Source organism: Bombina bombina, chromosome 9 (genome assembly GCF_027579735.1).
Source record: "Bombina bombina isolate aBomBom1 chromosome 9, aBomBom1.pri, whole genome shotgun sequence".
Lineage (NCBI taxonomy): Eukaryota > Metazoa > Chordata > Amphibia > Anura > Bombinatoridae > Bombina > Bombina bombina.
The window spans coordinates 216,954,305-217,098,483 of NC_069507.1; the positions used below are offsets into that span (position 1 = coordinate 216,954,305).

The 144,179-nt window shown below is 40.4% G+C and overlaps 1 protein-coding gene across 1 annotated transcript; it reads right to left on the reverse strand.

Moving 5' to 3' along the window:
• Positions 1–18,430: 18,430 nt before the first annotated feature.
• On the reverse strand, positions 18,431–119,939 carry LOC128640223 (CUB and zona pellucida-like domain-containing protein 1; the record flags this gene model as incomplete). The annotated part of the gene is made up of 9 exons (XM_053692625.1): positions 18,431–18,688; positions 18,938–19,197; positions 20,995–21,383; positions 55,584–55,756; positions 56,803–57,014; positions 97,334–97,484; positions 113,699–113,904; positions 114,534–114,663; positions 119,915–119,939. Coding segments are annotated over 9 exons (1,716 nt in total), but the record flags the coding sequence as incomplete, so codon positions are not given.
• Positions 119,940–144,179: the final 24,240 nt, after the last annotated feature.

Below are 144,179 nucleotides of genomic sequence, written 5' to 3' on the forward strand. Positions count from 1 at the left end.
GAAAAGCTGGCCGTTAGGCGGTCGTCAATCTACATCATCCGCCGAACGGATGATCTGCGCATATGCAAAAAAAATTTCTTGATCTTTCAGTCCAAGCGCGGTCCCGCATATTTGTTTTATTACTAGAAAAGACGAGTAGCCGATTAACGCATGCGCATTACTGACAGTAATTGCCAATTTGCGAATGCGCAGTTCAACTGTTAATCGTGAACGCACTCTGTATACACGCTCTACAAGTCACTGAATAGGAGATAAGGAAATAGCAGTTGGGAGGAGTTAAGATCGTAACGGTAGGGAATTAGAAACATCTTTTATTTCATTAATATAAAACAAATTGTGGAATAAAAGTTAGCGATTACCTTATTTAAATAATGGCTAATTTGTTAGTGTATTCAGCTATTAAATACTTTACCTTCACTTTTAAGTTTCTGCTCCTTCAGGGGTTTGAAATGTTCCTTTGTTTTACTTATTCGTCTCAAAGTTGGGGCATAATATAGCCAATATTTACTAGTCTTCAATAAGATAATATATAATAATGGTTGTAGTCTCAATCTAGTTCTGTCTGTACCTACGCATACAAACTGACTGAGAAAGTGTACCGGGTATAACTATGCTCTCCATTCGCTTATTGTTGGGTTCCCTGCCTAGTTTGGTATAGACTATTATAGTAATTCTCCATAAGCTGCTAAAACATAGGACAAACTCTGAACATACTGACAATCTTTCCCAGATATATATATACAATAAAACAATGTGGGACTAATACTGATAGTATTAATATTCTTCAAGTAGCTTTTTATCCGTTACTATTCTGTGCGTCGTTAGGTATAGCAAAATATTTGGTTTTATTTGCAGTTGCTTCTTATAGTTGCACAGATAATTTATCCTTTTTTAAGTTCTATAGATCTCTATCACTTGAGCTATTTATACAAAAACATGTCACATTGCAGGATGTGGATTTACATTAATATTTTTTAATAGAGGATGCACCTGTCATTTTCTACCACTGGACGGGAGTCAAAGTTTAATAACAGTCTATACATAACAAATTAATGCGATTTCTTAGCGTGCTCCACTTTATTACTGTAGTCTCCTCCAAAATTCCCAGTCCTCTATTTATTGAGTTATGATTTGAGTTAGGGAGCTCCAATCATATATTGCACTCTTTTATTTTCAGCCTGGATACTGGTTAACCGCTCCATTAATAGGGGACAGTTTAAGATTTACCTACTCTATACCCCATATGAAGTTAGAAATAGGATAGTGTTGTTATGTACACTTCGTTGATGTCCTTACGTGGTATGGGTGTCGTACAGACACGTCTGCTTCAGAGCACTATTGACAGCTATCCCATACCTGGTAGGAGACTGTTTTCACTGCCAGAAATTTACTCCACTATATCTTTTTATTGGGCACAAGTCTACTGGTTTTAAGTCTTTATTCATAACTAAATGAGATGAATACAGTGTCATCTTTGAAGTTTCCCTGGTTTAACTATAACATACTTTCCAACGATAAAGGTACTTTAATATACCCATTTCTCATTAAGCCAAAATGTAGACTAAAGTTATATGTTTGTGTATTCCATGCAGCTAAATCCCACCTGTACCTTGTTAATTTACACTTTTCGCTGGGTGTTAAACCCACAGTGCTGAACATATTATCTTTTAGTTATGGACATTTGTACGTATATGTATATATTTATATATATATATATATATATATATATATATATATATATATATATATATATATATATATATATATATATATATATACAGGTGGCCCTCGTTTTACAACGGTTCAATTTACACCGTTTCAGAATAACAACCTTTTTTTCCAGTCATGTGACTGCTATTGAAAAGCATTGAGAAGCAGTGCATTTATTAAAATAGCCAGTAGGTGGAGCTGTCCGCTTGTGTTGCAGCAAAACCAAGCAAGCTGAAATTAATCAGTTTAACCAGACCTGAGCTATCGAGCAGATTTCAAAGGAACAAGATTTTCCTTTCTATAAATCAGTCCAGATTGGAATGCATAGAAAGAACTGTTTGCAGAAAAATGCAAGTTAAGTCTGTGTTGTGTAATTATTTTATTAGGTTTATAATACTGTTTAGCAAATGTTTTTGTTCCTTTAACTTAGTTTAATTATATATACTGTGTTGTCTGATTATTTTATTAGGTTTATAATGCTGTTTAGCATTTAAAGTCTTCATTTCAAAGCTTTAAAAATAATGTATTAGGTGTTACTTATGACAATTTTGAGAGGGGCCTGGAACCTATTTTCCTCACTTCCCATTGACTTACATTATAAACTGGGTTTCAATTTACAACGGTTTCGATTTACAACCATTCCTTCTGGAACCTAACCCCGGCGTAAACTGAGGGCTACCTGTATATATATATATATATATATACCGGTATATATATATATATATATATATATATATATATATATATATATAAGGTTAATCTGTTGCTGGGTGTAGGGCCCACACCCAGACAATATGATTTATCAACAATAATACAGCTACACCTCTGCTTATGCAGACCCAACGCAGTTTATTCTATATTTTGCTGCTATGGAGACAAGTCCCTTGTTATACTGAGGCTACTTCGATTTAAAATATATATTTTGTTATCCCTTAGCCTTTTTAGTCTGCCATTTCTCATCCACTTTCTGAATAATATTACTTTTAGCTGAACATCAACAATAGGGTAGGTTGCTAATTTTTTGCATTTTCAGTAGTGGTAGACTAGTTGAAGGTTGAAACTTCTCATTACTGATGACGCCCTCAAACTTTTAGATAAGATGTTATGGGCTGAATATCACTTCTCTCTGCCCCCCCTCCCTTCCCCTCCCCCTTCCCCTCCCCCTTCCCCTTCCCCCTATGTGGAACCCTGACACTGTGTGATAGTGTTCAGGGTCCCTATGCGTGGTTTCCCTCGGAACATAACGCATTCTGGAATTCCCCTTCCCCGACTGGATACCCAGATTTAGGAGGCTCAGATGAGTTTTGGTTTATACTTTCTGGTCCCTGTTTATTGAGAGCCACAGTTTGTTATTTGTCTACTGCACTATTTTGGGTTACCTATCGGCTAGATTACAAGTTTTTGTCGGTAAGACCTGCGCTGCTAACAAATCTTTTTTTCTCACCGCTCACTTAAGACAACGCTGGTATTATGAGTTTTCTGAAAGGCTGATTAGCCGCAGAAAAGTGAGCGTTGAGCAAAATTTAGCTCCACATCTCACCTCAATACCAGCGCTGCTTATGGTAGCGGTGAGCTGACTAAACATGCTCGTGCACAATTTCCCCATAGGAAACAATGGGGCTGAGCCGGCTGAAAAAAAACCTAACACCTGCAAAAAAGCAGCATTCAGCTCCTAACGCAGCCCCATTGATTCCTATGGGGAAATTAAAAATATGTCTACACCTAACACCCTAACATGAACCCCGAGTCTAAACACCCCTAATATTAAACTTATTAACCCCTAATCTGCTGCCCCCAACATCGCTGACACCTACATTATATTTATTAACCCCTAATCTGCCACCCACAACATCGCCGCCACTATAGTAAAGTTATTAACCCCTAAACCTGTCTCACCCAAACCCTAACACCCCACTAACTTAAATATAATTTAAATAAATCTAAATAAAATAACAACAATTAACTAAATTATTCCTATTTAAAACGAAATACTTACCTATAAAATAAACCCTAAGCTAGCTACAATATAACTAATAGTTACATTGTAGCTATCTTAGGCTTTATTTTTATTTTACAGGCAAGTTTGTATTTATTTTAACTAGGTAGAATAGTTATTAAATAGTTATTAACTATTTAATAACTACCTAGCTAAAATAAGTACAAATTTACCTGTAAAATAAACCCTAACCTAAGTTACAATTACACCTAACACTACACTATAATTAAATTAATTACTTAAACTAACTACAATTAAATACAATTAAATTAAATAAACTAAAGAACGTAAAACAACAAACACTAAATTACAGAAAATAAAAAAATAATTACAATTTTTTTAAACTAATTACACCTAATCTAATCCCCCTAATAAAATAAAAAATCTCCCCAAAATAATAAAATTCCCTACCCTATACTAAATTACAAATATCCCTTAAAAGGGCCTTTTGCGGGGCATTGCCTCAAAGTAATCAGCTCTTTTACCTGCTAAAAAAAATACTATACCCCCAACATTAAAACCCACCACCCACACACCAAACCTTACTCTAAAACCCATCCAATCCCCCCCCTTTTTTTTTTTTTTTAAATATTTTATTTTTCCAATGCCAAGTACATAGACAAACATCTAGAATTACAGAGTCATTCAGCTAGATACAGTATGATGGCATGTCTATTCAATACATTAGCATCTCAGTTTTCCAGTATTTTTCCTTGGAGATCCTTTCTCCATCCCTTTTAGGCTCCTTCTCACACCCCACCTAATTGTTATTATCACTCACTAAGTTAGATTATAACATAAATCAGTTCTTGATATGCAGGGTAACATGTTGGTATCATACCTACTGGATATTTAATCTGATTCAATCTCATTCTTCTAATATCCATCCTGCCAGTTCCCCTCCCTCCTCAGAGCTTACCTTATTCCTGGACCCCCCCCCCGGGTGCCACCCCGGTTCTCTATGTGTCTGTCCCTGTACCGCCACCGATCATGGTTGCTGATTCTGGTCTTTTAGGTAAATATGTTCCATTTCCCATGTAGTTGTGCATTCAGTATGTATTCTGTGTCTTTGAATGGATAGATTATTTGTTTTTGGTTCGCTGTGTCTAAAGTGGTGATGAAGGGTTCCCATTTGGTTATGAATTTTTTTGTTCTGTGTGTTATGTCTCCCTGAGTGTCCAGTTGCTCATAAATCATTTGTTTTCTCAGGGTGTCTTTGAGTTGTGTTAGGCTTGGTGATGCCTGTGACATCCAGTGCTGCAAGATGAGTTTTCTAGTGAGTAGAATTACATTGTTTATGAATCTTGTGTATCTCGGTATCTTCGTTTGATGGTTTAGAAATATCACTGACTCGTTTGATAAGTGAATTTTTTCCCCTGTGCATGTTTCCACCCACCTCTGCACCATGCCCCAGAATTTCGTTAGTTTCGGGCAGTTCCATATCATGTGAGTAATGTTTGGGTTAGGGTTGGAACATTTCGGGCACAGCCCTGATGTATCACTCTTCCACTTGTGGAATATTTTGGGGGTTATGTATGCATTGTGGACTAGTTTGGTGTGGGATTCTCTTATGTCATTTGAGAGCGATGCCTCCCTCACCTCGACAAAACTCTGCACTACACATGTATCTGTGATGTCATGTCCCACCAGGTTCCCCCAGGCAGTTTGTAAATATGCGATATTGGCTTTGTGTACTTTTGATTGGAGCGTGTTGTAGGTATGCGAGATGGAGGTCACCCCTCCCTTTGTCAACCTTAAGAGTTTATAAATGTCACAGTCTATTTCCATCATATTACCGGCTTTCAGTAGACCTTGCGCGTAGTGTTTTACCTGTAGGTAGGCGAAGTGGTGGGAGTTTGGTATGCCATAGTCATTCTGCAGTTCTATAAATGGTCTGACTGTGGACCCGTTACCTGATAAGACATGTTTTAGGGTTGTTACCCCCCCATTTCTCCCATTGTTTAAATGGTTTAGTGGTAAATCCTGCGGGGAGATCTGGGTTACCCCCCAGGGGCAAGTAAACTGTACTGCCATGTGAGACTCCGAGAGTCCCACATAACTTCCACCAAGCCTTTATTGGATTACTAAAAAGGCCCGCCCCCCTGATAATGGGCTCTACCTGTGCCCTGTTCATGTGTGGGAGCATTTTAAGCGACCATGGTTTGATAAATGCTGTCTCCAGCGACTTGTTAGTAAATTGTCCCCCATCCACTAGCCAATCCATCACATATTTTGAAAGGGTTGCCCAGTTGTAATATTCTATGTTGGGGAGTCCTAGCCCCCCCTGCTCTGGTTGACATGTTAGCTTTTGGTAACTGATTCTATGTTTTTTCCCCCTCCAAATGAAATTTAAAATGTCCCTATTTAGTGTCTTGAGATCTTGCTTATGAAGTAGCTCTGGCAGCATTTGTAGGGTGTAGAGAAGTTTGGGGAACAGGGTCATCTTTATCAGCCCTATCCTTCCTGTCAGGGTCAGTGGCAATGGCGTCCAATTCAGGAGCATTTGTTTGAGGTTCTGCAATAATGGTTTGAAATTTATTGTATACCATTGATTGGGATCTTTTGTTAGTTTAATGCCTAGATATTTAAACGTGTTTGTGATTACTTTAAAGTTATCTTCCAATGGTGTGTTAGGGTCCCTATTTAGTAGCCATAATAGCTCTGATTTGTCCTTGTTTATCCGGTATCCTGATATGTCACTAAACTCAGCTATCGTCGTCAGTAATTTAGGTATGTTCTCTCTGGGGTTTTCTGTGTACAGCACCATGTCGTCAGCGAAGAGCGACAGGTGTATGGTGTCTCTACCTATGGTCAATCCCTCTGCTTCCTTCCTAATCTTAATCGCCAGTGGTTCAAGCGCCAGGTCAAACAGAAGTGGTGAGAGCGGGCACCCCTGCCGTGTTCCCCTTCTAAGGGGAAATACTTTTGATGGTGACCCATTTATCAAAATCGCCGCCTGGGGGGTACTGTAAATGGTCTCGATAGCTCTCATGTAGGATCCCTTCAGTCCGAATTTTTTAAGGGTGGTAAATAAATGGTCCCATAGTATCTTATCGAAGGCTTTTTCTGCGTCTACTAGAATCAAACATGCCTCCCCCGCACTCTTCTGCCTGTTTCCTCCCTCCTGCTCCCAAAAATGTGATAATACCAGTTGTAGTTTTCTCATGTTTTTTACTGCTGACCTCCCTTTTACAAACCCAGTTTGATCTTCATGAATTAGGAGGGGAAGGACTTCTGCTAATCTATTGGCCAGTATTTTCGTGAATAATTTGTAGTCAGAGTTTAGCAGGGAGATTGGCCTATAGGATGCCGTTAACAATGGGTCTCTGTCAGGTTTGGGAAGGACCGTAATGTTTGCCTCTGCAAATCTGTTGGATAAATTTGTTTTCCCTTCTAGGATTGCATTAAATAGTAGGGCTAGGGTGTCTGCAGTTTCTGTACTGAGCATTTTATAGAATTCTCCAGGAAGGCCATCAGGCCCCGGGGATTTCTCTAGAGGGAGTGAATCGATAGCCTTGGTGATTTCTAATGGTTGGATTGGGGCATTGAGTTTTTGTACGTAGTCTTCGCTTAGCTGTGGCAGTGTCAAGTCTCTCCAGAATTGTTCTTTCTTTCCTGGGTCAATGTCTTGTGAGTCATATAAGTTCGAGTAGTATGAGGTGAATGCTTGTTGTATTTCTGAGTCTTGGGTGAGTATGTTGTCTTTGTCCTTAATAGCTAATATGTTGTTAGGTTTCCTATCTAACCTAGTGAGTCTTGCTAATAGTTTCCCAGTACGGTGTCCATACCTATAGAATTTGGCCTGTGAGCGGTTTTGAGCGGAAATCGTGGTTTGGATGAGGTAGGTGTCTCTAAGGTCTTTGGTCTTTCTATATTTGAGTCTGTTCTGTGTGGTGGGATTACGCAAGTATTTGTTTCTGGCATTAAGTAATTGCCGCAGAAGGAGTTCCCCTCTCGCTCTACATTTTTTCCTAACTTTGGCTGCATATGCTGTCACCACCCCCCTCAGGACTGCTTTTGCCGTTTCCCAGAAAAGTGAGATATTATTCACATGTTCGGCGTTGAGGTCCCTATACACCAGCCACTCTCCTATTAGGTGCCTGCGCAAGTTAAGATCATGGTATAGATGTGTCGGGAATTTCCATCTATGTCCTCGTTTGTGTGAAATATCAGTGTCTATTTGTAAGGAGACTGGTGCATGGTCTGAGATTGTTATAGGATCAATTTTAGTATCTGTTATACGGGAGCAAAAAGATTTGGTGATTAGAAAATAGTCTATACGTGATAGGGTAGTTTTTGCTTGGTGTAGGCAAGTGTAGTCTCGCGCTTCTGGGTTTCTATCTCTCCAGACGTCTGACAGTGACAAGGAACCCTTGAAGTTATGTAGGATACGTGTTTCCCTCTTAGATCCTTTGTATTCTATTCGGTGTTGTGATGTGAAGTTTGGGTTTCGGAACCTATCTGCTGGCGTTTGTGGGGCAATATTGAAGTCTCCCCCTACCACCAATGGAAGGTCTGCAAACTGTATAAGCTTGGTCTGTAACTGTGTGAGAAAAGTTTTCTTTTCAGTATGTGGACCATACACCCCACAGATAACCATTCGAAGTTCCCCTATTGTCATATTTACCATTACAAATCTGCCTTCAGTATCAACTAGAGATTGCGAGATAGTGTAGTCTAGACCTCTGCGGAAGAGGATCGCCACTCCTCTGGCCCTTTTTTTTTCGTAAGTTGTGTGTAGCACCTCCCCCACCCAGCCCTGTCTGAGTTTTTGATGTTCTTTCTGCGAGAGGTGAGTTTCTTCAAGTATTGCTATGTCTGTCTTTAAGGTGTTCAAATGTCTGAGTATAGCCTTTCTCTTAATTGGGGATGTAATCCCACCCACATTCCATGTGGTCAGTCTCATTTTATATGTTCGTGTATATTTATTTATGGTGTTTTATCTTCGTGGGTGAATCTTATGCTTGTGTAGTGTTGCAGATTGATTTCAGAGTATACGTAAAGATGTGGTACTCACCGTTACTGTGCTTATTACCGATAATTCTCCCCTCCCCTCCAAGGTGGCACCCAGAGGCAGGCCCGGTCAGCTCTTTTCCTAATACAGATAGTTAGTACACAAAATTAAATGACACAAATGCGGTAAACAGTGCATACATTTAGAACTAAATGAACAATAACCTCCCCTCTTAACAAACCCAACAGTTCAACAATGGACTAACTTTCCTGTCCAACAATAAAGTGGGTCCCCCCCCCCCTCACTTTGCAAGGATACATTTCTTCATTGCAATAATGTTGCTTATCCGTTAATGATCATTTTCTATCGACCAGGCAAAGAACCCAGTCCTAAGCATCAGAGTCATCTTCATTTTCATTTGCCCCTTGCCCTCTCTCCCCCTCTTTTTGCAGGTGGAGCTTGAGCAAGTTAGGCGAGTCAAAAAACAGTGGTCCTCTCGAGGTTTGTAATCTCAATCTTGCCGGAAACAGTAAGGCTGCTGTTCTGCCCTGTTCTAACAGTTGCTTACAGTATGGTGAAAATTCTCGCCTCCTGGCAGCCACTGCCGCAGAGTAATCTTGGAAGAGGTATAGTCTTTTTCCGTTGTATTCGAGAGTGGGAGCTTTCCTATAAGCTTGTAGAATTGAGATTTTGTCCTTAAAGTTGAGATATTTCACCATAACTTGGCGTGATGGTTGGTTATTTTCCTTGTGTTTGCTCTGGTCTCCCACTCTGTGCGCTCTTTCCACTGTGCAAGGGAGATAGTCTTTAGAGATATTAAGGAGTCCCGGCAAGGTGTTTTCTGCAAACTCCACCAATTGGGAGCCTGGGACTGACTCAGGGATTCCCACTATCCTTAGGTTGTTCCGTCGCGACCTATTTTCCAGGTCGTCAATCTTTGCCCACAGCCGTTCGTTCTGTTGTTGTAAGGTATGGACTTGGGATTCAGTTTCTCTGTGACGGGTCTCCCCTTCTGCCACCTGCTGTTCCACCCGTGTCAATCTGCCATTAAAGGATTTAACTTCGGCTGTAAGAGAATCCATACCTGTTTGGAGTTGGTCTATCTTGGGTAGGAACAACGCTGAGATTTGTGAGACAATTGGGTGGGCATCCATGAGACTATTGGGTCCAGCATCTTCCGCAGGCCCTGGAGCTTGGTGACTCTCCACCTGGTGCTTTCTTTTATCAGCGTTTTTTAGCCTGTTTGTCATTGTGTCCGTTTTCTTGGAGTATGAGTCGTAATACTTTTGCATACAGCGTTGAGAGTTCCACAGTTGTTGCTTCAACTGTACACATATATGGTGTAATGTATTTTATAAGGATAATGGACCGCTAGAAACAGGTCTGGGTGTCTCAGGTCTTTTAGAGGATCTTGCAATATTCAGTAAACATAAAGGAAGGGTGAGCGGGGGGGCGTGAGCCCATTCAGATTAGCCCTGCATTGTGGTGGGGTGCGTTATCACAGCTTTTTATATCAAATAAATGAATGAGAATGTCAGTGATGTCTTTGAGGGTGACCCTCTCTATGGGATCTGGCGAGAAGTAACTCTCAGCAGCGTATGTGGTTTTGTCTAGCGCAGCCTGTATGTTGCGCCTGTGTATACTCAACTTCCACAGAGAAAAAAAAAATTAGTGATCAGAGAGTTAGGCTTGATCTTGTAATCCCTCAGCTGAGGTATATGTAGAATATCTGTATAGGACTCTCCTGCCGTCTTCTGTGATATGTCTCTGCAGGTCCTGTCTTACACCTCCCCTGCTATATTGCTCAGCAAATTAGCAACTATTATGCTTGACATGTGGCTGATGGGTTTGCTTATAGTCCTTTGTCTTGCTGTGTTTTTATTTGGGATTGTGTTGAATACTTCTTTGTTGTTTACCACCAGTGGGTGAGGCTGTTTGCTGCAGTAATAAAAGAATAAAGTCCCAATACAGCACAGGCCCTGGCCTGCCGCTTGATATGCAGCAATAGCGTTTATAACTCTCAAATCCTATTACAATCTGGGGCCTTTCTCCCTTGTCTGTGTAAGTTTTATGTTTGGCGTTTAGCTTCTCAGGCTTCTTATGGTGTGTGTCTCTGCGGGGGCTAGCACTATGTAATATTGTGTGCGTCACTTCACCTTCCCCTCAGCTATGTCAAGATGGCGTTTTGCCGCCAAAGCTCCACTCACCCCCTCACCCGGTCTTTTCTCCTTCCTTCTGCTTGGGGCACCTCGCTTGGAACTCTAGATCTTGAAGGAGCCCTCCGGTACAATTCTGGGGCTATTGTTATGCCCTGTCTTTCAGCCGCCCTTATTGCAGCCACTCTCCTCTGACTTCCTCTCTAGTTGCGCTTCGCGGCGGGGGAGTCGGGTGTCAGACTCCTTACCGTAGTGCTCCGGACAGGGGTATTTATTCCCTGCCAAGGAATTTGGCTAGTTATGGGCCTTTTCTAGTGTTTCCAGCTCAAAGTAGGGACCAAGGGTCCGGAGCTCCTTTCCCCTGCTTCCACTCTCAGCGCCCGCCCACCGGAAGTCCCCCAATCCCCCCTTTATAAAACACTAACCCCTTGAAGATCACCCTACCTTGAGACGTCTTCACCCAGCCATGCCAAAGTCCTCCAAGAAGCTGGGCAGAAGTGGTCCTCCAGACAGGCAGAATCCAGGCGGCATCTCCTATCTTCATCCTTCTGGCGGGGAGCGGGTCCATCTTCAATCCAGCGGACGCGGAACAGCCTCTGCCATCGACGTCCAAACGAAGAATGAAGGTTCCTTTAAATGACGTCATCCAAGATGGCGTCCCTTCAATTTCGATTGACTGATAGGATTCTATCAGCCAATCGGAATTAAGCTAGGAAAAATCCTATTGGCTGATGCAATCAGCCAATAGAATTGAGCTTGCATTCTATTGGCTGATTTGAACAGCCAATAGAATGCAAGCTCAATCCTATTGGCTGATTGGATCAGCCAATCGGATTGAACTTCAATTCTATTGGCTGATTGCATCAGTCAATAGGATTTTTCCTACCTTAATTCCGATTGGCTGATAGAATTCGATCAGCCAATCAGAATTGAAGGGACGCCATCTTGGATGACGTCATTTAAAGGAACCTTCATTCTTCGTTTGGACGTTGATGGAAAAGGATGCACCCGCTCCGTGCCTGAAGGATGAAGATAGAAGATGCCGCCTGGATCAAGACTTCTGCCCGTCTGGAGGACCACTTCTGCCCGGCTTCTTGGAGGACTTTGGCCCAGCTAGGTGAAGACGTCTCAAGGTAGGGTGATCTTCAAGGGGTCAGTGTTAAGTTTTATTAAGGGGGGGTTGGGTGGGTTTTAGAGTAGGGTTGGGTGTGTGGGTGGTGGATTTTAATGTTGGAGGGTATTGTATTTTTTTTTAAAGGTAAAAGAGCTAATTACTTTGGGGCAATGCCCCGCAAAAGGCCCTTTTAAGGTATATTTGTAATTTAGTATAGGGTAGGGAATTTTATTATTTTGGGGGGATTTTTTATTTTATTAGGGGGATTAGATTAGGTGTAATTAGTTTAAAAAAATTGTAATTATTTTTTTATTTTCTGTAATTTAGTGTTTGTTGTTTTTCGTACTTTAGTTTATTTAATTTAATTGTATTTAATTGTAGTTAGTTTGGGTAATTAATTTAATTATAGTGTAGTGTTAGGTGTAATTGTAACTTAGGTTAGGTTTTATTTTACAGGTACATTTGTACTTATTTTAGCTAGGTAGTTATTAAATAGTTAATAACTATTTAATAACTATTGTACCTAGTTAAAATAAATACAAACTTGCCTGTAAAATAAAAATAAATCCTAAAATAGCTACAATGTAATTATTAGTTAATATTGTAGCTATATTAGGGTTTATTTTACAGGTAAGTATTTAGTTTTAAATAGGAATAATTTAGTTAATTGTAGTTATTTTAATAAGATTTATTTAAATTATATTTAAGTTAGGGGGGTGTTAGGGTTAGACTTAGGTTTAGGGGTTAATAACTTTATTATAGTGGTGGCAACGTTGTGGGCGGCAGATTAGGGGTTAATAAATGTAGTTAGGTTGCAGCGATGTTGGGGTGGCAGATTAGGGGTTAATAAATATAATGTAGGTGTCGGCGATGTTGGGGGCAGCAGATTAGGGGTTCATAAGTATAATGTAGGTGGCAGCGGTGTCCGGAGCGGCAGATTAGGGGTTAATAATATAATGCAGGTGTCGGCGATGTCGGTGGTGGCAGATTAGGGGTTAATAAGTTTATTATTATGGGTGTTTAGACTCAGGGTTCATGTTAGGGTGTTAGGTGTAGACATAATTTTTATTTCCACATAGAAATTAATGGGGCTGCGTTAGGAGCTGAACGCTGCTTTTTTGCAGGTGTAAGGTTTTTTTTTCAGCCGGCTCAGTCCCATTGTTTCCTATGGGGAAATCGTGTATGAGCACGTTTAGCCAGCTTACCGCTACTGTAAGCAGCGCTGGTATTGAGGTGAGATGTGGCTACAGAATTTGCTCAAAAAGCAAATTCTGTAGCCTAGGTTTTCTTCAAAATTCTACAAATTAATAACTGCTTTAGGCCATTTATAGCTTTTTAAAGAAACCTTCCTTCCTCTAGGGAGTGTGGGATAAGCACAATTTGTGCTTATTGTCCCTTTACAACAGCTTTTATTTATCTTTCACTTACTGCACACATCTACTCAGAAGTGCAAAATGACTGCAATATATTGCAATAATGACAAATTCTACTCATATCTACTTCCACCAATTTTTATTTTGACAGCACATTTTGATTTTGTTTTAGTCAGTCTTCTAAAAACACATTTCCATTTTAGTCTTTTCATCATTGTTAGTTTTAGTCAATGAGAGTACAGGTATATGATGTAAAGTTTTTTGTCGTAGTTTTCATCTATAAAGTTCATGACATCTTTTTCTCTTGTGCTGTTCTGCACGCCGGAAGCACTCTCCCCCTGTTAATCAGCATCCAAACCGAAAATCATCTAAATGCTTCTGACACATTGTTTAGGAAAGCATAAGCCCAGTCATGACCTACATTGTTAGACCACTAAGCCCCTAACATATTTTGGCCTAGATTTGGAGTTCGGCGGTAGCCGTCAAAACCAGCGTTAGAGGCTCCTAACGCTGGTTTTGGCTGCCCGCTGGTATTTGGAGTCAGTGATTAAAGGGTCTAACGCTCACTTTTCAGCCGCGACTTTTCCATACCGCAGATCCCCCTACGCCATTTGCGTATCCTATCTTTTCAATGGGATCTTTCTAACGCCGGTATTTAGAGTCGTTTCTGAAGTGAGCGTTAGAGCTCTAACGACAAAATTCCAGCCGCCTGAAAATAGCAGGAGTTAAGAGCTTTCTGGCTAACGCCGGTTCATAAAGCTCTTAACTACTGTACCCTAAAGTACACTAACACCCATAAACTACCTATGTACCCCTAAACCGAGCTCCCCCCACATCGCCGCCACTCGATTAAAATTTTTAACCCCTAATCTGCCGACCGCCACCTACGTTATACTTATGTACCCCTAATCTGCTGCCCCTAACCCCGCCGACCCCTGTATTACATTTATTAACCCCTAACCTGCCCCCCACAACGTCGCCGCCAGCTACTTAAGATATTTAACCCCTAATCTTCCGACCGCAAAGCGCCGCCACCTACGTTATCCCTATGTACCCCTAATCTGCTACCCCTAACACCGCCGACCCCTATATTATATTTATTAACCCCTAATCTGCCCCCCTCAACGTCGCCGACACCTGCCTACACTTATTAACCCCTAATCTGCCGAGCGGACCTGAGCGCTACTATAATAAAGTTATTAACCCCTAACCCGCCTCACTAACCCTATAATAAATAGTATTAACCCCTAATCTGCCCTCCCTAACATCGCCGACACCTAACTTCAATTATTAACCCCTAATCTGACGACCGGAGCTCACCGCTATTCTAATAAATTGATTATCCCCTAAAGCTAAGTCTAACCCTAACACTAACACCCCCCTAACTTAAATATAATTTACATCTAACGAAATAAATTAACTCTTATTAAATAAATTATTCCTATTTAAAGCTAAATACTTACCTGTAAAATAAATCCTAATATAGCTACAATATAAATTATAATTATATTATAGCTATTTTAGGATTAATATTTATTTTACAGGCAACTTCGTATTTATTTTAACTAGGTACAATAGCTATTAAATAGTTAAGAACTATTTAATAGTTACCTAGTTAAAATAATAACAAATTTACCTGTAAAATAAATCCTAACCTAAGATATAATTAAACCTAACACTACCCTATCAATAAAATAATTAAATAAACTACCTACAATTACCTACAATTAACCTAACACTACACTATCAATAAATTAATTAAACACAATTGCTACAAATAAATACAATTAAATAAACTAGCTAAAGTACAAAAAATAAAAAAGAACTAAGTTACAAAAAATAAAAAAATATTTACAAACATAAGAAAAATATTACAACAATTTTAAACTAATTACACCTACTCTAAGCCCCCTAATAAAATAACAAAGCCCCCCAAAATAAAAAATTCCCTACCCAATTCTAAATTAAAAAAGTTACAAGCTCTTTTACCTTACCAGCCCTGAACAGGGCCCTTTGCGGGGCATGCCCCAAGAATTTCAGCTCTTTTGCCTGTAAAAGAATAAATACAATACCCCCCCCCCAACATTACAACCCACCACCCACATACCCCTAATCTAACCCAAACCCCCCTTAAATAAACCTAACACTAAGCCCCTGAAGATCTTCCTACCTTGTCTTCACCATCCAGGTATCACCGATCCGTCCTGGCTCCAACATCTTCATCCAACCCAAGCGGGGGTTGGCGATCCATCATCCGATGCTGAAGAGGTCCAGAAGAGGCTCCAAAGTCTTCCTCCTATCCGGCAAGAAGAGGACATCCGGACCGGCAAACATCTTCTCCAAGCGGCATCTTCGATCTTCTTCCATCCGGTGCGGAGCGGGTCCATCTTGAAGCAGGCGACGCGGATCCATCCTCTTCTTCCGTTGTCTCCCGACTAATGACGGTTCCTTTAAGGGACGTCATCCAAGATGGCGTCCCTCGAATTCCGATTGGCTGATAGGATTCTATCAGCCAATCGGAATTAAGGTAGGAATTTTCTGATTGGCTGATGGAATCAGCCAATCAGAATCAAGTTCAATCCGATTGGCTGATCCAATCAGCCAATCAGATTGAGCTCGCATTCTATTGGCTGTTCCGATCAGCCAATAGAATGCGAGCTCAATCTGATTGGCTGATTGGATCAGCCAATCGGATTGAACTTGATTCTGATTGGCTGATTCCATCAGCCAATCAGAAAATTCCTACCTTAATTCCGATTGGCTGATAGAATCCTATCAGCCAATCGGAATTCGAGGGACGCCATCTTGGATGACGTCCCTTAAAGGAACCGTCATTAGTCGGGAGACAACGGAAGAAGAGGATGGATCCGCGTTGCCTGCTTCAAGATGGACCCGCTCCGCACCGGATGGAAGAAGATCGAAGATGCCGCTTGGAGAAGATGTTTGCCGGTCCGGATGTCCTCTTCTTGCCGGATAGGAGGAAGACTTTGGAGCCTCTTCTGGACCTCTTCAGCACCGGATGATGGATCGCCAACCCCCGCTTGGGTTGGATGAAGATGTTGGAGCCAGGACGGATCGGTGAACCTGGTATGGTGAAGACAAGGTAGGAAGATCTTCAGGGGCTTAGTGTTAGGTTTATTTAAGGGGGGTTTGGGTTAGATTAGGGGTATGTGGGTGGTGGGTTGTAATGTTGGGGGGGGTATTGTATTTATTCTTTTACAGGCAAAAGAGCTGAAATTCTTGGGGCATGCCCCGCAAAGGGCCCTGTTCAGGGCTGGTAAGGTAAAAGAGCTTGTAACTTTTTTAATTTAGAATAGGGTAGGGAATTTTTTATTTTGGGGGGCTTTGTTATTTTATTAGGGGGCTTAGAGTAGGTGTAATTAGTTTAAAATTGTTGTAATATTTTTCTTATGTTTGTAAATATTTTTTTATTTTTTGTAACTTAGTTCTTTTTTATTTTTTGTACTTTAGCTAGTTTATTTAATTGTATTTATTTGTAGGAATTGTGTTTAATTAATTTATTGATAGTGTAGTGTTAGGTTAATTGTAGGTAATTGTAGGTAGTTTATTTAATTATTTTATTGATAGGGTAGTGTTAGGTTTAATTATATCTTAGGTTAGGATTTATTTTACAGGTAAATTTGTTATTATTTTAACTAGGTAACTATTAAATAGTTCTTAACTATTTAATAGCTATTGTACCTAGTTAAAATAAATACCAAGTTGCCTGTAAAATAAATATTAATCCTAAAATAGCTATAATATAATTATAATTTATATTGTAGCTATATTAGGGTTTATTTTACAGGTAAGTATTTAGGAATCATTTATTTAATAAGAGTTAATTAATTTCATTAGATGTAAATTATATTTAAGTTAGGGGGGTGTTAGTGTTAGGGTTAGACTTAGCTTTAGGGGTTAATCAATTTATTAGAATAGCGGTGAGCTCCGCTCGGAAGATTAGGGGTTAATAATTGAAGGTAGGTGTCGGCGATGTTAGGGAGGGCAGATTAGGGGTTAATACTATTTATGATAGGGTTAGTGAGGCGGATTAGGGGTTAATAACTTTATTATAGTAGCGCTCAGGTCCGCTCGGCAGATTAGGGGTTAATAAGTGTAGGCAGGTGTCGGCGACGTTGAGGGGGGCAGATTAGGGGTTAATAAATATAATATAGGGGTCGGCGATGTTAGGGCAGCAGATTAGGGGTACATAGGGATAACGTAGGTTGCGGCGGTTTACGGAGCGGCAGATTAGGGGTTAAAAAAAATATGCAGGGGTCAGCGATAGCGGGGGCGGCAGAATAGGGGTTAATAAGTGTAAGGTTAGGGGTGTTTAGACTCGGGGTACATGTTAGAGTGTTAGGTGCAGACGTAGGAAGTGTTTCCCCATAGGAAACAATGGGGCTGCGTTAGGAGCTGAACGCTGCTTTTTTGCAGGTGTTAGGTTTTTTTTCAGCTCAAACAGTCCCATTGTTTCCTATGGGGGAATCGTGCACGAGCACGTTTTTGAGGCTGGCCGCGTCCGTAAGCAACTCTGGTATCGAGAGTTGCATTTGCGGTAAAAATGCTCTACGCTCCTTTTTTGGAGCCTAACGCAGCATTTGTTTGAACTCTCGATACCAGAGTTAATTTTATGGTGCGGCCAGAAAAAAGCCTGCGGAGCGTTAACAGCCCTTTTACCGCCAAACTCCAAATCTAGGCCATATTTCACTCATTTCTTTATAGGCCCATGTATAACACTAATTACCACTTCATGTGAAGTGATTCACTGAATCTCATTATGTATGTAACCCTTCCCTTTAGACTACAAGCTCAGAGTAGTGCCCTTTTGCTTTGTCAATCGTTACTTCCTAAATCAGAGCTGTCTAGTGTAAAATAGTATAGTTACACAAGTAATGCTACTCTACATAGAACTTATCTGGACTCTGAGCAACATTAGATTGATAGATAGATAGATATAGACAGATAGATACTAGAGAAGCCGATAGAAAGAGACAGATTATAGATTGATGGATAAATAGATAATAGAGAAGCAGATAGATAGAGACAGTAGATTATAGATAGATGGATAAATAGATAATAATCAAGCACATAGATAAAAGACAAAGAATGATAGATAAACTAAAATGCACTTATTTCCTGCTTTTATTTTAAAGCATATTCTGGGCTTCATAAACGATTGAAAATCCAGAGTTCCATGTTCCCATTCTCTTGTCTATTCTGTTGCTAGCTGCTGATATCTGTACCCTACTGGTTGCTTCTGTTGATATCTCAGTACCACTAATGTCAGTATGAGGGCATTGACAATCAGTACCATGATTCCCAGCAAGTATAGGTTGTTCTGTGGTACATTGGATGTTTCTTCTCTTTTCTCACTTAGAGAATCTGTGAATAAAATTGGCACACAGAAAAAGCACATTAGCGGTCTCTTAATATGATAACCTGCTGCAGGATTATACAGAATCTATACCAATAGGCTCAGCACTACGGTGCCCAGTTCCCATGTATTGGATACTGGATCATAGAAATATTATTATGATGGCTTTTCCCAACTGTTAACAGGGTACTCAAAACATAATTTGGGAATCACAGACATAATATATGTTCTGATTGAAATGTTTTTGTATCTCTCACCGGAATGTTCAGTTTCATGTTTCAGTCGGATAGGTCCCACAACAGCATTTGCTTTCCACTTGTGTGAACTGAGATCTTTGCGCTGGCGATTCATACAGCCCTGTTTACAGCGAGATTCTGAGTCGTCTGTATCACAGATCACTAAACGGCATTGGAGGTATACAGATGGGTGAGAATGTAAGAACCTGAAGGCACTGATACTAAACCGTGCAAATCCACTACCAGAGGGAAAATTGTGATATGTGTCATCCTTTGAACATCTACAAGATGAATAAGAAATATGTTATTTTCCTTGCCAACTGGGGCTTGACACATTTTGGGTGCCACGGCTCCTAAATTGTGCTTCTGATTACTAACATTCTGCATTACTTTATAACTATATAACTATACAGCTATATACAAACATCCATATACTGCATCCCACAAAAAAATAATAATGTGTGGCTGGCACAATATTCTTGCTGGTTTCTAAGTTTAAGGTAAGTTGACATATCTGCTAGTAGGCTATTGCATGTACCAGCCATATAGCAAGGAAAGGGTTAACTTGACAGTAGGAATTATTGCAGCAGGAGGATTTTTATGCTGGGGTATAATGCATTAGAATATAAATGTTTATTGTGCTCCCCTACATTTAAGATTAACCTCTGAACATTTTTAATATAGACTATATTGCCAAACGTATGTGGACACCACTACTAGTTATTGAGTTCAGGTGTTTTGGTCACACTGATTGCTAACAGGTGCATATAATCCAGCACATATCAATGAAATCCCCATAGACAAAAATTGTCAAAGCAATAGGTCATACTTAAGAGCCCAGTGACTTAAACACTGCACTGTAATAGGATGCCACATTTTCACAAGTCAGTTAGTGAAAATTATGTCCTATCATCTGATGCATCATTCAATAAAAAGTCCCAAGCTGCCTCTGGAAGCAACATCAGCACAAGTATTGTTCATCAGGAGCTTCATGAAATGAGTTTCCATGGTTGAGCAGCTATGCAAAATTAATATGCGCAATGCCAGCTTCGCCTGGAGTGGTATAAAGCACTCCGCCACTTGACTGTGGAGCAGTGGAAACACGTTCTATGGAATGATAAGTCATGCTTAAATATCTGGCAGTCTGGTGGAAAAATCAAGGCATGGCGGATGCCAGAAGAATGTTACTCAACCAGAATGCATAGACTCTACTGTAATGTTTGGTGGAGGAGGGATAATGGTCTGGATTTTTTTTTCAGGGTTTGAGATAGGCCTCATCATTTCAGTGAAGGATCATCTTAATGCTATAGGATAGAAATACATTTTAGACAACTAGGTGCTTCCAATTTTGTGGCAATGGTTTCGGGAAGACTTTTCCTGTTTCAGCATGACTGTTACCCAGTGCAACAAGCAAGGCCCATGAAGATAGGGTTTGATGAGTTTGTTGTGGAGGAACTTCAGTAGCCTGCACAGAGCCCTGACCTCAACCCCATGGAACACCTTTTGGATGAATTGGAATGCTAACTGCAAGCCAAGACTTCTCATCCAACATCAGTGTCTGACCTCACAAATGCTCTTTTGGCTAAATGGGCACAAATTCCCTCAGACACTCTCCAAAATGTTGTGCAAAGTCTTCCCAGTTGAGTAGCTGCAAGGGGGATACCAACACTATATTAATGCCTACGGTTTTAGAATGGATGTCCAACAAGCTCATATAGGTGTGAAGCTCAGGTGTCCACATACTTTTGGCCATAAAGTATATTATTGATAGATTAGAAAATTGAAGAATAATATAATGCAAAATCCTTAAATAGTCTTTGTTTTAAGCCTATTCATATTCTCAGTAAATGTTTGAAATTAAGTTAATTGAGCAATTAAATAACCTATTTGTGCTCATGTTGCTCATTGTTTCACTAGGCTTGATCTTATCCTTTGGGTTCTTCATTGGATAACACAGACAACTGATTATATCAGAAACTTGACTTTGCTTGGACTCTAATGCACACTTTTGTTGCCTTTACACCATGTATAATCTAAAGCTGGTAAAACACAAATCTATTCTTAATTGTTCTCCATACCCATGTCTGATGAGATCATAAGTTGGTTCTTCGAAATTAGAATTAGGAGAGGCAAAGCAGGTTTCTGTGAACACAGTGAGCTGGGGATCTGGGCTTCTCAGTGTAGCCTGCAAATAAAGTTTCTTATTGAGCTCGATGAAGTAGGGTGTTTCTACCACTTGAGAGGAGAAATCTTCAGACTGATAAAAATCAAGGCTGATATCATACTGGCTAGAATCTTTCTGTTCTTGAACAATGTCATTCTGTATCATGTACATGACTTCTACTGCAGAATTACTGTCAAATTCACAGGTCACAATGATCTGCAAATTATTTTGTCCAGTGATCACTCTTTCTCCTGCTAATAATCCACTGATGGTGTTGGTGTATGATATGGTATGATCCATCACCTATGGAAAATAGAGCAATATGCACATTAAATGTAATAACATTCCAATCTCTCATCAAATCTTATAAGGGGACTAAGATTGATGAAACAAATGTCTGTTTATCAAGACAAACCGGCCACAACATTTACATATACTGCAGTTATATGAATTTTGAGGTGGCCAGCAACGAAGTTGCAGGACAACCTATTGTTATTGTCAGGATTATTATTATTATTATTTTTATTATTATTATTCTGCCAAACGTATTCTATTGCCCATAACTCTTGAACTGCTTATGCAAAGCTCTTGAAATCAAGTATGCTAGTACAGCCTATTGCTCTGCTACATCTCATGCAACATTGAACTCATAAGTCATAAGGTTAGGCAGACATATTGCTTTTTGCGACAAATTTCGAGAAACGCTTAAAAATCTTTATCTGAGAAACTGCTTGTGTTACTAGTTTGAAACTTGCTGTGCTCAGTGCTGCTATGAACTAGATTTGTCATTGCTCAACAGAAGTGCATTGGTCACATGATGTAGAAGGCATCTTGCATTTTGCAAAAATCTTTAAACATCTTCTCTTTAACCGCTTAGTGCAATAAAGCGCAATTTTGCACATATGTTTCTTGCAAGGTCCTCTACCAAGTTTGTTCAAATTGTGATTTTTCCATAATCAACATGGCTGCTGTGAGATATTAACCTTTTTTTTTTTTGAAGTTTCTGTAATTTTAATTGTTTTGTCTTTCCATTTTTTAAATAAGTCCCAATAAAAGTTATATTTTAATAGCCTAGTTTATCCGCCACTCAATACTCTGTCGATATCACGAACAAAGGGAATTTGAGTGCTACACATATGTACTTTTTGTAGAGGTCATACCTCTAAGTTGGTTTTTAGTCAAGCAATGTACATAGCACCAAACCACTATATTATTTAGTATACCGCTGAGGGTTAAATCACTTTCTTCTCTCAGTTGTAATTATCTACAATTATATTCCCTTTTTATCCCTCAGTAGTGCCTTTGGGCCCTCTTCCCGCAAATTACAATACCAAGCGTATATCTGTGTACCGTTAGTATAGCTATTCACTTTTAAACAGCAACATCTGTACCCAAATTTGCCTATTATGTCTTTACCTTTGTTACCATTTCTCACCATTATATCTTGTTTTCTAGCCTCTATGACATTATGATATGATGTTATTAATCTCTAGGTCTATCAGGTTTTTGACATTCCCTCCATTGCATCAACATTATCTTGTGAGTGTCTAATGTGTTATTCTGCATGTGGTGGTACCTTTCCAGATGTAGCAAGGTGTCTACCTGCCTTTTCCATTTCTCAACCGATGGTGCGATTTTATTTTTCCAGTGTTTGGGGATCAACATCTTTGCCCCTTTTAATATAACTTGTCTGAGGGCATTTGCGGCCTTACTTTCGAGACTGGGTAGTGAAATAAATAATAAGATCTTAGGATGATTCTGCAAGGGTTTCCCTGTTGCTACTCTAACCTACTCAAATATTTCTATCCAGAACTGGTCCAAGCCCGGACAGTCCCACCAGATGTGGGTCAACGTACCATCACTCCCACACTCCCTCCAGCACTTCCCTGAGGTTGTTTTGTATATTTGTTTTAACCTGACGGGGGTAAGGTACCACCTCGAAAGATATTTGTAACTTGATTCTTGTACCCTAGCTGAGATTGAGGCTTGTTTTGTAATCTGAAATGCTGCTAGCCATTCCTGCAGCTCAATGTCTGTATTTAGCTCCTTCTCCCATGCTTTGGTGAATGTGGGTAAGATTTGTGCATCTTCCAGTATCAGCATTTTATATAAAATGGATATGGCATGTTCTGTAGGTGTGTCACGTAGGCAGAGATTTTCAAATGCAGTGACCTGCCTGAGTAGGTTATGTTTATGTCTATGTGTCACCAAGTAGTGTCTCAACTGTGAGTGCATCAGCCAGTTCATGTTGTCACCTAACTCAGTCTCTTTTATGGTTTCGAGGGGCTTCAGTTTACCATTATCAGTCAAGGCCCTGAGTAAACGCGTTGTAATGGGGGGTTTTGATTCAGAACTGGTTCCCTGCAATGCCAGGGTAATTCAGGGTTTTGGTATATAGAGGTTAGAGGGGAGAAGTGTGATGATATCTTCTCTGATGTGTTCACATGTTTGTCCCATATAGTGAAGAAATCTATATACAGTGGGTATGTTTCTGCTGTCCTTGGTCTGTCTTTTTTTGCTATCCATGCCATGCCTCCCATATTCCCTGTGCCTAATATGGTGCAGTCCAATTGTACCCAGATTTTGTTATGGTCATTATGGCACCAGTCAAGTAAAGTGCGTAGCATAATCGCTTGTTTGTATACCTCTACATTTGGCAGACCCAGTCCTCCTCTGTCTCTTGGTAGATAAAGCGTTATTTTTGGAATTCTTGGTCTAGGGTTCCCTCAGATATACTGTTCTATTATGTTTTGGATTCTCTTTAAATATCTAAATGGCAAAGGTATGGGCGTCGTTTGTAAGAGATACAGGAGCCTTGGTAGAACATTCATTTTAATGACGTTGATCCTAACCAACCATGAAATTGTTTTCTTTTTCCAATTAGACAGATCTGCTACTAATTTTTTTTCCAACTGTTTATAATTTGCCTGAAAAATCTCTTGTTGGTCTGGGGATATATAAATGCCTAAATATTTAATTTTTACTTCTTGTCTTCTAAGTGGGCATTTTAGTAAAGTGTCGTTAAGTGTTGCTGAGTCACAGGTTATATTTAATAATTCAGATTTTGAGAGATTGAGCTGGAAGTTTGATACCTTTCCGTATTCTTTGAAAATCTCCAGTACCCTGGGCAAGGATGTGTCTATGTTTGTCAGAGTGAGCAGAATGTTGTCTGCATATAATGCCAATTTATAGATTTTGTTTGCTGTGCTGAGACCTGTTACTAGACTATCTTCTCTGATTTTTTGGGCCAATGTTTCTATTGTGAGTGCAAAGAGTATGGGGGAAAGCGGGCAACCCTGTCTTGTGCCGTTCTGGATCAGAAATTTTTCGGAGAGTAGGCCATTCACTTTTACTTTTGCAGTGGGGTTTCTGTATAGTGTAAGAATTAGTTGTATAAACCTATTACTGAATTTCATTTTTTGAAGGACTGATTTAAGGAATTGCCAATTTACCCTATCGAATGCCTTTTCCGCATCTGTAGAAATAAGGGCCATTTGTATTTTGTTTAATTGTGCGTATGAGGTTAGTTGAAATGTCCTATGTGTATTGTTGCGGGCCTCCCGGCCAGGCACAAATCCTACCTGGTCTGGGTGCACTAATCCAGGTAGATAGGTGTTTATTCTAGTGGCAAGAATTTTGGCAAATATTTTTATGTCCGAATTTAGGAGTGAAATGGGTCTGTAATTTTCTGGTCTGTCCATCGTCTTCCCTGGTTTGGGTAGAACTGTGATATGGGCTTCTAGCATGTTGTCTGTAAAACCCCCTTCCTTGAGTAGTGAGTTAAATAATGTAGACAGTGGGCCCAATAAATGATGTGTGAATGTTTTAGAGTATTTTATACTTAGACCGTCTGAGCCTGGGCTTTTTCCACTTGACATGTTTATGATGGCTTTTTTTATTTCATCAGGTGTTATTGGCATGTCTAAGCTGTCGGAGTCTTCACTTTTTACTTCGTTAAACTGTATGTCAGTTAGAAATCTGTCTATGTCTTCTTGTGTATTTACCATTTGGATATTGTATAGTTTCCCATAATACTGTTGGAAAATGTCAGCGATATGTATACTGTCCTTTTGAATTTGGCCTGTCGGATCTGTCATGTTATATACATGGGTATCTAGTTCATTTCTTTTAAGGGCTTTCACTAAAGAGGTGCCAGTTTTGTCGTTAACATTGAAGTATCATTGTTGTAGTATATTTGCCTTCCTCTGGTATTCCTTTATCAGATAATTATTAAATTCTGTCCTAGTTTTGGATAGGTTGTGTAATATTTCAGTAGAGTTAGGTTGTTTTTTGAGTTCTGTTTCCCAATATCTGATTTGTGAGGTTATTGAGTTCATGTATTGTCTATTGTTTTTATTTTCCCTGGCTTTGTGTCTTATAAACGCTGCCCTCATTACGCATTTATGTGCCTCCCATAGTACTGAGGGGGCGACATCTTCACTAGAGTTTTCCTGAAAGTAATGGCTCATAGCTGAGTCAATTTCTGCCCGAATTAAGTGGTTGTTTAGCATGTGTTCATCCAATCTCCATATAAATGGTTTTACAGGGGTGTTTGGCCATTTAATAGTGCATTTCACAGGTGCGTGGTCTCACCATGTAGTTGGTAATATCATAGAGTCCACTATCAGTGTTAACCCTACTTGGTCAGTGAGAATGAAGTAGATTCTAGTGTATATATGATGCAGGTGTGAATAAAATGTATAATCCCTTTTGTGTGGGTTTATTGCCCTCCAGGCATCATGCAATTTGAGTTGTTGTATCTGTGTGTGTTTGCCATTAATCACCCTGTGAGATGTGCTGGTTTTACCTAAGGAGGTATCTTTTACCGGGTCCAATGGAATGTTAAAATCTCCCCCAAGTAAGATAATACCCTTCGAGTGTTCCATTATCAGTTGAGTGACCTGTTTGAATATCGTGTGTTGTCCCACGTTTGGAAAATAGACATTTACTAGTGTGACTTGTGTGTTAAAAAGTGGGCCTATCACTATTATATATGCGCCATTAGGGTCTTTAATAATACGCGATGGGCAAAAATGGATATGGTTTCCCATGAATATACCTACCCCTCCCTTTTTTGTGGGACCCGATGCCATAAATGCTGTTTTGTACCTGCTGTTGATAATCTTAGGTTCCCTTCCCTTTTTAAAATGTGTTTCTTGTATGCACAATATATCCCCCTTCTCCTTATGCATCTGATTAAAGGCTATGGAACGTTTCTCTGGGCTATTTAGTCCTTTCGCATTAATAGTTAATAATTTTATTTGTCTCGGTTGCATGGTAATGCTTCATCTTCTACTCTGGGCTTTTAGATGTACTATACTGCTCTACAGCGGCAGTTACTATTTCACTGATATAAATAGCCCTTCGTGGGGTCAGATAATCTATGTAGTAGTTTCTAAGATTCTAGACTAACCCTGGCCGGGTGTAGTGTGTGATCTGTAAATTAATGCTGGCAGATGTGGGATGCTCCTCCGTGTTACCGTACACAACTAGATCTGATGTATGTGCCTACTCTGAACCTCTTTTAACTGAGTAATTAAGAGTGATAGTATTCTGTACAAATATACCTTTTTTTTCCTGTCTTTCAAAGTAACTCAATAGCTTATCTTATCTAATACAGATCTTAACCTGCGTCACAATACAAAGCAATAAAAAACAATATAACTCAATACAATTCAAGAAAAAACAGGTTGAGGCAGTATCCCTGCCCCCAAACCCAGCCTGTACATAAAAAAAAAAAAAAAAAAAAAAGTTAAAATTTTTTAGCATACGACCTTGTGTCATCTGTCCTTCGGTAACCTATAATATTCTGACACAACTACCAACTTGTGTCTCAACACTTGTCTCATCTGTTCATGTTCAGAGCTCTCTATGTTATTGTCTCTCAACTATTAACCACAGTATCAAGCGGCTGACTCAGTGTCTTCTGCTGCTGTCATTTCAGACTGAGGGGCTTTTTCTTTGTTATGCAGTACCTTCTTCATGGGGGGACGCATACTGTTATCACGTGGTGGAATTCTTGTTTCAGCATTCTGAGCATATTCCAGCTGTTGTATGTTGACCGCAGGGCCTCGCAAAAGTGTGGAAGATCTTCTTTGTTTTTGAAAATCGCTGTTGTATTGTCCTTATTAGCTGTTTTGCTAAGCCGCATCTGTAAGCAATCTTTTGTTCTCTCAAAACATTCATGATGTAGCTTAGATCCCTTCTTTTTTGAAGAGTAGTTGGGCTGAGATCCTGAAAAATTTGAATGCGGTTACCCGCATGGGTAATATTTTGTTTCATCCTGGGGTGCCGCATTATTTCTTCTTTATCCTTAAAGTTGAGTAATTTGATAATTACGTCTCTTGTTGGTGCCTTGGGAGGGGGCTTTGCATGTAGTGCTCTGTGTGCTCTTTCGAATACCACGTCTGTAGCGCCATTATCTCCTTTAACCATTCTAAAAAGATCTTGCAAGCATCCCTCCAATGCCCCCGGTTGAATTGTTTCTGGGATACCACATATCCTTAAATTGTTTCTCCCTCCCCTATTGTCTAGGTCTTCAACTTTTTCTAGGAGTTGTGAAATATGTTGAATATCTGTATCCATGATGTTGTGGCTTTCTTCCAAATTGGTGACTCTCTGGGTCACTCATGATAAATCTCTCTTCAAGTCTCCATACCAGGTTTTCACTTCTGATACAATTTCTTTAAGGTCATTCTTGGTACAGAGTGGTAGAAGGTCTGCTTTTGTAAGGCTAGTAGTGTTGTGTATTCCAGGTGTATCCTCTACCAGTTCTTCTTGTTGGATGTCATTATTGGGGGTTGGTGGCATAGGATCTACTGGTGTTTCTATAGGTTTCAAACAAAGCTGCAACATTCTAGAGCGTGGCGTGCTTTCTGGCTTATTAAGTTTGCGCCCTGGCATTGTATTTAGGCAGTGTGAATAGGAACTGATGTGCTTTGAAAGTATTTGAAAGTACTGTATGTTTATTAGGGTTCACGTTGGATCAGTATTTTTCCCCCCCTTTCGCTCTATTTTTCCCTGCCGGGCCTGCTTTTCTATGTTATGTCCAGCTATACCTTTGTTAATGTAAAAGCAAGGCTTCTTTCCTGTCAGCTTATGTTTCTAATAAGTCTGTCATTTATACTGTATTCCTCTTCTTTTGTTTCCCTTTATTATTTTATTTATTTTTATGTTTTTAGGAGTTCCTCAATATTATTAGCTGAGTTGCAGTTTGTGCTCCTATCTTTTCTTTTTCTTTTTATTATTTGCACTCTGCCGGCTTATTGTTTCAAATAGCTCTGGGTAGTTATATTGTGGCTTTGCCTGTCTGAGTGCACAACTGTTCCCAGGCTAGTTTGTGCCCCTCTGTGTGTGTAAAGTTCCAAGGTGGGGTGTTAGCTCAACTTAAAAGGTGCATTTTTATTTTTGAAGCCTGCCGTTTATGCGGCCTTACCCCACACTCCTCTCTGCAGTGTAGTGTCTCTCCTACTGTTGTGTGACCGCGTGGTGCTGCGCCTCCGCTCTTCACTCTTGGCCCTGCTCTCTTGCCATTATCTTTGCTAGTTCTGTTGCCTTCTTAGTGGTAGGTGTCTGCTTTTTATTGCTATAATGTGGCCGGTCTGTTTTTATGTAGATGCGGTTGCTTTCCTTTGATGTCCGGTGCTCCAGCGTCTGCTGCCGCCTTTTGCTGGGATTTCTCTCTGCCGCTTCCACTTATTATGTTTTTTCTCTTCCCTCAGCTGGTGTGCGCTTACCGGGTGTTGAGTAACTCTTGTATAGGTGTTTAAAAGTACCGTTGCCTATAAAGTCGGCTGGGTTTGGGGCACTAGGGCATGGGAGCTATCAGTTCACGCAGCCATCTTCTTGACCGGCTAAGCCCCGCCTCGAGACATTAACCTTTTTATCAACATTTAATTGCATAAATTTGCACTTTATACATTAGTTTTACAATATTTAGCAATATTACAGTGTAATAGACACATGATTACACAGTCATAAACCTCAAAGACAATATTGCAGTTAAAATTTGCACTGCGCAGTCGCTTTCGTGAAATAACACATTTGCAAATTTTCATGAAACTTCTGCAAATTGTAGAGGTCTATGGGGAGCATTAATGTGTGCAATATGCAAGCCATACATTACACAGTGTGGCAGCCATTTTGTTTCCTATGCCCAGTTTTAAAAAACTACAAAATCTTCTTCTCCGAAACCGCTTATGAGACAGACGTGAAAATTGGTTTATAGAGTTACCTTATGACCAATATTCAGATTTGTTCAAGAGAAGTCAATAGGTCATGTGGTTTGGCAGCCATTTTGAATTGTTCAAAATTGCTTAACAATATTTTTTAATTAATAATAAAACAAAAAACGTTTAACAAAAATGCTTTATTTTTTGCCATGTTTATTGACATAAATGGTGAGCATTGTTGTTCGTAATATGGAGGCTGTATATCATATGATCGGGCAGCCATATTGGTTTACGCGAAAATATTGAAAGTCTATTTTCTCTGCAACCGCTAATGTAAGAACTGTGAAATTTGCTGTATAATCTTATATGGTGACAGGGGCGGACTGACAAGTCGGGCAATTTGGCCCTTGCCCGAGGGCCCAGCATCTTAGAGGGCCCCAGTCATTACTGGCAGATGCAGCACTAATTAAGGAAGTAAACTTTTATATATATATATATATATATATATATATATATATATATATATATATATATATATATTTATTATATATCAAAATATATTTTTATCTGTTAACTTTCTGGGGGTGGGGCTGCTCAAATTTGTGCAGTGGAGGGCTGGATCCTGGATGTGTACAGTACTGTAAGCTCTCTGTCGGCTCTGCGGCTCATGGCTCAGCATTGTCAGTGAAGTGTGGACAAGGCGCACACAGGAAATGGTTAAAACATGTGTGCACGCCTGCGCGGGCTTCCATGGAGGATGAAGGGCTGTAGTTGTCAGAGCTGGGCTGCTAGTGCTTCTCTGATTTACTCTGGGGCCCGCCTATTTGTTAAGCTGCCATCTGCCTGGACATCAATTCACATAATCAGTGAAAAAATGTATGCACTGCCACTGACCTAACATTCGTCAGCAAAGCAAGAGGAGTCGACCAAGGTAGGGGCAGCATTTTAGTTTACTTTACAATAATTTATTACTACGAAGCTGTGGCTGCCAGGAAAATGTACACAATCACATGCTGTCTGAATAAGACCACACCACAGTGAAAACTGACTCTTTAATGTTCTTTTGTCTCCTCTCAGTGAGAGGGGCACAGAAATGTTATCTGACCCATCAACTCTGGCTCTGCTCTTGTCTGCAAGTCCCCTCCCTCCCCGAGCGAAGTGCAGTCAGCTTCTTACTTGAGTCAGAAAACAGCCAGCAGCTTAATTTATAGGCTAAATCAGTGAACCAAGGTAAGAGGGCAATGAGGGTGCTGCACAAAGTAAGTTTCTGTTTATTTTTAAAGGGACAGTATACACTCATTTTCATATACCTGCATGTAATAGACACTACTATAAAGATGCACAGATGCTGATATAAAAATCCAGTATAAAACTGTTTAAAAACTTACTTAGAAGCTGAACCTCTTTTAACTGAGTAATTAAGAGTGATAGTATTCTGTACAAATATACCTTTTTTTTCCTGTCTTTCAAAGTAACTCAATAGCTTATCTTATCTAATACAGATCTTAACCTGCGTCACAATACAAAGCAATAAAAAACAATATAACTCAATACAATTCAAGAAAAAACAGGTTGAGGCAGTATCCCTGCCCCCAAACCCAGCCTGTACATAAAAAAAAAAAAAAAAAAAAAGTTAAAATTTTTTAGCATACGACCTTGTGTCATCTGTCCTTCGGTAACCTATAATATTCTGACACAACTACCAACTTGTGTCTCAACACTTGTCTCATCTGTTCATGTTCAGAGCTCTCTATGTTATTGTCTCTCAACTATTAACCACAGTATCAAGCGGCTGACTCAGTGTCTTCTGCTGCTGTCATTTCAGACTGAGGGGCTTTTTCTTTGTTATGCAGTACCTTCTTCATGGGGGGACGCATACTGTTATCACGTGGTGGAATTCTTGTTTCAGCATTCTGAGCATATTCCAGCTGTTGTATGTTGACCGCAGGGCCTCGCAAAAGTGTGGAAGATCTTCTTTGTTTTTGAAAATCGCTGTTGTATTGTCCTTATTAGCTGTTTTGCTAAGCCGCATCTGTAAGCAATCTTTTGTTCTCTCAAAACATTCATGATGTAGCTTAGATCCCTTCTTTTTTGAAGAGTAGTTGGGCTGAGATCCTGAAAAATTTGAATGCGGTTACCCGCATGGGTAATATTTTGTTTCATCCTGGGGTGCCGCATTATTTCTTCTTTATCCTTAAAGTTGAGTAATTTGATAATTACGTCTCTTGTTGGTGCCTTGGGAGGGGGCTTTGCATGTAGTGCTCTGTGTGCTCTTTCGAATACCACGTCTGTAGCGCCATTATCTCCTTTAACCATTCTAAAAAGATCTTGCAAGCATCCCTCCAATGCCCCCGGTTGAATTGTTTCTGGGATACCACATATCCTTAAATTGTTTCTCCCTCCCCTATTGTCTAGGTCTTCAACTTTTTCTAGGAGTTGTGACATATGTTGAATATCTGTATCCATGATGTTGTGGCTTTCTTCCAAATTGGTGACTCTCTGGGTCACTCATGATAAATCTCTCTTCAAGTCTCCATACCAGGTTTTCACTTCTGATACAATTTCTTTAAGGTCATTCTTGGTACAGAGTGGTAGAAGGTCTGCTTTTGTAAGGCTAGTAGTGTTGTGTATTCCAGGTGTATCCTCTACCAGTTCTTCTTGTTGGATGTCATTATTGGGGGTTGGTGGCATAGGATCTACTGGTGTTTCTATAGGTTTCAAACAAAGCTGCAACATTCTAGAGCGTGGCGTGCTTTCTGGCTTATTAAGTTTGCGCCCTGGCATTGTATTTAGGCAGTGTGAATAGGAACTGATGTGCTTTGAAAGTATTTGAAAGTACTGTATGTTTATTAGGGTTCACGTTGGATCAGTATTTTTCCCCCCCTTTCGCTCTATTTTTCCCTGCCGGGCCTGCTTTTCTATGTTATGTCCAGCTATACCTTTGTTAATGTAAAAGCAAGGCTTCTTTCCTGTCAGCTTATGTTTCTAATAAGTCTGTCATTTATACTGTATTCCTCTTCTTTTGTTTCCCTTTATTATTTTATTTATTTTTATGTTTTTAGGAGTTCCTCAATATTATTAGCTGAGTTGCAGTTTGTGCTCCTATCTTTTCTTTTTCTTTTTATTATTTGCACTCTGCCGGCTTATTGTTTCAAATAGCTCTGGGTAGTTATATTGTGGCTTTGCCTGTCTGAGTGCACAACTGTTCCCAGGCTAGTTTGTGCCCCTCTGTGTGTGTAAAGTTCCAAGGTGGGGTGTTAGCTCAACTTAAAAGGTGCATTTTTATTTTTGAAGCCTGCCGTTTATGCGGCCTTACCCCACACTCCTCTCTGCAGTGTAGTGTCTCTCCTACTGTTGTGTGACCGCGTGGTGCTGCGCCTCCGCTCTTCACTCTTGGCCCTGCTCTCTTGCCATTATCTTTGCTAGTTCTGTTGCCTTCTTAGTGGTAGGTGTCTGCTTTTTATTGCTATAATGTGGCCGGTCTGTTTTTATGTAGATGCGGTTGCTTTCCTTTGATGTCCGGTGCTCCAGCGTCTGCTGCCGCCTTTTGCTGGGATTTCTCTCTGCCGCTTCCACTTATTATGTTTTTTCTCTTCCCTCAGCTGGTGTGCGCTTACCGGGTGTTGAGTAACTCTTGTATAGGTGTTTAAAAGTACCGTTGCCTATAAAGTCGGCTGGGTTTGGGGCACTAGGGCATGGGAGCTATCAGTTCACGCAGCCATCTTCTTGACCGGCTAAGCCCCGCCTCGAGACATTAACCTTTTTATCAACATTTAATTGCATAAATTTGCACTTTATACATTAGTTTTACAATATTTAGCAATATTACAGTGTAATAGACACATGATTACACAGTCATAAACCTCAAAGACAATATTGCAGTTAAAATTTGCACTGCGCAGTCGCTTTCGTGAAATAACACATTTGCAAATTTTCATGAAACTTCTGCAAATTGTAGAGGTCTATGGGGAGCATTAATGTGTGCAATATGCAAGCCATACATTACACAGTGTGGCAGCCATTTTGTTTCCTATGCCCAGTTTTAAAAAACTACAAAATCTTCTTCTCCGAAACCGCTTATGAGACAGACGTGAAAATTGGTTTATAGAGTTACCTTATGACCAATATTCAGATTTGTTCAAGAGAAGTCAATAGGTCATGTGGTTTGGCAGCCATTTTGAATTGTTCAAAATTGCTTAACAATATTTTTTAATTAATAATAAAACAAAAAACGTTTAACAAAAATGCTTTATTTTTTGCCATGTTTATTGACATAAATGGTGAGCATTGTTGTTCGTAATATGGAGGCTGTATATCATATGATCGGGCAGCCATATTGGTTTACGCGAAAATATTGAAAGTCTATTTTCTCTGCAACCGCTAATGTAAGAACTGTGAAATTTGCTGTATAATCTTATATGGTGACAGGGGCGGACTGACAAGTCGGGCAATTTGGCCCTTGCCCGAGGGCCCAGCATCTTAGAGGGCCCCAGTCATTACTGGCAGATGCAGCACTAATTAAGGAAGTAAACTTTTATATATATATATATATATATATATATATATATATATATATATATATATTTATTATATATCAAAATATATTTTTATCTGTTAACTTTCTGGGGGTGGGGCTGCTCAAATTTGTGCAGTGGAGGGCTGGATCCTGGATGTGTACAGTACTGTAAGCTCTCTGTCGGCTCTGCGGCTCATGGCTCAGCATTGTCAGTGAAGTGTGGACAAGGCGCACACAGGAAATGGTTAAAACATGTGTGCACGCCTGCGCGGGCTTCCATGGAGGATGAAGGGCTGTAGTTGTCAGAGCTGGGCTGCTAGTGCTTCTCTGATTTACTCTGGGGCCCGCCTATTTGTTAAGCTGCCATCTGCCTGGACATCAATTCACATAATCAGTGAAAAAATGTATGCACTGCCACTGACCTAACATTCGTCAGCAAAGCAAGAGGAGTCGACCAAGGTAGGGGCAGCATTTTAGTTTACTTTACAATAATTTATTACTACGAAGCTGTGGCTGCCAGGAAAATGTACACAATCACATGCTGTCTGAATAAGACCACACCACAGTGAAAACTGACTCTTTAATGTTCTTTTGTCTCCTCTCAGTGAGAGGGGCACAGAAATGTTATCTGACCCATCAACTCTGGCTCTGCTCTTGTCTGCAAGTCCCCTCCCTCCCCGAGCGAAGTGCAGTCAGCTTCTTACTTGAGTCAGAAAACAGCCAGCAGCTTAATTTATAGGCTAAATCAGTGAACCAAGGTAAGAGGGCAATGAGGGTGCTGCACAAAGTAAGTTTCTGTTTATTTTTAAAGGGACAGTATACACTCATTTTCATATACCTGCATGTAATAGACACTACTATAAAGATGCACAGATGCTGATATAAAAATCCAGTATAAAACTGTTTAAAAACTTACTTAGAAGCTGTCAGTTTAGCTCTGTTGAAAAGGTAGCTGGAAAGCCCACTGCAAGTGGTAAATAAGACACTCCCCCCCCCCCTCTTCTTTTGCATATGAAAAGACCCTTTACACAAACAGGAGCAAGCTGGAGAAGGTAGCTGACGGTATTCTCATAAAATTTTGGGGCTTGGTTAGGAGTCTGAAAATCAGAGCAATGTTATTTATAAATAAGCAAAACTATACTTTTTTTTTAAAAAAAAATAACTTTATGGGCTATATAAATAGATCATCCACAAACATTTATGCAAAGAAAAAATTAGTGTATAATGTCCCTTTAAAGGTGCAGTTTCTTTCATGTGCACTGCTGTGTGGGGGCTGAGCACGATTGCAACCACAAGGCTCTCATTACAGCTCCAAGCAGAACATAGATTTGTTTTAAACCTACTGTGTGTATTTGCTCTTTCCTATTAAGTAGTGATTTAAATTGTGACAAAAAGAAAAAAGTTATTTTTTGCCATTCAAAACCAATAATTTCACAAATTACTTCATAACAATATCAGTGCCTGCCCTTGTAACTTCCATTTATATCTTAAAAGAGAATTACAGAATAACCAGAGACCTGTAAATGTTAATAAAATTATTTGTGTGCCTAACTCCAAACCATCAAAATGCACCCTAGAAAAATCACCACTGCCTTTTTTTTTGTATGAAGGTGGCCAGCCTTGACAAAATTCCTGTACTGTACACACATTTACTACAGACACACACAACACCAATCACTTCATATTCTACCTAAATATCTGTATATAAGGTAGTGGAGAGGGGGCTGTGTCACTGTGTGTGTGAGACAGAGGGAACCTCTCTAATATTATATATATGTATAAGGTAGTGGAGAGGGGGCTGTGTGTGAGACAGAGGGAACCTCTCTATAATATTATATATCTGTATATAAGGTACTGGGGAGGGGCTGTGTGTGTGTGTGAGACAGAGAGAACCTCTATATAATATTATATATCTGTATATAAGGTACTGGAAGGGGGCTGTGTGTGAGGCAAAGGGAACCCTACATTGTGTTAAATGTTTAGCGTTAGACCTCTCTATAGTACTGTATATCTCTACATGAGATGCTATAGGAGGGGAGCAGCAATGTTCTACTGGGAGCTAGCTGAACTTGTTGGGTGAGCCAATAACAAGAGACATATATTTGCATCCACCAATCTTCATCTAAATCCCAGTAGTCCATTGCTGCTTCTGAACCTACCCAGGTATGCTTTTCAACAAATGATAGGAAGTGAATTAAGCAACTTAGATAATAGAAGTAAATTGTAATGAATGGTGTTTAAAATTGTATGTTCAATCAGAATCATTAAAGGGACAGTAAATTCATATTTAGACAGAGCATAACATTTTAAACAACTTTTAAATTTACCTCTATTATTTAATTTGCTTCCTTATCTTGTTATCCTTTGCTGAAAGGTCTAGGTAAGCTCAGGAGCAGCAAATAACCTAGGTTGTAGCTGCTGATTGGTGGCTGCATATATATACCGATTGTCATTGGCTCACCCATGTGTTCAGTTAGAAACCAGTAGTGCATTGCTGCTCCAAGAGAATGAAGCAAATTTGATTTTAGAAGTAAACTGGAAAGTTGTTTAAAATTGTATGTTCTACATAAATAATTTTTTGGGGGTTTCATGTCCCTTTAAAGTTTAATTTTTACTTTACTCTCCCTTTAAAATTGATTTCTCTAAACCTGCCCTGGTTTCAGTTAAACTGGAGATAGTTTTATCTTTATTTAGTGTAGATGCATACTTATAGGATCATGCATCTCTTATTTAGTGTAGACGCATACTTATAGGATCATGCATCTTTTATTTAGTGTAGACACATACTTATAGGATCATGCATCTTTTATTTAAAGGAAATATACAAATACAAATATCTTTAGCTGCCAGTAACAAGTGATTTTACCCCCATGTCTGCCCCTCATTACTTTCTGCTCCATACTGTAGTGCATACAGGCATAGGGATATTTTTTTATTATTTTTTTTGCCATGAGCACTTGCTAATTTACAATATTTAGTTCTTAAAAATATTTAAGGAAAAAATTGTCTCTTTATATGGCAATTAAAAATATGGTGGGGGGGGCATATGAAGTGGAAGGGGCAAGGGAGGTGGGAGGGGCATAGGAGATGGGGGGCAATAGGGAGGAGAAGGGTCAGATGAGGTATGTAGGTGGAGCAATGAGGGGGTGGGGGGCCCTGTCACACTTTTGCCCGGGGGCCCTAGATGGTCTCAGTCCGCCCCTGTATGGTGATCTAGATTAAACATTGCTCATTAGGAGAGAATCAGTCACATGATGCGGAAGCAATATTGGTTTTATGTTTATCATAATTATTTGTAATTCAATACTGCCTCTTTTGATTCAATTGCTCACAAACACACAAATTACCTATGCTAAACTCTTGAAATCAGGTATGCTGGTACAGACTATTACAATGCTACATCTCATGAAACATTAAACTCATAGGTCATATGGTTAGGCAGCCATTTTGGTTTTTGCAACAAATTTCGAGAAATGCTTAAAAATCTTCAGCTCTGGAAGAAACTTGCTGTGCTCATCTTGCATTTTGTGAAAATCTTTAAACATCTTCTTCTCTTAAACCGCTTAGTGCAATAAAGCACAATTTTGCACATATACTCCTTGGCCGGTTCTCTACCAAGTTTGTTAAAACTGCGATTTTTCCATAATCAACATGGCTGCTGTGAGACATTAACCTTTTTATCGACATTTAATTGCGTAAATTTGCACTTTATATATTCTTTTTAGAATATTTAAAAATATTACAGTGTAGTAGACGCATGATTATACATAGTCATAACCCTCAAAGACAATATTGAAGTTAAAATTTGCACTGCACAGTCGCCTTCGTGAAATAAAACATTTGCAAATTTTCATGAAACTTCTGCAAATTGTAGAGATCTATAGTGAGCATTAGTATGTACAATTTGAAAGCCATACATTGCATAGCTTGGTGGCCATTTTGTTTCATATGTGCTGGTTTTAAAAACGAAATAAAATCTTCTTCTCCAAAACCGCCTATGGCACAGACTTGAAATTTTGTTTATAGAGTTATCTTATGACTAACATTCAGATTTGTTCAAAAGAAGTTGATAGGTCATGTGGTGTGGCAGCCATTGAATTGTTAAAAAATGCTTAACAATATTTGTTTAATTAATAATAAAACTAAAAACGTTTTAAAAAAAATGCTTTATTTTTGCCATTGTTTATTGACATCTATGGTGAAAACTATTGTGCATAATATGGAGACTGTATATCATGTGATCTGGCAGCCATTTTGTTTTATGCAAAAATTTTGAAAATCTATTTTCTCTGCAACTGCTTATGTTAGAACTGTGAAACTTGTTGTATAACCTTATATTGTAACCTAGAGTCATGGTTGTTCATGTTGAAGGAATTGGTCACAAGCTGTGGCAGCCATATTGGTTTACATGAAAATTTTGAAAATTTCTTTTCTTTGTAACCGCTTATGTTAAAGCTGTGAAATTAGCTGCATAACCATATATTTTTACATAGAGTTACATCTGCTCATGTTGAAAGTACTGGTCATATGGTATGGCAGCCATCTTGAAAAACGCAAACATTTCAAAAATGTGTTTCCTTTGCAGCCACTTATGTTAAAGCTGTGAAATTTGCTGTATAACTATATATTGTGACCTAGAGTTAGATCTGTTCTTGTTGAAAGTATAAGTCATATTGTGTGGCAGCCATCTTGAAAACGCAAAAAAAATTTGGAACTGTAAAAACTTGGTTTATAGCTTTATACACTGTGTGCAGAATTATTAGGCAAATGAGTATTTTGACCACATGATCCTCTTTATGCATGTTGTCTTACTCCAAGCTGTATAGGCTCGAAAGCCTGCTACCAATTAAGCATATTAGGTGATGTGCATCTCTGTAATGAGAAGGGGTGTGGTCTAATGACATCAACACCCTATATCAGGTGTGCATAATTATTAGGCAACTTCCTTTCCTTTGGCAAAATGGGTCAAAAGAAGGACTTGACAGGCTCAGAAAAGTAAAAAATAGTGAGATATCTTGCAGAGGGATGCAGCACTCTTAAAATTGCAAAGCTTCTGAAGCGTGATCATCGAACAATCAAGCGTTTCATTCAAAATAGTCAACAGGGTCGCAAGAAGCATGTGGAAAAACCAAGGCGCAAAATAACTGAGAAAAGTCAAGCGTGCAGCTGCCAAGATGCCACTTGCCACCAGTTTGGCCATATTTCAGAGCTGCAACATCACTGGAGTGCCCAAAAGCACAAGGTGTGCAATACTCAGAGACATGGCCAAGGTAAGAAAGGCTGAAAGAGGACCACTACTGAACAAGACACACAAGCTGAAACGTCAAGACTGGGCCAAGAAATATCTCAAGACTGATTTTTCTAAGGTTTTATGGACTGATGAAATGAGAGTGAGTCTTGATGGGCCAGATGGATGGGCCGTGGCTGGATTTGTAAAGGGCAGAGAGCTCCAGTCCGACTCAGACGCCAGCAAGGTGGAGGTGGAGTACTGGTTTGGGCTGGTTAAGCTCAACTCCCAGTCCTACTGCCAGTTTCTGGAAGACACCTTCTTCAAGCAGTGGTACAGGAAGAAGTCTGCATCCTTCAAGAAAAACATGATTTTCATGCAGGACAATGCTCCATCACACGCGTCCAAGTACTCCACAGCGTGGCTGGCAAGAAAGGGTATAAAAGAAGAAAATCTAATGACATGGCCTCCTTGTTCACCTGATCTAAACCCCATTGAGAACCTGTGGTCCATCATCAAATGTGAGATTTACAAGGAGGGAAAACAGTACACCTCTCTGAACAGTGTCTGGGAGGCTGTGGTTGCTGCTGCACGCAATGTTGATGGTGAACAGATCAAAACACTGACAGAATCCATGGATGGCAGGCTTTTGAGTGTCCTTGCAAAGAAAGGTGGCTATATTGTCACTGATTTGTTTTTGTTTCGTTTTTGAATGTCAGAAATGTATATTTGTGAATGTTGAGATGTTATATTGGTTTCACTGGTAAAAATAAATAATTGAAATGGGTATATATTTGTTTTTTGTTAAGTTGCCTAATAATTATGCACAGTAATAGTCACCTGCACACACAGATATCCCCCTAAAATAGCTATAACTAAAAACAAACTAAAAACTACTTCCAAAACTATCCAGCTTTGATATTAATGAGTTTTTTGGGGTTCATTGAGAACATGGTTGTTGTTCAATAATAAAATTAATCCTCAAAAATACAACTTGCCTAATAATTCTGCACTCCCTGTATTGTGATTAGCTGCTTGTATGCCATTGCAAAGGCAATGCGCTTGGTCACCTCTATTGCTGCTTGCAGCTATATTTAAAAATATTTCTTTGTTTTGGAAACCTTATTTGATCTGTGTCTTAACTCTTCCTTCTAAAGAGGATTGTTATTTAATGTATAGCTCTAGAAGTGGTTAAAACCATCTTTGGAAACAATCCAAACAATTTATCTATAAAAATCCCCATAGGCATTAAAGGGATACGAAACCAAAACATTTTTCTTCATGATGATTGTAGAAGCAGCAATGCACTACTTGAGCTAGATGAACACTTTGGGTGAGCCAATAACATGAGACATAGATGTGCAGCCACCAATCAGCAACTCCTAAACCCAGCTATGTATCTGTTTTTTAACAAAAGATACCAAGAAAAGAAAACAAATTAGATAATAGGAGTAAATTGGAAAGTTGTTTAAAACTACATGCTCTATCTGAATCATGAAATACATTTTTTGGCTTTCATGTCCCTTTAAGTACACAATTACACATGTGTGAAATAACTACAAATCATAATTCTCTGGATAGTACAGAAATAGATTTTAGTAATTTGCATAATTAATCATAATTTCCCCATAATTAAAAATTATTTTCTAATAGCCAAAATAACATAATTTATGTAAGAACTTACCTGATAAATTAATTTCTTTCATATTGGCAAGAGTCCATGAGCTAGTGACGTATGGGATATACAATTCTACCAGGAGGGGCAAAGTTTCCCAAACCTCAAAATGCCTATAATTACACCCCTTACCACACCCACAATTCAGTTTAACGAATAGCCAAGTAGTGGGGTGATAAAATAAGGAGTAAAAAAGCATACAAAAAGAGGAACTGGAAATATAATTGTGCTTTTATACAAAAATCATAACCACCATAAAAAGGATGGGCCTCATGGACTCTTGCCAATATGAAAGAAATTAATTTATCAGGTAAGTTCTTACATAAATTATGTTTTCGTTCATGTAATTGGCAAGAGTCCATGAGCTAGTGACATATGGGATAAAAATACCCAAGATGTGGAAGACCAGAGAAGAGTCACTAGAGAGGGAGGGATAAAATAAAAACAGCTATTTCCGCTGAAAACAATTAAATCCACACAAAAAAATATGTCTTTTTAATAAATTTCACATAAATTAGAAGAAAAAAACTTAAATCATAAGCAGAAGAATCAAACTGAAACAGCTACAGCTGAATAACTTTTCTACCAAAGACTGCTTCAGAAGAGGCAAATACATCAAAATGGTAACATGTTGTAAATGTATGCAAAGAAGACCAAGTTGCTGCTTTGCAAATCTGATCAACCGAAGCTTCATTCTTAAAAGCCCAAGAAGTGGCGACTGATCTAGTAGAATGAGCTGTAATTCTCTGAGGCGGAAATTGCCCTGCCTCCAAATAAGCCTTGTGAATCAAAAGCTTTAAAGGGACATACTACTCATATGCTAAATCACTTGAAACTGAAGCAGTATAACTGTAAAAAGCTGACAGGAAAATATCATCTGAGCATCTCTATGTAAAAAAGGAAGATATTTTACCTCACAATCTCCTCAGCTCAGCAGAGTAAGTCCTATGCAAAAAGTTATACTCAGCTGTTGTCCAGCTGCAGGTAAAAAAATAATAAAAAATGAAGAAATGAACAGCAGCCAATCAGTATCAACAGTGCTGAGGTCATGAACTCTTTTACTGTGATCTCGTGAGATTTGACTTAACTCTCATGAGATTTTATAGTAAACTTCCTTTAGACTGAATAGGGAAATAAGATGAGAGTGCACAAGGCTCAACCCCTAAGCTGTCCCGGGACAGACATACTAATTTGCTGCTTAGAAGTCCTTTACAATGGGATGTGGCTACTGAGGAACTGTTGAGGTAAAATATCTTTCTTTTTTACATAGAGATGTTCAGGTGATATTTTCTAGTCAGCTTTTTACATTTATGCTGCAGCACTTTCAAGTGTTTCAACATTTGGGTATTATGGCCAAACCAAGATGCCAAAGAAATAGCAGAGGCTTTCTGACCTTTCCTAGGACCAGAAAAAAACAACAAATAGACTAGAAGTCTTCCTGAAATCTTAGTAGCTTTGACATAATATTTCAAAGCTCTTACAACATCCAAAGAATGTAAAGATCTTTCAAGAGTATTCTTAGGATTAGGACACAAGGAAGGAACAACAATTTCCTTAATAATATTGTTAGAATTCACAACCTTAGGAAGAAATTTAAAAGAAGTCCGCAAAACAGACTTATCCTGATGGAAAATCAGAAGAGGAGACTCACAAGAGAGAGCGGACAATTCAGAAACTCTTCTAGCTGAAGAGATAGCCAAAAGGAACAACACTTTCCAAGAAAGTAGTTTAATATCCAAAGAATGCAAAGGCTCAAAAGGAGGAGCCTGCAAAGCCTTCAAAACCAAATTAAGACTCCAGGGATGAGAGATTGATTTAATAACAGGCTTGATACAAACCAAAGCCTGAACAAAACATTGAATATCAGGAAGCTTAGCAATCTTTCTATGAAATAAAACAGAAAGAGCAGAAATTTGTCCCTTCAAAGTACTTGCAGACAAACCTTTATCCAAACCATCCTGAAGAAACTGTAAAATTCTAGGCATTCTAAAAGAATGCCAAGAGAATTTATGAGAAGAACACCATGAAATATAGGTTTTCAAAACCCGATAATAAATCTTCCTTGAAACAGACTTACGAGCCTGTATCATAGTATTAATCAGAGAAACCTCTATGACTAAGCACTAAGCATTCATTTTCCATACATTTAATTTAACGATTTGAGATCCTGATGGAAAAATGGCACTTGAGACAGAAGGTCTGGTCTTACAGGAAGTGGCCAAAGTTGGCAACTTGACATCCGAACAAGATCCGCAAACCAAAATCTGTGAGGCCATGCTGGTGCTATCAGAAACACATGCGATTGTTCCATTATGATCTTGGAGATCACCCTTGGAAGAAGAACTAGAAGCGGAAAGATGTAAGCAGGTTGGTATAGCCAAGGAACTGCTAACACATCAACCATCTTCGCATGAGGATCCCTGGACCTGGAAAGATACCTGAGAAGATTCTTGTTTAGATTAGACCCCATGAGATCTATTTCTGGAAGACCGCACATCTGCACAATCTGGATGGAGAGACCTCTCCCCTGGGTGTAAAGTCTGAGATAATCCACTTCCCAATTGTCTACACCCGGGATATGTTTTGCAGAAATTAGACAGGAGTTGATTTCTGCCCAAGAAAGTATTCAAGATACTTCTTTCATCGCTAAAGGACTGCGAGTCCCACCCTGATGATTGACATATGCCACAGTTATGATATTGTCTGTTTGAAAACAAATGAATGATTCTCTCTTTAGTAGAGGCCAAGCCTGAAGAGCCCTAAAAATAGCACAGAGTTCTAAAATATTGATTGGTTACCTCGCCCCTTGTGCTGTCAGAGACCCCCAGACAGCTCCCCAACCTGTGGACGAACAAAGGATGCCCCTTAAACAATAAGGTGATGGTTTAACCACCAAGTCAGAGAGAGTTGAGTGTGGATGGATTAAAGAATATCAATTGTGATATCCGAGTATAATCCCTGCATCATTGATTCAGCATGCAAAGCTGCAGAGGTCTCATATGAAAATGAGCAAAGGGGATCACGTCTGATGCTGCAGTCATGAGACCTAAGACTTCCATGCACATAGCCACTGAAGGGAATGATAGAGACTGAAGGTTTCGACAGGCAGAAACCAATTTCATTCGTCTCTTGTCTGTTAAAGACAGAGTCATGGACACTGAATCTATCTGGAAACCTAAAAAGGTGACCCTTGTCTGAGAAATCAAGAAACTCTTTGGTAAATTAATCCTCCAAGCATGTTTTTGAAGAAACAACACAAGTTGATTCGTGTGAGATTCTGCTAAATTAAAAGATTGAGTCAGTACCAAGATTACAGATAGAAGGGCACCTAGAACCTTGGAAAAGAGTCTTGGAGCTGTCACTAGGCCAAATGGAAGAGTGACAAATTGGTAATGCTTGTCTAGAAAAGAGAATCTCAGAAACCGATAGTGGTCTGGATGATTCGGAATGTGAAGCTAAGCTAAGTCTATTATGAACATATAATGACCTTGCTGAGCAAAAGGCAGAATAGTCCTTATAGCCACCATCTTGAAAGTTGGGACCCTTACAAAGCGATTGAAAATTTTCAGATCCAGAACTGGTCTGAATAAATTTTCCTTCTTTGGGACAATGAATAGTTTGAATAAAAAAACAAACCCTGCGGGGCGGAGTCTGGCCAAGCAGGGAAATGGCCGCACCCCATGTAGGCATTATAAGCTAAAACCCAGCATTACCCCTTCCTTCCCTTACCCAAACCCAAGGGACATAACAAGGAAAGCACCGAACATAATATCCAATAGCTGCTTGGACAAGGCAAGATCACACAAGACGCCACAAATCGGAAAACTGAACACTGCGGCGTTGCCGCACATAACGCAGGAGATCCGCTCACATTACGGAGGCTGCAGACACCCACCGCCGACACATCCCAATACCCCTCCGGACCTCTGACCGGTAAGATAAGCGAAGCAGTCAGGAGCAGATAGGAGCTAACAGTGGAGAAGGCATAGCTAAGAGATCGTGCACCGCGTGTAAATCACGCTAAGCCCCAGTAACGACATACCCTCATAACTGGTCTCCAGCAAGGGTCAAATAGCTGTTATACCCTACCTAACTACTGGTAACAGCCCCCTAGAATTGCGGCCAGCCAGAGAAATATAATTTACCGTCTGTGGGATAAAAATTGAGATAGGCCAAACTGTAGAGGCCTTAATAAGCCGGAACTATATGCACATCAGGCACAGCGTACACGTGGGTCTGAATATACACTGCAAAGCAAAAATAAAAAGTATTTTCTATACCTATACTACAGTTCCCCTCCAGTAATTGTGATACTTCTGGGATCAATCTCAAAGACAGTCATAGAAGGGCCACTGATCTATTCTCCTGTCTGTGTTAAAAGGATCCTATGAAGAAAACTGACTATAGTACCAAGCAGTTACGTTTCTCCCTCCTTTTATATTTTTCTTCAAAGTGCACACACTTTAGGTAATGCCTTGCAAGAGGCAAAATAAATCAGGGAGATCTGATTCCTCCAATCCACTAAGCCAATTCTTAAAACCAATTGATCCTAAGACAACAATTCCTGGTGACACTATGGCTAATAATCACAATGCCACAGCAGCTAAAGGGCCGCAAGCTGAAGCATCACAAACTTCTTATATTACCAAAAATGACCTGCAACACCTTTCTTCTAAAGAAGACATACAGGGAGTGTTACAAGAGATGAGGGAACTGTTTGGAGATCTTAGAAAAGACCTGAGCGCTCTGGACAACAGAGTAAAGAAAATGGAAGAACAACATGAGTCCTTCAATGACAACTTAAAGCTCAATACAGAAGATATACGGAGCCAAACAGAACAATTATTTTATTTGACAAAGTGGAAGATTTGGACAATCGTTGCAGACGCAACAACCTCAGATATCTGAAACAGTACATCCTCCGGTGATAGAGGGATATCTACAGGCCCTCTTCAGGGTAATCAAGGATACTCCCACAGCGAAAGAAATCCCCATTGAAAGAGCCCACAGGGCACTCAGGCCTAAACCACCCCTGAAGGCTCCTTCTAGAGACATAATAGTTAAATTCTTATGTTTCAAAGATAAAGAGGAAATCATTAAAGGAGCTAGAGCCAAACATCCTATCACTCATGCTGGGGAGGAAATACAAATCTTCACAGATCTATCGCCGGTCACTTTGCAAAAGAGATCTTTCTCATATAACATTCCATCTCAGAAAGAATAAAGTCCAATACCGCTGGGGATTCCCAGTATCTATCATTGTTAACCACAACAATAAAACGGTCATATACAGGCCAGGAACAGATCCTCACTCTTTTTTCAAGGATATATCCTTACCGGAAAATGCTGTACAAGCCATACACCAGCTATCAAGAGTGGAAGCAGCTAGGCCTGCTGTTCCCACGGAAAATCCCACCTGAGATATCTAGATAAGTACTCTATTTATTAAAGAGGTGGGGGTAATGTTTTACAGGTTAACACCAAAATGCTAGATTTTAGAGACTTGACATGGTCTGGTCTCCCCCCCCCATCCACACCTCTCTTTCTTGGGGCAGGAGCAAAAGGTTTCCCCCACAGTGGGTTACCAGGTTATTGTAAGATAACTAAATCGCAGGACATTTCTGTATAACTCCATCAATGGAGAATAGTACAGACTTAAAATAATGACAAAATCTCCAAATGGTTAAATATTTTGTTTTGATATTATAGCATACACTGTGTATACAAGCCTATCAGTAGATATAAGCTCTATTGTTATGCTAGACTAAATCTTATACATTTGTCCCCCCCTCTCCCGTCCCCTTCTCTCCTCCCCTCACCCCATCTACCACTTGTCCACCCTTCCTGCCTTCCTTATTTTCCCTCCCTTCCCTACCATTTTCCCACAAGGTTTAATTAAGCATTGCCATTGTTAAAACGAGAGGGGATTAGATGAGTTCAATATAGATAAAATGTTTGTTGTAGAAAAGCTAACCTTGACTGGAGGTCTTTCCTCAGTCAAACTCTTCTACCAGAAAGGTACGATCAGAGAGCTAACCTCAAAGAATACTATAATGCTATTACAGGCGAACTGAACCATACTTCATTTACCTTTTCCTCCCCTGTTCCCCGTTTTTTCTCCCCCACCCCTTCGGCCTCCCTCCCACCTTCCCATCTGTTTCCATTCCATGGTTCACTCTTTCATCCCTCTCCCTTCTCCATGTCCTTGATGGCTTTTTCTTCTATCCTCCCATCCCTTTCGCTATCCTTCCCTTCCTCTATCTACCCTCTATTCCCCTCCTTATGCTGGGTTCATAGATTTCACCTTATCAAGTTATTTTCTTCTGTTTGCCTAACATGGGTGTACTCACCCCAATTGTTGAATTTGTTGTGTTTGTTGTTCTGACCGCAAAAACTTAACGTATTGTTTTTTTCTGTTCTCACACTCATTGCGGCCCAAAAGATTGTTGTACTTTGCCTATAAGTACTGTAACACATATATCCATCATAGCTCTCATCGGAGGTCTCCTCTGAGATCTTCTGAAACTTCCACTCCACTCTCTCTGTCAATCCTTTTTCTATACCCTTCCTCGCCACTTTCTTCCCCCTTTTTTTTTCTTTTTTTTTTCTCTCACTTCTCTCTCCAAAATGCAAACTAAGACCAGTAGATTCCAAGATCACACAATACGACTGACCACAATTAACGCTAAAGGGTTAAATAACCCTGGCAAACGCTCTATAGCTTTCAGAGATCTGAACAAACTTAGCAGTCATATTATTATGCTTCAAGAGACTCATTTTCAGAGGGGAAAGGAACCCAAGTGGTACAATACACAGTACCCCTCTGCCTTCTTTGCCTCCGGGCCTAACAAAAAGGCGGGAGTTGGCATTGTATTTCACAGAACTCTACCCATAAACATACTTCAGACTGAAAAGGACCCAGAAGGCAGATTTATATTGTTGAGGGGATTACTATATGGACACCAAATTACTCTCATTAATATTTATGCTCCAAATCAGACACATATTGGATTTTTCAAAAAGATAGCGAATTTAATTCTTGATAATTCTCAGGGCATAGTATTTCTAGCAGGGGATTTTAACCTATCCCTAGAACCCCATATAGACTCCTCAAGGGGAGCCTCATGCATAGCGAATAAGAAACTAAAAGTAATCAAAAACATACTCCAAAACCTCACATTACACGACACATGGAGGACACTGCACCCGTCAGACAGGGACTATACCTTTTACTCTAACCCTCACAACTGCTACACTAGGATTGATCATATATATATATACTGATCCGCAAGGTCTATCTATAACGAGCGAATGTACCATTGGCTCTATAACTTGGTCCGGTCATGCCCCTGTAACTTGTAACGTACTCTGGCCCGATGTTCCGATAGCACACAGAGTATGGAGACTAGAACATACACTGCTCAGTGACCCAATATTTCTGGATTCAGTCCAAAAGAATATAACGGAGTACTTCTCGCTAAATTCACAAACATCCTCCTCCAGGCAACTAGAATGGGAAGCACACAAAACTGTAGTTAGAGGAATATTTATAAAACGTAAATCCCACCTAAATAGAATTTCCAGGGAAAAACACGCCAATCTTTTACAAACAATGAAATCATTAGAAATAGCCCATAAACAAAATCCATCTAACAAACAAATACTGGATGACCTCACGGATAACAGACTTTTGCTTAGGCAATATCTGATTAAAATCCATCAGCGAAAAGCAATGTTTCTTAGGCAGTATTACTTTGAAGGGGGAAACAAACCCGGCAAAATTCTGGCCAGAAGTTTAAAATGAAAACAATTGAGCACCTATGTACACTCTCTCTCCACACCAGATGGCCATATAGTGAAAGATAGCCCCATGATTGCTGACACATTCCGTAAATACTATAACAGACTATACAATTTAAGGGAAAAGATTCCACAGGATAACTCCACTTTAGAGGACGCATTAAATCAATACTTTCGAGACCTTCATCTCTCAACTATAGGCACACAAACAGCCGATTCCCTATCTAACCCAATTACCATAGAAGAACTCCAACAAGCGATCAGTGATATCCCTTCTGGTAAAAGCCCAGGCCCTGAAGGACTCCCATCCATCTACTTTAAAAAATGTGGAGAAGTTTTATCTCCACATATGTTGCAATTATTTAATAACCTTAGAGAAGACCCTATTATAACCAGAACCCTGTTGGAGGCCCATATCACAGTTCTGCCCAAACCTGGAAGACCGGCCACTAACCCGAGTAATTTTAGACCTATCTCCTTAATTAATACTGATATGAAAATCCTGGCCAAAATCCTAGCGAATAGATTAAATAAATACCTCCCAGACCTAATAGACAAGGATCAGGTAGGGTTCATTCCGGGGAGGGAAGATAATATCACAAAAGTTATACAGTTGATAAACCACGCAAAAGGTACTGGAACTCCTATGGTCTTACTAGCAACGGAGGCGGAAAAGGCCTTCGATAGGGTGGGCTGGCCCTTCCTACAGAGAGCCATGAAAGAGATGGGAATTCCGCAACCCTTCTTAAACATGTCAATGGTACTTTATTCTGCTCCAAACGCGAGAGTCTGTGTAAATGGAACTCTCTCCGATACATTCTATATTACTAACGGGACAAGGCAGGGCTGTCCACTCTCACCCTTGTTGTTCGCTATTTCCATTGAGGTTCTTGCACATAGAATTAGGTTAAATAATAAGATTACAGGAATTAAGGTTGGAGACATGGAATGCAAACAAGCTCTGTATGAGGATGATATCCTCTTTACATTATCCAAAGCAGAAACTTCTATCCCAGAATTGTTGAAAGAATTGGACTCATACAGTAAGGTATCTAATTTCCTCCTCAATGTAAACAAATCAGAACTCATGAATATTAATACCAACCCACAGCATATACATCACCTGAATTTAAAACACCATATACCAATAGCACACCACAAGATTAAATACTTGGGGATACAACTGACACCAAATGTAGAGGACTTATTCAAACACAACTATATCCCTTTAAAAAATGACATCACTAGGGACTTGTCTAGCTGGAGGAACAAACCCATTTCTTGGCTAGCGAGGATAGGAGTATTCAAAATGAATATCCTACCTAGGATTCTTTATATACTTCAGGCGCTACCAATCCCATTACCGGCAGGGTATCTCAAACAAATACAATCCACGATAGAAAGCTACATATGGGCTAATGCCAGACCCAGGATTCCTAAGAAGACAATGTACATGCCTAGGGATAGAGGGGGTTTATGTTTACCGAATCTTTCTTGCAGAGAGTGGTAGAGTGGTCCCACAATGATACAAGCAAGGCCTGGCTACACTTAGACAGACAAATATTTTCTCTAAATAATGTGAGTACACTGGCGTGGACCCCCACAGCACACAGGCCAAAAAATTTACACAAATACCTTAAAACAGCAGAAACACTATCAGAATGGGATAAAATCCTGGCGACTAGCACCCACATTTCATCAAGATATTCACCTCTCACCCCGATAATTGAGAATATGGACCTTCCATATTGCAAACTAGGCAGTAGACTAAAACAACCTTACAACTTGAGAGTGGGCTCTATGCAGTTTCTTAGGGAAAACAATATCATTAAAACACAGGCCCAACTAGCCGAGACACACAGAGAATTATTCTCCTTGTGGCTCAATTTTAACCAACTGCTTCACTTTATCTCTCATCACAAATTTAGGAATGAGATGGGCTGTGGACTTACTCCCTTTGAGGGGCTTTGTGTCCTCCTGAACACTCCAAGACACCTTATCTCTCTTTTATATAGCATAATCTCCTCTGACAACCAAAAAACACTACCTCCCTACACTTTTGCATGGAATAGAGAGTTATCTCAGAATATCGAGCAAGATTCATGGATAAAAGCCTTCGAACTCACAAAACGCTCCTCAGTGTCCGCCAATATACAGGAAATGCACTACAAGCTTATGAGTCGATGGTACCTCACCCCCACCAGGCTCCATAAAATGTTCCCTTCCCTCAGCAGCACTTGCTGGAGAGGATGTGGTGGAGAGGGTTCTTTATCACATATCTGGTGGTCATGCCCTAAACTGGAGGGATTTTGGGCGGCCATATTTTCTATAATCTCAAACCTACTAAACACTCATGTACCCAATAGCATAGGGAGCATCCTATTTTGCTCATTACCTAAAATTAAAGACCTGGCTAGACAGGCTCTCTTAATGATTATGTTAACTGGTGCAAAAAAACTTATCCCTAAAAGATGGAAAACCCAGGAGGTTCCATCTGTGGAAGAGTGGAGGAGTCAAGTTACAGAACTTATTGCACTAGAGAGATACCACTTTCTTAAAATAGACAAATTAGATATGCATGAATTGATCTTGGCAACCTGGAAAGGCACTATATAAAAGGGTGGGGGGGGGGGAGTGAGAAGAAGGGAAATTATTAGTATTTTTTTTTCTCCCCTGTCCCTCTCTCCCCTTTTTCCTCTGACTTTCTTTTCTTTAGTCTTTACCATAACTGGTTATCATGACTGTAATGTTGGATATTTAAGCCATACAGACCATGGATTCTGATAGTAAGAATCTGTGGGCAAAGTATATAACTTGACTTAAAAGCAAATGAAAAAGAAAATGATGAAAAAGAAAGAGCTTTGTAAAGGTCTATACATGAGTTTACATTACCATGTTCTTTATGTTTCTTTTTGTATGAATATGCCTTCATGTATATGTTGTATATGGTGTAAATTTTTGCCAATAAAGCTCTTTTGAAACGAAAAAAACAAAAAAAAAACAAAACAAAAAAAACAAACCCTGTTCCAGAAGTGGAACAGGTACAATTGCTCCTGAAAGCTCCAGATCTGAAATACACTTCAGAAAGGCCTGAGCTTTCACAGGATTTGTTGGAATGTGAGAGAGAAAAAACCTTCTCACAGGAGGTCTTATTCTGAAACCTATTTAATACCCTTGAGAGACAATATTCTGAATCCAATGATTCTAAATGGAACCTGCCCAAATGTCTTGAAATAATTTTTCAATCTGCCCCGCACCAGTAGAACTGAATTGAGGGTCACACCATCATGAAGTTTTGAGGGCTGGCTTTGGTTTCTTAAAATGCTTGGATTTATTCCAACTTGAAGGAGTGGTTTTCTGTTCTCGAAAGGAACAAAACAGATTAGAAGCTCTAGCTTTACCCTTAGATTTTTTTATCCTGGGGCAAAAAAGCTCCCTTCCCCCCCAGTAATAGTGGAAATAATAGAATCCAACTGAGAACCAAACAAATGATTACCTTGGAATGATAGAGATAGTAACCTAGATTTAGGTACCATGTCAGCATTCCATGACTTGAGCCATAAAGCTCTTCTAGCTAAAATAGCCAAAGACATATTTTTAACATCAATCTTAATGATATCAAAAATAGCATCACAGAGAAAATGATTAGCATATTGAAGCAAACGAACAATGCTAGACAAATCAGAATCTTTTTTATGTTCTGCTAAACTATCCAACCAAAAAGTTGATGCAGCCGCAACATCAGCCATAGAAATTTCAGACCTGAGAATATAGCCAGAATGTAAATAAGCTTTCCTAAGATAAGATTAAATTTTCCTATCTAAAGGATCCTTAAAGGAAGTACTATCTTCCATATGAATTGTAGTATGCTTGGCAAGAGTAGAAATAGCCCCATCAACCTTAGGGACTTTTCCCCAAAACTCTAAATTAGCCACTGGCAAAGGGTACAACCTTTTAAACCTAGAAGAAGTAACAAAAGAAGTACCAGGCTTAGACCATTCCTTAGCAATCACATCAGAAATAGCATCAGGAACAGGAAAAACCTCAGGAGTAATCACAGGAGCTTTATAAACAGAATTTAAACGTTTACTGGATTTGTTATCAAGAGGACCAGACTCCTCAATATCCAAAGTAATCAATACTTCTTTCAAAAAAGAACAAATATACTCAATCTTAAAAAGATAAGTTGATTTATCAATGTCAATGGCTGAAGCAGGATCTTCTGAGTCAGAGAGATCCTCATCAGAAGTGGATATATCAGTATGTTGTCAGTCATTACAAAATTCATCAGTATAATGAGAAGTTTTAAAAGACCTTTTACGTTTATTAGAAGGCGGAATAGCAGACATAGGCCCCAAGTTATCAAAGTCTGGTGGACCTGATCCAACAGTGCGGATCAGGTCCGCCAGACTTTGCTGAATACGGCGAGAAATACGCTTGCCGTATTCATCATTGCACCAGCAGCTCACAAGAGCTGCTGGTGCAACGCCGCCCCCTGCAGACTCGCGGCCAATAGGCCGCCAGCAGGGGGGTGTCAATCAACCCGATCGTACTCGATCGGGTTGATTTCCGGCGATGTCTGTCCGCCTGCTCAGAGCAAGCGGACAGGGTTATGGAGCAGCGGTCTTTGTGACCGCTGCTTCATAACTGCTGTTTCTGGCAAGCCTGAAGGCTCGTCAGAAACAAAGGACATCAAGCTCCATTCGGAGCTTGATACATATGCCCCATATCCTTCTGTATCGCATCAGCAATATAATTTTTCATATCAACAGGGATATCATATACATTAGATGTTGAAGGAACAACAGATACTGTACTAGTACTAATAGAAACATTTTCTGCATGCAAAAGCTTATCATGACAACTGTTACATACTACATCCAGAGATATAGTCTCAGCTAGCTTACAACAGATACACTTAGCTTTGGTAGAACTGTGTTCATGCAGCAGGGTTCCTACAGCAGCTTCTGAGACAGGATCAGATTGTGACATCTTGTAAAATGTAAAAGAAAAAAAAAACATTTAACAACAAAATATCTTATTTCCTCATATAGCAGTTTCAGAAATGGGAAAAAATGCAAATTCTAAAATAGGCAAAAAAGCAAATAGCATAGCCCACTGAGCATAAAGAAGGCAAGGAGAATATAGGAAGTAGGGTAAAATAAAACACCAACAAACATCCGGAAATGACACAACTCCCGTCATAACAGACGCAACTTCGCGCCAAACAACCTGCCGTCAACTAAGACGCACATTTGCGGCAAAAAATGTTCATGCCAAGAATGCCGCAATAAATAACAGCATTTTGCGCCCTCGTGAGCCTAAATTTGCCCGTGAATTTTAAAGAAACAAGTCAAATTGGAAAAAAGACTAAACCCCAGGTAAGAAAATATAAAAAAAATAACTTCCTAAAACATGATTCCCATACTGAAACTGCTAGACTGCAAAGGAAAATATACATAGACCTGACTCATGGCAAATATAAGTAAACACATATATTTAGAACTTTATATAAATACATAAAGCGCCAACCATAGCTGAGAGTGTCTTAAATAATGATACATACTTACCGAAAGACACCCATCCACATATAGCAGATAGCCAAACCAGTACTGAAAACTATCAGCAGAGGTAATGGTATAAGAATATATCGTTGATCTGAAAAGGGTGGTAGGAGATGAATCCCTACGACCGATAACAGAGAACCCTTGAAAAGTTTTCCCGCGAGAGAAACCATAAAAATCAATAGGCGATACTCTCTTCACATCCCTCTGACAAACACTGTACTCTGAGAGGAACTGGGTTTCAGAATGCTTAGAAGCGCTAATCATAGAAGAAAAACAAAAAATCAAGCACAAACTTACTTCACCACCTCTATAGGAGGCAAAGTTTGTAAAACTGAATTGTGGGTGTGGTGAGGGGTGTATTTATAGGCATTTTGAGGTTTGGGAAACTTTGCCCCTCCTGGTAGGATTGTATATCCCATACGTCACTAGCTCATGGACTCTTGCTAATTACATGAAAGAAATCATGTTTCAGGAAAAAGGATGAGTCTTTTTATATTTACTATGTATTACATACATTGTTCCAAACCTTAAAAATCCTGGGTATGAAATTAATAATATTCACATTAAAGAAGTCATCCACTATTATATCAATTATGTGATGACATATGGCACCCCTAGGGATACCTTTGGGCTTATTTAGTTTGTTTTTCACCATTTGTTTTTCTTCTTCTAAATCCTTTTTTGCCTTTATATGTTTTCTAACAATTTTCTTATTTTTAAAAAAATATTTTTCCTCTTTTTTTGGTATGGATGTTGTCTAAATCAGTATTTGTGTAAGGTTGTAATTGCTTTTAAAAGTTTCATTTCTGTTTTTTCTTACACATATTAATTTTTATTTCACAATTTTTTTTTTTGTTTTTATGTTTTTGCACTGGGTAATAGTATTTGAGTATTTGTAAGTTTTTGGCCATAATAGTATTGGCAACACCATGGGGTCGGTTTATCAAAGGCTTCGCTAGCCTTTCGACCCACTACAGCTGCAGGTTCTCACAAGAGAACCTGCACGCCATATTTAAAAAGCAGCAGTCATCAGACCACTTCTTAATTGGCAAAATTCAATTTCCCCGGTCTTTTCCGGCCAGGGAGAGTGACAGCTCCTGCCCGAGCACAGCCAATCACGCGCGGGCAGGAGCTGTCACTCTCCCTGGTCGGAAAAGACCGAGGTAGGTTTGCGCGCGAGCGCAAAATTGCGCTCGTGTGCAAATGCTGAATTCCGCCTTAGGAATTCAGCATGCCAGAGGCGAGCTGCAGCAGACAGGGCAACGTATATGCGCCCCCTGTCCGCCTCAGATTGATAAATCGCTCTCCAAGTCTTGGGCACTGATCATAAAAAATGACATTGTAAGGGGGTGTGATTATACTGCTGTTGTTGTATGGTCACAAATAATATTTATTAAGGTTTTTAAAATATGAGCTATTTAACAACCCTAATGGTGAAATATTTGAAATACAGGTATCTATCTAAAATAATTATTATATATAATTATATTAGGAATTACAAGTTCTGATCTCCCACCAACTAAAAACAAACAAACTGATTTTCATACCTTTTTAACGGTTCCACAACCCACATATGGAACATAAAATACAACAGGATTGGTGGACACAGGCCCACAAGTTGTATTGGTTAATGTTAAATCTTTACCATGATAGTTTAGAAAGGACAGAAACGATGGGTTAATAATTACTGTCATTCCATCCCCTGAACATGTCAAAGAGCCTGAAGAGGAGAGAGCAAAATGAATTAAAAGAGGACACATTGATTTAATAGCGTAAAAATGGTCACATATTAAAGGGACATAAAACCCAATATTTTTATTTTATGAATCAGATAGAGCATACATTTTTAAGCAATTTTCCATTTTACTTCTGTTATCAATTTTTGTTTTGTTTTTCTGGTATCCTTTACTGAAGGAGCAGCAATGCACTACTAGAAGCTAGATGAACACAAATGTTAAGCCAATGATAAGAGGCATATATGTACAGCCACCAATCAGAAGCTAGCTCCCAGCTCCTGCCTAGGTATACTTTTTTTTTTACAAAGGATACCACGAGAAGAAGCAAGCTAGATAATAGAAATAAATTGGAAATTTGTTTAAAATTGTATGTTGTATCTGAATCATAAAAAAAAATGGTTTCATGTCCCTTTAATGGTATTAAATGACCTGAGTATTCTTCTACCCATACCACCTTTGCAGCTGCATACAGCTTTCTCTCTGAATGTGCTATTGGAGATTACTGCTGGCGTGTACTTATATACATTTCATTTGCTTGATGATAAACACATGTTCAAGAGTCTACACATCAAACCTCAAGCACTTTAAAAGATTGAAGTTCAGCATGAAAAGTGTATAATGTTGCACTATAGGTTCCGTTGAAATGTACAAGTTATTGTAGAACAAATTGAGAAGGTATTTGTGTATAGTAAGATAATTGTGTACAGATTTTAAACACCGTAAAACTGAATTCTCTAACAAGCTTGTTCATACAAATGATGTACCTGTTATTATTTGTAACAGCAAAACATTTCACAACTGTTTATTCCTTAGAATATATATGCATTATCTTTCCAATAAAAATAATATAATCCTTATATCCTAGCAGTAAATGTTTTATCTGATATTGTGGCCATTGTCTTTGCATCTTGTGTGCGACGTCACAAAACATAAAAACTGTTAGGCCTTCTACCTTTCAAGCAAATCTACAGTAACATTTAAGTAAAAGCCAACATTACAATTTGTATATTTTTGTATTGGTGACACTCACTTGTATTTGACTGGGGCAATACAATATAGTCAGCAGATAACCCAAAATAAGAGTTGATATAGTCTGTGCTCAGCATAAGTGTCAAAGAATTGGATGAGGTCTCCACCTGAGCAGTAGTGCGACCGCACAAGATATCCAGTATTGGAGAGTTAGTGGAGGGTCCGTCATACAAAGCGATGAAGTCAAATCTGCATAACGGGTCCATTTCTATACTAGAAGACAAAGAATAGTATTAATATTTAGATTATGCTAAGCCATAAAGTGTGCATATGCAGAGGGATCTTGAACAATGTCTGGTAGCTCATGGATAGATTTGACTTAAAGGGACACTAAACCCAACATGTTTCTTTTATGATTCAGATAAAGCATATCATTTTAAACAACTTTCCACTTTACTTTTATTATCTAATTTGCTTATTTCTCTTAATATCCTTTGTTAAAGGGTCAGCAATGCAATTCTGGGAGTTAGCTGAATACATAAGATGAGCCAATGACAAGAGGGGTATATGTGCAGCCATTAATCACCAGCTTGCTCCCAGTAGTTTGTTGATGCCTCTGAGCCTACCTAGGTATGCTTTCTTTTTAAACAAAGGATACTAAGAGAACAAAGCAAATTAGATAATACAAGTAAATTGGAAAGCTGTTTAAAGTGATAGGAAACCCAAGATTTTTCTTTAATGATTCAGATAGAGCATACAATTTTAAAGGGACATTAAACTTAACAATGAATCCCCCATAAAATGTTTAATGTAAATAATGTATTGAAGAAACAATATGCAAATAATATGTCTGATATATTTTTCCTCCTTTTTCTGTAATTTAAATATAAATGTAAATTTTTTTGTTTTTTTCCACTAGGCTGGCGTAAATTCCACGAGATTCCGAGCCCATCTCAGAAGGCTTTTCAAGGAGTGTGTCTCTAGACTACAAAAAATGCAAATTTTGCTAAAACAAATAGAGGGTTTCTGTATACAGATCTGTTGCAAATCAGTGATTAAATTATTTCATATATATATAAATAAATTATTAACGTAAAAGTAAATATTAAATCTGCAATTTTTTAAAAATCAAGTAGTATATACACTTAAAGTAATTTGTAATAACTCACTCCATATGTCATTTTAAACTAAACCTGTAATTATCATCTTTAGCATAAGTGTGAGTTTATTCCCCACTGCACAAATAAATGTCTCAAAAAACAGGATTTAAATGTATTGCTACAGACGTACTGCCAAGCTAGTCCTGAAGAAGACCAGTGACTGACAGCTATGTATGACTCAAGATTGTCAGTTTCTTTTCTGCATTACCAATGGATTGACTTTAAAGGTATAGACTAGTCAAAATTAAATGTGCATGATTCAGATAGAGCATGCAATTGTATGCATCTTTCTAATTTACTCCTATTATCAGTTTTCTTTGTTCTCTTGGTATCTTTATTTGAAAAAGCAATAATGTAAGCATAGGAGCTGTTCCATTTTTGGTTCAGAACCTGGGTAACACTTTCTGATTGGTGTCTTAATGTAGCCACCAATCAGCAAGCGCTACCCAGCTGCTGAACCAAAAATGGTCTGGCTCCTCAGCTTACATTCAAATAAAGATACCAAGAGAACGAAAAAAAGTTGATAATAGGAGTAAATTAGAAAGTTGCTTAAAATTTCATGCTCTAGATGCCCTGGAGTTCCGGTGGGCTAGAGCTAGAGAGCCACCCGGATCTTACAGAAGCGCCAGTTGAATCATGCTATTCGCTGAGGTGCTGATACCACTGTGAGTCTAAGAAACCACACATCTTCTACTAGGAACTATACTAGACACCTCCCCCCTCCCACTAGTACTGCGTGAGGGGGAGCTCCTTGCAAATGGATATACCTTTGAAGCGGAACCGGCAAGCAATATATTGAGCATCATTTACCCCGACATAGTCGGTTTGAAATACCCGCTCACCAGAAAAGGTTCCACTTGTTTGCCTGGGAGAAGCCTCTATGCCATCTTGTTGGGTCAACACTTCAGAAACAGCCGAAATCGCAAACAGACGCCATTAGACCTCACGCTAAGTTGCGGTATCTTGAACTGCCCCACTAAGGAGGCACGATACCAATCTCACCAGGATTTGCACACGAGATTTCACCTCCTCCCACCGGTGCTGCGTGAGGGGTGATTCTTGCAACCTACTTAAGTGAGAAGGGAAAGCGGCTAAGTAGATTTCCAAATATTCCTGCTCATGGAGTTACCTGGTAAGATCTTTGCTTGTCTCAGGGGGCTCATCTCCCTTTAAACTAAGATGCTCTCTTGCTGTATCTTTCAGAGTAGAGAGGACATTGACGACAGTCAGTTTTGTGACTGAACCCTAGACTAGTTGACATAAGTAAAGGGAAATCTGGTGGAACACAAAGGGAGACACTTTTCTTTATTTGCTACATAATTATCCTCAACTGTATTCATAGCAAGAACTGGGGACTTTTTGTTAAAATAAAGAAAGGAGAAAAAACGCGAAAGACATAGAAACACTGTGTTATACGTAACACCTGAGGTAGCACAACTGCACTGTTTCAATCTGAATTCCTGCCTTAACCGGCAGCACCCCTCCCAATTCACTAGGACTAACAGGGAATAAAAAAACATCTCCAAGAGAACAAACTTCCAGACTGCTAAGAAATTTGACTACATAGTCTGGGCTAACACCTCAGAAGTCGCTGTTAAGAGATTGTTAATTACATATGTACTTGTATATATGAGTTATTATTATTATTATTATCGGTTATTTGTAGAGAGCCAACAGATTCCGCAGCGCTATAAACAAAGGGGGAGTATAACAAAACAATTATAGGGTAGAGGGCCCTGCCAAGAGTTGCACTGTTGTAGTCAGCTCTTAAGAAGGTGATCGACAAACAGCTGGACTTTTAGGCTTACATGCTAAGAGGGTTCAGGGGATTGCAGTGGAGGAGAGGAACTGGTATTAGGAAAGGTTAGCGTAGGTTGTATGCGTCCCTGAACAGTAGAGTCTTTAGGGAGCACTTGAAGCTTTTAAAACTAGAATAGAGTCTTGTGGAGCGAGGCAGAGAGTTCCACAAGATGGGAGCCAGTCTGGAGAAGTCCTGTAAACGGGAGTGTGATGAGGTGACAAGAGAGGAGGAGAGTAGGAGGTCATGAGCAGAACGAAGGGGACGGGTGGGAGAGTATCTGGAGACAAGGTCTGAGATGTAGGGGGGAGCAGTGCAGTTGAGGGCTTTGTACGTCAGAGTGAGAGTTTTGTGTTTGATCCTAGAGGCAAGAGGAAGCCAGTGAAGGGATTGGCAGAGAGGCGCAGCAGATGAAGAGCGACGTGTAAGGAAGATGAGTCTGGCAGAGGCATTCATTATGGATTGTAAAGGAGCTAGGCGGCAGGTGGGGAGACCAGAGAGGACAGAGTTGCAGTAATCAAGGCGGGAAAGAATGAGAGAGTGGATTAAAATCTTAGTTGTGTCTTGTGTTAGGAAGTGTCTAATTTTAGAGATGTTTTTAAGGTGGAAGCGGCAGATCTGAGTCAAATGTGACCCGGAGACATCGGGCATGCGGGGTAGGGGTAATGATGGAGTTGTCGACAGTTATAGAGATATTGGGGGTGGAGATTTTGGAAGGGGGGAAAATGAGGAGCTCAGTTTTGGAGAGATTTAGCTTGAGGTAGTGGGAGGACATCCAGGAAGAGATGTGAGAAAGACAGTTAGTGACACGGGTTAGCAAGGAAGGAGATAGTTCTGGTGCAGAGAAGTAGATTTGGGTGTCATCGGCATACAAATGATATTGGAAACCGTGGGACTTAATTAGGGAACCTAGTGATGACGTATAGATTGAGAAGAGAAGGGAACCGAGGACAGAGCCTTGCGGTACTCCGACAGAAAGTGGTGACGGGGCAGAGGAGGCCCCAGAGAAGGCTACACTGAAGGTACGGTTTGACAGGTAGGAAGAGAGCCATGAAAGGGCTGTGTCACAGATGCCGAAGGATTGGAGGGTTTGGAGCAAAAGAGGGTGGGCGACAGTGTCAAAGGCTGCAGACAGATCAAGAAGGATAAGCAGAGAGAAGTGGCCTTTTGATTTAGCTGTAAGAAGGTCGTTGGTGACCTTAACAATAGCTGTCTCTGTGGAGTGATAGGGACGAAATCCAGATTGCAGCGGGTCAAGAAGGGAGTTTAACGTAAGGAAATGGGATAGGCGTGCATATACTAGTTTTTCAAGAAGCTTTGAAGCAAGAGGGAGGAGGGAAATTGGGCGGTAGTTGGATGGGGTGGTAGGATCAAGGGAAGGTTTTTTGAGGATAGGTGTGACCAGCGCATGTTTTATCGATGAGGGAAATGTACCAATGCTGTGGGAGAGGTTGAAAATGTGTGTTAGTATAGGGGTAAGGGTAGCAGAGAGAGAGGGAAGCAGCTGTGAGGGGATAGGGTCAAGGGGACAGGTAGTGAGGTGAGAGCGCAGTATAAGTGCTGAAACTTCATCCTCAGTAACAGGGGAGAATGAACTAAGTTTCAGGTTATGAGGGTTGTGGTTGAGTGAGAGTATTTGAGGGGGGGAGAGAATGGAATTGTGTTGAAAGCTGATTTCATGTCTGATGGAGTCAATTTTGTTAATGAAGTGACTGGCAAAGTCTTGAGCTGACAGAGAAGTTGTATTAGGAAGTGGGGGAGGGCAGAGGAGAGTATTGAAAGTGGAGAACAGACGTTTTGGGTTTGAAGAAAGATTAGAGATAAGAGTAGAGAAGTAGTGTTGCTTGTGGAGATTAAGGGCAGAGTAGTAGGAGTTCAAGATGAATTTGTAATGAAGAAAATCAGCTGAACTCCGTGATTTTCTCCAATGCCGTTCAGCAGTACGGGAACATCTGCGTAGGTACCGTATCAGAGGAGTATGCCAGGGGAAATTGTTGTTGTTCTGTTTTTTATTTTTTATTTTTTTATATAGCTTGTCCCTCTCTTATCTATTAGCTGCTGGAGTTAGCTAACATAAATCCAGAGGGTTAACTAAACTTTGGGATGGTAGGATATCGTTTTTGTTGTTTATTATTTTTTCTGCCTGACTAAAATTTTGCTATGTAAAAAGGTGGGAAGTTTAGCTGAATAACCTCAGATAGTTAAACACACCACTGCTAGAACAAACAACAAGAGTTTTGAGAACAGCATCCCATACCCTTGGAATAAGCTATGCCTATATCTAGCTGTTTAATATCATATATCTAAGTAATCCTTCTTAGAAAATATACCTGGTTTGTGGGGTTGAATATCTTGGTAAAGAGCTCAAGTGAGACCAGCGACTTTAGATATGTCCACATACGTATTATAAGTTGAGAGCTACAAGTAAGTTCACTGGGCTAATGTAATCTTTATTAGGGCACTGACAAATAAGTAAGAAAGAAAACCATAAATGTGTCTGTAGCATCTAAACCTAGGGGCCCATTTACCAAAGGGCTTGCGGACCTGATCCGACACTGTGGATCAGGTCCGCAAGACCTCGCTAAATGCGGAGAGCAATACGCTCTCCGCATTTAACATTGCACCAGCAGCTCACAAGAGCTGCTGGTGCAACGCCGCCCCCTGCTGACTCGCGGCCAATCGGCCGCCAGCAGGGAGGTGTCAATCAACCCGATCGTATTCGATCGGGTTGATTTCCGGCGATTTCTGTCCGCCTGCTCAGAGCAGGCGGACAGGGTTATGGAGCAGCGGTCTTTAGACCGCTGCTTCATAACTTGTGTTTCTGGCGAGTCTGAAGACTCGCCAGAAACACGGCCCTTCAAGCTCCATACGGAGCTTGATAAATGGGCCTGCTAGTATTAGTAATTTAATGCATTTATGATTCTGCTCCTGGTTTAGACATACAATAATACTTTTTAGTCCCTACCAGACTGTGTTATTACCTTATGGCATTTTAGTGATCCCTAGAGACCATTTATATTATCACAACTCAACTCAGTTTAAAATCTACATTTTTCAGGGGTCACCCTTTATCAAAGAAAATATTTTTATAAGTGTCACTATCCCTATTCTAAGTTGCTTAATATAGCATAGACAGACAATCTTCCTGTAAGTAGCTATTGATCTTTAATTAAACACCTCAAGTAAATACTGATCAGTAAGAAAATACTCTAAGGTTTGTTTAAATTCAATTAGATGGTTAAGCTCAGTATATATATATAGAGACCCCCCCCCAAAAAAAAAACAAACATCTAATTGCTATCTATAACATTTAGGTTTATTGTCAAGCCTCTGTCTGCAAGGTTATCGCTCACATACTGGTAGTTTTACCTTTCTAGTTTTGACCGAATTGAATTAATTTATATACTCCTTATTCAGGGAAACAACACCACTGGGAATATATATAGTCCTGCTGGTTTTAAATTAAACTATACCTCGGTTGTACTCTCAGAGAATTCCAACATCGATACCCCCGTTCTCTGTGCCTCTATGCCATAACCGGTCCTAACACTTATTCTCCCCTTTCCCCTGTTTTTTTTTTTTCCTCACAGATCACCTTTTTTTCACTTATTCACCCCAGCCCTCACTCCCTCACCCCCTCCTTTTTTATTTTCTCTTTCACTTTCCCCTTCTTCACGAGTGACTTTGTTCTATAAATTAAAATCACTGATTGACACTTTTCTTTTTTTCTCACAATATCACTGTATATGGATATATTCCTAACCTCACCTGTTCACAATAAAACCACAACTCCAGTCATGGCATCCAAGCATAGAGAGAGGAAGACTAAAAACTCCTCCGAGACACTTGTTGAAATACACTCAGCTAGTAATATAAGATATAATGAATCTCCCGATTCGCAAGCTTTGGTTGATAATATTATTGAAGCACTAACCCCCAAGTCTGAGTTAATTAAAGTAGAACTTAAACAAGATTTTTTAAATCTAACTAAGGAAGTTAGACAGTTTTCTAAAAGAATTCAAGAAGCTGAACAAAGAATTTCTGACCTGGAGGACTTAACAGGATCTCACGATTCTAAAATACAATGTAATCACACTACTTTGATTAGATTACAAAATAGGCTAGATGACCTTGAAAATTGATAAAGGAGAAACAACATTAAAATTATTGGAGTACCTGAAAACAGACAGTACACAGATTTAATAAAATTTACCTCTGAGACACTTGCACAGCTATTAAACTTCCCCTCTTCAAACCTACCTATTGTCATTGAAAGGGCACACAGACTGGGGGGGCCTCGAAACCAAGGCCTTTTATCGCCAAACTTCTAAATTTTTAGGATACAGTTAAGCTCCTACAATATTTTCGTAAAAATGTCCACTTATACTATTAAGTGACTCCAAAATCTTGTTGTTCCAGGATTTCTCATTTAAAACATCTGTGAAAAGAAAGGAGCTCTCCCCAGTTTGTGGTAAAATAATTAAAGCAGGCCTCCAGGCCACAGTAATATATCCAGCCAAACTCAAAGTCACTGTTGAAGGACGAACCTATCTTATTGATTCAGCATTAGAGGCGGAAAAACTATCACCTAGATTATGAGTTTTGCGGTAGCCTAAAAAGCAGGGTTAGGCGGTCCTAACGCTGCTTTTAAACGCCCGCTGGTATTACGAGTCTTGCAGATTCAGGCTCCCCGCTCACTTTTTTTGGCCAGACATGAAAATATCGCAAATCCACTTACGTAAATTGCGTATCCTCTTTTTTCAATGGGACTTGCATAACGCCGGTATTACGAATCTGCCAAAAAGTGAGCGGTAGACCCTCTCCTGTCAAGACTGGCACCGCATTTTAAAGTCAGTAGTTAAGAGTTTTACACTACAAAGCCGTAGCATAAAACTCTTAACTAAAGTGCTCAAAAGTACACTAACACCCATAAACTACCTATTAATCCCTAAACCGAGGCCCTCCCGTATCGCAAACACTATAATAACATTTTTAACCCCTAATCTGCCGAACCGGACATCTCCGCCACTATAATAAATATATTAACCCCTAAACCGCCGTACTCCCGCCTCACAAACATTAGTTAAATATTATTAACCCCTAATCTGCCGTCCCTAACATCGCCGCCACCTACCTACAGTTATTAACCCCTAACCTGCCGCCCCCTACGTCGCAGCCACTATATTAAATTTATTAACCCCTAAATCTAAGTCTAACCCTAACCCTAACACTCCCTAACTTAAATATAATTAAAAGAAATCTAAATAAAATTACTATAATTACCTAAATTATTCCTATTTAAAACTAAATACCTGGAAAAATAAACCCTAAGCTAGCTACAATATGACTAATACATTTGTATCTATCTTAGGGTTTATTTTTTATTTTACATGCAAGTTTGTATTTATTTTAACTAGTTAGAATAGTTATTAAATAGTTATTAACTATTTAATAACTACCTAGATAAAATAAATACAAAAGTACCTGTAAAATAAACCCTAACCTAAGTTACACTAAAACCTAACACTACACTATAATTAAATCAATTAACTAAATTAAATACAATTACCTAAATTAAATCAAATTAGCTAAAGTACAAAAAAACAAAACACTAAATTACAGAAAATAAAAAACAGATTACAAGATTTCTAAACTAATTACACCTAATCTAATCCCCCTAACAAAATAAAAAAGCCCCCCCAAAATAAAAAAGCCCCTTCAATTCCGATTGACTGATAGAATTCTATCAGCCAATTGGAATTAAGGTAGAAAAAATCCTATTGGCTGATGCAATCAGCCAATAGGATTGAGCTCACATTCTATTGGCTGTTCCAATCAGCCAATAGAATGCAAGCTCAATCCTATTGGCTGATTGGATCAGCCAATAGGATTGACGTTCAATGCTATTGGCTGATTGCATCAGCCAATAGGATCTTTTCTACCTTAATTCCGATTGGCTGATAGAATTCTATCAGCCAATCGGAATTGAAGGGATGCCATCTTGGATGACGTCATTTAAAGGAACCTTCATTCTGTGTTAGCCGTCGGATGAAGAGGATGCTCCGCGTCAGATGTCTTGAAGAAGGACCCACTCTGCAACGGATGGATGAAGATAGAAGATGCCGTCTGGAAGAAGACTTCTGCCCGTCTGGAGGACTACTTCGCCCGGCTTGGATGAAGACTTCTCCCGGCTTCGTTGAGGACTTTGGCCCGGTTGGGTGAAGACTTCTCCTGGTAAGGTGATCTTCAAGGGGTCAGTGTTAGGTTTTTTTAAGGGGGTATTGGGTGGATTTTAGAGTAGGGTTGGTTGTGTGGGTGGTGGGTTTTAATGTTGGGGGGATTTGCACTTTTTTTACAGGTAAAAGAGCTGATTTCTTTGGGGCAATGCCCCGCAAAAGGCCCTTTTAAGGGCTATTTGTAATTTAGTGTAGGGTAGAGCTTTTTTTATTTTGGGGAGGCTTTTTTATTTTGTTAGGGGGATTAGATTAGGTGTAATTAATTTAAAAATCTTGTAATTTGTTTTTTATTTTCTGTAATTTAGTGTTTTTTTTGTCCTTTAGCTAATTTGATTTAATTTAGGTAATTGTATTTAATTTATTTAATTTATTTAATTATAGTGTAGTGTTAGGTGTTAGCGTAACTTAGGTTAGGGTTTATTTTACAGGTACTTTTGTATTTATTTTATCTAGGTAGTTATTAAATAGTTAATAACTATTTAATAACCTACCTAGTTAAAATAAATACAAACTTGCCTGTAAAATAAAAATAAACCCTAAGATAGATACAAATGTAACTATTAGTTATATTGTAGCTAGCTTAGGGTTTATTTTACAGGTAAGTATTTAGTTTTAAATAGGAATCATTTAGTTAATGATAGGAATTTTATTTATATTTATTTAAATTATATTTAAAGGGACAGTCTAGTATAAATTAAACTTTCATTATTCAGATAGGACTTTTAATTTAATCAATTTTCCAATTTACTTTTATCATTAAATTTGCTTTTCTTTCATGTAATTAGCAAGAGTCCATGAGCTAGTGACGTATGGGATATACATTCCTACCAGGAGGGGCAAAGTTTCCCAAACCTCAAAATGCCTATAAATACACCCCTCACCACACCCACAAATCAGTTTTACAAACTTTGCCTCCTATGGAGGTGGTGAAGTAAGTTTGTGCTAGATTCTACGTTGATATGCGCTCCGCAGCAGGTTGGAGCCCGGTTTTCCTCTCAGCGTGCAGTGAATGTCAGAGGGATGTGAGGAGAGTATTGCCTATTTGAATCCAATGATCTCCTTCTACGGGGTCTATTTCATATGTTCTCTGTTATCGGTCGTAGAGATTCATCTCTTACCTCCCTTTTCAGATCGACGATATACTCTTATATATACCATTACCTCTACTGATTCTCGTTTCAGTACTGGTTTGGCTTTCTACTACATGTAGATGAGTGTCCTGGGGTAAGTAAGTCTTATTTTCTTTGACACTCTAAGCTATGGTTGGGCGCTTTTATATAAAGTTCTAAATATATGTGTTCAAACATTTATTTGCCTTGACTCAGGATGTTCAACGTTCCTTATTTCAGACAGTCAGTTTCATATTTGGGATAATGCATATGAATAAATCATTTTTTACTTACCTTAAAATTTGACATTTTTTCCCTGTGGGCTGTTAGGCTCGCGGGGGCTGAAAATGCTTAATTTTATTGCGTCATTCTTGGTGCGGACTTTTTTGGCGCAAATTTATTTTTCTCGTTTCCGGCGTCATACGTGTTGCCAGAAGTTGCGTCATTTTTTGACGTTTTTTGCGCCAAAAGTGTCGGCGTTCCGGATGTGGCGTCATTTTTGGCGCCAAAAGCATTTAGGCGCCAAATAATGTGGGCGTCTTTTTTGGCGCTAAAAAATATGGGCGTCACTATTGTCTCAACATTATTTAAGTCTCATTGTTTATTGCTTCTGGTTGCTAGAAGCTTATTCACTGGCATTTTTTCCCATTCCTGAAACTGTCATTTAAGGAATTTGATCAATTTTGCTTTATATGTTGTTTTTTCTATTACATATTGCAAGATGTCCCAGATTGACCTTGAGTCAGAAGATACTTCTGGAAAATCGCTGCCTGGTGCTGGATCTACCAAAGTTAAGTGTATCTGCTGTAAACTTGTGGTATCTGTTCCTCCAGCTGTTGTTTGTAATGAATGTCATGAGAAACTTGTTAATGCAGATAATATTTCCTTTAGTAATGTTACATTACCTGTTGTTGTTCCATCAACATCTAATACTCAGAGTGTTCCTGTTAACATAAGAGATTTTGTTTCTAAATCCATTAAGAAGGCTATGTCTGTTATTCCTCCTTCTAGTAAACGTAAAAGGTCTTTTAAAACTTCTCATTTTTCAGATGAATTTTTATATGAACATCATCATTCTGATTCTGATAATGATTCCTCTGATTCAGAGGATTCTGTTTCAGAGGTTGATGCTGATAAATCTTCATATTTATTTAAAATGGAATTTATTCGTTCTTTACTTAAAGAAGTCTTAATTGCATTAGAAATAGAGGATTCTGGTCCTCTTGATACTAAATCTAAATGTTTAAATAAGGTTTTTAAATCTCCTGTAGTTATTCCAGAAGTTTTTCCTGTCCCTGATGCTATTTCTGAAGTAATCTCCAGGGAATGGAATAATTTGGTTAATTCATTTACTCCTTCTAAACGTTTTAAGCAATTATATCCTGTGCCATCTGACAGATTAGAGTTTTGGGACAAAATCCCTAAGGTTGATGGGGCTGTCTCTACTCTTGCTAAACGTACTACTATTCCTACGGCAGATAGTACTTCCTTTAAGGATCCTTTAGATAGGAAGATTGAATCCTTTCTAAGAAAAGCTTACTTATGTTCAGGTAATCTTCTTAGACCTGCTATATCTTTAGCGGATGTTGCTGCAGCCTCAACTTTTTGGTTAGAAGCTTTAGCGCAACAAGTAACAGATCATAATTCTCATAGCATTGTTAATCTTCTTCAACATGCTAATAACTTTATTTGTGATGCCATCTTTGATATCATTAGGGTTGATGTCAGGTATATGTCTCTAGCTATTTTAGCTAGAAGAGCTTTATGGCTTAAGACTTGGAATGCTGATATGTCTTCTAAGTCAACTTTGCTTTCCCTTTCTTTCCAGGGTAATAAATTATTTGGTTCTCAGTTGGATTCTATTATTTCAACTGTTACTGGAGGGAAAGGAACTTTTTTACCACAGGATAAAAAATCTAAAGGTAAATTTAGGTCTAATAATCGTTTTCGTTCCTTTCGTCACAATAAGGAACAAAAGCCTGATCCTTCATCCACAGGAGCGGTATCAGTTTGGAAACCATCTCCAGTCTGGAATAAATCCAAGCCTTTTAGAAAACCAAAGCCAGCTCTCAAGTCCACATGAAGGTGCGGCCCTCATTCCAGCTCAGCTGGTAGGGGGCAGATTACGTTTTTTCAAAGAAATTTGGATCAATTCAATTCACAATCTTTGGATTCAGAACATTGTTTCAGACGGGTACAGAATTGGCTTCAAGATAAGGCCTCCTACAAAGAGATTTTTTCTTTCCCGTGTCCCAGTAAATCCAGCGAAGGCTCAAGCATTTCTGAAATGTGTTTCAGATCTAGAGTTGGCTGGAGTAATTATGCCAGTTCCAGTTCTGGAACAGGGGCTGGGGTTTTATTCAAATCTCTTCATTGTACCAAAGAAGGAGAATTCCTTCAGACCAGTTCTGGATCTAAAAATATTGAATCGTTATGTAAGGATACCAACATTCAATATGGTAACTATAAGGACTATTCTGCCTTTTGTTCAGCAAGGGCATTATATGTCCACAATAGATTTACAGGATGCATATCTGCATATTCCGATTCATCCAGATCACTATCAGTTTCTGAGATTCTCTTTCCTAGACAAGCATTACCAATTTGTGGCTCTGCCGTTTGGCCTAGCAACAGCTCCAAGGATTTTTACAAAGGTTCTCGGTGCCCTTCTGTCTGTAATCAGAGAACAGGGTATTGTGGTATTTCCTTATTTGGACGATATCTTGGTACTTGCTCAGTCTTCACATTTAGCAGAATCTCATACGAATCGACTCGTATTGTTTCTTCGAGATCATGGTTGGAGGATCAATTTACCGAAAAGTTCATTGATTCCTCAGACAAGGGTAACCTTTTTAGGTTTCCAGATAGATTCAGGCTCCATGACTCTGTCTCTGACAGACAAGAGACGTCTAAAATTGGTTTCAGCTTGTCGAAACCTTCAGTCTCAATCATTCCCTTCGGTAGCCTTATGCATGGAAATTCTAGGTCTTATGACTGCTGCATCGGACGCGATCCCCTTTGCTCGTTTTCACATGCGACCTCTTCAGCTCTGTATGCTGAACCAGTGGTGCAGGGATTACACAAAGATATATCAATTGATATCTTTAAAACCGATTGTACGACACTCTCTGACGTGGTGGACAGATCACCATTGTTTAGTTCAGGGGGCTTCTTTTGTTCTTCCAACCTAGACTGTGATTTCAACAGATGCAAGTCTGACAGGTTGGGGAGCTGTTTGGGGGTCTCTGACAGCACAAGGGGTTTGGGAATCTCAGGAGGTGAGATTACCAATCAATATTTTGGAACTCCGTGCAATTTTCAGAGCTCTTCAGTCTTGGCCTCTTCTAAAGAGAGAATCGTTCATTTGTTTTCAGACAGACAATGTCACAACTGTGGCATATATCAATCATCAAGGAGGGACTCACAGTCCTCTGGCTATGAAAGAAGTATCTCGAATTCTGGTTTGGGCGGAATCCAGCTCCTGTCTAATTTCTGCGGTTCATATCCCAGGTATAGACAATTGGGAAGCGGATTATCTCAGTCGCCAAACGTTACATCCGGGCGAATGGTCTCTTCACCCAGAGGTATTTCTTCAGATTGTTCAAATGTGGGGACTTCCAGAAATAGATCTGATGGCTTCTCATCTAAACAAGAAACTTCCCAGGTATCTGTCCAGATCCAGGGATCCTCAGGCGGAAGCAGTGGATGCATTGTCACTTCCTTGGAAGTATCATCCTGCCTATATCTTTCCACATCTAGTTCTTCTTCCAAGAGTAATCTCCAAGATTCTAAAGGAGCGTTCGTCTGTTCTGCTGGTGGCTCCAGCATGGCCTCACAGGTTTTGGTATGCGGATCTTGTCCGGATGGCCTCTTGCCAACCGTGGACTCTTCCGTTAAGACCAGACCTTCTGTCGCAAGGTCCTTTTTTCCATCAGGATCTCAAATCCTTAAATTTGAAGGCATGGAGATTGAACGCTTGATTCTTAGTCAAAGAGGTTTCTCTGACTCTGTGATTAATACTATGTTACAGGCTCGTAAATCTGTATCTAGGAAGATATATTATCGAGTCTGGAAGACTTACATTTCTTGGTGTCTTTCTCATCATTTTTCCTGGCATTCTTTTAGAATTCCGAGAATTTTACAGTTTCTTCAGGATGGTTTGATTAAAGGTTTGTCTGCAAGTTCCTTGAAAGGTCAAATCTCTGCTCTTTCTGTTCTTTTTCACAGAAAGATTGCTAATCTTCCTGATATTCATTGTTTTATACAAGCTTTGGTTCGTATAAAACCTGTTATTAAGTCAATTTCTCCTCCTTGGAGTTTGAATTTGGTTCTGGGGGCTCTTCAAGCTCCTCCGTTTGAACCAATGCATTCCCTGGACATTAAATTACTTTCTTGGAAAGTTTTGTTTCTTTTGGCCATCTCTTCTGCTAGAAGAGTTTCTGAATTATCTGCTCTTTCTTGTGAGTCTCGTTTTCTGATTTTTCATCAGGATAAGGCGGTGTTGCGAACTTCTTTTAAATTTTTACCTAAGGTTGTGAATTCTAACAACATTAGTAGAGAAATTGTGGTTCCTTCATTGTGTCCTAATCCTAAGAATTCTAAGGAGAGATCATTGCATTCTTTGGATGTAGTTAGAGCTTTGAAATATTATGTTGAAGCTACTAAGAATTTCCGAAAGACTTCTAGTCTATTCGTTATTTTTTCCGGTTCTAGGAAAGGTCAGAAGGCCTCTGCCATTTCTTTGGCATCTTGGTTAAAATCTTTAATTCATCATGCTTATGTCGAGTCGGGTAAGACTCCGCCTCAAGGATTACAGCTCATTCTACTAGGTCAGTTTCTACTTCCTGGGCGTTTAGGAATGAAGCTTCGGTTGATCAGATTTGCAAAGCAGCAACTTGGTCTTCTTTGCATACTTTTACTAAATTCTACCATTTTGATGTGTTTTCTTCTTCTGAAGCAGTTTTTGGTAGAAAAGTACTTCAGGCAGCTGTTTCAGTTTGATTCTTCTGCTTATAATTTCAGTTTTTTTCATTATAAAATTTAAACTTTATTTTGGGTGTGGATTATTTTCAGCAGAATTGGCTGTCTTTATGTTATCCCTCCCTCTCTAGTGACTCTTGCGTGGAAGATCCACATCTTGGGTATTCATTATCCCATACGTCACTAGCTCATGGACTCTTGCTAATTACATGAAAGAAAACATAATTTATGTAAGAACTTACCTGATAAATTCATTTCTTTCATATTAGCAAGAGTCCATGAGGCCCACCCTTTTTGTGGTGGTTATGATTTTTTTGTATAAAGCACAATTATTCCAATTCCTTATTTTTTTATGCTTTCGCACTTTTTTCTTATCACCCCACTTCTTGGCTATTTGTTAAACTGATTTGTGGGTGTGGTGAGGGGTGTATTTATAGGCATTTTGAGGTTTGGGAAACTTTGCCCCTCCTGGTAGGAATGTATATCCCATACGTCACTAGCTCATGGACTCTTGCTAATATGAAAGAAATGAATTTATCAGGTAAGTTCTTACATAAATTATGTTTTTTCTCTTGGTATTCTTAGTTTAAACTAAACATAGGTAGGCTCATATGCTAATTTCTAATCCTTTGAGGGGTGCCTCTTATCACATGCTTTTTAAATCTCTTTTCAACACAAAGAGACAGAAAATACACATAGGCCATTTAGATAACACCGTGTTTAGGTACAGGGGGTTATTTAAGATTTAGCACAAAACAATGCTAAATTTAAGACAATAGATAATAAACAGTCACAGTCATGTGATCAGGGGGCTGGAAGAAGGTTCCTAGATAGAAGGTAATCACAGAGGTAAAAAGTATATTAATATAACTGTCTTGGTTATGCAAAACTGGGAAATGGGTAATACAGGGATTATCTTTTTTAAAACAATAACAATTCTATGGTAGACTGTCCCTTTAAGTTAGGGGGGGTTAGGGTTAGACTTAGGTTTAGGGTTAATACATTTAAAATAGTGGCAGCGACGTTGGGGGTAACAGATTAGGGGTTAATAAATATAATGTAGGTGTCGGCGATGTTGGGGGCAGTAGATTAGGGGTTCATAAGTATAATGTAGGTGGCGGCGGTGTCCGGAGGGGCAGATTAGGGGTTAATCAATATAATGTAGGTGTCGGCGATGTCGGGGGCAGCAGATTAGGGGTTAATAAGTGTAAGATTAGGGGTGTTTATACTCAGGGTTCATGTTAGGGTGTTAGGTGTAAACATAAATGTATTTTCCCCATAGGAATCAATGGGGCTGCGTTAGGAGCTAAACGCTGCTTTTTTTGCAGGTGTTAGGTTTTTTTTCAGCCGGCTCTCCCCCATTGATTCCTATGGGGAAATCGTGCACGAGCACGTTCAGCCAGCTCACCGCTAATGTAAGCAGCGCTGGTATTGCATGTAAGTGAGCGGTGAGCATGAACTGCTCGTTAGACCCACAGCCCTGTTAACGCAAAACTCGTAATCTAGCCGTATATGAGGAAAAATGCCTTAAATAGATTCTCGATGATATCTGATCTTCTTCTAAATTTATTTGTATTAATTAATGATCCCTTAAATAGGGTTTTTTCAATACAGGGTTATGTTGTGTCTCCAGTTGGGTCCCCCTCACTTTTTTTTTCTCTAACCTAATATTAAAGAATGTCTAGTGCAAAGAATTTGACTATAACTTCTTGGAATGTGGGTGGCATCTCATCTCCATTAAAGCGCAAAATGTTTAACACTCATCTTAGGAAACTTAACACAGACCTACCTTTTTAATGCATACCGCAACTCAAGCAGATCTAAAACTCAGAGCTAAACTCTATAGGCATGGCAATAAAGCGGGGAAATTGTTAGCCAATTTGGTGAAAAACTGCAAAAAGAATTCCTCGATTAAGCTAATTTAAGATAAAGATATATTATATAAAACCTTGAAAGAAATTTTAGAAATATTTTCTGATTACTATAAGGATATCTATTCATGTAGGGATTCAGATGAAACAGCTAATCAACAATTTTGGAATAATACTACCTATTCAACTTTGTGTAATGACTCGATTGCTAGAATTAACTCCCCCATCACTGAACTGGAGATACTCCAATGTATAAAAGACCTGCAGTTAGATAAAGCTCCTGGTCCTGATGCAATACCCAAAGAATTTTATAAGATTCTGGCGCCAATCATTACCCCCCACTTAAAAAACTTTTTAATTATCTGTATATAGAGAATAATATGATTCCCCTGAATTTTGCTGCTTCACGCACAACGTTAATTCTCAAGCCAGGGAAAGATCCACTAAAAAAGGAATCATATAGACCTATTGCTTTGCTTAATTCAGATTACAAGATACTCATCTCAATTTTATCCAAAAGGTTGCAGCCGGAAATAAGCTATATAATACACAAAGATCAAGCAGGATTTTTATATAATCCTAACTCAGCAGCTAAAATAAGAGAGGTCTTCCTGACTATTGACCATTTTTACAATCTGCTGTAAGATAGTGGAAATCATCACCCTGACTCAGCTATAATTGCAATTGATGCCAAAAAAGCATTTGATTCGGTCAACTACCAACACCTTTTTAGATACGCTCTAAACTTTTTAAGATTTATTGAAAATCTACTTGAAAATTCATCAACCAGGTAAACTGTTAACTATTAAAAATCCCCTCTGATTAAACTTGGAAGAGGTACATGCCAGGGGTGTCCTCTCTCCCCTTGTTGTTTGACCTTGCTATTGAACCATTAGCCATTAAGATAAGACAGCAAATAGAGGGAATAAGGATCAGGGTTAAAGAGCTTAAAATAGCTTTATAGGCTGATGACGTTCTTGTTTATGTTTCAAATACCTCTCTCAACATACCAAAACGTTTATCGCTAAAAATTTGTTTGGATCTTTTTCTGGTTACAAGGTTAACACTGCTAAATCTGAACTATTATGGATTAGGAAAAATAAGAACTCAATAATTTGAGCTCCTTTTAAAACAGTTGATAACTCTTTTAAATATCTTGAAATTAACATCTCCCTTAAACCCCAAGATTGGTACAGACTTAACATCTCTCCCATTCAAAGTAAAATAAAAGAATATATGAAGAACTAACAAAATCTTTCATTAACTTTTTCAGGCCGCGTAGCTTTGTTTAAAAATGTACTTTTAGCTTAAAGCGATACTAACCCCTCATTTTTTCTTTCATGATTCAGATAGAGCATGCAATTTTAAGCAACTTTCTAATTTACTCCTATTATCAATTTTTCTTTGTTCTCATGTTATCTTGATTTGAAAAAGCAGTAATAAAAGGTTAGGAGCCGGCCCATTTTTTAGTTCAGCACCTTGGTAGAGCTGCTGATTGGTTTGCTACATTTAGCCACAAATCAGAAAGTGCTACCCATGTGCTGAACAAAAAATGGTCTGGCTCTAAAGCTTAGAGTACTGCTTTTTCAAATCAAGATAGCTTGGAAAAGTTGACAATGGCCTAGATTTGGAGTTTGGAGGTAGCCGTGAAAACCAGCGTTAGAGGCTCCTAACGCTGGTTTTAGGCTACCGCCGGTATTTGGAGTCAGTCTAAAAAGGGTCTAACGCTCACTTTTCAGCCGCGACTTTTCCATACCGCAGATCCCCTTACGTCAATTGCGTATCCTATCTTTTCAATGGGATCTTTCTAACTCCGGTATTTAGAGTCGTGGCTGAAGTGAGCGTTAGAATTCTAACGACAAAACTCCAGCCGCAGAAAAAACTCAGTAGTTAAGAGCTTTCTGGGCTAACGCCGGTTCATAAAGCTCTTAACTACTGTGCCCTAAAGTACACTAACACCCATAATCTACCTATGTACCCCTAAACCGAGGCCCCCCCACATCGCCGACACTCAATTAAATTTTTTAACCCCTAATCTGCCGACCGCCACCTACGTTATCCTTATGTACCCCTAATCTGCTGCCCCTAACACCGCCGACCCCTATATTATATTTATTAACCCCTAATCTGCCCCCCACAACGTCGCCGCCAGCTACCTACACTTATTAACCCCTAATCTGCCGTCCGCACGCCGCCGCCAGCTACATTATAGCTATGTACCCCTAATCTGCTGCCCTAACATCGCCGACCCCTATATTATATTTATTAACCCCTAACCTGACCCCCACAACATCGCCGCCACCTACCTACAATAATTAACCCCTAATCTGCCGACCGCAAAGAGCCGCCACCTACATTATAGCTATGTACCCCTAATCTGCTGCTCCTAACACCGCCGACCCCTATATTATATTTATTAACCCCTAATCTGCCCTCCCTAACATCGCCGACACTTAACTTCAATTATTAATCCCTAATCTGCCGACCGAATCTCGCCGCTATTCTAATAAATGTATTAACCCCTAAAGCTAAGTCTAACCCTAACACTAACACCCCCTAAGTTAAATATAATTTAAATCTAACGAAATAAATTAACTCTTATTAAATAAATTATTCCTATTAAAAACTAAATACTTACCTGTAAAATAAACCCTAATATAGCTACAATATAAATCACAATTATATTATAGCTATTTTAGGATTTATATTTATTTTACAGTTAACTTTGTATTTATTTTAAACAGGTACAATAGCTATTAAATAGTTAATAACTATTTAATAGCTAAAATAGTTAAAATAAATTCAAAATTACCTGTAAAATAAATCCTAACCTAAGTTACAATTAAACCTTACACTACACGATCAATAAATAAATTAAATAAAATACCTACAATTACCTACAATTAAACCTAACACTACACTATCAATAAATTAATTAAATGCAATACCTACAAATAACTACAATGAAATAAACTAACTAAAGTACAAAAAATAATAAAGAACTAAGTTACAAAAAATAAAAAAATATTTACAAACATCAGAAAAATATTACAACAATATTAAACTAATTACACCTACTCTAAGCCCCCTAATAAAATAACAAAGACCCCCAAAATAAAAAAATGCCCTACCCTATTCTAAATTACAAAAGTTCAAAGCTCTTTTACCTTACCAGCCCTGAACAGGGCCCTTTGCGGGGCATGCCCCAAAGAATTCAGCTCTTTTGCCTGTAAAAAAAAACATACACTATCCCCCCCCCAACATTACAACCCACCACCCACATACCCCTAATCTAACCCAAACCCCCCTTAAATAAACCTAACACTAAGCCCCTGAAGATCTTCCTACCTTGTCTTCACCTCACCGGGTATCACTGATGCGTCCTGGCTCCATAATCTTCATCTAAGCCCAAGCGGGGGCTAGACATCCATCATCCGACGGCTGAAGAAGTCCAGAAGAGGCTCCAAAGTCTTCATCCTATCCGGGAAGAAGAGTAGATCCGGACCGGCAACCATCATCTTCCAAGCTGCATCTTCTATCTTCATCCGATGAGGACCGGCTCCATCTTGAAGACCTCCATCGTGGACCCATCTTCTTCCGACGATGACTTCCCGACGAATGATGGTTCTTTTAAGGGACGTCATCCAAGATGGCATCCCTCGAATTCCGATTGGCTGATAGGATTCTATCAGCCAATCGGAATTAAGGTAGGAAAATTCTGATTGGCTGATGGAATCAGCCAATCAGAATCAAGTTCAATCCGATTGGCTGATCCGATCAGCCAATCAGATTGAGCTCGCATTCTATTGGCTGTTCCGATCAGCCAATAGAATGCGAGCTCAATCTGTTTGGCTTAAAGGAACCGTCATTCTTCAGTTGGACGTCGTCGGAAGAAGATGGGTCCGCGCTGGAGGTCTTCACGATGGAGCCGGTCCTCACTGGATGAAGATAGAAGATGCCGCTTGGAAGAAGATGGTTGCTGGTCCAGATCTACTCTTCTTCCCGGATAGGATGAAGACTTTGGACCCTCTTCTGGACTTCTTCAGCCGTCGGATGATGGATGTCTAGCCCCCGCTTGGGTTGGATGAAGATATCGGAGCCAGGACGGATCGGTGTGATACCCGGTGAGGTGAAGACAAGGTAGGAAGATCTTCAGGGGCTTAGTGTTAGGTTTATTTAAGGGGGGTTTGGGTTAGATTAGGGGTATGTGGGTGGTGGGTTGTAATGTTGGGGGGGGTAGTGTATGGTTTTTTTTACAGGCAAAAGAGCTGAATTCTTTGGGGCATGCCCCGCAAAGGGCCCTGTTCAGGGCTGGTAAGGTAAAAGAGCTTTGAACTTTTGTAATTTAGAATAGGGTAGGGCATTTTTTTATTTTGGGGGTCTTTGTTATTTTATTAGGGGGCTTAAAGTAGGTGTAATTAGTTTAAAATTGTTGTAATATTTTTCTGATGTTTGTAAATATTTTTTTATTTTTTGTAACTTAGTTCTTTTTTATTTTTTGTACTTTAGTTAGTTTATTTAATTGTATTTATTTGTAGATATTGTATTTAATTAATTTATTGATAGTGTAGTGTTAGGTTTAATTGTAGGTAATTGTAGGTATTTTATTTAATTTATTTATTGATAGTGTAGTGTTAGGTTTAATTGTAACTTAGGTTAGGATTTATTTTACAGGTAATTTTGTAATTATTTTAACTATTTTAGCTATTAAATAGTTCTTAACTATTTAATAGCTATTGTACCTGGTTAAAATAAATACAAAGTTACCTGTAAAATAAATATTAATCCTAAAATAGCTATATTATAATTTTTTTTTTTTTTTTTTTTTTTTTAAATTTTCAAATTTTTATTGGTAAAGATTTCTCAAATACAACAATGACATATTAGATGATTTGGAGCACGCAGGCTCCTACAGAAAGTATGAACAGAAAAATTGGAACATTAAAAATATGTCAGGTTAGAATGTGTTCCTAAAATGAAAAGGTGAACGAAATGTAGCTCAAGTCAGATGGGGTGGGTTAACTGGGGTGGGGGGAAGGGACTGGGGAGAGAGGAGAGGAAGGGTAGTTGTTAGAGGCAGAGCTTTGGTTCATATGCGGGTGGTACTTGGAGAGGGTTACCTAGTGTGTGTTTGCTCTAGTGTACGGGGCCCAAGTAGTGGTGTGGTTAGATTGCCAATCTGCCCACACTAATTCAAATAGATCTGAATTATTTAGAGAGTAAAAGATAGGTTTCTCCATATTGTAGATGTATGCCATATAGTTTAGGATGCATGACCATTTTGGGGGCGTCTCAGTTTTCCATGCCTTGGCTATTGTCGCTTTGGTAGCGGTTAGCAAATAAATTGCTAGATATGCTTGGTGTTTAGGTAATTTAGTAATGCCTATGTGTAAGAGGGCATTAGAGGGAGTTGCAGGAAGTATTATGCCTAATCTCCCTAGCGTGCGGAAGCAGGTACTCCATAAGGGTTTTAACTTGGGGCATTCCCACCATATGTGTAGAGAGTCTCCTTTTTTGCCACAATTACGCCAGCATAGGGGAGAGGTAGAGACAAACATTTTATTAAGTCTCGCAGAGGTAAGGTACCAGTTCGTTAAAAGTTTGTAATATGTTTCGAAGAGTGTGACACAGTGCAGTGCTTTTTTAGTGAGGGAAATTACATGTTGCCATACTTGTGGGGTTAGAGTCAGGTTCAGAACTGATTCCCAAGTGAGTAAGTGAGGAAGTTTATTCTCAGGGTCTGTGTTTCCTATTAAGGTGTAATGCATTGATAACGGTCTGTGTAGTTTGTTACCTTGTTGCCAAGTCGTTTCCCAGAGTGTACGGGGTCGATGTAACTCAGGTTGAAATCCCCAACTAGTAAGAAAGCTCTTTAGTCTTGTGTATTCGTATGTCATGTACCTGGGTAAATTGGAGCCAGCCTTTATTTCTGAAAGTGTCATGAAGCGCGGGGTTGGTGAAGTAACCCAAAGGTCAGCTACTGTTTGTATTCCAATTCTAGTCCAGCCATAAGGATGAGAGTCAGGTAAGCCTCGTAGGAGACCTGTCAAGGGAGTAATAGGTGAAGGGTGTGGGGCGATGTGTGGATAGTGTCTAAGCTTGTCCCACATGGCGAGGCATTCTCGTATTATGTCATTTCTGATGTCTGTGGTACGTCTTAGGTGGGCAGGAATCCAAATTAAGTCGGGTAAAAATATATGATTTGGGAGGGAGGCTTGTTCTATGGTTTTCCATTTACTAGGGGAGTCTTTAGCACCCCATTGTGAGATGTGGGTGAGCATGGCTCCTTCATAATACCTAGTTATTGATGGGGAGGCTATACCTCCTCTACTAAGGGGGCTTTGAAGGATTTTGTGCGCCACTCTGGGGGGTTTGTGCTGCCATATATATTTTGTAAATTCACTCTGAAATTGGTGAAGGAGATATCCCGGGATGCGGAGAGGAAGACATCTAAATAGATAAGTAATTTTAGGTAGAAAAGACATCTTAAGGGCTGTTAACCTACCTATCCATGAGATGTGAGTATAGTCCCATTTGTCTTTCAGGGTACGTAGTTCGGTTAAAAGGGGCAGGTAGTTGTCTTTGATCATCTGAGGGATATTATTCAATATCTTAACACCTAAGTGGGAGATGAAGTTATTGACGCAGTGTACTCTGTATTGGACCCTGAGGGTGTCTACTGCGTTCTGTGGAATTCCCCAGGTAAAGATTTCTGTTTTATCTAGATTTAATTTGTAGAGTGACATGTCTCCAAAGGAGTTTAAAATTTCTATCAGTCTCGGGAATGAAGATAGGGGGTCTGCTGAAAATATAGTAATGTCGTCTGCAAAGAGTGCAATTTTGTGAATAGTGCCATGTAGGCGAATGCCATCAATTTTTTTATCTTGTCTGATTTGTTCTGCTAGTGGCTCGATTGCCAGGGCAAAGAGAAGGGGTGAGAGTGGACATCCTTGTCTGGTGCCATTAGATATTGGGAAGGGGGGTGAGGCAAAGCCTAGGCCTCTAACTACTGCTGTGGGAGTGGAGTAAAGAGCCTGTATCGCTTTGATAATTTGATCTGGGAAACCAAAGATTTTAAGAGCTTCCCATAAGTAGGACCATCTAACGCGGTCAAAAGCCTTCTCTGCATCCAATGAGATGACAGAGAATGGCCTATTTAGTCTGGTGGATTCAGTGCAGATGTTTAGGAGACGTCTAGTATTGTCTGGTCCCTCGCGGTGAGGGATAAATCCTACTTGATCTAAGTTTATGAGTTTCGGGAGTAATTTAGAGATGCGTGTAGCAAATAATTTAGCATAAATTTTAATGTCTAAATTAATCAGGGAGATTGGCCTGTAATTGGAGCATAAGGATGGGTCTTTTTGGGGCTTAGGAATAGTAATCACCGTTGCTTCCAAGAATTCCTGACTAAACCTACCCTGATCTCTAGCGTGGTTAAAAAATCTTAAGAGTAGTGGGGTTAGTTCGTTTGTGTATGTTTTGTAGAAGGCTGCTGAGTAGCCATCTGGACCCGGAGTTTTGAAAGGCTTTAGATGCTTTATTACGTGTTTGATTTCCATAGAGGTGAAGGGGGATGAGAGTGTTTCTTGGTCGTCAGGCGACAATGAGGGGAGATTTAAGCTGCGAAGGAAGGAGCATATTTTGTCAACAGGAGTTAGTTTGTCGCTTGCATTTTTTTCTAGATTGTACAGGTTTGAGTAGAATTTCTCAAAACAAGTACCAATGTCTGAGGGTTTGCGGTATGTCTGGTTCTCAAATTGAATCTGGTGAATTCTTGAGGTACTCGCCCTGTTTTTAAGTTTATTTGCTAGTAGTGTATCTGCTTTGTTACTCTTATGGTAAGTAATCTGTTTCAGTTTAAATAAGTTAGCCTGGGTGCGTTTTAGCTCTAGTTGGTTAATATGTTTTTTAATCAGTGTAATTTGAGCTGTGGTTTCATCTGAGGGTGTACTTCTATTTAGGAGTTCTAGTCGACGCAATTCAATATGAGATTTGGAAAGGGGTAGGCCAGATAGTTTTTTAAGATGAGCTTGCTTTTTAATTATGAGACCTCTAAAGGTGGCCTTTGCCGCCCCCCATAGTGTGTCATCTCTGACCTGATTATTATCATTAGTTTGGCAGTAGAAGGTTATGTCTTTTCTCAAGGTTTCCTTAAATGCAGCATCCTGTAGGATGTCATGTGGGAGGCGCCATGAAGGCTTCACATGGTGTCGCTCCGCTGAGCGGAGAGTTACTGAAACTAGGTCATGATCTGACCATGGGCATAGGGAGATGTTAGAATGTTTGACTTGGTCAAGGGTTTCTGCTGAGCAAAAAACATAATCAAGTCTGGAGTATGTTTTATGAGGGAATGAGAAGTGAGTGTAGTCTCTATCTCTAGTATGGAGTGAACGCCATACATCGAAGTAGCAGAAGTGGGTAATAATTTGTCTAAACTTTTGGGAGAGTTGAGCAGGAGGGGTGGTGTGTTTTGTCCGGGTAGTTCTTTTTCTGTCCAGTGCTGGATCCCAAGTCATGTTGAAGTCCCCCGCTAGCAAGACTCTACCTATTTTTATCCGGTCAACTGTGTGTAGGATCCGTTTGAGGTATCTAGGCTGATGTGAGTTAGGTAGATAGATAGAAACTAAGGTATGATCAATATGGTCCAGCTTACATGTTAGAATGAGAAATCTAGATTGGGGGTCTTTTAGAACTTGGATTGATTCATAAGCTATTCTTTTATGTATTAAAATTGCCGTACCTCTGGCTTTTTTTGAAAAAGAGGTGTATTCGAGGACAGTGTAGTCTTTAGATATTGTGCAAGGAGGATTGTCTGACGACCAATGTGTCTCCTGAAGGAATGCTACGTCAGGGTTATGGAATTTGAGTGATCTAGCTAAAAGGCTACGCTTATGTGGGGAGTTTAGACCTCTTACATTATGGGTTAGTATTTTGAGGGGTGGCATGGGGAGGTATTGGAAGTAGGTCAGGTCCTTTACTAATGAGAGTTAGTGTAGGTGGGGAGGATAGGGGGAGGGAAATAGACAACAGATAGAGTAAAGAAAAGTTAGCGAAAATAGTTCGCTATGGTGGAGCCCTAGTGTGGGCTGCCCGTGGGGGGGCGAGAAGCTAATAGAAACAGGGGTCTTTGGAATGGACCCTGCTCCGCAGTAATCATTGTAAATTAACTTGCTATTACATATGTGCAATACTTAAATTAAGACAACAACCTTAAAATAACAATCAAACACATAACTTAATTGTACTATCTAGTAGTAAACTTTTTAAACTTTAGCTCAGCCTCAGTTATGATCTGTTGGAGACAGGTCAAACTTCCAGGTTAAATAGAGTCTAGGTAAGTTCCGTTAAAGGCTACTAGACGTGTTTTTACGGTGGGTTAGTTTTAGATTTCTTGGCTCTTTGCTCTTTAATAGACCATTCGGGAGCCGAAGCTCTCAGCTTTGGGTAAGTTGGCTGTAACGGTGGAGGTTGTTCCTGGTGTAGGCCCCATGTGGCCAGGAGAGCCATACCTTGAGGTATGGAGTTAATTGTGTGGCTCTGGTTATTTCTGGTGACCACTAGGTTTGTGGGGTGGCCCCACCTGTATTTAATATTAGCCTTCCTGAGTGTCAGAGTAATTTGTTGAAAGGTTTTACGGTACTGTAGTGTATGAGTTGAAAGGTCAGGCAGGAGTTGAACATCCTTGAATTTTTCTGGCATAGGCGGTCTTTTGAAGGCTGCTTGCATAAGTTTGTCTTTATATATGTAGCTGTGGAAGCAGACAATTACATCTCTTGGTTTATCGGCAGGAGTAAGTCGTGATCTTAAAGCTCTATGGGCTCTCTCCATTGTATCAGTGTGTCCATCTGGGGTGCCCACGAGTACTGTAAACAGCTCCTTAAGGTAGGGTTGGAGATGAGTATTTTCCACGGTTTCTGGGATGCCCCTAAACCGGATATTATTTCTGCGAGATCTGTCTTCAATGTCTGCCATTTTAAATTCAAGTTGAGTCATCTGATCTGCTAGGGTTTCAGAGTAAGTGAGCAGGTTTGATTGATCTACTGCTAGATCATCCTGTTTCCGCTCTAGTGCTTCAACTCTTTCTCCAATCTCTGAGATTTCCTTTTTCAGTTCCGCAGAGGACCGTTGAATTTCCTGGGTGATAGAGCGTGTTTGACTGGCCAACATGTGTTGTAGGGTAGCTTTAGTAATGTAATGATGTGATGGCGCTTCTGAGCGCACACTGGAATGAGATTCAGCATCGATCGACTCAGGGTCGCTCATCTCTTCGTTGGTGACAGGGTTAGATTCCTTTCCTGATTGAGTAAAATGATCATAAACAGTCTTCTGAGTGTTAGTGGAGGGTTTCCCCTGACGTCTGGGCCCATGGGGCATTGTGTTAAGACTGTTAGGTATGTCTGTAGGTTAAAAATTAACACCAACCTTCTGTTATAGAGCGCTCTGAAAACAATCTGAAAAGTATAAAGCACCGTACAGTAAAGTTTACTAGGTCTGTTATGTATTGCTAGACTGCGGAGCAGGGGTCAATAACACTTTCTATATTTATGACATTTTGTTACAGCATCAGATAGTAGGTAGTAATTGAACCCTTCGGTCCCAACATGTAAATGCAAGTATGTGAGTCACTGGCACCCCAGGGAGTGGTGGGATACGACTATATAGAAGGGAAAAGGGAGAAGGGAAGTGACCAGCCCAGACTGGCTGGACCGGAAAGGGAGAGGTGCCAGAGAGAATCAACAGACAGGGGTGGATAAGGTACCCTGCTATTGAGTCCTTAGATTGTTAGTTCAGGAGTGTAGGTGAAGATGATGTTCTTCTGGATATAAGATTGCAGAAGGTCTTTTACAGTAGGGGGAGTGCAGTGCGGGCTCTAAAAGGTTGTCAGTATGTTGTACCAGTTGTGAGGGGTATCTTAGAGTTTAAAAAGGAGAAGGTGTGTAGTGAGACTATTGTACATAATCAGTACTCTTAAACCATAAGCAGAGACAGCACACATATACAGCAATACACTGAAGAAAGTTACACTCCACTCTGTTTGTAACAGAGAACATTTGGCTGACGCAGCAGCTGTATGAAAATATCACTTAGTGTCCCAAGCTATTGCTCTGAATGTAGGCTTGAGTTCAGTTACTGTTAGGTAATCTGTCTGCTAGATGGCAGAATGTTATGTGAGATATGGAGGGGTGTCAATACCCTGCCTTGACAGCAAGTTAATTAAATCTAGCTCTGTGGGCTTATAGGCAAAGGAAGCAAATGTTAAATATTAAATATCAGAGCTAGTGTCAGAGTTTTATTCAGTAGATCCAGCTGGTAATACTTTATTCAGACCTGCCTGCAGCTTGCTTGTACCAAAAATTATGCTTGCAATGGAGCCGTTTATGTCCTAACCATCCACGGACTAGTTATGCTTATGCGAGCAGTGTATGGAGTTGTGGCCAGGCATGTACTCTTACCTCACACTCCGCTTGTGACAAGATGCTCTCTGCGTAGAACACTGGTGAGTCCTCCGCATAGGCCTCAAAATGGCGATCTTTCGCGCCAAATCGGAACTTAGATGAAGCGGCCTGTGAGGGCCGTTCCCGGGTCCCCCGGGTCACAGTAGGGGCCAAAACGTGAGTAACACCAGCTCCGGTAATGGGCAGTCTTCCAAGGTGGCTACCGGAACCACCGCACGGCAAGAACTTGTTGGCCACTGAGAATCTGGGCGTTCTGAGCTCTCTCTTGAATCCGACTGGCACTGGAGGTATGCGGGTATGTATCTCAAGACTTCCAGGTAAGTCCCGAGGCTAGTATTCCGTTCTTCCTCCCGCAGGAATTGGCTACAGCTGAGTGCTCCGGAGCGGGTCCCCGTCCCTCCGGAGCGAAGTCAGTCGGCGACGGCAGGTGTTCAATGCTAGCTGGTGTGAGGGAAGGCCGCAACTCCGGAGCGGAGCCCCGACCCTCCGGAGTTAGGAAACGGCTGCCGCCAGAGGTGAGGGGTTGCTGTGTGGACCACGGTTCACAAACGGTTGGTAGCAGAGGCAGAGAGGATAGTTGTATCTAATCAGGCTAGTCCGGACGACTGCAGAAAGTCCGGTGAGGGAACCATAAACTCCTCAAGTTGTCGTTAACACCCGTCTGCACTCTCCTTAGCGGGTAGCGGGACCACTCGTCCCCTTCTGCGATGGTTTTCGGCTGCTACCAGAGTGTATAAAAGAGGTCACTCTGCATTACAGTAATGTCCAGCAGCAGAATGGATGATTTTATCTTTGGGTTAAACCGAAATTAATGCTTTATAAGTCTCTTTTAGAAATTTATTTCACGGAGCTCAGTGTGCACACGTCTACTATTATAATTTATATTGTAGCTATATTAGGATTTATTTTACAGGTAAGTATTTAGCTTTAAATAGGAATCATTTATTTAATAAGAGTTAATTAATTTTGTTAGATTTAAATTATATTTAAGTTAGGGGGGTGTTAGTGTTAGGGTTAGACTTAGCTTTAGGGGTTAATACATTTATTAGAATAGCAGTGAGCTCCAGTCGGCATATTAGGGGTTAATGTTTGAAGTTAGGTGTCGGCGATGTTAGGGAGGGCAGATTAGGGGTTAATACTATTTATTAAAGGGTTAGTGAGGCGGATTAGGGGTTAATAACTTTATTATAATAGCGATGCGGTCCGGTCGGCAGATTAGGGGTTAATAAGTGTAGGCAGGTGGAGGCGACGTTGTGGGCGGCAGATTAGGGGTTAATAAATATAATATAGGGGTCGGCGGTGTTAGGGACAGCAGATTAGGGGTACATAGGGATAATGTAAGTAGCGGCGGTTTACGGAGCGGCAGATTAGGGGTTAATAATAATATGCAGGTGTCAGCAATAGCGGGGGCGGCAGAATAGGGGTTAATAAGTGTAAGGTTAGGGGTGTTTAGACTCGGGGTACATGTTAGAGTGTTAGGTGCAGACGTAGGAAGTGTTTCCCCATAGCAAACAATGGGGCTGCGTTAGGAGCTGAACGCGGCTTTTTTGCAGGTGTTAGGTTTTTTTTCAGCTCAAACTGCCCCATTGTTTTCTATGGGGGAATCGTGCACGAGCACGTTTTTGAAGCTGGCCGCTTCCGTAAGCAACTCTGGTATCGAGAGTTGCAGTGGCGTTAACTATGCTCTACGCTCCTTTTTTGGAGCCTAACGCAGCCATTCTGTGGACTCTCAATACCAGAGTTATTTTAAAGGTGCGGCCAGAAAAAAGCCAGCGTTAGCTACTCGGGTCGTTACCGACAAAACTCTAAATCTAGCCGAATAGGAGTAAATTAGAAAGGTGCTTAAAATCTCATGCTCCATCTGAATCATGAAATAAAAAAATTGGGTTTAGTATCCCTTTAAATTTTGTATACTATGCAGAAAGTTCCAGTCCTGTTTAAAAGTAAGGAAGTGAAAAACTTAAATACTGCTCTTCGTTACTTCATTTGGAGAAATAAAAGACCCCAAATTTCAAGCTGCAAACCTTTCGCTGCCTAAAAAATATGGAGGTTTAGCCCTTCCAGATTTAAGTAAGTATAATCTGGTCTTTCTATCCCGAATTGTGATAGACTGGATTCTGAGCAAAGATTATTTTACTAACAATAGTCTTGAAACTAATATGCTCGTTCCATATCACCCAGGAGCCCTTATTCATTGCTCAACCGTCACAATTCCTAAACAGGTGAAAAAACTTAGCTCTATCTATACTGTAATTCGAGCTTGGAAGAAACTAGGAGCAATTCTAAATATTAACCTAAATACACCTAAATTCCAGACAATATTGGACAACCTTGAGTTTCAGGGAGGCAAACAGTCACTAATTTTTCCTAACTGGCATAGAGCAGGTCTGACCTTTCTTACTCAATTTATAGAACCAAATGGTCAAACTATTAAAACATTTGACACTTTAAAACATGAGTTTAATTTGGTTAATAAAGATTTATTTGCATATTTGTAGGTCAGGCTGAATTATCATTGTGTGAGCGGACATGATCCGATATTGCGGATCATGTCTGCTGCACATCGATAAATGCCGACAGCATACGCTCTCGCCATTTATCATTGCACCAGCAGTTCTGGTGAACTGCTGGTGCAATACCGCCCCCTGCAGATTCGCGGCCAATCGCCCGCTAGCAGGAGGTGTCAATCAACCCGATCGTATTCGATTGGGTTGATTTCTGTCTATTTCTGTCCGCCGCCTCAGAGCAGGCGGACAGGTTATGTAGCAGCGGTCTTTAGACCGCTGCTTCATAACTTGTGTTTCCGGTGAGCACGAAGGCTCGCCAGAAACACAGGCCATCAAGCTCCATTCAGAGCTTGATAATTTGGCCCCTATGTTTTTGAACTCATGAAAAAATATAATTGGGCTTGGTCATGGGAGAAGTTAGATAGTTGGCCCATCCTTGTTAGAAGTGGCTTTTCATCTATCTCAATTTGGTATGATCTTTTGTTCAGTCGAGTTGGCGAAGTGAACATGAATGATATGGCACAAAAATGGAGCAATCTAATTTTAGGAAGTAATATAAAACCCGATCAAGTGAAATCCTCTATTGCCCTTTCAATGCTTACCACGCTCTCTGTAAGCTGAAGGAAATCCCATTTAAAACTATTATATCTAACCTATTATTCTCCGCAAAAAGGGTCCAACTAGCACAACCTGAAATTTAATAGTAGTAAATTTAATCTTTCTCATTGAGAGAACACAAATAGCTGAACACAAAAAAAATCATAAACATAATAATCTTAGCAACGAGAAGTTTAATATTAAAAAAATGGCAAGATAAAAGCATTCCCAGTATTACAGAAATTAAAAATTATTTTAAAAAAACAATGCACCATAGAGCAAATTGACACTGATATAAATTCCGAACGCAATATAATTTTATTTTTCAAAAAATGGTTGACATTTATTAAAATTCTCCCCTCTGGTGAAATAGATTATTTAATTTATTCTATTAGGAACTCTGAGATTGTTTTATTAGGAGTCTGGAAAACTAATGCTGTCTCCTACAAATTACTTAGTTTAATATCCAACTCTTGTTGTTGTTGTTGTTTTTTTTTTTTCCTTCCCTGGGTGGGTCCAATATGGATAGGTTTTATTTTCTTTGTATGTATAGTTAAGCTGAGTTAAGGAAAATGCCATCAAGGGCTTACAGGGGAAATTGGTCTAAGTAAGCAATGGTACTAGAATTATATTGTACCACTGTATAAGTGTGCCCTTTGTTGGTCAATAAAAAAATAAAAAAAATGACATGCTGAATCATGAAAGTTTAATTTTGACTAGACTATTCCTTTAACGATGCATGTCATACAGGGTACGTCACACACAAACTGGTCTTTAAAGACCAGCGACGTACCCTGTACGACGTTAGGGTTTAAAGCGTCTGGAAGCGATCCTGATCGCTTCCAGTCACTTTCAAGGTATTGCCGTGATGCCTCGATATTGAGGCATCACTGCAATACCTTTTTTCCAAGACCGATGCAGAGAGAGCCACTCTGTGGCCCTCTCTGCACCGGTAGCAATGGTGCTGATCGTTGGTGGGTGGGAGCAGCTGCAGGGAGGTGGGTGGGCGGCCCATCGCTACCCGGCATCTGGTTCCTGTACGTGCAATGTGCACGCCGGGAGCGTGCAGGGGGGGGCCTGCAGGGGGCACGCGCGTACACGGGTGTGTGCTCGTGCGCGCGCAGCAACCACTGCCACCAATGTACTTCAATGGAAAGGAGGGAGAGGGAAGGGGGAAAAAACATAATTTATGCTTACCTGATAAATTTATTTCTCTTGTAGTGTATCCAGTCCACGGATCATCCATTACTTATGGGATATTAACTCCTCCCCAACAGGAAGTGCAAGAGGATTCACCCAGCAGAGCTGCTATATAGCTCCTCCCCTAACTGCCATTACCAGTCATTCGACCGAAAACATGCAGAGAAAGGAAAACCATAGGGTACAGTGGTGACTGTAGTTTAATGGAAAAATTACCTGCCTTAAAGTGACAGGGCGGGCCGTGGACTGGATACACTACAAGAGAAATAAATTTATCAGGTAAGCATAAATTATGTTTTCTCTTGTTAAGTGTATCCAGTCCACGGATCATCCATTACTTATGGGATACCAATACCAAAGCTAAAGTACACGGATGACGGGAGGGACAGGCAGGCTCTTTATACGGAAGGAACCACTGCCTGAAGAACCTTTCTCCCAAAAACAGCCTCCGAAGAAGCAAAAGTGTCAAATTTGGAAAATTTGGAAAAAGTATGAAGAGAAGACCAAGTTGCAGCCTTGCAAATCTGTTCAACAGAAGCCTCATTCTTAAAGGCCCAAGTGGAAGCCACAGCTCTAGTAGAATGTGCTGTAATTCTTTCAGGAGGCTGCTGTCCAGCAGTCTCATAGGCTAACCGTATTATGCTACGAAGCCAAAAGGAGAGAGAGGTAGCCAAAGCTTTTTGACCTCTCCTCTGACCAGAATAAACGACAAACAGGGAAGACGTTTGTCGAAAATCCTTAGTTGCCTGTAGATAAAATTTCAGGGCACGGACTACATCTAGATTGTGTAGCAGATGTTCCTTTTTCGAAGAAGGATTAGGACACAAAGATGTAACCACAATCTCTTGATTGATATTGCTGTTAGTGACCACCTTAGGTAGGAACCCAGGTTTAGTACGCAGAACTACCTTGTCTGAATGAAAAATCAGATAAGGAGAATCACAGTGTAAGGCAGATAACTCAGAGACTCTTCGAGCCGAGGAAATCGCCATTAAAAACAGAACTTTCCAAGATAACAACTTGATATCAATGGAATGAAGGGGTTCAAACGGAACCCCCTGTAAAACATTAAGAACTAAGTTCAAACTCCATGGTGGAGCAACAGTTTTAAACACAGGCTTGATCCTAGCTAAAGCCTGACAAAAAGCTTGAACGTCCGGAACTTCTGACAGACGTTTGTGTAAAAGAATAGACAGAGCTGAAATCTGTCCCTTTAAGGAACTAGCGGATAAACCCTTTTCTAAACCTTCTTGTAGAAAAGACAATATCCTCGGAATCCTAACCTTACTCCATGAGTAACTCTTGGATTCGCACCAATATAAGTATTTGCGCCATATCTTATGGTAAATCTTTCTGGTAACAGGCTTTCTAGCCTGTATTAAGGTATCAATAACTGACTCAGAAAAACCACGTTTTGATAAAATCAAGCGTTCAATTTCCAAGCAGTCAGCTTCAGAGAAATTAGATTTTGATGTTTGAAGGGACCCTGGATCAGAAGGTCCTGTTTCAGAGGTAGCGACCAAGGTGGACAGGATGACATGTCCACTAGATCTGCATACCAAGTCCTGCGTGGCCATGCAGGCGTTATTAGAATCACTGATGCTCTCTCCTGTTTGATTCTGGCAATCAATCGAGGAAGCATCGGGAAGGGTGGAAACACATAAGCCATCCCGAAGGTCCAAGGTGCTGTCAAAGCATCTATCAGAACCACTCCCGGATCCCTGGATCTGGACCCGTAACGAGGAAGCTTGGCGTTCTGTCGAGACGCCATGAGATCTATCTCTGGTTTGCCCCAACGTCGAAGTATTTGGGCAAAGACCTCCGGATGAAGTTCCCACTCCCCCGGATGAAAAGTCTGACGACTTAAGAAATCCGCCTCCCAGTTCTCCACTCCCGGGATGTGGATTGCTGACAGGTGGCAAGAGTGAGACTCTGCCCAGCGAATTATCTTTGATACTTCCATCATTGCTAGGGAGCTTCTTGTCCCTCCCTGATGGTTGATGTAAGCTACAGTCGTGATGTTGTCCGACTGAAACCTGATGAACCCCCGAGTTGTTAACTGGGGCCAAGCCAGAAGGGCATTGAGAACTGCTCTCAATTCCAGAATGTTTATTGGTAGGAGACTCTCCTCCTGATTCCATTGTCCCTGAGCCTTCAGAGAATTCCAGACAGCGCCCCAACCTAGTAGGCTGGCGTCTGTTGTTACAATTGTCCAGTCCGGCCTGCTGAATGGCATCCCCCTGGACAGATGTGGCCGAGAAAGCCACCATAGAAGAGAATTTCTGGTCTCTTGATCCAGATTCAGAGTAGGGGACAAGTCTGAGTAATCCCCATTCCACTGACTTAGCATGCACAATTGCAGCGGTCTGAGATGTAGACGTGCAAAGGGTACTATGTCCATTGCTGCTACCATTAAGCCGATCACCTCCATGCATTGAGCTACTGACGGGTGTTGAATGGAATGAAGGACACGGCATGCATTTTGAAGCTTTGTTAACCTGTCTTCTGTCAGGTAAATCTTCATTTCTACAGAATCTATAAGAGTCCCCAAGAAGGGAACTCTTGTGAGTGGAAAGAGAGAACTCTTCTTTTCGTTCACCTTCCATCCATGCGACCTTAGAAATGCCAGTACTAACTCTGTATGAGACTTGGCAGTTTGAAAGCTTGAAGCTTGTATCAGAATGTCGTCTAGGTACGGAGCTACCGCAATTCCTCGCGGTCTTAGTACCGCCAGAAGAGCACACAGGACCTTTGTGAAGATTCTCGGAGCCGTAGCCAATCCGAATGGAAGAGCTACAAACTGGTAATGCCTGTCTAGAAAGGCAAACCTTAGATACCGGTAATGATCTTTGTGAATCGGTATGTGAAGGTAAGCATCCTTTAAATCCACTGTGGTCATGTACTGACCCTTTTGGATCATGGGTAAAATTGTCCGAATAGTTTCCATTTTGAACGATGGAACTCTTAGGAATTTGTTTAGGATCTTTAAATCCAAGATTGGCCTGAAAGTTCCCTCTTTTTTGGGAACCACAAACAGATCTGAGTAAAACCCTTGTCCTTGTTCCGACCGCGGAACCGGATGGATCACTCCCATTAATAAAAGATCTTGTACGCAGCGTAGAAACGCCTCTTTCTTTATTTGGTTTGTTGACAACCTTGACAGATGAAATCTCCCTCTTGGGGGAGAGAATTTGAAGTCTAGAAGGTATCCCTGAGATATGATCTCTAACACCCAGGGATCCTGGACATCTCTTGCCCAAGCCTGGGCGAAGAGAGAAAGTCTGCCCCCCACTAGATCCGTTCCCGGATCGGGGGCCCTCGATTCATGCTGTCTTAGGGGCAGCAGCAGGTTTCCTGGCCTGCTTGCCCTTGTTCCAGGACTGGTTAGGTCTCCAGCCTTGTCTGTAGCGAGCAACAGCTCCTTCCTGTTTTGGTGCAGAGGAAGTTGATGCTGCTCCTGCTTTGAAATTACGAAAGGAACGAAAATTAGACTGTCTAGCCTTAGGTTTGGCTCTGTCTTGAGGCAGGGCATGGCCTTTACCTCCTGTAATGTCAGCGATAATTTCTTTCAACCCGGGCCCGAATAAGGTCTGCCATTTGAAAGGTATATTAAGCAATTTAGATTTAGAAGTAACGTCAGCTGACCAGGATTTTAGCCACAGTGCTCTGCGTGCCTGAATGGCGAATCCGGAATTCTTAGCCGTAAGTTTAGTTAAATGTACTACGGCATCTGAAATAAATGAGTTAGCTAACTTAAGGGCTTTAAGCTTGTGTGTAATCTCATCTAATGGAGCTGATTCAAGTGTCTCTTCCAGAGACTCAAACCAAAATGCTGCTGCAGCCGTGACAGGCGCAATGCATGCAAGAGGTTGCAATATAAAACCTTGTTGAACAAACATTTTCTTAAGGTAACCCTCTAACTTTTTATCCATTGGATCTGAAAAGGCACAGCTATCCTCCACCGGGATAGTGGTACGCTTAGCTAAAGTAGAAACTGCTCCCTCCACCTTAGGGACCGTTTGCCATAAGTCCCGTGTGGTGGCGTCTATTGGAAACATCTTTCTAAATATCGGAGGGGGTGAGAACGGCACACCGGGTCTATCCCACTCCTTAGTAACAATTTCAGTAAGTCTCTTAGGTATAGGAAAAACGTCAGTACTCGCCGGTACCGCAAAATATTTATCCAACCTACACATTTTCTCTGGTATTGCAACTGTGTTACAATCATTCAGAGCCGCTAACACCTCCCCTAGTAATACACGGAGGTTTTCCAGCTTAAATTTAAAATTTGAAATATCTGAATCCAGTTTGTTTGGATCAGAACCGTCACCCGCAGAATGAAGCTCTCCGTCCTCATGTTCTGCAAATTGTGACGCAGTGTCTGACATGGCCCTAATATTATCAGCGCACTCTGTTCTCACCCCAGAGTGATCACGCTTACCTCTTAGTTCTGGTAATTTAGCCAAAACTTCAGTCATAACAGTAGCCATATCCTGTAATGTGATTTGTAATGGCCGCCCAGATGTACTCGGCGCTACAATATCACGCACCTCCCGAGCGGGAGATGCAGGTACTGACACGTGAGGCGAGTTAGTCGGCATAACTCTCCCCTCGTTGTTTGGTGAAATATGTTCAATTTGTACAGATTGACTTTTATTTAAAGTAGGATCAATACAGTTAGTACATAAATTTCTATTGGGCTCCACTTTGGCTTTAGCACATATAGCACAGATATCTTCCTCTGAATCAGACATGTTTAACACACTAGCAAATAAACTAGCAACTTGGAAATACTTTTCAAGTAATTTACTATAATATGAAATCGTACTGTGCCTATAAGAAGCACAGAAAAAGTTATGACAGTTGAAAATTAATAAACTGAAAAGTTATAGCATCAAATCTTTGTAAAAAACACAATTTTAGCAAAGGATTGCTCCCATTAGCAAAGGATAACTAACCCTGATAGCAGAAAAAAAAAAGAAAATACAGAAATAAACGTTTTTTGTTTTTTTTTATCACAGTCAACTACAATCTCACAGCTCTGCTGTGAGTGATTACCTCCCTCAAAACAAGTTTTGAAGACCCCTGAGTTCTGTAGAGATGAACCGGATCATGCAGGGAAGACAATAAACTTCTGACTGAATTTTTTGATGCGTAGCAAAAGCACCAAAAAAGGTCCCTCCCCCTCACACATAACAGTGAGAGAGATCAGTAAACTGTCATAAATTAAATAAAACGACTGCCAAGTGGAAAAAAATAGTGCCCAAAACATTTTTTCACCCAGTACCTCAGAAAATTAAACGATTTTACATGCCAGCAAAAAACGTTTAACATTAATAAATTGAGTGTTATTAAAAAGCCTGTTGCTAGTCCCTGCAAATTAGGCTAAAGTTTTATGCATACAGTATAATTCCAGTGAAGTGCCATTCCCCAGAATACTGAAGTGTAAAATATACATACATGACAGCCTGATACCAGTTGCTGCTACTGCATTTAAGGCTGAGTTTACATTATATCGGTATGGCAGAATTTTCTCATCAATTCCATTGTCAGAAAATAATAAGCTGCTACATACCTCTTTGCAGATTAATCTGCCCGCTGTCCCCTGATCTGAAGTTTACCTCTCCTCAGATGGCCGAGAAACAGCAATATGATCTTAACTACTCCGGCTAAAATCATAGAAAAACTCAGGTAGATTCTTCTTCAAATTCTACCAGAGAAGGAATAACACACTCCGGTGCTATTATAAAATAACAAACTTTTGATTGAAGGTATGAAACTAAGTATAATCACCACAGTCCTCTCACACATCCTATCTATTCGTTGGGTGCAAGAGAATGACTGGTAATGGCAGTTAGGGGAGGAGCTATATAGCAGCTCTGCTGGGTGAATCCTCTTGCACTTCCTGTTGGGGAGGAGTTAATATCCCATAAGTAATGGATGATCCGTGGACTGGATACACTTAACAAGAGAAATAATGATCAAAAGGATCTGGGAGGGGATATTGAGGGGGGCAGCTACACTACAGAAAAAATTACATTATATATAAAAAAAAAAAAACATTTTTTTTTGGGAGGCAAACTGGGTACTGGCATACAGCTGCCAGTATCCAAGATGGCAGCAAATAGGTAGTGAGGGAGGGTTAGAGAGCTGTTTGTGGGGGATCAGGGAGGTTGGGGGCTAAGGGGGGTCCATCACAGCTGAACAGATATTTTTTTAAAAAAAAAAGAAGAAAAAAAAAAGCCTTTTATTTTAGTAGTGGCAGACTTTCTGCCAGTATTTAAGATGGCAGGGACAATTGTGGGGTGGGGGAGGGAAGAGAGATGTTTGGGAGGGATCAGGGGGTGGGATGTGTCAGGTGGGAGGCTGATCTCTACGCTAAAGCTAAAATTAACCCTTCAAGCTCCCTACAAGCTCCCTAATTAACCCTGTCACTGCTGGGCATAATACAAGTGTGGCAGCAGCATTTAGTGGCCTTCTAATTACCAAAAAGTAATGCCACAGCCATATATGTCTGCTATTTCTCAGAGAAGAATTTACAACCATTTGTGCCATAATTGCACAAGCTGTTTGTAAATAATTTCAGTAAGAAACCCAAAGATAGTGAAAAAGTGAACGATTTTTTTTATTTGATCGAATTTGGCGGTGAAATGGTGGCATGAAATATATAAAAATGGGCCTAGATCAATACTTTGGGTTGTCTACTACACTACCCTAAAGCTAAAATTAACCCTACAAGCTACCTAATTAACCCCTTCACTGCTGGGTCTAATACAAGTGTGGTGCACAGCGGCATTTAGCGGCCTTCTAATTACCAAAAAGTAATGCCACAGCCATAAATGTCTGCTATTTCTGAACAAAGGAGATCACAGAGAAGCATTTACAACCATTTGTGCCATAATTGCACAAGTTGTTTGTAAATAATTTCAGTGAGAAACCTAAAGTTTGTGGAAAAAGTTTGTGAAAAAGTGAAAGATTTTTTTTATTTGATAGCGTTTGGAGGTGAAATGGTGGCATGAAATATACCAAAATGGGCCTAGATCAATACTGTGGGTTATCTACTAAAAAAATATATATACATGTCAAGGGATATTCAGGAATTCCTGACAGATATCAGTGTTCCAATGTAACTATAGCTAATTTTGAAAAAAAAAAAAAATGGTTTTGAAATAGCAAAATGCTACTTGTATTTATTGCCCTATAACTTGCTAAAAAAAAAGAAAAGAACATGTAAACATTGGGTATTTCTTAACTCAGGACAAACTTTAGAAACTATTTAGCATGGATGAGTGTTTTTTGGTGGTTGTAGATGTGTAACAGATTTTGGGGGTCAAAGTTAGAAAAAGTGTGTTTTTTTCCATTTTTTCCTCATATTTTATAAAAAATTTTATGGTAAGTTATAAGATATGATGAAAATAATGGTATTTTTAGAAAGTCCATTTAATGGCGAGAAAAACGGTATATAATATGTGTGGGTACAGTAAATGAGTAAGAGGAAAATTAAGGCTAAACACAAACACTGTAGAATTGTAAAAATAGCCCTGGTCCTTAAGGGAAAGAAATTTAAAAATGGTCTTGTCCTTAAGGGGTTAAGAAGCTATGAACGCAGCTTTGGAGCTCCTTTGGCTGCAGGTTTGAATCAGCTAGCTAGAAATTTAGAGATCATGTTTATACTTACAAGATTTCAGTAAATGTCAGCTGTATTTTGGTGTTTTTTGGAACGTCAAAGTGCCAGACACAAAATGTGAAATCAGGATGTCTTCCAGGATAATTGGGGCTGGTGATGGTTCCAGAAAAGGCTTCAAGATTTCCTCCACATTGAGCAGGCTCTGAGAGTATTCCCGAGAAAAATAAAATAAAGTAAATCTGGTTTAATGTACATACTGACTAAATGAAAGATATCAGGGGCAGATAATTTGGCCTGCAACTCAGTGTATCATTATTTACATTATCTCACATATTATCCTGTATACCATTACTGTAAATGGATGTTACCTTAGTTGGAAACCAATACTAGCATTATCAATACTGCAACGTAAAGTAATAGACCTGGATTTTACAAGTCGTCTAAATTAAAGACGCTTATAAAAATACATACTATCTTAATCTGAGTCAGTATTAAAAATCCTTCTCTAGAGAACTGGGGGGTATGTGGGCTTTAGAATGTCACTTGTACTTACAGTACCATTGTACGTGTTGTATGAGTGGCTCCGGATTATGAGATGTATTCCGATTGCTGATTTCCAAATGAGCACTTCATCTATAGATAATAGTTTTGTTCTACAGATAGTTGTGTTCTACAGATAATAGTTGTGTGCCTATGAGCTGTTTTACAGTTGGGATTATTATTATTTTTATGGAGGTTTATGAAGGTGTAAATAGAAGGTTTTAAGTATAAAGAGACAGTGTACTGTTGGGTTTTGTCATTATTGTTGTGTTCCCAATGACACATGTTGCATGTTGGAGTGTATTACATTGTTTGTAGATAGCTCCTTTACCTTTGTTTTGTAATTTGAGGTGGCTAATTTTCCCTGTTGAAACCACCACCTATGATGAAGATTTCAATACTGCAGAAAAAAGCTATATGAATGGGAAGCATCAGAGGAAGTGACCCTCTCAGTGGGGCTGAGGGAGATAGGACTCAGCCTTTTTAAAGGGTGTTCCTGCACCACCTTTAAATACAATGAACTGTTATATCTTGCTTGCCTTACTGAGACCACTACCCCTTTAAATACTGTATACTGACACTGTGTTAAACCTTTAAAAAACAAAGAACCCTAATTTAAAGGGATATTTAACAATTGTGCATAAAAGGCCCATTTTAAACATGTTAAAATATTTTGTATAAAAAAGTTTGAATCTAAACTACCTAAATTGATTTTAAAATGTAAAAGTGCATGCCTGTGCTGCTCATGGCTAACAACAGATTCCTCACTGGTTAGACAGCTCCCAAAATTCTAATGGAGAACAAGGTCATGCCCCACAAACAGTTTCTTTTACAAGATATGACGAGTCCACGAATTTCATCCTTACTTGTGGGATTTATCCTCCTGCTAACAGGAAGTGCTGTTACTTGTGGGATTTATCCTCCTGCTAACAGGAAGTGGCAAAGAGCACCACGGCAGAGCTGTATATATAGCTCCTCCCTTCCCTCCACCCCCAGTCATTCTCTTTTCCTGTGTTAGTACTAAGAAGAGGTAAAGTGAGGTGCTAGTTTAGATTCTTCAATCAAGAAGTTTTTTATTTTAAAATGGTGCCAGTGAGTACTATTTTTCTCAGGGGGAAATCCTCAGTATATTGCTTCCCAAGAGGAGTGGAGACATCTTATTTTCTGCCCTGATGTTGATGATCTTAGCAAACATTACCTAAGATCCATGATGGTTTCCACAGCTCAGCTGAAGGTAGTGTGAGAAAATCTTCAGTGTGGAGAACGGTGTCTTGCTACAAGCAACATTAAGGTATGTTCAGTCTTTTGTTTCTGGGGATACTTGATGCATCAGAACAGGCTGACATTTTTCCTTATATGGGGAAGGGTAAGCAGTATACACTATATGAAAGGAAATGGTGTACCTGAAATCCATTTATATTATTTGCCAAAGTATGTAAATATATCTTTGATGCTTATTTAGGGCTGGACGCTGGGAGTTGCAGTTTGCTTAAGGGCTGTTAACTTTATCACTGGTTTGAGGAGTGCAGTGTTATGATGTTTGCTGTGTATACAAGAGGGCACATGGCTTTATTTTTTGTCTTACAAGTCGACATGTTGTTTTTACTTGCGACCCATGCGGGTCTTAGTCAGAATCAGAGTAACGCCCACAGTGGGGGGGGTCCTATTTTCACGCGCTCAGACGCGCAGTAATATCCGGAACGCATAGCAAGCAGAGACTGGGTTCTGGTGGGGCCTAAGTTGTCTCAACCTATCAAAGATTTTTTCAAACTTCAGGCTACAGCAAGTGTATTCCGGGGGCAGGTAGGCACTACAGTAGAGCTGTGGCGTGGTTCAGGGGCCAAATTAAGATATTTAATACATTTCTGTTATAAAGTGTTTTCTTACATATCTATGCAAGTGGATGCAATACTTATAGAGTATTTTGGGCACTCTAATATAATATTTTCTGTTCCAAACAAGTTTTCCAGATGTCAGAAAAATAGTTGCGCTTTTAAAATTTAAAGGCGCAGTACCGTTTCTGTTTGCATTAACATTTTTGCATACAATTTGAATCAGAGTTCAATATTTTTTTTTTTTTTTTTGAAAAGCTTTATTGAATGTCCAGCATAAACAGAAATAACCAACAATCTTTGGCAAATAAACAAGAGTTGCATATTTAACATTGAGTTGAGTTACAGTCAAGTAAACAGTGCGTTAACAGTGTTTTCAACATTGCTCTTGGTTTAAATATCTGGTACATTGTTCTCATCTTTTCAGTGCATTATTATACATTATAGTTTTAAGCGTATCAGTCTTTTCAGAGTTATAATTAAGCTTGGGTATTAAGTCATACCCAGAATGTAAACAGTATCGGAAGGAAGAAAGGAGGAAGATGAAGGGGGGAAGAAAAAAAAAAAAAAAAAAAAAAAGGGGGGGGGGGGGGAGGGGAGAGGAAGGAAGAGATGGGGAGGGAGGGAATCATGAATGTGCGGGAGCGAGTGAGGGATATGGGCAGGAGCGGGGTTCACCCTTGTAGGTAAGCTATTCCTATCACCCAATGTGATATATATATTACATTATTAGTTCTCATAAGTTCTTTCATCTAGGATGTGTTCTCTATAGCGAGTCAGGTTGTGCACCTCCAGGGTCTGCAACAGCGTATCAATTAGAATATTGGTCTCTATTTTGATCTATTATATGCTTTTGCCTTCCCATATCATGACCATGTGTTCATGAAGGGCTATTTTCCCAGATCTAAGGTAGTGATACCTTTCCAAACCTAGCAGATCTCTAACTCCATGTTTCCATTCATTTAAGCTTGGCACTGTTACTGATTTCCAATACTTTGGAATTAGGCCCTTAGCGCAGTTCAGCAGCAAAAGAAATAGAGCACGCTTCGCCTCTAGCACCATCTTAGGCATGGCGTGGTAGACCAGGTATTGTGGGTTTGGGGGCAAGATCATTTGCAGGAGTCGGCTGCACTCTCGGAAGACCGCCTCCCAAAATACACCTATTCGTGGACATGTCCACCATATGTGCATGATCGATCCCTGTTCTCCACAGCCCCTCCAACACTCTCCATTTGTCTGTGGGTAGATCTTATTCAGCCTTTGTGGGGTCAGGTACCATCGGCTTAGAAATTTAAAATGCATCTCTTGTAGTTTCATAGAAACCGATGCTTTCTTAGCTTTATTGAAGATCTGTAACCAGTCTGTTGGGGTGATATTTAAGTCAAGATCCTTTTGCCATGCCTCTGTATAAGAGGGCAGTGTCTCTTCATCGCCTGTTGACAGTAATTTGTACAGGCGTGAAACCAGATGGCCCGGTGGTTGAGCCATCGTACATATTGATTCAAAGGGCGTTCTCTCTCTTGTGAAAGCAGCCATATCACTTTGTCCATTAACGTAGTGATGAAACTGTGCTACTCTGAACCAGGAGGAGAATAGCCATTGATCCCATTCCTGCAGGCTCTCTTGGGCCTTGATCTTCCCGTCACAGAAAGCATTAGAAACCGCCGCTTCTGCTAACGTATATTTACGTCTTGGGGCATGTGTTCTGTATGCTAAAGCGTTGTCTGGGTTTTCATAAACCGGGGTTACGGGCGATGGTTTGGTAGAGATATATTTATCTTGCTTAACCAGAGAATCCCACACACAAAAAACGTCTTCCAATAGTGGGTATTGATGGATCAATGAGATCCGATTCTCTGTCGAGACCCACGCAAGGGTGCCTACGTTGCCTCTTTGTAAGATCTCGCAGTCAAGGTCGATCCATGCCTTGTCTGGTTTGTTATGACACCAGTGGGCCAGTCGTTGTACATTTATCGCTTTAAAGTACATTTTCAGCAGGGGAACTCCAGCTCCCCCTCTGTCTCTAGGCAGATACATTGTTTTTTTCCTGATTCTCGGCCGTATGCCATTCCATATGTATGCCTCCATTTCCGATTGGATCTGGTGGATAAGAGGTATTGCCGATAAAAGAGGTACCGCCTGCATTATATACAAAGCTCTAGGCAAAACATTCATTTTGATTGCATGGATTCGGCCCATCCAGGAGATGGACTTGTTTTTCCATTTCGTCAGGTCCTCTTTCACTGCATCTCTAAGCAATTTGTAATTTATGTCGACAATGTCGGAGACCACTGGTGTCAGGATGATCCCGAGATATCTCAAACGATGTTTTGTCACACTAAGTGGGCAGAGCGTGCATGTCTCCTTGAAAGTATCAACTGGTATGGAGATATTAATAATCTCGGATTTGGTCAGATTAAGCAGAAAGTCCGAGACTTTTCCAAATTCCGCGAACTCTGCCAATAGTGCTGATAATGAGGCAGACGTATCAGATAACATCACAAGAACGTCGTCCGCGTACATGGCTAACTTGTGCTCTTTTTGCCCGACCACTAATCCCGAGATATTAGGATTGTTGCGGATTTTGCAAGCCAGCGTCTCCATCACTATTGCGAATAGTAGAGGAGACAGGGGACACCCCTGTCTCGTCCCATTGGTGATCTTAAAGGATTTAGAGAACATCCCATTGACTCGCACCTTAGCACTCGGTGATGAGTATAACGAGAAAATTGTGCGTATAATGCCGTTACCAAAACCCAGTTTAGCCAAGGCATGTCTCATAAATGACCAATTGACCCGGTCAAATGCTTTTTCAGCGTCCGTTGACACAAGGGCCAACGGAGCTGAGTTGTTATGGGCGAAGGATATCAGTTGTATTACCCTAAGGATATTGTCCCGGGCTTCTCTGCCCGGGACAAACCCCACTTGGTCCGTGTGGACCAATTGTGGTAAGAGCTTAGAAATGCGATTAGCGATAACCTTCGCCAGGATTTTAATGTCCGAGTTAAGGAGCGAGATTGGCCTGTAGCTACTAGGCTGGGTCTCAGGTTTTCCTGGTTTATGTATGACTGTGAGGTGCGCTTCAAGCATAGAGTCGGGCAGTGAGGTCCCATCTGACAGCTTATTGAATATCTTCAGTAAGCGTGGAGCTAGTTTGTCTGAGAATGCTTTGTAGTAGCGCATGCCAAAGCCATCTGGGCCGGGGCTTTTACCTCCCGGCAGGAGCTTGATCGCTGATTGGATCTCTTTGATCGTGAATGGTGCCTCAAGCTTAGATGCCTCTGCCTGTGTCAGCCCAGGCATCTCTATTCCATTTAAGTAGTCTAGTATGGCTCTCTCCTGGGGATCCCCAAGAGTTTGATCCCGCTCCTCTTGAACTGTAGGATGCAGATTATATAGGGTTTCATAAAAGCTTCCAAAGGTGTCAGCAATAGCCGACCCTTCTTGGTGTTTGTTACCAGAGCAGTCAGTTATCTCATATACATATGTTTTCAGTCTTTGGCGTGCTAGTGCTCGCGCTAGGAGTTTGCCTGCTTTGTTACTTTGTTCGAAGTAATACTGTCGGAGCTTAAGGGCTTTAGATTGCTGTTCAGCCTGTATATGGGTCAAAAGAGCTGCCCTGGCTTCAGCAAGGTCCTCCTGCAATGCACAGTCAGCAGGTCGTGCTTTATGTGCAGTTTCAGCTTGTTCAACTTTTTGAAGAAGGATGTTATATCGGTGTCTATGTTCCCTTCGAAGGATCGAAGTGTGTCTAATCAAGACGCCTCTTATGACACACTTATGTGCCTCCCATACCAAGTTATCATCTAGGTCACCTTCTGAGTTAATGCAGAAGTATTCTTCAATGGCGCAGTTTAACTTCTGCTTTAATAATGGGTCATCCAGCAGGGCCTCATCGAGGCGCCATACAAACGGGGTGACAGGCATTTCCGGCCATTCGATGGTGCATCTCACAGGAGCATGGTCAGACCAGGTGATCTGCCCTATATTGCTGCTGGTGGTAATAGATAATCCTGCTGGATCCGTGAGAATATAATCAATTCTCGTGTATTTCCTGTGTGGATGAGAATAGAATGAGTAATTCTTGGTAGATGGGTGCATTGTACGCCATATATCGTGGAGGACCAGGTCCCTCATGCATTTAGTTATTTGTTTCACAATTTTGTGCTTAGTACTTGATAGACCGTCTGAAGTATCTAATGTAGGACAGAATGAAACGTTAAAGTCTCCACCTAGGAAGACAATCCCCTTCTGGTTTTCCAGGATGTTATTTGTTAGCTTTTTAAAAAAGACATCCTGTGCCACATTGGGTAAGTAGGCGTTAACAAATGTTACATGTTTTCCATATAGCGTCCCAATTAGCATCAGAAACCTACCCTCAGGGTCTTTTATTGTCTGCTCCATCCGAAAAGGTACCCTAGTCCCGAATAGTATTCCCACCCCGTTTTTTTTAGATGGGCCAGATGCAAAGTGCGCTACTGGGAATTTTTGATTATACCATTTCGGTTCTTTAAATTTAGAGAAGTGCGTCTCCTGAACATACACAACGTCCCCGCCCATCCTCTGAAGGTCCCTAGTGACAATTGACCGCTTCCCAGGGCTGTTAAGTCCTTTGACATTGATTGTAATTAGGTCTATGGTAAGATTTCCGGGACCTCTCATTGTATCGAGCGAGCACTCTAGGGCCACCTAGTTCGGCTAATAAGGCAAGTGGGTGTGGAGGGGAGAGACGTTGATCAGGGGGTGGTAGAGGGGGGAGAAGGTAATAGAATGAAGGAGAGGGAAGAGAAAGAAAGGAAAAAAAAAAAAAAAAAAGAAAAGAAAAACGGGAAAGGTGGGCAAGCTAAATAGAAGATTGGGTGTGGTCAGTGTGGGGTATAGGCAGTAGGTAAGGTTCAGAGGGGTAGGTATGTGGGTGGGGTGAAGACAAATATCCCTATCTCAGGCAGGGAGGAAGAAAGTACAGAAATAGTTTGAAATAAGAATAAAGTAAAGAGTGTAGAGTGAATCTCTACTAACAAGTAATACAAATCAAAGGGGGTAGTAACCCTTATACTCTCAGCAATTGGTTTATACTTAAGAATTCTATATTTTGTAGGTAAACACGACAAACAATAAACAAAACATATCTTCAGCTTTACTTATCGAGCCAGGGACATATTCCTCATAAAGTCCTGTCCATAGCCTAACTATAGTATCTAAGGTGCGCTATTTGGAATCCTATACACTTTCTAGTGGGCTGGGCATCTCAGTTCCCTCTTGGTCTCACACACCTATCCCTTTCTTCTCATACCTAGTGTCAGTACTCTATATCTCTATTGAGATCTATTTATAATCAGTGCTATGTTATAAAATATATGATACTACCTAGTCACTTGTGCATGAAATCTTTCTGAGGGGCGAATGACCTCGTGTGGGGGAGTTTCTGCAATCCATATAACCTCAGATATGCCTCAGGTTATGCTATACTCGGATATGTATCCCTCTCCTTTACTCCCTCTTTCATTCTCCCCTTTCCCATTCTAGTTATTAATGATGGGGGGCTAAGGTGATCATAGAGCTTTTTAAATAGTAATTACATGAGGAGACTGTGTGATTTAAAAGATCGGTTGTCTGAGTTGCATAGGGTGGCGCAGTATTTCGCACCATCAAACCAAAGATAATAAGAGCATGTAATGGAGCATATGAAAAATAAAACAATTAACATAGGTCAAGGCTGTGGGTAAAAATGTACTGGTCCCATACTCGATTCTATGACATAAAATGGTGAGCACAACTAACTGGTATGCTCCTAAATCTAATGATAACAATAAACATTTAAACAGTGCAGTAACATGTGCAAAATCAGTAATATCATTCTTTCTATTGTATTTTCTATATGGTAAGTGGTTAATGCTTGTTCACAGGTAGTCCACACATTTGCATTACAGCTAGAGGGAGTTCATGCAAAATTTCCAAGGGGGTGCTGTGACATATCGGCATAACTGTGGTTGGATATAGTCCCATAGGTCTGTGATCTTAAGCATGGCATACATAAATCAAAAAAGAATTGAAGTGTCCCAGACAATAGCATTGATAATAACTACTATAGCCATGTGTGGGCCGCCAGTTGCTCTGCTGTCCCTGGGTGCTGGCTTTGTACATTTAATATGGAGCATGTGACATGTTATAACTTTATCATTATCAGGCTAACTATGTGCATTCAAGATAAATTATATACTTAGCTGCTAGACATGAAGATCCATGTCTTGAGTGAAGCATCTATCCTTTATAATGACCTGCAGCCTCAACATATTCACTTATGCAGACACAGTCCATTGTTCCAATGGGAGAGTAAGATGTTTAAGGCAGTCTTCTGTTTTGTGGGACTCTCTCTTCCATGTGAATTCCTCCTTCTTGTGCAGGTTCTGCTGCAGGGTGTAGAGGCCTTATTTGTGTTCCAAGTGCCTGGTTAAAAGCAGGTAGGTCAGATATTGTGCGATAAGTGGCTGTGACTCCATCCTTAGTGGCAATGAGACATGTTGGGAAACCCCATCTATACGGAATCCTTTGCTCCTTAAGTTGCAGTGTCAGAAAGCGCATCTCCCTCCGTTTTTGGAGGGTTGCAGGGCACAAATCTGTATAGACCTGTATCTCTGTTCCCTCGTAAGATAGTGGCTGTCTATTTCTGGCGTGGCGGAGTATTTCCTCCCTGTCTCTATATGACAGGAGCTTGACTATAATATCCCTGGGGGGTGCTCTCGCTGGCGGCTTAGGTCGCAAGGCCCTGTGGGCTCTCTCCACATGAATATCCCCTTCTTCAGGGTTATTTTTGATGTGTTTAAACAGCTTCTGAATGTACTCATTGATTTCATTCGGGGTCACAGTCTCAGGAACTCCTCTCAGTCTCAAGTTGTTCCGTCGACTCCTGTTCTCTAAATCTTCAATCCTTTCAGTTAGATTTTGAACAGTCATGACTTGTGATTGAATACAATTAGTGTTATGCTGTACATCAGCACGCAGCGCCTCTTGTGACTCTTCTGCAAGTGTAACACGATGATCTATAGTGGCAATGTCTTTTTTAAGGGCCCCAAACATATTTTTCATTTCCATAATGGCCTCCTTTATATCTTTTTTAGATGATAAATGTCTAATATCTTCTTTTGTGATATAATCACACTGTTTAGGCTCAATACCTTGGGAGGGAGCTGTCTCTTGTGAAAGTACAGGCTCTGTTATGTCTTTTGGTGGATTTTGTCCTGAGTCAGTAGGTATCAAATAACTGTCCATATTTGATGTATGCAGGGCCTTGTGTACCTTGGGGCCTCTCTTGCTTGTCATATTAACTTTGCACACAAAGTTGGGCCTATGTTGCAATTTTCCCTTTTCACATCTGTCTCTGTCACTCCTTATTGTCAGGGGCTGTGTACAAGAGTAGCTGCTATTAGGGAGTGCGTATCAATCACAAGTGTGGCGGCCTAGTGGCATTTATTTCTCGGCCATTTAGTTAGTACCTCTATGCCTCCAGTTTTCCCTGCAACTATATAAGCAGTCCCCTTATGTATATGTAAACTTTTGTTGTGCTATCTAACTTGTGCTTCTGCAAGTGCACACTCTTGCTCTCTATTGCACGTGTACTGCCAGTTACTTGCCACCTCTCCACTCGGTTTTGAACTACGCACCGAGGTGCCACTCACCACTCCTCCGGTCCGTCTTCCCTGCCGCGGCCCCCTCGTAGGGATCTTTAATGCCGCCTGCCAGTAGTAGGTAAGTCACCGGTGTGTACCGGGGCCTCTTCACGGCTCTGGGGTTTATTAGCCGCGGTCAGGTGTGCGCCGGCAAGCGCTTCGTTACTGGGTCTATTTCGGACCGCAAGGAGGGGGCTACTCAGATATTGTCCAGTGCTCCGGCCGCTCAGTGTGCGATTCTCTGTTACTCCTCACAGGTAGGCCGCGGCACCGAAGGGCGCCAGATAGATGCGAGTTGTGACTCCTTCACGGCGTCGCTGTAGGCCTGGCTCTGCAATCTTATTAATATCCAGCCGTGTTTGATTAGGTGACCGCTTCAATGTATATATGTTCACCAGTCAATTGTGCTGCTTCAGGATCATTTTTAGTGCTGCATGTCGTGTTTAACCTTACACTGAGAGTATTTGGGTGTCAGAGCACTCTCAATGTGCAGCCATTAACAGTCGTGGCTAGGCTCCGCCCCCAGAGTTCAATATTTTTAGCAAAATACAACTATTGTTAATATTGCTAGTCTGTTTAACATGTCTGACATGGAGGATGAAACTCCTTGCTCTATGTGTTTACATGCCACTGTTGAACTCCCTCTGGTTTTGTGTTCCTCATGCACTGAGAGGGCCTTACAATGTAAAGCACACATTTTATGTAAAGAAGATGTGTCTAAGGATGATTCTCAGTCTGAGGAGAATCAGGGTATTCCGACTAACTTCTCCCCAAGCGTCACAACCTTTAACGCCCATCCAAGCAACGCCTGGTTCTTCAACCGTGTCTACTTTATTTACTCTGCAGGCTATGGCTGCAGTTATGTCAACTACCCTTACAGAGGTATTGTCTAAGTTGCCAGTGTTACAGGGCAAACGCAGTAGGACAGAAGTCAATGTGAATACTGAGTCCTCTGATGCTTTGTTAGCTATTTCCGATGTTCCCTCACAGGGATCTGAATTGGGGGTCAGGGAACTCCTGTCTGAGGGGGAACTTTCCGATTCGGGAAGTGCGTTACCTCAGACGGACTTGGACGTTATGTCCTTTAGATTTAAGCTTGAACACCTCCGCCTGTTTCTTCGGGAGGTTTTAGCGACTCTGGATCACTGTGACCCTATTGTGGTACCACCAGAGAAATTATGTAAAATGGACAAATACTTAGAGGTACCTACTTACACTGATGTTTTTCCGGTTCCTAAGAGAATCTCGGAGATTATTAAGAGGAAATGGGACAGACCGGGTATCCCGTTCTCACCCTCTCCTAATTTCAAGAAAATGTATCCCATATCTGACACTGTTCGGGACTCTTGGCAAACAGTCCCTAAAGTGGAAGGAGCTATATCTACCCTGGCTAAGCGTACAAATATTCCTATTGAGGACAGTTGTGCTTTTAAAGACCCTATGGATAAGAAATTGGAGGGTCTTCTAAAGAAATTGTTTATTCATCAGGGTTTCCTTTTACATCCAATAGCCTGCATTGTACCAGTTACCACTGCGGCGGCCTTCTGGTTTGATGCTTTAGAAGAGTCTCTTAAGACTGAGACTCCTTTAGAGGATATTTTAGACAGAATTAAGGCTCTTAAAATGGCTAATTCTTTTATTACAGATGCCGCTTTTCAGATTGCCAAGTTGGTGGCTAAGAATGCCGGAATTGCTATTTTAGCTCGTAGAGCGTTATGGTTAAAATCTTGGTCTGCTGATGTGTCATCTAAGTCAAAGCTTTTGGCTATTCCTTTCAAAGGGAAAACCTTATTCAGCCTGATTTGAAAGAGATAATTTCTGACATTACGGGAGGTAAGGGTCATCTCCTACCTCAGGATAGAACCACTAAACTGAGGGGTAAACAAAATAATTTTCGTTCCTTTTGGAACTTTAGGGGAGTCTCCTCTTCTTCCCCTTCTTCTGCCAAGCAGGAAGGGAGTTTTGCTCAGGCCAAGTCCGCCTGGAGACCCAACCAGGCTTGGAACAAGGGTTAACAACCCAAGAAGCCCGCTGCTGCTACCAAAACAGCATGAAGGGGCGGCCCCCGATCCTGGACCGGATCTAGTAGGGGGCAGACTTTCTCTCTTTGCCCAGGCTTGGGTAAGAGATGTTCAGGATCCTTGGACACTGGAAGTCGTGTCCCAAGGGTATCAGTTGGAATTCAAAGGTTCTCCCCCAAGGGGGAGGTTTCTTCTTTCAAAATTGTCTGCAGACCAGACAAAAAGAGAGGCGTTCTTACATTGTGTAAAAGACCTCTCTACTATGGGAGTAATTCGTCCTGTTCCAAGACTGGAACAGGGACAGGGGTTTTACTCAAATCTTTTCGTGGTCCCCAAAAAGGAGGGCACGTTCCAAACCCATTTTAGATCTAAAAAGTCTAAACTAGTTTCTCAGAGTCCCATCTTTCAAAATGGAAACTATTCAAACAATTCTGCCATTGATCCAGGAGGGTCAATATAGGACTACCGTGGACTTGAAGGATGCATACCTTCATATTGCTATCCACAAGGATCATCATCAGTTCCTAAGGTTTGCCTTCCTGGACAAATATTTTCAGTTTGTGGCTCTTCCCTTCAGGTTGGCCACAGCACCCAGGATCTTCACAAAGGTTTTAGGGTCCCTTCTGGCGGTTCTCAGGCCGTGGGGTGGGGGCCCGTTGCAGTGGCGCCTTATCTGGATGATATTCTGATCCAGGCGTCATCTTACCATCTGACAAAGTCTCATACAGACATGGTCCTGTCCTTTCTGAGGACTCATGGGTGGAAGGTGAATCTAGAAAAGAGTTAATTAATTCCACAGACCAAGGTTCCCTTCCTGGGAACTCTAATAGATTCCATATCAATGAAAATCTTCTTGACAGAGGTCAGAAAGTTAAAGATTCTGAATACATGCCGAGCCCTTCAGTCCAATCCTTGGCCATCAGTGGCCCAGTGCATGGAGGTAATTGGATTGATGGTGGCGGCAATGGACATCATTCAGTTTGCTCATTTTCATCTCAGACCGCTACAGCTGAGCATGCTCAGACAGTGGAATGGAGATTATACAAATTTATCTCATCAGATAGATCTGGATCAGGAGACAAGAGACTTTCTACTTTGGTGGTTGTCTCAGGATCATCTGTCCCAAGGGACGTGCTTCCGCAGACCCTCATGGGTGATAGTAACGATGGACGCCAGCCTTCTAGGTTGGGGTGCAGTCTGGAATTCCCTGAAGGCTCAGGGTGTGTGGACTCAGTCGGAGTCACTTCTTCAAATCAATATTCTGGAATTGAGAGCAATATTCAATGCGCTTCAGGCATGGCCTCTGTTGGCTTCGGCCAAATTCATTCGCTTTCAGTCAGACAACATCACGACTGTGGCTTACATCAATCATCAGGGAGGAACAAGGAGTTCCTTAGCGATGACAGAAGTATCCAAGATAATTCAGTGGGCGGAGGCCCGCTCTTGTTATCTGTCAGCAATCTACATCCCAGGAGTGGACAACTGGGAAGCGGACTTTTTAAGCAGACAGACGTTTCATCCGGGGGAGTGGGAACTCCATCCGGAGGTCCTTTGCCACTCTGATCCTCAGATGGGGCAGACCGGAGTTGGATCTGATGGCATCTCGTCAGAATGCCAAGCTTCCAAGATATGGATCCAGGTCAAGGGATCCTCAGGCAGAACTGATAGATGCCTTGGCAGTGCCTTGTTCGTTCAACCTAGCTTATGTGTTTCCACCATTTGCTCTCCTGCCTCGGATGATTGCTCGGATCAAGCAGGAGAGGGCTTCAGTAATTCTAATCGCGCCTGCGTGGCCTCGCAGGACATGGTATGCCGATCTAGTGGACATGTCCTCTCTGCCGTCGGGGAAGTTTCCATTGAGGCAGGACCTTCTCATTCAGGGACCCTTCCAACACCCAAATCTAATTTCTCTGCAACTGACTGCTTGGAGATTGAACGCTTGATTTTATCTAAGCGGGGGTTCTCTGATTCGGTCATTGATACTATGATTCATGCACGAAAGCCTGTTACTAGAAAGATCTACCATAACATATGGCGTAAATATCTTTATTGGTGCGAATTCAAGGGCTACTCATGCAGTAGAGTTAGGATTCCCAGAATTCTATCTTTTCTCCAAGAAGGATTGGAGAAAGGGTTATCAGCGAGTTCCTTAAAGGTACAAATCTCTGCTTTGTCAATTTTACTACACAAACGTTTGGCAGATGTTCCAGACGTTCAGAATCAAGCCTGTGTTTAGATCAATTGCTCCACCCTGGAGTTTGAATTTAGTTCTTAAAGTTCTTCAAGAGGTTCCGTTTGAACCCATGCATTCCATAGATATTAAGTTATTATCTTGGAAAGTTTTGTTTTTGGTTGCTATTTCTTCTACTCGTAGAGTTTCTGAGCTTTCAGCGTTACAATGTGACTCGCCTTATCTTATCTTTTATTCTGATAAGGTGGTTTTACGTACCAAACCTGGGTTCCTTCCTAAGGTTGTTTCAAATAAGAATATTAATCAGGAAATTGTGGTTCCTTCATTATGTCCTAATCCTTCTTCTAAGAAGGAGCGTCTGTTGCATAACTTGGACGTGGTCTGTGCCCTGAAGTTTTACTTGCAGGCAACTAAAGAATTTTGTCAATCTTCTTCTTTATTTGTTGTTTTTTTCTGGAAAGCGTAGGGGCCAGAAAGCTACGGCTACCTCTCTTTCTTTTTGGCTGAATAGTATAATCCATCTGGCATATGAGACTGCTGGACAGCAGCCTCCTGAAAGAATTACGGCTCATTCCTCTAGGGCTGTGGCTTCCTCATGGGCATTTAAAAATGATGCTTCTGTTGAACAGATTTGCAAGGCTGCAACTTGGTTGTCTCTTCACACTTTTTCCAAATTTGATACTTTTTCTAAGGCTGTTTTTGGGAGAAAGGTTCTTCAAGCAGTGGTGCCTTCCGTTTAGTTTCCTGTCTTGTCCTTCCCTTTCATCCGTGTCCTGTAGCTTTGGTATTGTATCCCACAAGTAAGGATGAAATCCGTGGACTCGTCATATCTTGTAAAAGAAAAGGAAATTTATGCTTACCTGATAAATCATTTCTAAGACAGGTATATACTTATTTTTCGTAAACTTCAGTCACCTCTGCACCTTTGGCTTTTCCTTTCTCTTCCTAACTTCGGTTGAATGACTGGAGGTAGAGGGAAGGGATGAGCTATATATACAGCTCTGCTGTGGTGCTCTTTGCCACTTCCTGTTAGCAGGAGGATAAATCCCACAAGTAAGGATGAAATCCGTGGACTTGTCATATCGTAAAAGAAATACATTTATCAGGTAAGCATTAATTTCCTTTTTAAACAATTGCAAAGCTTTATTCTTTTACACTCCTTTATGATATTTTGATTGTTTCATTGTCAGACTAATTTGTTGCTATAACACCTGCTAGACGGCGGCTATTTAAAGGGACATGAAACCCAAAACTTTTCTTATATTATGCTTAGTCCTCTTGTTATTATTTGTATAAGAGATATCTAGATAGGTAGCCTGCACATGACTACAGCACATGACATTAAATAGGGCTGCCATCTAGTGCTCTTGCTAACAGTTGTTATTTTTGTCATTTAAAGTTGAAAAAGTAATGTCAGGAACAGAAAAACACAATCAACTAGACTGGAATCTACCCCTATGTGATTAACACTAGAAGGGTTAAATACATATGTAAAGTGCCACATAAATGCTGGGAATTGGCATTTATGTTCTACTGCCACTCATGTTAGGCTGAATTGTTATACCCTGCTTGTGCTTTGCAATGCCCGTGGCTCCTCCACATGATTTTATCATTAGATAGTGTCAGAAGTGACAACATTGCATGGTCTAACAAATGTCCCTATAAATAGACTTCTCCTTAATATTGTCTAATACTTAATGCCCTTGATAGTTTGAAAATATTTCAATAATGACAAAAAAAGTATTAAATGTTTTTCTGATAATATTAAAACTTTGGCACATTCTTTAGAAACATTTTAATTGTTGAATGAATGTCAGAGGGAACGTTTAATTAAACTATCAGAATGTAACACAGACTTTTTCCCATTCCTTGTGTTTTTATTTTTTTCTTTAAGAAGAATATTAGGTAGATTTAAAGGTGAAAGTATTATATATCTTGAGTATCAAAGTTCAAAAATAAGACTATTAATGCAAGAAGCTATGATATTGACCCACCTCTAATTATGAATTTAATAGAATCTTTTGCAATGACATTGCTTAATACAGTCTTCCTCCTTCCTACTTGATAGTATTCCTTCAAAACAACATTCATTTTTACCAGTGAAAATTCCTCTGTTTTTTGATGAAATTCTCTGGCGTATTAAAAAGAAATTCTTGGTTACTCACCGCTACCAGGAGCAAAAGAATAATACAAGAGATACACTAGTCTTTCGTTGTAAGGGGAGAAGTCGGTGAAGATATGCACAGATAGGCTTCCTTGGGACTCAAAGACTGAGATTCTAGGAGAATCCGGGCAAAGCACCCCCAGGACCTCCGACTTCTCATTGTACACCGTAATGTTCTCTTGGGAACAGTCTGAGGATTGGTTCAAACTGTAAACAAAAAAAACCTGAAATTATTTACAGAACAAGATTATTCCACTGCACAAAATAAAAATACATTTACACACAGTCCCAATTGGTAAACAACTGATGATATGGTCATGCAATTTGCATCCTATCCTCTTTAGCAAGACAGAATGGGACATTTTTTTATCTTAACATATATTTTTTACAACTAAGCATTCATTTTCCTCTTGGCTGCCAGAAATATACAAATCAACATACTGTATGTACCTCTTTGGTGGACAGTAACATGTAAACAGTAGAAATTTGACTCCTTAAATGCCCCTTGCTTCTTATTTGTAATGTGTTGAGTCATTTAATACTCCAGGACTTTAAAAAAAAATTGACATTTAAGTATCTAGTATTTTTGTGAAGATTTTATTGGACTGCCCGTCTGAATACTGAACACCTGGCAACCCTACTTGGAGGAGATTGTGTTTTCTGTTAATAGTATAAAATGGTAATATGACCCATCATTTTGTTTTGTTGCTTTGCATTTTTTAAATAGAAAACCAGCTTTATTGTTAATGGCTAAATCACAGTATTACAAAGGAAGTATACATGTATATATTCATAATTAAATTCTTAATCATGAAACATTAAGCTCTTCTACTCACTTAAGAACACTGAAGATGAGTCTTGTGGTTTCATTGACTGGTCTGTCGATGTGCCATGTGCAATCACTAGCATGAATGATATTACGTTCGACAGGATTGAAGGGTTCTGTGAAGCGGGCACCGCATTTTACTGTGTTACAGAAAAACAAATATATCTCTTTAATTGGATACTTGTATAGCGCACAACCTAGAACTTAATTGACTTGCTGCACTGATAACAGGTATTATTACCCAACTTAACAGTACTCATTTTACCAACCTCAGAAAGATAAAAGGCTAAGTGGACCTTGCCGGAATTGAACCTGCAAACCTTGGATTGCAACAGATCCCTGTAACAGTGCATTAGCACAAATAGCTATCTGTCCAGCTTTTACTAAAGATGGTGGTAAAGAAATATGACTAGGACATGCAGAGAATAAATTGTCATAGCAAAGAAAGATATTGCTATAAATATGTTGAAATCCCTGTATTCCCACTAAATTATATATATATGTCATTCTATTGACCAATTGCCCCTTTTCCTTTAAAATAAATTCATATTTCCTCTAGTATTTTTTAGATCGATTTGCCCGGTCTATATATATATATATATTTATTTTTTTTATAGTATAGTATATATTTTTTATATATGGTTTTAGATGATATTTATATGTAATTATCTTTATTTATTTAACTATGTCTGGACATACTTGTGAATGTATTTCGATTTTTGGCTATTAATTTATGCATATCTAATTTTACTAGTGGAGTGAATGTCTGAAGATTAATTTTAATTTTGTTTTATAACTTGATTTGATTTGTTTGTTTATAATGATGATTATGTATATATGTTTTTTGTATCACGATTGCATATTATTGATGTTTATATGTATGTTTATATGTATGATGTTCTGTATATTTTAATAAAAAAAAAATTTTGGGTCGTTTATTTAATCATGCAATAGGGTGTCTTGTGTATTATATACCCTTAGAGGGCGCTCTCTCTCTGTAAAATGAAGTTTTTTCATGGGATTCCAATAGCGCAGCCATTACGAGTTTTGCGGTAAGGCTAAAAAGCTTGCGTTACACCCTATAATGACAAGATCCGTACCGCCATCTGAGACCAGTAGTTATGAGTTTTACGCAACACAACTGTTACATAAAACTCATAACTAAAGTGTTACAAAGTACACTAACACCCATAAACTACCTTTTAACCCCTAAACCGAGGCCCTCCCGCATCACAAACACTATTTTAAAATTATTAACCCCTAATCTGCCGCTCCCGACATCGTCGACACTAATAAAATTTATTAACCCCTATTCTGCCGCTCACCGACATCGTTGCCACTATACTAAAGTTATTAACCCCTATTCCCCCGCACCCCAACATCATCCACACTATAATAAAGCTATTAACCCCTATTCCGCCGCTCCCCGCAAATAAATAAAGTTATTAACCCCTAAACCTCTGGCCTCCCACATCACTACCACTAAATAAACCTATTAACCCCAAAACCACCAGCCTCCCACATCGCAAAAAACTTAAAGGGACAGTCTAGACCTAGTACTTCATCTTTATTACTTACTGTTACATACCAGACAAGCATCTTGCTATGGGTTCCACATCTATAAGCTTACAAGAAGTACATGAAACGTTCAAATAATAATTGTTTGTTAGCAACTGAAAATGGCCACTAAGCTCCGCCCACAGCTTTCTTCTTGTCCAGCTAGCTGTTTTCTTGTATTACAGTTTAGTAGTGCACGTTTAATATTTGTCAGTTAGCATTTCAAATTGCACAGTGCAGTTTTCTTTACCTCAGCCAGAAATGCAGGGGACATTTATTGTAGGCGCACCAACATCAGTTCCTATACCTAGTAGTTATAGCTTTCTAGTGGCATTCTGTTTGATTTTTAATTGTGATTATTTTCTACTGTGAGTGATTATAATATAGATAATCTTAATAATCTCAATTGTAAGAAAATGTCTCTTTCAATTATTGATTTATGTTATTGTTAATAAAGTCTTATAAAGTTTAGTTCCTCATTAGTTATGAATAATTATAAAACAGTTGTCCTGATCTCCTGATCTGTGCAGGGAGTCAAAAGTCAGCACCTCCCCCTCATATAGGGCCAGATTACAAGTGGAGTGCAAAATATCGTTTTTGCTAAATCGATATTTGCGCTCCATTTTTAAATTTCAGCACACGCAAATGTGTTCGCATTGCATGGAAGCTTTGAGCTCACGAGAGCGTGCTTTCATAGGCTACAATGGGAGCCTCGTTCTGATGCCGTCATAAATGGCACAAAACCTAAATACAGTGAAGGGGGTAAGTCGCGCAGCAAATTTAAATATATATGTATATGCTTAGATACATACTGTATATATTTATGTATTAATATGTGTATATACACTTATTAGCACATATATATATATATATATATATATATATATATATATATATATATATATATATATAATATACATATTTACAGGGAATATAAAGTTCCCATAGACCGCAATGTAAAGGCACTTTTCAGTGCTATCTTTTTTTCGAACACCCGCCACTTGCTCCGTGTAGTATTTTTTTTATTAAAAAAAAAGCTTAATGTTTTAATAAAAAAATAAAAGACTTTTTTTTTGGGGGGGGGGGCAATTAAGTGCTGTGTAAGGGAAAGAGGGAGAGGGGAATAAGTGTTGGGAAAGGGATCTGGGGGGGAGGGGTTAGGGTATTGAGGGGGGCAGCTACACTACAGAAAAATTGGGTTTTTATTTTTTTTTATGAAAAAAGCATTGTTTTTTAGCAAACTGGGTACTGGCAGACAGCTACCAGTACCCAAGATGGTGGCAAATAGGTAGAGAGGGGGAGGGTTAGAGAGCTGTTTGGGGGGGATCAGTGAAGTTTGGGGCTAAGGGTTTATCCAACAATGCAGAATATAAATAAAAAATAAATAGCCTTTTATTTTAGTACTGGCAGACTTTCTGCCAGTACTTAAGGTAGCGGTGACAATTGCGAGGTGGGGTAGGGAAGAGAGCTGTTTGAGAGGGGTCCTACAAGCTAACTAATTAAAACATTCACTTCTCTCTCTCTCTCTCTCTCTCTCTCTCTCTCTCTCTCTCTCTCTCTCTCTCTCTCTCTCTCTCTCTATATATATATATATATATATATATATATATATATATATATATATATATATATATATATATATATATATATATATATATATATATATTAGACAATTACAACAAGCATGGAGCTGAAACAGATTCATGTGGATTTGTAGGGTACTCATCTCCTTTTAGGCGGATATGCCTCCAAAGATTATAAGATTATGTGAGGAGAGAGATGCAGTGTAGGAAGGCATAAGTAGGTGTGTTTGTGTTAGATGTGAGAAGGGAGGCAGAGAAGGGAGGGAAAGAAATAAGGGAAGAGGAGAAAAGGAGAGGAAGAAGGAAGATAAGTGAGGGGAAGAAGGGAGAGAAGGGTGGGAAAGAGAGAAGAAAGATGGAAAGAGAGGAAAAATAGAGAGAGAGAAGGGAAGGAGAGAGAGAAGGGAGAGAGAGTGAGGGGAAAGGGGAGGCATTTGATATGGGTAAATTGTGGCATAAATAATAAAAAATATGTATAGCAATTTTATAATACTCTAAACACTCAAAAACTGTGGGAGACATGGTTTTTTGTAATTAATGACTGCATAAAGTGTTAACATTATGTACACAGTCTCTTTCTACAGGTGGACCCCTTAAGGTAACCAGTGTTGCTACAAACCTGGATACATTAAGGGGACCACCTGTAGGAAGAGAGTTTGTAAATAATGTTAACACAGTATGCAGTTAAACACTATGTCGTATAGGGTACTGCTGCTAAGTCTGAGGCCTACCTTAAATGCAGAAAGAGTTGTAGTTTGCACGCCTCTGAAGAACTCACCCAGGCACTACCAGGCAGTATCCACTGACTGCTTCATGTGTCCTCTATGTGCTACCTGCGCTTTACATCTTCACAATTGACCTGCTGTGCTGAATCTCAGATCCAAATACACACACACTGTATTTTATACACACAAGCACACACCACCTGGCTGTGACACACACACTGGCTGGCTGTGACATATACACACACTGGCTGTGGCACACACACACACAGTGTCACACACAATTTCACATATACACACAGTGTCACAAATACACACACACAGTGTCACAGTCACACAGTGTCTCACACATACACACAGTGTCACACACACACACAGTGTCACACATACACACACAGTGTCACACATACACACACAGTGTCACACATACACACACACAGTGTCACAGTGTCACAAACACAATGTCTCACACATACACAATGTCACTCACACATACACGCACAGCGTCACAGTCACACATAGTGTCACACACACAGTGTCTCACACAGTATCTGTAACACACCCACAGTGTCACTCTCACATAAGCACAATGTCACAGTCACACATAGTGTCACACATACAGTGTCACAGTGTCACACATACACGCACACAGTGTCAGTCAGTCACACAGTATATCACATAAACACAAAGTGTCTTACACTCTCTCACACATACACACACAGTCACTTACACATACACAGTGTCACAGTTGCACATAGTGTCTCACACAGTGTCACTATCACACAGTGTCTCTCACATACTCACAGTATGACAGAGACATTTTTGTTCTGCTTAAAGAGTCCCTACTTTAGCTGCAATAAAATACACACAGAAGCTGCAGTGTTTGTTTATTTGTTAGATGTATTCATAAGTTAAAAAAAAAACAGTATTCCACTCAAGACAACAAAAATGACAGACTCTGAAGCACTCCTGAAAGCCCCAGCCCCAACACCCAATGTGAAATAAATCACTTCACACACATACCGTCAAAAGCAGTGAGCTGAGTGCTGCCTCTCTTCTACGTCTAATTAGGAAGAGGTCATAAAGGAAGGGAGGGTGAGGTTAAAGATTAACATTACATGACAGGACTGGACGGAGAGACCCATGCTTGTTTGTTCATTCCTGTGCGCAGAGAGAGAGAGAGCGCTGTGTGCTACTGTGGGAAATATATTTCCCCTACTACACCATCATAGAGAAAGTTAGAGCTGCATTTAACCACAGTAAAAAATGAGCCAGCAGACTAAAAGTATATGAGGTACTATGACAGCTCAAACTCTCTATGACAGCAAGATGTGCACACACCCGCATAGATTACAAGCAGCAGTGCCCCACAGCTCTCACAAAACATAACTCCACATCGCTACTCTAACACAGCACTTCTATGAAACAGTGGTGCTGTATACAGACAGATATTCTTATGCTAGTAGCCTGCTACAAGTATTCTCAGAGTGCGATGCCTGCTAAAAGTATTTTCACCCTTCCCCGCCTACCTAACACTATGAGGAGCCGTGCACAATTACATCCGGAACGAAAGTTAGTAGAAACAGCATTGGGGAATGATTAGCCTGTAACACTCCCATGATTAAACTGCGCATGTTCAAAATCGGCGTGTGCGAGCAGGAAAAGTTATTTACGAGTCCATTGTGATTGGAGAAAGATAATGTACTAAAATATATATGCAGCAGTGGGCGGAGCTTAGCGACCATTTTAGGATTCTAAAAAACGATGAGTATTTAAATATTTACTATACTTCTTACAAGTTTAAAGCTGTGTGACCAGTTGAAGGATGCTTCTCTGGTATGCACTAATACGTTATTAAAAAGTTGTACTGGGTATAGACTGTCCCTTTAATTAAACTATAAAATAAATAAAAACTTACCTGTGAAATTAAAAAAACTAAGTTTAAACTAACAATGAACCTTATATTACTATTAGACTAAAATTAAAATAACTATCAATTAAATAAATTAAATTACTCATGAAAAAAACTACTAAAAAAATTAAATCTACAGTTACAAAAAATTAAAAATACTAAATTACAAAAAATAAAAAATACTAAATTACAAAAAAATAACAAATTAAATTATCCAAAATAAAAACAATTAAACCTAATCTAATAGCCCTATCAAAATAAAAAAGCCCCCCAAAATAAAAAAAAACCTAGCCTACAATAAACTTCCAATAGCCCTTAAAAGGGCATTTTGTATGGCATTGATCTAAAGAAATCAGCTATTTTCCCTGAAAAAAATACAAAGAACCCCCAACAGTAAAATCCACCACTCAACCAACCCCCAAAATAAAAAACCTAACTCTAAAAAATAATTAATCTACCCATTGCCCTGAAAAGGGCATTTGTATGGGCATTGCCCTTAAAAGGGCATTCAGCTCTTTTTCTTGCCCTTAAAAGGGCATTCGGCTCTTTTAAAAAATGCCCAAACCCTAATCTAAAAAAAAAACCCACCCCAAAAAAACCTAACACTATCCCCTTTTTAGGTACTCACAGTTGCTGAAGTCGAGCTTGAACGATCTTCATCCCAGCGGCTCCATCTTCATCCATCGCAGGACCTGCATGTTCTTCATCCCTGCGGAGGTGGAGTGGTTGATGCGCGGAGGTGGAGGTCCAGACGAAGGTCCAAGGCGGAGGTCCTTCGATCCGACGTGGAGGTCCCCTTCATGCGATTGTCCACTGCACACTGAGGATTCAAACGCAAGGTACGCCTTTTATACTGGGGGTACCATTGCATTCCTATTAGCTGAAAAAATGAAATCATTCAATAGGAATTAGAGCTGCTAAAATCCTATTGGTTGTTCAAATCAGCCAATAGGATTTACGCAGCTCTCATTCCTATTGGCTGATTCAGAATTGTCAGCCAATAGGAATGCAACGTTAAGTATAAAAGGGGTACCTTGCATTTGAATCCTCAGTGTGTGGTGAACGATCACATGAAGAGGACCTCCACATCACACCGATGGACCACCGCCTGGATATCCGCCTCCACGCATCAACCGCTCCGCCTCCGCAGGGTTGAAGAAGATGCTGGTCCCACGATGGATGAAGATGTAGCCGCCTGGATGAAGATGTAGCTGCTTGGATGAAAATTGTTCCCAACTGTAAGTACCTAAAGAGAGGTTAGTGTTAGTTTTTTTTTATGTTTTTTGGGGTGTTTTTTTTTTTTTTAGATTAGGGATAATGGGCTGGTAAAAGAGATGAATGCCCTTTAAAGGGCAGTAAAAGTGCTGAATGCACTTTAAAGGGCAATGCCCATACAAATGCCCTTTTCAGGGCAATGGGTAGATTATGGTTTTTTTAGTTAGGTTTTTTTTATTTTGGGGGTTTGGGGGGGTGGGGTTTGTAATGTTAGGGGGTGTTTGATTTTATTTTTTAGCAAAAGAGCAGATTTCTTTAGGGCAATGCCCTACAAAAGGCCCTTTTAAGGGTTATTGGTAGTTTATTATAGATTCAGGGTTTTTTTTTATTTTGGGGTGTTTTTTTTTTTTAAAACTGGGTATTAGAATAGAATTTTTGTAATTGTAGTTTTTAATTTTTTGTAATGTTAGGTTTTTTTATTTTTATAATGTTGGGTTTTTTATTTTTGTAATGTTAGGTTTTAGTGTAAGGCAGCTTAGGTTTTATTTTTATGTCACGGGTAAGTTTGTATTTATTTTTAAATACGTCGTTAGTTAATAATTGTAACTTTAATTTAAGTCTATTTTAATTATGTTAAAGTTAGGGGGTGTTAGGTTTAGGGGTTAATATAGTTTAATTTAGGTTGTTGCGATGTGGGGGCCGGCGGTTTAGGGGTTAATAGGTTTAGTTAGTGTCGGCGATGTCGGGGAAAGGCAGTTTAGGGGTTAACATCTCTATTTAGTGATTTAGTTAGTGTCGGTGATGTCGGGGAACTGCGGTTTAGGGGTAAATAGGTTTAGTTAGTGTCGGCGATGTTTGGGCATGGCAGTTTAGGGGGTTAATAGGTTTAGTTAGTTTTGGGGATGTTTGGGAATGGCGGTTTAGGGGTTAATAGCTTTAGTTTGTGTCGGCGATGTTTGGGAACAACGGTTTAGGGGTTAATATGTTAAGTTTGTGTTTTTCATTGTTTGGGAACCGCGGTTTAGGGGTCAATAGGTTTATTTAATGATGGCGATGTCGGGGAATGGTGGTTTAGGGGTTAATAACTTTATTTAGTGATTTAGTTAGTGTCGGCGATGTCGGGGAACTGCGGTTTAGATAGAACAATGAAAAATTCTGAATATGAAAAATGGATCCTAAAATTTGGGAAACTAATTTATTAATTTTCTGAATTTTTCTGTATTTTTCTGGATGTGCCGATTCAGAAATTCGGATGGCCGAAAATGAAAATTCAGCTGAAACGAAACGCACATGTCTACGGCAAACCAGATCTTGCGAGGCCAGGCAGGAGCTATTAGAATCACAGACGCTCTCTCCTGCTTGATACGAGCAATGACTCGTGGAAGAAGAGCAAACGGAGGAGACAGGTATGCTAGAGCAAAATCCCAAGGAACCACCAGAGCATCTATCAGAGCAGCCTGAGGATCTCTTGACTTTGAACCATAACTTGAAAGCTTGAAATTTTGATGAGACGCCATCAGATCCAACTCCGGAACCCCCCACTTGAGGGTTATCCTTGAAAACATTTTCGGATGGAGAGCCCACTCCTCTTTTCTGCTTAGAAAATCCGCCTCCCAATTGTCCATTCCTGGACTGTGGATTGCAGATAGCAGACAATTGTGAGCTTCCGCCCACTGCAGAATGCGAGTCACCTCCTTCAAGGCCAAGGAACTCCGAGTACCTCCCTGGTGGTTGATGTAAGCCACTGAGGTGATGTTGTCCGACTGGAATCTGATAAACCGGACTAAGGATAATTTAGGCCAAGCTGTCAAGGCATTGAAGATTGCTCTCAACTCCAAGATGTCTATGGGACGAGAAGATTCTTCCCGAGACCACAGGCCCTGAGCTTTTAGAGAACCCCAAACAGCTTCCCAGCCTAACAGGTTGGCATCGGTAGTCACAATCACCCAGGAAGGTCTCAGGAAGCAAGTGCCCTGAGACAGATGTCCCTGTGAAATCCACTCAAAGAGAGTCCCTTGTTAGGGGATCCAGAATTATCCTCTGTGATAAATCAGAATGGTCTCTGTTCCATTGACTGAGCATGCAAATCTGCAGTGGTCGTAGATGGAACAGAGCAAAAGGAATGATGTCTATGGAAGCCACCATCAGACAATCACCTCCATGCATTGAGCCACTGATGGACGAAAGGCAGTCTGGAGAGAAAGGCAAGAAGTTTGGATTTTCTGACGTCTATCAGGAAAATCTTCATAAACAGGGAATCTATGATTGTCCCTAGAAAACACACTAGTTGGAACTCTTTTCCAGATTCACTTTCCACCCATGGGAACGTAGAAAAGACAACAATATCTTTCTGCTAAAAGTAATGGCCACTACTCCATAGTTATCTTACTTGACCTCTCAGTAGCTTTCGACACAGTTGACCACCCCCTCCTCCTACATACCCTTAGCTACGTTGGCCTCTGTGATACTGCTCTTTCTTGGATTCACTCTTATCTTTCTCACAGGTCTTTTTCTGTGTAATTTGCTGGAGACTCCTCCTCTCCAATGCCTCTTGCTGTTTGAGTACCTCAAGGATCTGTTCTGGGTCCTCTACTCTTCTCCTTTTATATTTCTTAACTGGGTAAACTTATCAACAGTTACGGCTTCAAATATCACCTCTATGCTGATGACACCCAGATCTACCTCTCCACCCCTGCTCTCTCTCCTGTTCTTTCTCATGTCAGCGACTGCTTATCTGGTATTTCATTCTGGATGGCCTCTCACCACCTAAAGATTAACATGTCCAATACTGAGCTCCTTCTAATCCCCCCTCAAGCTCTACACCGACCTGACTTTCCTAGCTCTGTTGACGGCATCACCATCTCCCCATTGCCCCAAGTCCGCTGCCTCGGAGTTACACTTGACTCAAATCTATCCTTCACCCCCCCCCCCTCACATCCAGTTGCTTTCTTCATCCTGCCGCAACTAGCTACGCAATATTTCCAAGATTCTCCCTTTTCTGAGGGCTAACACCACAAAGCAAATAATCCACTCCCTTGTTATTTCCCGACTTGACTACTGCAATAACCTATTTACTGGCCTTCCTCTTCCCGCCTCTCCCCCCTTCAATCCATTCTAAATGCCTCTGCCAGGCTAATTCACCTTTCCCATCACTCTGTATCTGCTGCACCTTTCTGCAAGTCCCTTCATTGGCTCCCCATTCATAGCAGAATTAAATTAAAAATTCTCACCCTTACATACAAAGCTCTAACCAATGCCGCTCCCCGCTACCTATCCTCTTTAATCAACAAGTATACTCCAGCCCGCCAACTAAGATCCAATAATGACCTGCTTCTTACATCTTCGACTATCACCTCTTCCCATGCTAGACTGCAGGACTTCTGTCATGCAGCACCTACACTCTGGAACACTCTCCCTCGTCCTGTCAGGCTTTCCCCTAATCTTTCTTCTTTTAAATGCTCCCTGAAGACTTTTTTGTTCAGAGAAGCCTACTACCCAACTCAATAATACATTTATTCCATATACCTAACATTTCCCTCATCTAACTCTGTATTAACATCTGTCTCATTCTTTCAGTCCTCAACTCCTGTTTCTCAACCTCCTACCCTTCTAGATCATAAGTTCCTAGGGCCCTCAATTCCTCCTGTATGTGTTTGTAAAATTTTGTCTTGTCTCTTACAAGTTTTATATCATTGTTTTATTTAAATGAATTGTACCCATGGACAGCGTTGCAGAATATGTTGGCGCTTTATAAATAAAGAATAATAATAAAATAGCTGAGATTTTGCTAGTTGAAAAGATGACGCCTGAAACAAGATGTCATCTAGATAAAGCACCACAGCAATTCCCTGGGATCTGACAATAGGGCTCCCAGAACCTTTGTGAATAATCTGGGAGCTGTGGCAAGAACAAACGGAAGGGCAATAAATTGGAAATGCTTGTCCAGAAAGGCAAACCTCAGAAACTGGTGATGATCCCTGTGAATGGGAATGTGTAAATACTCGTCCTTCAGGTCTACGGTCGTCATGAACTGACCTTCCTGAACCAATGGAAGAATGGAATGAATAGTTTCCATCTTGAAGGACGGAACCCTAAAAAATTTGTTGAGACACTTTAGGTCTAGGATGGGATGGAAAGTTCCCTCCTTTTTGGGAAACACAAATAGATTTGAATAGAATCCTTGACCTTGTTCCTCTAGAGGAACTGGTACAATAACTCCCAGGAAGGATAGGTCCTCTACGGAATTTAAGAAGGCCTCACTCTTTACCTGGTTTGAGGATAGTCTTGACAGGAGAAATCTGTCCCTTGGAGGGCAAGACTTGAATCTTATTTTGTAACCCTGGGATACTGTTTCCACAGCCCATGGATCAGGGACATTGTGTATCCAAGCCTGTTGAAAAACATAATTTATGCTTACCTGATAAATTTATTTCTCTTGTAGTGTGTTCAGTCCACGGGTCATCCATTACTTATGGGATATATTCTCCTTCCCAACAGGAAGTTGCAATAGGATCACCCAAGCAGATCTGCTATATAGCTCCTCCCCTCACATGTCATATCCAGTCATTCGACCGAAACAAGACGAGAAAGGAGAAACCATAGGGTGCAGTGGTGACTGGAGTTATGATTTAAAATTTAGAACCTGCCTCAAAAAAGACAGGGCGGGCCGTGGACTGAACACACTACAAGAGAAATAAATTTATCAGGTAAGCATAAATTATGTTTTCTCTTGTTAAGTGTGTTCAGTCCACGGTCATCCATTACTTATGGGATACCAATACCAAAGCTAAAGTACACGGATGATGGGAGGGACAAGGCAGGAACATTAAACAGAAGGAACCACTGCCTGTAGAACCTTTCTCCCAAAAACAGCCTCTGAAGAAGCAAAAGTGTCAAATTTGGAAAATTTGGAAAAAGTATGAAGTGAAGACCAAGTTGCAGCCTTGCAAATCTGTTCAACAGAGGCCTCATTCTTAAAGGCCCAAGTGTAAGCCACAGCTCTAGTGGAATGAGCTGTAATTCGTTCAGGAGGCTGCTGTCCAGCAGTCTCATAGGCTAAACGTATTATGCTACGAAGCCAAAAAGAGAGAGAGGTAGCCGAAGCCTTTTGACCTCTCCTCTGTCCAGAGTAAACGACAAACAGAGAAGAAGTTTGCCGAAAATCCTTAGTTGCCTGTAAGTAGAACTTCAGAGCACGGACTACGTCTAGATTATGCAAAAGACGTTCCTTCTTTGAAGAAGGATTAGGACATAATGATGGAACAACAATCTCTTGATTGATATTCCTGTTAGAAACAACCTTAGGTAAAAACCCAGGTTTAGTACGCAGGACTACCTTGTCTGAATGAAAGATCAGATAAGGGGAATCACAATGTAAGGCAGATAACTCAGAGACTCTTCGAGCCGAGGAAATAGCCATCAAAAACAGAACTTTCCAAGATAAAAGTTTAATATCAATGGAATGAAGGGGTTCAAACGGAACACCCTGCAGAACTTTAAGAACCAAGTTTAAGCTCCAAGGAGGAGCAACAGTTTTAAATACAGGTTTAATTCTAGCCAAAGCCTGACAAAAAGCCAGACGCTTGTGTAAAAGAATAGACAGAGCAGAAATCTGTCCCTTTAGTGAACTAGCGGATAAGCCCTTTTCTAAACCCTCTTGTAGAAAAGACAGTATCCTAGGAATCCTAACCTTACTCCATGAGTAACTCTTGGATTCACACCAATATAAGTATTTACGCCATATCTTATGGTAAATCTTTCTGGTAACAGGTTTCCGAGCCTGTATCAATGTATCAATAACCGAATCCGAAAACCCACGCTTTGATAGAATCAAGCGTTCAATCTCCAAGCAGTCAGCCTCAGAGAAATTAGGTTTGGATGGTTGAAAGGACCCTGAATTAGAAGGTCCTGCCTCAGAGGTAGAGACCATGGTGGATAGGACGACATGTCCACTAGGTCTGCATACCAGGTCCTGCGTAGCCACGCAGGCGCTATCAGAATCACCGATGCTCTCTCCTGTTTGATCCTGGCAATCAGTCGAGGAAGCAACGGAAAAGGTGGAAACACATAAGCTATGTTGAAAACCCAAGGGGCTGCCAGTGCATCCACCAGCACCGCTCCTGGGTCCCTGGACCTGGATCCGTAACGAGGAAGCTTGGCGTTCTGGCGAGATGCCATAAGATCCAGATCCGGTTTGCCCCAACGATGAATCAGTTGAGCAAATACCTCCGGGTGAAGTTCCCACTCCCCCGGATGAAAAGTCTGGCGGCTTAGAAAATCCGCTTCCCAGTTCTCGACACCTGGGATGTAGATCGCTGACAGGTGGCAAGAGTGTGACTCTGCCCAGCGAATTATCTTCGAGACTTCCAACATCGCTAGGGAACTCCTGGTTCCCCCTTGATGATTGATGTAAGCCACAGTCGTGATGTTGTCCGACTGAAACCTGATGAACCTCAATGTTGCTAACTGAGGCCAAGCCAGAAGAGCATTGAATATTGCTCTTAATTCTAGAATGTTGATTGGTAGGAGTTTCTCCTCCTGAGTCCACAGTCCCTGAGCCTTCAGGGAATTCCAGACTGCTCCCCAGCCTAGAAGGCTGGCATCTGTTGTTACAATCGTCCAATCTGGTCTGCGAAATGTCATTCCTTCTGACAGATGAACTCGCGACAACCACCAGAGAAGAGAATCTCTTGTCTTCTGGTCCAGATTCAGCAAAGGGGACAGATCTGAGTAATCCCCGTTCCACTGACTTAGCATGCATAGTTGCAGCGGTCTGAGATGCAGGCGCGCAAATGGCACTATGTCCATTGCCGTGACCATCAAGCCGATTACTTCCATACACTGAGCTACTGATGGGCTTGGAATGGAGTGAAGGACACAGCAAGCATTGAGAATCTTTGATAACCTGGACTCCGTCAGGTAAATCTTCATCTCTACAGAATCTATAAGAGTCCCTAGAAAAGGAACCCTTGTGAGTGGTAACAGAGAACTCTTTTCCACGTTCACTTTCCACCCATGCGACCTCAGAAATGCTAGAACTATCTCTGTATGAGACTTTGCATTTTGAAAACTTGACGCTTGTATCAGAATGTCGTCTAGGTACGGAGCCACCGCTATGCCTCGTGGTCTTAGTACCGACAGAAGTGAGCCCAGAACCGTCGTAAAAATTCTCGGGGCCGTAGCTAACCCAAAGGGAAGAGCTACAAACTGGTAATGTTTGTCTAGAAAAGCAAACCTTAGGTACCGATAATGATCTTTGTGAATCGGTATGTGAAGGTAGGCATCCTTTAAGTCCACTGTGGTCATATATTGACCCTCTTGGATCATGGGTAGGATGGTCCGAAAGGTTTCCATCTTGAACGATGGAACCCTTAGGAATTTGTTTAAGATTTTTAAGTCTAAGATTGGTCTGAAGGTTCCCTCTTTTTTGGGAACCACAAATAGATTTGAGTAAAACCCTTGTCCTTGTTCCGTTCGCGGAACTGGGTGGATCACTCCCATGACTAAGAGGTCTTGTACACATTGTAGAAATGCCTCTTTCTTTAACAGGTTTGTTGATAACCTTGACAGATGAAACCTCCCTTGTGGAGGAGAAGTTTTGAAATCCAGAAGGTATCCCTGAGATATAATCTCCAACGTCCAGGGATCCTGTACATCTCTTGCCCAAGCCTGGGCGAAGAGAGAAAGTCTGCCCCCCACTAGATCCGTCTCCGGATAGGGGGCCCTGTCTTAATGCTGTCTTAGGGGCGGAAGTAGGCTTTCTGGCCTGCTTGCCCTTGTTCCATGACTGGTTGCCTTTCCAACCCTGTCTGTAACGAGCAGTAGTTCCTTCCTGTTTTGGAGCGGAGGAAGTTGATGCTGCTCCTGCCTTGAAGTTACGAAAGGCACGAAAATTAGACTGTTTGGCCTTTGGTTTGGCCCTGTCCTGAGGAAGGGTGTGGCCCTTACCTCCTGTAATGTCAGCAATAATTTCCTTCAAGCCGGGCCCGAATAAGGTCTGCTCTTTGAAGGGAATGTTAAGTAGTTTAGACTTAGAAGTTACATCTGCTGACCAGGATTTAAGCCATAGCGCCCTGCGCGCCTGTATGGCGAATCCGGAATTTTTAGCCGTAAGTTTGGTTAAAAGCACTACGGCATCTGAAACAAACGCATTAGCCAATTTAAGTGTTCTAACTTTGCTCAAAGTCTCGTCCAATGGTGCTGTGCGAATCGCCTCTTCCAGAGACTCAAACCAGAATGCCGCTGCAGCCGTGACAGGCGCAATGCATGCAAGAGGCTGCAATATAAAACCTTGTTGAACAAACATTTTCTTAAGGTAACCCTCTAATTTTTTATCCATTGGATCTGAGAAAGCACAGCTATCCTCCACTGGGATAGTGGTACGCTTGGCTAAAGTAGAAACTGCTCCCTCCACCTTAGTGACCGTCTGCCATAAGTCTCGTGTGGTGGCGTCTATAGGAAACATTTTTCTAAATATCGGAGGAGGGGAAAATTGCACACCGGGTCTATCCCACTCCTTACTAATAATTTCTGTAAGTCTTTTTGGTATAGGAAAAACGTCAGTACACACCGGTACCGCATAGTATCTATCCAACCTACATAATTTCTCTGGTATTGCCACCGTGTCGCAATCATTCAGAGCCGCTAACACCTCCCCTAGTAACACGCGGAGGTTCTCAAGCTTAAATTTAAAATTTGAAATTTCTGAATCCGGTCTCCCCGAATCAGAACCGTCACCGGCAGAATGAAGCTCACCGTCCTCATGTTCTGCAAATTGTGACGCAGTATCAGACATGGCTCTCGTGTCATCAGCGCGCTCTGTCCTTAACCCAGAGCTGTCGCGCTTGCCTCTTAACTCGGGCATATTGTATAATACTTCTTTCATAACATTAGCCATATCATGTAAAGTGATTTGTAAGGGCCTTGATGTACTCGGCGTCTCAATCTTACGCATCTCCCGAGCGGGAGACGCAGGTACTGACACGTGAGGAGAGTTAGACGGCATAACTTCCCCCTCGTTGTCTGGTGATAAATTTTTAACCGGTACAGATTGATTTTTATTCAAAGTAATATCAATACAATTGGTACACATATTTCTATTGGGCTCCACATCGGCTTTTGAACATAATGAACAAGCAGATTCCTCTGTATCAGACATGTTTAAACAGACTTAGCAATGAAGCTAGCAAGCTTGGAAATCACTTTCAATAAGTTTACAAGCAATATAAAAAACGCTGCAGCGCTTTTAAAAACACAGTTGAATAATAAAGAAAAACTAATTCAGTTACAGTCAACAATTCTTAACGAGAAATGTATTAATTAGCAGAGGATTGCACCCATTAGCAAAAGGATGATTAACCCCTTAATACCCAAAAACGGATATCAAATTAAGATTAAACGCTTTTATCACAGTCAAACCACTGTCACAGATCTGCTGTGACTGATTACCTCCCTCAAAAACGAATTTTGAAGACCCCTGAGCTCTCTAGAGACGTCCTGGATCAAGTAAGAAGAAAACAGGAAGACTGTGCTAGAATTTTAACTGCGCAACAAGGCGCTAAAACAAGGTCCCTCCCACTCATATTACAACATTAGGAGACCTGATATAACGGTTTCTATGCAGAAAATACGTTAGCCATGGGGAAAAAATCATGCCCAAAAAGATTTATCACCAAAGTACCTCACAAAACGAATAACATGCCAGTAAACATTTTTTTTTTTTTTTTTTTTTTTTTAAATAACATCTTGAATGTCATGCAAAGTTATCACTAAGCCTGCTACCAGTCGCTTCCACTGCAGATAAGGCTTAAACATAATTTCAGTATTAACAGCAATTTCTCAGTCAAATTCTAGTCCCTAGAAAATAACTCAACTGCGCATACATTTATCAGCCTGATACCAGTCACTACTACTGCATTTAAGGCTGTACTTACATCATATGGGTAACAGCAGTATTTTCTTAGTCAATTCCATTCCCAGAAAATAATGTACTGCACATACCTCATTTGCGGGAGACCCCGCATGCTATTCCCCTCTTTCTGAAGTTACCCTACTCCTCAGAATGTCGAGAACAGCCAGCGGATCTTAGTTACGTCTGCTAAGATCATAGAAAAACGCAGGCAGATTCTTCTCCAAATACTGCCTGAGATATAAAAAAACAGCACACTCCGGTGTCATTTTAAAATAACAAACGTTTGATTGAAGAATAATTAAGTAAACTCCAGCTCCTCTCGCGACCTCCTTCTTTGTTGAGGGTTGCAAGAGAATGACTGGGTATGACATGTGAGGGGAGGAGCTATATAGCAGATCTGCTTGGGTGATCCTCTTGCAACTTCCTGTTGGGAAGGAGAATATATCCCATAAGTAATGGATGACCCGTGGACTGAACACACTTAACAAGAGAAAAAAGAAATTCTGCCCCCCACCTGATCCACCTGATCCAAAATCGGATCGGGGGTGGACCCTTCATGCTGATACAGAGTCAGCGGAAGGTTTATTGTTTTGCTTTCCCTTATTCCAAGGCCGGCTGGATTTCCAAATGGACCTGGATTGGTCTGGTTTGGAAGAAGAGAAGGAGGACTTCTGTCCTTTAAAGTTGCAAAAGGAACAAAAATTAGAAGTCTGTTGACCCTTAGGTCTATTCTCCTTGTCCTGATGTAGGAAAGATCCTTTTACACCAGTAATCTCTGAAATGATTTCTGCCAGACCAGGCCCAAACAGAGTTTTACTTTTATAAGGTAAAACTAAAAGCTTGGCCTTCGAAGATACATCAACCGACCAAGATTTTAACCACAGAGCTCTACGAGCTAGGACAGTGAAGCTAGACAACTTAGCTCACAGTCTAATTACCTGCATGTTGGCATCACTGATAACATTATTGGCTAATTTAAGAGCCTTGATCCTATCTTGGATCTCCTCAATCGTAGTCTCCTCTGATATCAGATCAGACAGGGCATTGCACCAATAAGATGCTGCTCCCGCAACCGTAGCAATACTTGCTGCAGGTTGCCATGGTAGTCCTTGATGGATGTTAATTTTCTGTAAGCAAGCCTATAGCTTCTTATCTATAGGATCCTTAAAGAAACAATTATCCTCTATAGGAATAATATTTATTTTAGCTAGAGTAGAAATAGCTCCTTCTACTTTAGGCACAGTGCACCATGAATCACGAATGGAGTCAGCAACAGGAAACATCTTTTTAAAAACAGTGAAGGGGGAAAAGGGAACAACACAGTTCAAAAGGTACAGCACAGTGGTGATAGGTGGTGCAAACTGCAGAGGGCTCCACACAATTCCCCCAAACGATAATGCAGTAATGTCCAAAAATACAGCAGCACTCACCAATATAGCAAAAAGGGGGAAAAGGGAACCCCTGGCATATCCCATTCCTGAGCTATAATTTCAGACCTCTTGTCTGGAACAGGAAAAACATCCTCAGAAGAGGGAAAATCATAAACTCTGTTAAGTTTAGAAGACTTTTTAGAGTTGACAGCAACGGAAGGTTCAGAGTCATCCAAAATAGCTTGAACCTCCTTCAGTAGTAAACGGAGATGTTCCAGCTTAAATCTGAAATTAACTTTTTCAGATTCACAAGATTTATCTCCCACAGTATCAGAGTCTGAGATTTCCCCTTCAGAAGCTACTGAAGTATCCTCCTCGTCAGGCATCTGAGAAAGGTTGACCAGAGCAGTTTTAGAGTGAGAAACCTTGCTAGCAGACAAATATTTAGATTTCCTCTTACGCTTACCCGAAGAAGGGAAAGCAGACAAAGCCACAGATACTGCTAAAGTAATCTGAGCGGCAAAATCCCCAGGTAAATAACAACTGGGGGTTGAGAGGACACAGAAGGCACAGCATGAGAAACAACTAAAGCTTGGGACATTTGAGGAGAAAGCTGAGGCATGTAATGCACAGCATTATCCTGAGAGACACTTGGCTCAGAGGGGAGTAATTTGTCTTTAAATTTTAAAGTCTTAGTTAAACATGAGGAACAAAATTGCACAGGCAGGACAATTTGGGCCTCTAAACATAGCAAACATTTATCCATAGACATTGACTGATCCTGAGTCCATAGCTACAGAAAATGGATCCCACTAAATAAGACAATTGGAATAAAATAAATTGTAGCATAAAAGGAGACACCCCCTATAAAGCACAATTTTAGAGATTGCTGACAAAATTTTTTGAAGACTTTTATTGCATAAAATGGACTAAAACATTGAGGGCAAAAGAAAAACAACCTCAGACAAATGCTCTGTTGCCTGAGGCTCCTACTGTGACAGGATAATATCCCACTAGTAAGAGGAAGCGAGACACTCTTCCGTGATCCTCTCCTCAAGACAGATACTTCGTTCATCAAGAACAAACTAAGTACAGTACAGCACTAATAGTCTCACCAAAAAACTCTGCTCCGATATAGCGGAAGTGTGGAGGTCACTTGAGCGACCGAAATAGAAACTGCGCCACAAGTAAGCGCGCGAAAAACAAAATAACATAAACACCAGAATATCTAAAACTGTCTCTTAGCCCCTAACTCACTAGAACTTAAGCTAAGGAAAATAAAGTTAAAATAAACACCCTCAGGTCCTTAACACAAACCCCATTGCCAAGTTTGGTCCCTCTTACAGTCTCTCATATATAGTGTGTATGTAGAGTAGTGTGCATGTAGAGTATCAGAAAGGCTGCCCACCTATGTAACCCTAACAATAAGGATAACTAAGTCTCTAAAGTAATCCATATGAGGGATAACCTCAAAAGTGCTGTCCTTCCATACCTAAAAAGCAAAAGCACTTACCTGTGGATCCAGCTGCAGGGCAGATAACAGCTACTTCGGTGTGACAAGTACTCCACTCCCTGTCAGGGACCTGTAGTAAAAGAAAGAACAGAGTAACCAACCATGGCTTTCTACAAAGGGGTAGCAAAATGTTAGAAGTAAAGTAAAGACTATCTTGCCACCTTCTTACTGCTAAAAGCCACCACTACTCTTACTAAAGAGATTGATGTGGACACAGCTAGACCCCAATTCTTGCTTGCAGGGTAAAGTACCCATTAAAAGGATTTAAATATCTTCAGACACTGACTTTGCACATCGTCCATTGACAAAGGCAAAGAGAATGACTGGGGATTATGGGTAAGGGACGTTACACTTAACAGCTTATTTTATTCCCTTATTTTTAGCCCTTAATGGTGTCAGTTTCTCAAGCTCCTCATTGTCATTCTGGGCGCAGCCATCTCAGAAAGGCTGCCCACCTATGTAACCTTCACAATAAGGATAACTAAGTCTCAAAAGTAATCCATATGAGGGATAACCTCAAAAGTGCTGTCTTTCCATACCTAGAAGGCAAAAGCACTTACCTGTGGATCCAGCTGCAGGGCAGATAACAGCTACTTCGGTGTGACAAGTACTCCACTCCCTGTCAGGGACCTGTAGTAAAAGAAAGAACAGAGTAACCAACCATGGCTTTCTACAAAGGGGTAGCAAAATGTTAGAAGTAAAGTAAAGACTATCTCGCCACCTTCTTACTGCTAAAAGCCACCACTACTCTTACTAAAGAGATTGATGTGGACACAACTAGACCCCAATCCTTGCTTGCAGGGTAAAGTACCCATTAAAATGATTTAAATATCTTCAGACACCAACTTTGCACATCGTCCATTGACAAAGGCAAACAGAATGACTACAGCTTATTTTATTCCCTTATGTTTATCCCTTAATGGTGTCAGTTTCTTAAGCTCCTCATTGTCATTCTGGGCGCCACCATCTTGGAACTTAGGTATTCAAGCACTCTGTGAGAGAGGCGTTACACAATCACAGATCAGTGATGCTGCTGGCTTCTTGATTGCTGTATTATGCACTTCAGGTTAGCCTGCATGATACAGAAAGCACAATTCAGCTGTGAAAAAGCAGAAAATAACACTGATCAGTGAATCTTCACCACTTCTGTCACATGGTGCAAAAATAAGTGAGCTCCAAGATGGTGGCGACCAGTATGAAAATATGGCTTGTGACTGATTGGAAGAGCAGTTTTAAATCATCCCTATGCAAGGTATAAGGGATGATTTCATGCCCTGGGCACATGTAAAAACATTTGATAAAAGCGTTATCATAGACATTTCATTATGGGTTTAGATTTAAAAACTCCTGATGCACTTTCAAAGGGAATTTACATTGATTGAAATGGGGCCAATATTTAGAAAACAGGATCAGTGGCATTGCCAGAAAATTATTATAGGTGGGGGTGGGGGGCACATGTTGAAAGCCCATCAGCATTTTGTAGGTGGGGACACAATGGGAGGTGTGTAACCGAGTTTGCCATGGACGAGGCTGCAACAGGAGGGGCTGGACCAGATATGCTGTAGGTGGGTCGGGGAGTAATGGGGTGGGACATGGTGGAACTGTAAAAGCCATCGGCAGAGTGGTGCCCCCCCCCCCTCTTGCCACCATTGAGTTATTGGCAAAATCACTTAATTTCATGGCTGCAAGGGGTTAATACTAGATATGTTCAAAAGAAAAAGAAAATGTATGCTTACCTGATAAATGTATTTCTTTTTTGACACGATGAGTCCACGGATCATCTAATTACTATTGGGAATATCACTCCTGCCCAGAAGAAGGCGGCAAAGAGCACCACAGCAAAGCTGTTAAATATCATCTCCCTTCCCTCCCACCCCAGTCATTCGACCGAAGTAAAGGAGAGAAAGGAAGCAACAAGGTGCAGAGGTGTCTGAAGTTTATAACAAACCAACAACCTGTCTATAGAACAGGGCGGGCCGTGGACTCATTGTGTCAAAAAAGAAATACATTTATCAGGTAAGCATACATTTTCTTTTCTTTTTAATGACACAATGAGTCCACAGATCATCTCAATTACTAATGGGATTCAATACCCAAGCTAGAGTACACAGATGATACGGTAGGGAAAAGACAGAGAACCTAAACGGAAGGCACCACTGCTTGAAGAACCTTTCTCCCAAAAGCGGCCTCAGCCGAGGCAAAAGTGTCAAATTTATAGAACTTTGAAAAAGTGTGAAGAGAGGACCAAGTTGCAGCCTTGCAAATCTGTTCCACAGAAGCTTCATTTTTGAATGCCCATGAGGAAGCAGCAGCCCTCGTGGAATGAGCCGTAAGATACTCTTCAGTCAAAAAGAAAGAGAAGTAGCCGTGGCTTTCTGTCCTTTATGGGGGTTTTTTCGTGATTCAGATAGAGCATGACATTTTAAGCAACTTTCTAATTTATTCCTATTATCAAATTTTCTTCATTCTCTTGGCATCTTTGTTTGAAATTCAAGAATGTAAGTTTAGATGCCGGCCCATTTTTGGTGAACAACCTGGGTTGTCCTTGCTGATTGGTGGATAAATTCATCCACCAATAAAAAAGTGCTGTCCAGAGTTCTGAACCCAAAAAATAGCTTAGATGCTTTCTTTTTCAAATAAAGATAGCAAGAGAACAAAGAAAAATTGATAATAGGAGTAAATTAGAAAGTTGCTTAAAATTGCATGCTCTATCTGAATCACGAAAGAAAACATTTCGGTTCAGTGTCCCTTTAAGAATTAAATTAAGACTCCAGGGAGGAGTAACTGGTTTGAACACAGGCCTGATCCTGACCAAGGCCTGACAAAAAGATTGCACGTCTGGTACATCCGACAGATGCTTATGTAACAAAATAGACAAGGCAGATATTTGACACTTTAAGGAACTTGCCAATAATCCTTTCTCCAAACCTTCTTGGAGAAATGATAAAATTCTAGGAATCCTAACTCTACTCCAAGAGTAGTCCTTGGATTCACACCATATCTTGTAGTAAATGTTTCTAGTTACAGGTTTACGAGCCTATGACCGATTCTGAAAAGCCCCGCTTGGATAAAATTAAGCGTTCAATCTCCAAGCAGTCAGCTTCAGAGAAACTAGATTTGGATGAAGGAAGGGCCCTTGAATTAGAAGGTCCTTTCTCAACAGAAGTCTCCAAAGTGGAAGAGATGACATGTCCACCAGATCTGCATACCAAATCCTGCGAGGCCAAGCCGGTGCAATGAGGATCATCGACGCCCTCTCCTGCTTGATTCAAGCAATGACGCAAGAAAGAAGAGCGAACGGAGGAAATAGGTATGCTAGACTGAAGGTCCAAGGTACTGCCAGGGCGTCTATCAGTACAGCCTGAGGGTTCCTGGACCTCGATCCATACCTTGGAAGCTTGGCATTCTGTCAAAATGTCATGAGATCCAATTCCAGCTGACCCCATTTGAGAATCAGGCTGGAAAACACTTCCAGATGGAGTTTCCACTCCCCCGGGTGAAAGGTCTTCCTGCTCAGGAAGTCCGCCTCCCAGTTGTCCACCCCTGGGATATGGATCACTGACAGACAGCAAGAGTGGGTTTCTGCCTATCAAATTATTTTGGCTACCTCTGTCATTGCTAAGGAACTCTGCGTTCCTCCCTGATGATTGATGTAAGCCACTGAAGTTATGTTGTCCGACTGGAACCTGATAAACTGGGCCGAGGCTAACTGGGACAAGGCCAGAAGAGCATTGAAGATCGCTCTCAGCTCCAGAATGTTTATAGGCAGAACAGACTCTGACTGAGTCCAAATTCCCTGAGCCTTTAGGGAGCCCCAGACTGCTCCCCATCCTAGAAGGCTGGCATCTGTTGTCTTAATCCCCCAAGAGGGTCTGCGAAAGCAGGTTCCCTGGGAGAGATGATCCTGAGACAACCACATCGAAGAAAATCCCTTGTCTCCTGCTCCAGTAGTATTCGGGGAGACAAATCTGTATAATTTCCGTTCCATTGACTGAGCATGTTTAGCTGCAGAGGTCTGAGGTGGAAACCAGCAAACGGGATGATGTCCATTGCCGCCACCATCAGCCCGATTACCTCCATGCACTGAGCCACTGATGGCCGAGGAGCAGACTGAAGTGCTAGGCAAGCATCAAAAATCTTTGAGTTCCTGACTTCTGTCAGAAAAATCTTCATTGATAGGGAATCTAATATGGTTCCCAAGAAAGTTACCCTTGTATTTGGAACTAAGGATCTCTTTTCCAAATTTACCTTCCATCCGTGAGATCGCAAGAAGGATAACAACATTTCCATGTGGGACCTTGCTTGTTGTAAGGATAGCGCCTGGACCAGGATGTCATCCAGATAGGGCGCCACTGCAATGCCCCATAATCAAAGCACCACCAACAGCGATCCCAGAACCTTTGAGAAAATTCTAGGAGCTGTGGCAGGACTGAAAGGAAAAGTCACGAATTGGAAGTGTTTGTCTAGAAAGGCAAACCTTAGAAACTTGTGATGATCCCCGTGAATGGGAACATGCAGGTACGCGCCCTTTAAATCCACTGTTGTCATAAATTGACCCTCTTGGACCAAAGGGAGAATGGAACCAATATTTTCCATCTTGAAGGACGGTACTCTGAGGAATTTGTTTAGACTCTTGAGATCTAAAATTGGCCTGAAGGTTCCCTCTTTTTTGGGAACCATGAACAGATTGTAATAAAATCCCAGACCCCGTTTCTGCATCGGAACAGGAACTATCACTCCCAGGTTGGAGAGGTCCCGTGCACAGTGTAAGAACGCCTCTCTTTTTGTCTGGTCTACAGATAATCTTGAAAGCAGAAACCTGACTTGGGAGGAAAACTTTTGAACTCTAGTTTGTATCCCTGGGACACTATGTCTACTGCCCAGGGATCGTGAACATCTCGAACCCAAGCCTGAGCGAAGAAGGAAAGTCTGCCCACTACAAGATCCGGTCCCGGATCGGGGGCAGGCCCTTCATGCTGTCTTTGATTCAATAGCAGGCTTCTTGGATTGTTATGACCACTGCCTGATGAAAAGGTGCCAGCAGCATCTTGAAACGCGTAGCAGAATTTCTTGTATTGTTTTTATACTACTTTTAATAAAATATATCCCTTGCCTTGGGATATTTTAAATTATATATTTTTTTGGTTTGTGAGCTTCATTTTGGGGTCTCTTATCCTTTGCTAGACTGTGGATCCTGTTCTTTGGAGTGATTCAGCTGGTAGACTCTGATATACCAGCTTGCACTACTTGCACTGCATTATAGTGCGCAGCATATGTGAGTATTCCATCACAGAAGGGGCACATATTGGGGGCTTTGAAAGCATTAGTGATCATCTGCACCATTGGAGTCTCCCTGTTTACCTCCCCTTTTTTGTTCTTTTATCCTAGACTCAAGATCACATTGAATCTGGTGGGAGTTAGCTGGTGGGCTCTGAATACTCCAGCCTGCAAGAATAGCACTTCATTATAGTGCGCTCCATTTGTGAGTACCCATTTACTTGTAAGGGGATCATTTTTGGGGAAGATCTAGCTGTGTTTTAACATTCTGCACCATTGGAGCGCCTTCTTCTCTTTCATTTTTTTCTTGGATTGTTTTCCCTTATTCCAAGACTGATTGGGTCTCTAGGAAGGTTTAGACTGATCTTGCTTGGAAGAGGAAGAATTTCCCTTGAAATTTCGAAAGGAATGAAAATTACTCTGACATCCCTTTTGCTTGTTTCTCTTATCCTGAGGGAGAAGATGACCCTTTCCTCCCATAATATCAGAGATTATTTCCGACAAGCCCGGTCCAAACAAGGTGTTTCCTTTCTAAGGAATTGCTAAAAGTTTGGATTTAGATGACACGTCCGCAGACCAAGGTTTTAACCATAAGGCTCTGCGGTCTAGGACAAAAAAAAACTTAGATCTTTGCTACCAGTTTGATAACTTGTAGGGAAGCATCAGTAATAAAGGAATTAGCCAATTTAAGGGCCTTTATCTTATCCTGAATCTCACCAATGCATCAAACCAATATGCCGCCACACTAGTGACGGTAGCAATGCACACAGCAGGTTGCCATTGTAAACCTTGGTGTACATACATCTTCTTGAGAAACCCCTCTAATTTCTTGTCCATAGGATCTTTAAAGGCACAACTATCCTCTATGGGAATAGTAGTTCTCTTGGCCAGAGTGGAAACAGCTCCTTCCACCTTGGGTACTGTTTGCCAATCTTCCTTGATAGAGTCAGCTATGGGAAACATCTTTTTAAATATAGGAGATCGAGAAAATGGGATACCCAGTCTCTCCCATTCCTTAGCAATAATCTCAGAAGCTCGGTCTGGTACAGGAAAAACCTCTACCGAGGAAGGTACCTCAAAATATTTGTTTAGCTTACTGGATTTCTTCGGATTAACTACGACCATAGTGTTGCTGTCATCCAATGTAGCTAAAACCTCCTTAAGTAACAGACAGAGGTGTTCAAGCTTAAACCTGAAGGATACAACTTCAGTATCAGCAGGGGGAATTACACTGTCACAGTCTGAGATCTCACCCTCAGATGCTACTGAAGGATCCTCCTCCTCAGGTTTCTGTGAGGGGGCATCCGAAATAGCAACAACTGCATCAGTAACCTCACATCCTGAATGTCTACTCTTCCTCTTGTGCTTTCCCTGCAGCATGGAAAAGGCAGATAATGCATCAGAAACCACAACGGACATAAGAGAAGTGATGTCTTGCAACGTGACTCCAGAAGGAGTTAGAGAGGAAGCGCAGGGCACTGCATGAGTGGGCGATACAAGTTGGGACGCTTGAGGAGAAAGCTGCCACATATATTGTACATTGTCATTAGACTCCTGAACAGCATCCTCCTTGGAATATATTGGTTCAGCAAAAAGTCTATCCCTGTTATTTAAAGTTCTCTCAATACATGAGGAACAGAAAGGGATTGGTGGTTCCACATTTGCATCAAAACACAAAGAGCAAGTGACAATTTGCAAAGCCTCTTGGTCCATTCTGACTCACAATGGATCAAATTAGCAATAATAAATAAAATTTTTTAACAACAAGTAAAATTGAGAAAAAACATTATTGTCTCTTTAAAATTTAAACCGCAACTTTTTCACTCAAAACTGCAGAATGCTGTATTTAGCTAAATAATAGAAAATAAAACACCTCTACACCTCAGCTCTATGCTGAGGTGCCATACTTGCCCTGCAACACCGGAGTTTAGTCCCTTTTATATTTGTTAATGTTTAACCGCTGGGAGAAGTGGAACCGCCAGAGTTTAATTATGAAGCAGCAATCTCAGCCCCAGTGCCTGCATAACAATGCTGTCTGAGAGTCCTCTCCAGTAAGGAGAGTTTTAAGTGTCCCTTGTGAAAATAAAGTGCCTTGCATTAAAATGGCCCCTTCTTTCCTTGTACTTACTCTTTGAAAATAAAGTGCCCACTTTTTCTGAGTGACTTGCCTTCCCAGAAATAGTTAAAGTCAGCACTTACCTCACAAATCTGCCTGACAGCAAGGCAGCTCACCAGGTTTGAGATGTCCTCTCCCTCACATAGACCTGTGGAAACAAAAAAAGACTGAGTATTTCCCCTAAGGCTTTCATAATTAGGGCAGCATAAAATATATGAGAGGCGCAGTGAGAATTATGTCCCACAAGTTCCCATTGCTCTAAAGCCACCACTGCTCTACTGAAGAGACTGATGTGGACTATGGCTACACCCTAGGACAAAGCAGCACACTCATGTACTACTTTAAAAATAATAAACTCTTGATTGAAGAATCTTTTCTAACACCTAACTTTACCACCACCTTGCTCTTAACGTAGGCAAAGAGAATAACTGGGGTGGGAGGGAAGGGAGGTGATATTTAACAGCTTTTCTGTGGTGCTCTTTGCCGCCTCCTGCAGGGCAGGAGTGATATTCCAAATAGTCATTAGATGATCCGTCGACTCATTGTATCATTAAAAAGAAATGTAATTAACCCATTTCCTTCATAAACAGTTGTGTCATTAACCTCTTGACCCTGTATGATTCTTCCTGAACTTGTTTGTTCACTGGTTTTTCTTTTATTCCAGGTACATCATGTGGAGGAACTTGGAACAATCTTAATGGAGAAATATCTAGCCCCAATTATTCTAACACTTATCCACCTAATGCATACTGTTTGTGGTGTATATATATATCCATTGATGGGTTATTATTTTCAGATTTCCATATACATTGCAAGGTGAGTCACGTGTACTTAATGTGGACAAAATCTCTTCATACAAATAATGAGACATTATATATTAGACTTGTGCATTCAAATATGGTTGAATTAAAAAATCACTAATTTAGCTGTTTTCTTTACATTTGAATGAGCTCCCGTTCTCATTGCTAGGAAGCATTGCGCTCACAAGAGCGTGCTTCCATAGGCCTGTTCTGACGATGCCATCAGAACCTAAGTGCAGCAAGTAGCACAGCGATGGCAGAAAATATATATATATATATATATATATATATGTTAATGGTTATATAGATATATATTTATGTGTTAATATATGTGTATATACACAAATTAACACATAAATATACTGTATATGTACAGTATATAAGCATATACATACTGAATATATTTACAGGGAACACACTGTTCCCATAGACCGAAATGTAAAGGCACTTTTACCAACTTCACCCCCAAAATACTGCCTAGTTATTTGATTAAAAAATAAAAATGCTCCAATTTTTATTTTTTAATACAATATACTACAATGTATTTTGGGGGTATTTGGGGCACATTTACGCTACAATTCTTACTGCAATCTCAAAGCTGTGGTTAACTGTTTTTCAAAACTAAAAGGTTGCACAAAACACATCAAAACACATTACAAAGTACAGTTACACTCGTCATTACACCATCTAATAAAAATGATTACTTTAAAATATTGCACAAAAAAGTTATAAGGGCTCAAATATATGAGATCTCAGGTGTTAGAAGAAAAAAAAAAACAGCCAAAGTACTTTAACATAGAGATACATACAGATACATTGCTAAAGATGTATTTGTATGTATATAGCTATGTATTTACTGTAAATATTTCACATTCCAATGTTTTGCACATAGCAGAATATGTTATATGTATTTATAATGAGTATATCTGTACCTATTTGTAATTATAAAGCAGAGTAATAAGCACTCACTGGACTTCAACCAAAAAGTAAAATGAAAATATTTATTAAAGTGACGTTTCGGGACAAACACAGTCCCTTCTTCTGACAAACAATTATTGCAAATAACAAACTTATATAGACATATACCCTTCCCCCCAATCAAGCCAATCATGGCTGTCTAGGAGTCCAAACCAAGTGTTAAAGGGCCATAATACCCAAATGTTTAAACAGTTGAAAGTGATGATTAGAAAATATCACCTGAACATCTCTATGTAAAAAAGAAAGTTATTTTACCTCAAAAGTTCCTCAGTAGCCACCTCCCATTGTAAAGGATTTGTAAGCAGCATATTAGTATGTCTGTCCCGGGACAACTGAAAGGATGAGCTTCGTGCACTCTCATATTATTTCACCAATCAGGTAAAGGAAGCTTACTAACGGCTAGATTTAGAGTTTTGTCGGTAACGACCTGCGTAGCTAACGCCGGCTTTTTTCTGGCCGCACCATAAAAATAACTCTGGTATTGAGAGTCCACATAAAGGCTGTGTTAGGCTCCAAAAAAGGAGCGTAGAGCATATTTAACGCAGCTTCAACTCTCGATACCAGAGTTGCTTACGCAAGCGGCCAGCCTCAAAAACGTGCTCGTGCACGATTCCCCCATAGAAAACAATGGGGCTGTTTGAGCTGAAAAAAAAACTAACACCTGCAAAAAAGCCGCGTTCAGCTCCTAACGCAGCCCCATTGT